At 44.2% G+C, this 143369-nt stretch overlaps 5 protein-coding genes across 8 annotated transcripts; 1 reads left to right on the top strand and 4 right to left on the bottom strand.

Moving 5' to 3' along the window:
• Positions 1–63024: 63024 nt before the first annotated feature.
• AKIP1 (A-kinase interacting protein 1) lies at positions 63025–70236 on the top strand. Of its 4 annotated transcripts, XM_040989161.1 has the most exons (5): positions 63025–63395; positions 63638–63718; positions 65739–65843; positions 67357–67437; positions 70029–70236. In XM_040989161.1, exons 1-5 carry the CDS (start codon positions 63189–63191, stop codon positions 70170–70172), a joined length of 618 nt encoding a protein of 205 aa, XP_040845095.1. In that variant the 5' UTR covers positions 63025–63188; the 3' UTR covers positions 70173–70236. The 4 variants fall into 4 exon arrangements, with proteins under 4 accessions (XP_040845095.1, XP_040845097.1, XP_040845096.1 ...); XM_040989163.1 differs by lacking the exon at positions 63638–63718; XM_040989162.1 differs by lacking the exon at positions 67357–67437.
• Positions 70237–71160: 924 nt separating this feature from the next.
• On the bottom strand, positions 71161–84481 carry CUNH11orf16 (chromosome unknown C11orf16 homolog). The gene is made up of 6 exons (XM_040989013.1): positions 84208–84481; positions 83503–83683; positions 81905–82058; positions 79069–79297; positions 77504–78151; positions 71161–71802 (listed from the first exon to the last, which is right to left on the bottom strand). The coding sequence occupies exons 2-6, from the start codon at positions 83664–83666 to the stop codon at positions 71618–71620; spliced, it is 1380 nt and encodes a 459-aa protein (XP_040844947.1). The 5' UTR covers positions 83667–83683; positions 84208–84481; the 3' UTR covers positions 71161–71617.
• Positions 84482–86222: 1741 nt separating this feature from the next.
• Positions 86223–87420, bottom strand: ASCL3 (achaete-scute family bHLH transcription factor 3). The gene has a single exon (XM_040988962.1). The coding sequence runs from the start codon at positions 87172–87174 to the stop codon at positions 86632–86634; it is 543 nt and encodes a 180-aa protein (XP_040844896.1). The 5' UTR covers positions 87175–87420; the 3' UTR covers positions 86223–86631.
• A 7231-nt stretch (positions 87421–94651) lies between these two features.
• Positions 94652–110132, bottom strand: TMEM9B (TMEM9 domain family member B). Its single transcript, XM_040989160.1, has 5 exons — positions 109924–110132; positions 108471–108562; positions 104927–105035; positions 100679–100813; positions 94652–95601 (listed from the first exon to the last, which is right to left on the bottom strand). The coding sequence occupies exons 1-5, from the start codon at positions 110026–110028 to the stop codon at positions 95446–95448; spliced, it is 597 nt and encodes a 198-aa protein (XP_040845094.1). The 5' UTR covers positions 110029–110132; the 3' UTR covers positions 94652–95445.
• A 12184-nt stretch (positions 110133–122316) lies between these two features.
• NRIP3 (nuclear receptor interacting protein 3) lies at positions 122317–140768 on the bottom strand. Its single transcript, XM_040988961.1, has 7 exons — positions 140595–140768; positions 126469–126648; positions 125917–125999; positions 123832–123971; positions 123187–123239; positions 122986–123080; positions 122317–122717 (listed from the first exon to the last, which is right to left on the bottom strand). The coding sequence occupies exons 1-7, from the start codon at positions 140766–140768 to the stop codon at positions 122702–122704; spliced, it is 741 nt and encodes a 246-aa protein (XP_040844895.1). The 3' UTR covers positions 122317–122701.
• Between the last annotated feature and the right edge of the window lie 2601 nt (positions 140769–143369).

The following is a 143369-nucleotide window of genomic DNA, read 5'->3' as shown; positions in this document are numbered from 1 at the left end:
GTGTTCTCACTTTCATGCTGACTTTCACAGTTCTTCCTTAGAGATGGAAAAATATTCACGGGGACGGAATGTGCCTGCCAACTCACTGGCCAAAGAAAGGCAGTATTGATCTGTTCTCATCAGCTCTAGTTGGAAACTCAGTGTGGACCATGTGATTGAGTTGTGGCTTGTGCACAACTCATCTGTCTAATGTAAAGGAAGCCTAAAAGGCCAGCTGCACTGTCTTGCCATGGTCCCAAAATATCAGCACAAGGATGGGGTCCTTGGATGTCTGACTCTCCAAACAAAATGTGACTCCTCTGAGAGAGGGGCCAGGTCCCTTGTTCATTTTCCATCTGTTCTTTCTGCCCCTCCCCACCTTCACTTCCCATCACTTACTTCAGCACATTACCTTCCCTCCCTGCTCTGTCTTAACATAACCCAGGTTTCTCAGGGGGATGACCATTTGGGTGCTGAAATGTCACTTGCAGTCACATGTAGTTAAGGCAAAATGCCTGGTCTCCTGCTTCTCACCCCCAAAACTATCAGGAAACTGTATCTTACCTGTGAAGTACACGTCACCTCAAAAAGTTCAAAGAAATAAACACAAGGCAAAAGATTTAAACGGAAATGCTGCTAGACCACTAGCCTTGAGATGCTGCAAGTACTCCCCGATTCCCTTGAGCCTTCAGTTTCTTTCATCACAATCTATTTTCTATACTACTAGCTCAATGTCACCTTCATGAAGAGAAAAAAAAAAACTTAAAACTTAAACCATGCCACCCGTCTTCCTCTCATTTCACAGTCTTCAAGATGACATTCAAAATTCTCCAGGGCGTATACCACATCAGGACCCTGGGTTGATGTTGGGTGGCTGTTCCCCATCCCCAGGTACTGGGGTGGTTGGGAGGCTGGGTGTGGCTTTCCCTCTTGCCTCCCCTCTTTCCCAAAAAACAGGAAGAAGAAATAGAGGATTCAGAAATGATGATCATTCCTTCTTTTCACTGACCCTGGGTCCTTCCCACCCTGATCAGCTACGTAAACATAAGCTTTTATATATATAAAGACTCTCCAGGATTTGATTTGCCTACTCCACCTTCCTCAGAGCCTCCATAAATTCTGATTCAATTAGGATGATCTAGGGCTGGCACCTATGTGTACTAGGTTAAGGCTCTCCCTGTGGTGCCGGTATCCTATGTGGGTGTCTGTCTGAGTCCCAGCTGGCTCCACTTCCCATCCAGCTCCCTGCTAATGTGCCTGAGAGAGCAGCAAAGGAAGGCATAAGGCCTTGGAACCCTACACCCTACACTCCCTACGTGGGAGACCTGGAAGAAGCTCCATCCAGGTGTCTGGCTTCAGATCAGCTCAGGTCTAGCTGTTGTGATCATTTGAGAAGTGAAGCAGCAGAGGTAATATCTCTGTCTCTCCTCTATAAATCTGTCTTTCCAATAAAAATAAATAAATATTTGAAACAGCAGCAACAAAAATATCAATTATGGTGACCTAATCTTCATCACTCACAGCTGGCATCTTTTCTGTCTCAGGACCTTTGCTCCTGCTGCTGGTGGTCATGCACCCACTCCACAAAGTGTTTTCTTTGATTCTGAAGGCAACCCTGTATAGAGGAATGAAACTCCTGAACAGAGTCAAGAAACCTGAATTCCAGATGTGGTTTCACATAAATGAGTCATGTGTCTTTGCACACCTTTTTGGCCTCCCTGAACTGTTTCCTCATCTATAGACAAAAGGTTCACACTGCATCACCTTAATACTTTTAGCTTTACAACCTTATGCTGCAGCTGGCACTGTAGCTCAAGAGTTAAGCCACCAACTTTGACACTGACACCACTTTTTCGAGCTGTTCTGCTTCTGATCCAGCTCCATGCTACTGCACCCATGAAGGCAGCAGAGAATGACCCAATTATTTGGGCCCCTACCACTCAAGTAAGATGTCGATGATGTTCTGGGCTCCTGCTGTCAGCCTGGCCCAGCCAAGCTGTTGCATGCATTTGGGAAGTAAATCAGGAGATAAATGGCCAGTCAATATCTCCCGCTCTCCCCCACTTCTTCTCACTTTCTGTCACTCTACATTTGAAATGAAAAAAAAACAATTATTTTTTTCTATGATTCCTATATGCCCAAACAAATCAAATCTAGCCATCACTACCTTCAGGTCTTTCAAGCATTCTCTGTGAGCATGCCAGCCCACACTCCCCTCTGAACTATGTCTAGAATCCAGAACAAATTGCTTAGGGCTTTCACTCAGCCAAGACTTTATGAGCATTTTCTTGGCTACAGATTTTGGCAAAACTTTGTTAAAAATATAAAACTAATTAAGACCCAGGCCTATTATCATTTGTATATCTCTTCCCAAGTGAAGTCATGTTAAACATGTACATCAAATGATAAAAAATTATTAATTAACATGGATTTAAAGAAAACCTTCATGAACTGTCCTAAATATTATACCAGTCACCAGTGAACAAATGAACCAATCTTTAACTTCATTGAGTTTATTTATTTGGGAAAGCAGACAGGAAAAACACAAATATGTAATATGTTTTGGGAAGGAAAATAAAACATGGATTAAAGGGTGACTGAAAGCAATTTTCCAGGAACATTCTATGAAATGGTGCATGTGAGCTCACATGAAAATGAACAGTTCAAACTAGCACATATTCAAGCAAAGCATCTCAGTTGCAAGGGCAAAGACTGTGAGACAGAGGAGACGGAAGGAAGGTCAAGAGTGAGTGCTGGGCTGGGTAGACCATGTGAGAACTTGGCAGGAAGTACAGATTTGATTTCCAAGTAAAATTGGACTCTGCAAAGGTTCAATAATTCTCCTGATGCTATGTGCAAAAGAGATGGTAAAAGAAATAGGAACGGAGTAGCCAGCAGTTCAGAGGCAACTGCCCAGGTTCGCATCATGGCTCTTTGGCTCAGGAGCGGGGGAGGGGAGGGGATTCCCTCAATAAAGTTCACCTGTCCTCTCAATTTTTCACACTTTCGTAAGTGAGGATAATAACAGAATCTAAACCATAAATTTAACCGGAAGATTAAATTTCTGTATGGAGAACCTTTGGAAGAGCATCTGGCCTGCAGAGATCATGCCATGAATGTGGGATTTTAGAGCCTTGCGTAGGATTATGAAGAGAATGGGGCTGAGGAACAAGCTCTGGGACACAGCACCATCTTCAAGAGCCTCCAATTGGCCTATGATTTGCTGTAAGCCTACCTAAGCCTCACCCAGGGTCCCAGATCTCCCTGAGTGGACTTCACGATTTAGACCTTTATAATACACTATTTTACACAGTTCTTGGTATTGGCTCTATGATTTAACCTACTTTTTTCTCATACTTGTATATTTGTTATTATGCTCAGCAGTGAGCCAGATACATACTCAGGGTTGTTTACAAACACTTATTTGGGGATTATGTCATGTAAATGTCAGAGAAATCAAAGCAAGGCACTACATTTTCTTTTATGGAAAAAAACAGCAATCTTCTTCCTCAAGAAATGACATGAGGGCCCAGTGTTGCACTGTGGCAGGCTAAGAAGACTCCTGTGACATCAGTACCCCACGCCAGCAGCAGCTGCCCCACTCCCCATCCAGACCTCTGCTAACGAGCCTGGGAAGGCAGCAGAGGATGGCCCAAATGCTTGGGTCCCTGTCATCCACCTGGGAGATGCAGATGGAGTTCTAGGTTCCTGGCTTCGGTTTGGCCCAGTTTCTGCCAGGTTAGCAATGTGGGGAGTAAACCAGCAGATGGAAACTCCATTTCTCATTTCTCCCTTTCTGTATCTCTTTCAAGTGAGTGAATAAATCTAATACATAAATAAATGATGTGAGTCATAAGCTACATTCAACCTTCAGACACATCTTGGCAGGCAGAATGTCACACTGGTGGAAGCAGTCACACCAAAGTCGTGCCACTTTCCTACTGGATGCATGTAGAAACCTTCTTTCTCTTTTCCTGCTGACTAGTCTAGGAAAAAAAAATGCTTCCCATTCCCATAACATGTCAAATTTGCCTCCCAGTTTAGTCCTCGAAATTTTACAAAGAAGCTAACCACTGAAGTAAAAATATTTTCCAACAGCAGCATTACAACTTGGCAGAAAAACTGGGGAATAAAGGGAGCATAACCTAAAGGTCAGCACTGGGATGCAGCAGGCTCCACAAGTGACATCAGCATCCCACATGAGCACTTGTTCAAGTCCCTGCTGCAGCTCCCCTGCTCATGGAGAAAAGCAGTGGAACACAATGGAAAGTGGCCCAAGTACTCGGGTACTTGATGCCACATGGAAAATTCAAATGTAATTCCTGGATACTGACTTTGGTTAAGGAGTAAACCAGCAAATAGATTCATTCATTCGCTCTCTCTCTCTCTCTCTCTCTCTCTCTCTCTCTCTCACACACACACACACACACACACACACACACACACACACACACACTTCTCCTGCCAATAATGTACAGGAAAAAGTCACAGAGCCTTTGGATGGTTACTGTGAGTGTTTGTAAAATGACTTGGAATGCTAAAAATGTCCAACAAAACCAAGGCTCAGGTCAGCAGGCAAGTAGAGGGGGTACATTTATTTTTCAAAGTGAGTATTTAGCTGAGTAGACAAGATGTAGCACCCCAGGTCAGAGTGCCTGGTTTAACACCCAGCTCCAGCTCCTGACTCCAGTTTCCTGTCTGGGCATACCCTCAGTGGCAGTAGCAATGGTTCAAGTAATCAATAACATCCCTGCTACCCTTCTGGGAGATCTGGATTGCACTCCTATAGCCTGGCTCTGGTCTGGTTCTCAGTATCCATAGAGTAAACCAGGGAATAGGAGCTTTCTCTCCCTCTCTCTCTGCCTGTCAAGAAAAACAAACAAATAAATAATTGAAGATCTCTCGCTTCTTTACTCCATCTTCACACAACTATGTTCCCCCTCTGTAGTTTTTTCCTGCCCCATTCATCTACCCTCGCACACCCCCAAGGCTCTTCATGTGGCTTCAACCAGGTCCCAGCCTCCTATCTGGAGATCTACCACCTCACCCTCAGATCCTCCAGGGACCTACTACAGTACCAAATATGTGAGAATTACGTAGGCGCAGTCAGAATGGGGAGCTGGGCCCAGGATGTATGCTCCCAAATTAGCTTCCTAGTACAAATCTAAAACTGGAAACAACAGCGGCTACTATGTGCTGTTTTACCAATAGCATTCAGTAAAAGCTATTTCTAACTAATTTTAATCACCGAGCCATTTATGGGATTTTGGCGATTTATGGGATCTTTATAAGGGTTAATATGACTTCGGCCAATCTCCCATGACTTCCATGGCACAATCTACACAAACACTATGGTTCCAAATACTGTTCTGATTTGAGGCAATGATCTGCAGGAACACAAATATGGGGGGGAGGGGAATAGAATAGAACCCTCACAACTGATACTTCTGATTAATTGAACACTAGGACTTCAAGTGAACACTGTGATCTTCAGACTCATTTTTTCATGGTAGCTTTACTCCCATAGCACAAAAATATTCATTTGTAATTTTCGCTTTTTTCCACTGCTAAGTCTTTGCTCAGTGTCAAGGATTCATTAACAGGCAAAAAGCTTTTATTCTTCATCCTGTGCATCTATACAGTTTTTGAGAGAAATTTCATTTCCCCCCTTGGACACGATCCCAATGTAAATGCTTTTGGGACTAAGCATTTAGAATATGCCCCTGCCAGTATATACATAGGATATCAGAAAACAGACTCCAAGTCACAATGCTATAAATACAAGTGATTCCCACATTCTGAAAAATAACTTCTCAGAATGCCACAGAAAATAGAGGCACTACTGAAGATAACTTTTGAAATACAAAAATTAGATTTAAATAGCAAATTTTTAAACGATACAACTATATTACTACAGAGATCAGATGGGTAAGCCAAAAAAAATTAGAAATATTTGGCCTATATTACAGTTTTACATTTGTGATTTTTTTTAAAGAGTTAAGGTATGAAGTGTCAAGTGCTTTAGAATTAAATAACAAACAGATCAATAATTTCAAAGACCCAATATATCATAGTGTGCTTTAAAGTTAAAGGTTAAGTGGCTAGAAGGGACCAACACCATAAAGTAATGGGCTAGGCCTCTGCCTGGGGCACTGGCATTACATATGAGCACTGATTTTAGTCCTTGGTGCTTCACTTCTGATCCAGCTCGCTGCTGTGGCATGGAAAAGCAATGGAGGATGGCCCATGTCCAGAGAAAGCTGGAAACGGCCCAGGTCCACCTGTTGTGGCCAACTGGGTTGTGAATCAGCAGATGGAAGACTCCTCTCTCTATCTCTCCTTCTCTCTGTGTGTGAATCTTTCAAATAAAAACAGATCTTTTAAAAAATTGTTTCATGTTTCATGTAGAAGACAGGGCTGGAAACAGAACTGACCCAGCAATTGCAACCACCATCATATGCATAAGCTGATTGAGGAGACAGACTGTGCTGGACCCTGTAGTGGCAAGCACAAACAAGAACCAGATCTGGGATCACCTTAGATGAAGTTTCTTTGGGGATCCCTCCCCCAACTTAACTGCTGAACTCAGAACCCCAACCATGAAGAGAAGTACAAGTTCCATGGTCTGACCATGGAGCCCATGTGTCAAAGCTGGGCTTCCTCAGTGGCTCAGGTGGAGCAGTGGACAGCATATCCTAGTGCACATGGAGGATATGGTAGTACATTGGAGCCTGCAGAGGACACCTGGTACCACAACAAGAGGACAGAGGACAGAACAAATCCATCAACCACCCCAGCCACATATTGGCAGTGAAAATCTGGGCAAAAGGAAACTCTTAAGGTGGACTATGTCTGTCAGCCAGTGAATTCTGGAGAGATTTTATCGTGCTTGGAATGGCAAGATCGGCAGCAATTCAGACCAGTTGAACTATCAAAACCACTTGAGCAGTTCCCTCGCAGCATGCCCCCCATTGGAGACCCTGGGATGGTTTGGAGGCTGGGTGAGGCTTCTCCTTTTATCTCCCTTCTTCCCCCAAATAAAGAAAAAAAATGTGGAAAAATGGTGTTACCCACTTTCCTATAGCCCTTGACCCTTTGTACCCTAATCAACTATATGAAGACCATCAAAATAAAATAACAATAGATTTTTTTTTAAAAAAGTGGTTAAGGATCCAATGCAGTAGCCTAGTGGCTAAAGTCCTCACCTTGCACGTGCCAGGATCCCATATGGACACAGGTTCTAATCCTGGCACCCCACCCCACTTCTCTTCCAGTTCCCTGCTTGTGGCCTGGGAAAACAGTTGACAACCAAAGCTTTAGGACCCTGCACCTGCATGGGAGACCCAGAAGAAGCTCCTGGCTCTTGGCTCCTGGCTTCAGATTGGCTGTGCTTCAGCCATTGCAGCCACCTAGGGCGTGAATCATCAGACCAAAGATGTTCCTCTCTGTCATTCCTTCTCTCTGTATATCTGACTTTCCAATAAAAATAAATCTTTTTTTTTTTAAGTGGTTAGGTACAAAAGAGATTGAAACTTTTTAGGACCAAATTTAACTAACCCTTTAAAAGGACCCATCCCTGTCTCAAGAGGCAAGCTAGTTTTGAGGAAGCATTTCTTGGGCAGTACTCACTACCAACGGCCCAGTGACACTTTCTAAGAAAATGAGGGAAGAGAGGATACTCAACCAGCATTCCCAGCTAAAGCAGATGCAATTAGGATGACTAATAGGAAAAACTAACCGAGTAGACCCTACTCACCAAGAACTGTACCTCCACGTACTGCGCTTCCTCCCCAGGAGTTACCTCAGCCTTTGAAAACATCCTTCCCAACCAAAGTAGTTGCATCAAGAGATTCACATTTATAAAATAATTTCCTATCTAATTCCTTTTATTATTATTATTTTCCTTTATATGAGAGAACGAGAGAAAAAGCAAGAGATCTTCCATCCACTGGCCCACTCCCCAAATGCCCTCAACAGCCAGGGTAAGGCCAGGGTGAAGCCAGGAGAGAGCAATTTAACTCAGATCTCCCCAGTGGATGGCAACTGCCTCAGGGGATGCACACTTAGCAGGAAGCTAGACCCAGAAGTGCAGCTGAGACTCGAACCCAGTTACTCAGAGAGTGGATGAGGGAATTCAAATGGCTGCATAACACTGCGCCAAATTCCCAACTTCTCATCTAATTTCTTAACTTCATCTGCTTGTTGATTCCATAGCTTCCTAATATCAAACGTGAGAGATAATAAAAGAGAATAAACAAATGCTGAGAAGTGATAGTCAGTACTATATCCATGGCAGATATTCAGTAAATGTCAGACACAGACAGGACGTGCACAAATGACAATAACACAAGAAGGTTTAGCGCAGGGCTGGCTCCCTGCCGGGGGCACTTCCCACCCTCCTCAGTTAACCTCCCTAAGAGGAAGCTAAGAAAGAGGGCAGGCAGATAGGGGATTCAAATAGATCTAAATTCAAACTAGTTCTTAGCATGACTGATAGCCAAGATTCCAGCCTCACATTACAGAGATAAAAACACAACTACAACAACCCTTGCCCCACTCACAATAACTCCAGAACACTCACAAACAGCATATTCCAATCACTAGGTCTTTTATCACAAGAAGCCCATAAGGTTTGTCTTTTTGTTACCAGCAAAGAGTTAAGTAGATTATTTCTGTCATATTTGTTAGGGGACTCTAAATTCCAATTTAAACAAATGATTCCCACTCTTCTAAGAAGGCTTTAACTGGGCTAGTCTGTTACTTTAAGCACAATCTGATGAAGGCTGGATTCTTTTTACGCTTTTTAAAGAACTTGGGAAAAATTCTTTTGATGATAATTTTTAATAGATTGCTGCCAGAGTTCACATATGGACCACAATTGCTTATGCTGAATTGGAAAAAAAAAAAAAAGCACATTTCCTTACATTCTAAAAGCTCTAACTGCCAACATACCTGATACTGACCTCCCGCAAGGAACACAGCACAAAGCAACAAGTGTAATGATAGATTTACAAAACAAGACTTACAAAGAATAACAGAGAAAACAAGAGAAGGATGGGTAGAGATGCGGAAATCTACACATTGGTGGCTGCCACTGAGGTCTCAGAGAATCTATTGCCTCTGGAAACATCTGTGCAATACAGAGGGTCGGGAAAACAGTCCGGGCAAGAAACATTAAAAGAAATTAGGTAATCTGCGGTCATCAATCTGGAAACATCAGGAAAAGCTGCCTAGGGAGGCTGTAAAATCTCAGCAGCAGCATCAAATCTTCTGTGCGAAAGATGTATGGATATTTGGAGGTGGAGCAGGTTGAAATCATCAAAATCCCACTATACTTGGAGATTACATCTCATGTCACAAGGATATTCCAGTTCTACTTTTCTAAGCTTTTAGCTACCTTAGGAGAATCTAAATCACTCCTTTAATAAATTATAAAAGTGGCATCTTCTAACACCTTTGTTAACAAAAACATTAACTATGTAAGCAGTGCATCAAAAAGGTAGGTAAACATTTTTGATGTTTTAAAAAAAGATTTATTTATTTATGATTTGGTAAGACAGTTTTTCATCTGCTAGTTCACTCCCCAGATAGCTGTAATGGCCAGAGGTAGGCCAGGCAAAAGCCAGGTACTAGGAACGTCTTCCAGGTTTCCCACATGGGTACAAGAACCAATGTGCTTGAGTCATCTTCTGTCGCTTCTCCCAGGCCACCAGCAGGGAACTGCATCATAAGTGAAGCAACCAGGACACAAACCCATACAGGACAACAGCATTGCATGCAAAGGCTTTTTTACGTTTAATAACAGTATTGCCACGGTTTCTTTGTAATGCAACGTTCAAAACCAAGCTCAAGAGTATCCTTACAAGAACTCACCCAGCAGACACCAGGCGATCAAGAATGAGGTATACTAGAGAAGGAAGCCCTGGATGATTTTCCTTGCCACAAATACAACAAAGGGGCTTTCAGGTCATACAAGACACGGAACAGAAGAAGGAACAAAGGGGCTAACAGGAACACCATCTCCAGTGTGCAGTCCCAAGGAATTGCCATGGCCTAAAAGGACTGGAACAACCAAGACAGCCCTCAAGCACCAAATTCCAGGAACTTCAAAATCAATGGCAAAGCTGGGAGTCTTTGACCTGTTTTTGAATTCCAAATCCTGTACATTAAGCGAGGTCATACTTCTCAAAAGACCCAATCCCCAAACCGGGTCATGTCCTGACACCTTCATAGGTGCTCATGACAAAGTGAATGTACCCTAAGCCCCTTTCAACAGGGCAAGCTCTCCAGGGTCACAGGTTCTTATAGGGGCAAAGCAGGCATGGTCAACCGATAGTACATTTGGATTTTGCCTAACCTCCTGTAACTTGCCACCCCTTAGCCTCAGAACCAAAAGCTCGGAGGTATTACTAAGTTTAACAGAAAAGGCCTAGAGATTGCAAAAGGAACAGCAAGAGATTCATATTGTATTCAAAGTGGCATACAATTTTAGTAAGATGTCTCCACCCACTGCTGCCCTTCCTGAGCCCATTATCTGCAGACAATCACAGGGCTTGACTGTACACTGGAGTATTTGGTAGCCCTGGATGCTCCCTGGCTGTATACATGAAAAACACAATTAGCTGGCTAGAAATGTGGAGGGGAGGGAACAGTCCCGGGCAGCTCTACCTCCTGGCTTTCAGGCACAGATCTCAGAAACTTCCCCGAAAGGCTTCCCAAAGTTCCCTCAGAACAAGAAGCACAGAAAAGGCATGTTTTGCCTCACTTTCTCACGACTAAGAATGGCAACCTCAATTTTTTACTTTACTAGCACCAAGTTCTAAAATTCAGCATTTGTTAAAAGGGGGGCAGGGGAAGAATGTTAAAGGAAAAGGGGTACTCAGATAAAACATTTAGGGAAGGAAAGGCTCCTAAACAAATTGCAACTGGTCTACCTCTCAGGGTAGTCATTACAGGGGAAAAAAAAAATCATTCAGTAAAGCATTGCGAAACATGTGGGGAACAAAAAGGACAAACCAGCACGCTGTTATTCCACACACACACATTCCATTCCAGTGTTTGGTGAGATTCAGCTCTTTCCGTTCCTCACTTCCTTGCAGTCAGTGCTGCAAGCAGTTCTTACCCAGGGAACCAGGCTACCTTCCTGCCAGGGTATAGCCAATGAGGCAGCAACTGAAACATCCAGAGAGCCCAACAACATCTATTTTTTTAACCTCCTCATTAAGAATTATGATTTGTGATGAGCATGTCACATTCCTGTACATAGATGTCACGCGGGGTGCCTAAAAACACTGTTTTGCTCCTTACTCCTGTCTTCCAAAACCTTTAGAAAGCTAAACAACACCTATAGGATAACACTGCTTGTGACAGGAGCTGGCCACAGCCAGCTTCAGCTAGACCTCCTGCTGCTCTCACTGCAGGGAAGGCAGATGCCACGGGCCAGGCTTCCTAGTGAGAGAATCATGCACAGCAGTCCCAGCTCTGCCCCTCACTGGCTCCTGTCATCTGGAGCGGCTGCTCACCCTTCTCTTCTGCCATTAAGACAATATCCTCTTCCCAACAGCAGCAGATGACAGAGAGAACGGCTAGGGGCACAGAGTGGACAGATGCTCAGCACACATCACTTTTCTCCCAGTTCCAGTGGTCCACTCTGCCTTCTTGAACACTTTCCCAAGGGCCACTGCTGGGGCACAGCAAGTTAAGTGGCCGCCTGCAATGCTGACATCCCATATGAGAACTAGCTCAGGTCCTAGCTACAATACAGCTCCACAACAATGTGCCTGCCAGGCTAGTGGAGGATGGCCAAGATACTTGGGTTCTCCATGTCGGAGACCCAGATGGAGTTAGTTCCTAGCTCTTGACTTCTGTCTGGCCTAGCTCCAGCTCTTGTGACCATTCACAGAATGAAGCAGTAGATAGAATTTATCTCTGTAACTGGTTTTCAAATAATTTTAAAAATTGTGAACATGATGTCTTCATATGCCTATATATATGATATATAGATATACCCTATATATATAGGCATATATACATAGAGAGAGAGAGAGAGAGAGCACTTTCTCCAGGTTTCCCATGTTTGTGCCAGAGCTCAAGGACTTTAACCATCCTCCACTGCTTTCCCAGGTACATCAGCAGGGAACTAGATGGAAAGTAAAGCAGCCAGGGCTAGAATCAGTACCAATAGGGGATGCTGGAGCCACAGGCAGAGGCTTAGCTTGCTAGGTCACAGGGCCAGTCCCTCAAATAATGCTTAAAAAAAAAAAAGAAGAAGGAAATACTCTCCCTAGCAAACTCTTCACCAGTTTTAGAACTGACTTTGCTCCAAACTTCAACCTAAAGTTGAAAATCTTCTACCTAAGATACCACCCTGCCTTGAGCTTCTATAAATCTCATGCGCTAAGCAAATCGATAAAAAGTGATTCTTCCTTCCTGGGTCAATCCTCTTTTGCCAATGAGTCCACAGACTTACGAGCAAGGGTTCTGATATTTATCAGGTCAATTACAAGTTAATCATTCAAGCGCGCACGTACACACACACATCCACACACACACACACACACACACACACACACATACACAGAATAAAAAGTTATGTTGGAGTTATTTACCAAAAACAGTGTCCTTTTAGCCTAGCCGGGGAATAACAACCCTTCCCATAAACACAGGCACACAACTCCTTCCCATATCTCGAAAAGCATTATTTGCCAGGTAGATAAAATGTAAGGTTCAGCCTACACATGAGTCATCCAGGAACTCTCCACCAGGCTGCAGAATTCAGGGCTCCCATGCACTCTTCAAATGTCCTTAGTCTGTCCTGAATTTGGCAAGAGTAGTTCAGTCTCTGTGATCAGCTTTCCAGAATCTAAACTACTCATCCATTAATAAATAAATAAATAAATAATCAATGAAGGGATTCACTTCCTGAAAAGGTATTACCTTCAGAAAGCAACAGCAAACCAGCAAACAGTCTCCAAGGCTGTAACCTTGCTGCTCTCTGCTAGGCAGGCCACTGAAGTGTGTGTGTGTGTGTGTGTGTGTGTGTGTGTGTGTGTGTGTGTGTGTGTATGTGTATTAATAAGCTCAAAGTCATCTTGGAGATGGATAAGGGCCTCTTCACCATTCTCCAAACCCTGCTGTCCAAACAGCCGACACACCTGCAAGGGGATAAATCCACTCTCTCACTCAGCACAAACAAAAAGTTGTTTTATGCGCACTCAAGTGAATATAAACTGTGTTCATACCAAAAGCTCCAGAAAATGTAATGATTTCTCTCTACTAACACTGGAAAATGTTCAGTCTCTTGAACTTCAGTTGGTGATAAATTGTTGGACAAGGTGGCATAAACATTTCCTAACCGGTGGTCCTTCAAGCAGTCACTTTTTAAATAATACCCTCAATACTTGGTCCCCATAAAAATAAGGAGGAGAGGGAAATGAAGGGTAACCACCCACAAGCAAGTTTAACTTGGAGAAGTGACAGAGTCTAAGCTAATTTTCCTTTGTTTGAGTGCCCTGCGTGCATGTGTGTGCTCCCACTTAAGGAGCCTGCACACAAGGTTCCCGGCTCCAGGTGAAAGCTCAGTGGCCGCTGCACAGCAGCCTGGGAGGCGTCCAGGGGGGCACTGCACGGCGACTGGTAGTGCCCACCCCCGGCCCGCCCAAGACCGCTCCCGGCCCTTCTCGTGGCCAGCTGTTCCCCTGCCCCACACAGACCCTGGCCTCTCGTTCCCCACCCCCACCACGCGGGCCCCACGCCGGGCAGGGAAGCACAGCTCCCGCCCGCCAGAAGGAGCTGCCCGCCACCGCTGGTTCTCCCGTGCCCCCAGCAGGCCCCACGAAAATACTCACAGAGCAGGAACTCCGAGCCGTGGGGGCAAGGAATGAATAGCGGGAAACGGGCTAAGAAAAGGGGCGGGGCAGGGTGCGGTGGAACCGAACCGGCGCCCCCTTCTGCAATCCACTCTGCGAGAGCAAGGACTCCGGGACAAGCGGGCTACCTCCTGGATACAGGGGGCACTCACCTAGGCACCCACCAGTCCGGCCGGGCGCTCCCACAGGCAGCAGCCCACCAGGAGCTGCACAGGCGGGACGGAGGAGGAGCCGCTCCTGCAGAGAGGGCGGGAGGGCCGGCATCTGCGCCCCGGGGCTGCGGCCGGGCTGCAGGGAGGGAACTAGAGAGGGGCGTGGAGGATGTGTGCCTCCACCCAGGACAGAGGGTGGGCTGCTGGAGCCTGGCGGAGGGAGAGCTCCGAGGCGCTGGAGGAGCTGGGAAGCCGCCCGAGAGCTGTTGGGGAGGGGGCGCACCGGGAGGAGCAGAGCCTGCGGGGCGGGGTCGGGGGGGACTCGGGAGAGGCCCGGATAGGAAGTTTAACTTCACACTGGACGGTCCTCACCTTGGTACCATCCGACCAAGAACTGACTGGGTCCGGAGCAGAGCACACACAGGGGCCTGAAACTTTATGTCATTTTCTCATACACACGTGATCCCCTTTGCAATCCAGATGGTTTCAATCACGGAGGAAAAAAGCGGCTCTGCTGGTATGCAAGAAAAGCTGGAGCGGGAAGAGTCTGGGAAAAGCCGCTGGGGCAGCCGGCCTGCCTTCAAACAAACCGAGGAGCTCTTTCCGTTCTCTTGGCTCTCGGCCTGGGGGACCCCAACTCAGCCCAAACGCCCTTAGAAGAGAGAGAGATTTGGTGCTGTGGCAGCTGAACTTAGAAAGCCATAGGGTTCCAAGGAAGCTGGTCGGAACCGAAAAGTCCCACGAGCAGTCTGAGAATTTGTTTCAAATACTCCACTGGCTTGCAAAACCAGACACTGGAAAAGGGTGTCATTTAGTAATAAAGCCATGGAGTGCTAGCAGGGAGATCCTATGATTTATTGATAGGATTCTGAGGGAATTCGTTAGTCCGCTATGTCAATCCACATTTGGAAAAGAATAATGTAAATCACTTTAAAATCCAAACCCCATATGTACTTGTTGGGATGTTAGGAAGCCATGTAACCCAGCGTCTCCTCCCATAAATCACTAAAAATAGACTCCGATTTTGAAATGAGCAGATCTGCCAAGTAGCAATGAAAATGGACTTTTTCAAGCTTATAATTTCAAATTTACAACTTTACATTGACTAGTTACATTTCAAAGGAGCTCATGTGTATAAGTGAACATATGCCGGCTCTAAAGCCAAGACATGTTTCAGAATGCAAGCCAATTCAATTGTCACACAGCCTGAAGAGGTTATTTACTCAGCTGCAGGGCAAGTGTCAAAAATAATGAGTGTAAGATACATCCCGGAAATAATTTAACTTGTTCATGATCAAACACAAATAGTAGTAAGAACCAAACTGATACAGTCTGTTGTTCCTTGGCCAAAAAAAAAAAAAGGCAAGTGGATGACTAGTACTGACGTTGTCTCCCTAACATAGATGCCAGAGACTATGCTGGACTTCTCTAACAAAAGGCCTTAATAAGCAGTGAGGCACAACTGGGTGTGAAAACTAAGTCCATTTCTAGTAAGTTCCAAGTATCCTGCTTTAGGAAAACCCAGCATGTCAGCTGTAGCTGAGGCACACTGGGAAACAAAACACATCAGGACAAGTTTTACTCCAACTCCCTGCACCAGTGTTTCTCTCTTTGTTCCTTTTCTTTCTTTCCTTCTTTCTTTCTTTCCTTCTTTCATTCTTTCCTTCTTTCCTTCTTTCTTTCTCTTTTTTTGGGCAGATTTACAGAGAGAGAGGAGAGACAGAAAGACCTTCCATCCACTGGTTTGCAATGACTAGAACTAAGCCCATCCAAAGCCAGGAGCCAGAAGCCTCTTCCAGGTCTTACACGTGAGGTGAGGGTCCCATGGCTTTTGTGTCATCCCTCTGCTGCTTTCCCAGGCCACAAGCAGTGAGCTGGATGGGAGGTGGAGCAGTCAGGACAGGAACCAACACTTGGAGGTGGAGGATTAACCATTTGAGCCATTGCACTGGGCCCAGCAGCGAGTTTCTATTCTAGGTCCCTGAAGTACTTGAGCTGTTCATGAGAACTGGGTCAGGTTTGATGGATTTAGTTCTTTCCCACCCTTCAATTCAAATGAGGGTGTGTCTGTCCCCAGCACCAACAAGAAATCTCATGGATGAGAAATCAAGCCAGGGGATTTAATAGCACTCCAAGCAAATTCTACCTGCAGCTCCCTGAACTCCCTAAGGAGGTTCTTTAGTTCCCACTCTCAAAGCTAGCAGAATTTCTTTCAAGTCCTGCTTTTCTGGGGAGCAACATCTGTAAAGAAAACCAGGCCAAAAGGAGGCATCAAGCTTTTCCTCTAGGACACTAATTATTTTCATCTCTGGCAGCTTCTGCTGCTGCCTCAGACTGTATGCTGAAGCAATGGAGGAGGGTAATAATGAGATGCAAAATGGTTCTGTCAATTTCATTGTAAATTATGTGTGGAATTTTTTACTTCCCAAGAAAAACTTTCATTAGATCCGTTCTTCTGGAAAGAAAATTAACATTCCCCAAGTTTTCCTAATATAGTCTCGGGTTTAACTTCCAGTTTATGTATTAGTAAATGCTAACATTGACCAAATATTCACTAAGAGACACTGATATCCACAAAGTTTTTACATTTTTACATTTGACATTTTTTTTTACATTTTTAAAATTTTTACTTGTTTCTAACTTATTTTTAGTTTTTGGAAAGGCAGAGATCATCCATTCAGGGGGTTCACTCGCCTCAATGCCCCCAGCCCAAAGCAGCCATATCTCTCCCATGGCAGCAGGAAGCCAAGCATGTGAGTCACACGCCTGCTGCCTCCCAGGTGCATGACAGTGGGAAGCTGGAGTCAGGAGCAGAGCCAGGATGCAAAGCAGGCACTCTGACAAGGACGGCAGGTGTCCGAGCAGCACCTTCACTTCTGCATCACTTGCACCTATTGCCATTTTAGATGATGCTAGCTTGTTACTTTGCATTAATCTAATGTTCATATTATTTGCCGAAGCTAAGTATGTATAAGGTACTAAGGGAGATGGTAAACTCTTTGAGAACAGGGACCAGTCCTGCCTTGCTAATGATTGCATCCTAAGTGCCTAGCATAGTGCTCAGCTAGAAACAGGTGCACAATAAACATATGTTCTCTAAAACAAAAGAGAAGCATTCTCTGTACATAATTCTCTAGAGAAATGTGACTTGTAATAGCTCTTTATAGGGAAGGTACCAGCAATAAAAAGGAGGAAGACATAATTAGCCAGCTTTGTTTTAAATCACAGTATATGTATTCAGAAATACATGAAGTTAGTCCAAATGCAAAGCCCTTGTAGTAGGAACATAGTACATTCGTTGCCTGAACTTGAGGATCGGAGATTTGCTTTCCCATGTCCCAGTTATTCAGTACTCTTAACACAGAGCCAAGACAAGACTGGAGCATAAACATCCTGACTCTAATTTAGATAGTATGAATACTGTCCCTTTCATCCTCTCTCATCCATCTCCTCCACCCCTGGGGCCATTTCCTCTGTACTGTCTTCTGTCAGACTAGGGAAAGTTTCCTACGCTTCAGAAGTAGTAGCTTTGGTTCTCTTTGTGTGGAGAAGCACAATACATCCTGAATACAGGGTTAGAGTCCCTACACATGCCTGGCAACACATCTTCAAAGTAAGGTTCTGCTTAACATTATACCTACGAGGGACTTTTTATTATATACCAAAATAGAACCTGACACCACAGAGATGGGTTTTGCTTCATTTTGCTATTTTAAATACTGCACTTAAATATGGTGAAGTGTCTAAGTTTTCTGGTCCACAGATTTTGCTTTGGCATGTGATACGTTTTTCTTTGAGGGACAGAGGAGTTCAGATTTTCTAGAAGTCTGTAGGCCTGGTAGTAACCACGGAACAATTATATCCACTTAGGTACTTTGCCTGTAAAGTTGTATGTAACCATTAAAGGGACAGTGGGGGCTTACTTATGCCTCATGATCCAAACAACCAGTCTCCTCTAAGAAAAGCAACTGCGAAGGTTGATGGTCTGGATGACATTCAAGTTTCCTAGGCCATACTTTTCCATAAAACCTTTCCAACAACAACAACAACAATGACAGCACAGTGGCTCAACAGGCTGGTCCTCTTTCTGTACCTTAGGCATCCCATATGGGTGCTGGTTGAAGTCTCAGCTGCTCCACTTCCAATCCAGCTCCTTGCTTATGGCCTAGAAAAGCAGTGAAGGATGGTCCAAGTACTTCTACCCCTGCACGCACATGGGAGAACTGGAAGAATTTCCTGGCTCCTGGTTTTAAATGAGCTCAACTCTGGCCATTGTCGCCATTTGGGGAATGAACCAGTGGGCGGAAAATCAATCTCTCTCTCTCTCTCCTTCTCTCTGTAAATCTTCCTTTTAAATAAAAATAAATAAATCTTGAAATAATAATAAAAATTAAAATAGTATGTTTTGGGAGGAAGGGAACATTTAGAAAAGCTTAAGTTACAATGCCACTTGGGAAGCTTGCATCCCTTATCGGACTACCCAGGTTTGACTTTTAGCTCTGTTCCCAATTTAGCTTCCTGATAATTATGCAACTCTAGGAAGCAGCAAGCAATGGTTTGAGTTTTTGAGTCGCTGCCATTCATGTGGAAGACCCAGTCTGACCTCTAGACTATTGGCTTTGGCCTGGACCAGCCCTCCTGACTCTTGTGGACCTTTGGGGAATGAGCCAGGGGAAAGATCTCTTTACTTCTCTGTGTGTCTCTGTCTCTTCCTACCATTCCAAATAGAAATAAAATTTGGAAGTTAAAAACAGTGATTATTAATCACTAGTTCAGGGATAGGTATTGTGAATGAGTGGATTAAGCTGCCATTTGGATTGTCCACACCCCATATCAAAGTGCCTAGAATGGAGTTTTTCCTCTGCTATCTGATTCAGTTTCCTATTAAAGTCCTTGGTACGCAGTAGGTAATGGGTCAAGTAGTTGAATTCCTGACATCCATGTGGGAGCTCTACATGGAATTTCTGTCTTCTGGCTTTATTCTGGCCCAGTCCAACTGTTGCGGGAATTTGAGAAGCAAACCAGTGGATAAGATACCACCCCACTCCCTCTCTGTATCTGTGTGTGTCACTTAGTACTTCAAACAAATGAACATTAAAGAATTCACTAATTCACAGTCTTAACAAGTACTATTTTATCTACTGCTATTTTCCATTCTTGCTAGATTTAAATCAAATGTCACCTGTATTACACCCCCATATTCACCTGGAACTCCTGCCAAAGGCTCAAAGATGTCCTTACACTTTAAGACTTCAGGCAAGTTTGAGCACCAGACACCCAGAACCCAGTATATCTCAGAAACAAGATGAGAAGTGCTAAAGATGGCCTTGTCACCCCTTTGGCTTTTGTAACTTCTTTCCCAAGTTAACTGCAAAGCAAATAAGGCTTTTACAGTCAAACAGATACATCTGAGTTAACAGAATGGTACTCAACACATACAGGTCATTGTTTCTTTAAAAAGGAAGTAATTCAGAATGTTCTAAGAAGTTTTAGCAGACAATATTCTCAGGTTCCAGTGACACACCTACTGATTAGAATCTCCCAGGTCACAAAACACTGAACTTAAGTTATTTCTAAAATCTTTATCCACATACCACAATTTTCTCTTAAAGAAAAGCTCTACTATCAGTACATACTTACAAAGGCTTTCCAAGAGGAATTAAGGAATCAATCATGTTACATGAACTGAAATATAACAAATTTCTCCCACAAGTAACTTACTTTGCTACAACTACCATCTATGATCTGCTTCTCAGAGAAAGAAAATAATCCTTAAGTTGAGTTTTCTTAACCAAATTATTTTTTTTAAGATTTATTTATTTATTGGAAAGTCAGATATACAAAGAAGAGGAGAGATAGAGAGGAAGATCTTCCGTCCGATGATTCACTCCTCAAGTGACTGCAATGGCCGATGCTATGCCGATCCAAAGCCAGGATCCAGGAACTTCTTCTGGGTATCCCACACAGGTGCAGGTTCCCAAAGCTTTGGGTTGTCCTTGGCTGCTTTCCCAGGCCACAAGCAGGGAGCTGGATGGGAAGTGGAGCTGCCGGGATTAGAACCGTTGCCCATATGGGATCCCGGGGCCTTCAAGGCAAGGACTTCAGCCACTAGGCCATGCCGCCAAGCCCAATCAAATTATTCTTACAAAATACAGTTTAAACAAATTTTAACAAGATTTTATACTAGATCACTGAAGAACCAGTAATGTGCTTTTTATACAAATATAATAATACCAACAGGCCAGGACTGGCCCTAGTGTGGAAGGCTAAGCTTCCACCTGTGGCACCAGTATCCCATGCAGGTACTCTGCTCTAGTCCCAGCTGCTCCACTTCCAACCCAACTTCCTGCAAATGGCCTAGGAAAGCAGTATAGAATGGCTCAAGTCCTTGGGGCCCTGTACCAATATAAGAGACCTAAAACAAGTGGAGCAGCCAGGTCATGAGCTGGCACCCATATGAGATCCTGGGTACATGCAAAGCAAGGATTTAGCCAAAAGCATTAGTATTACCCAATACAATTCCAGACAACCAAATAACTTCAGCAAGCAGTATGGGTTAACATGCAGATATAGTAATAAAATACCACATCTGTTTGCAAATAACTTCTTGATTTTTATTTCTGTCTCTATACTTCCAATTAGTTTTCTGTTACAGTGCAGATTGATAAACAACGAAAATCTGTAGGAAATTTCTGGCAGGTGGATATATACAAACATCATTTTTCTCTCATAACCTGAAGTATTCCTCTTGGGAAAAAAATGAAAATATTTTACTCATACCTACACATAGTTGAAGGGGAAATTAACTTAGGGTCATATTAGTATTAATATAGTTAACATGTCACAAGAACATTATTAAATACACTAAAAGGGACAATAGCCTAATGGCTAAATCTTTGTCTTACATGCACTAGGATTCCATACAGATGCCTACTTATGTCCCGGCTGCTCCACTTCCCATTCAGCTCTCTGTTTGTGGCTTAAGAAAGCAGTATAGGACAGTTCAAAACCTTGGGACCCTGGACCTGAGTGGGAGATCTGGAGGAAGCTCCTGATTCATGGCTTCATACCGGTTCTTCTCCAGCTGTTGCGGCCACTTGGAGAGTGAAGCAGCAAATGGAAGATCTTTTTCTTTCTCTCTGTCTCACCTTCTCTCCATACATCTGATATTCCAATAAAAATGAGTAAATCTTTATATGTATATACATATATGTACATACACATATACATGTGTATATTATATATATTAATATTAATTAGTATAATTTAGCAATTAGCAAAGTGGTTAAGATGCTGGCTAAGATACTCTGTATCCTATACTTAAGTACAGGGGTTCAGTTCTCAGCTCCAACTCCCAATTCCAGTTTCCTGTTAATGCAAAGTCTGGGACACAGCACTTATAGCTCAAGCAAATGTATTCCATCACCCACACGGGGGACATGGGTTAAGTTCCTGGATGCCACTTTGGCTCCAGCCCAATCCTAGCCACTGCTGGCATTTGGCAAGTGATCCAGCGGATGATGGCTCTGTCTGTTCCCCACTGCTTCTCAAATTAAGAAAAAAATCTTAAAAAATAAATTATTAGTTTGTTAAAATATTTAAGACAGGAATGGGGAACATCCAGTCCATAGGCTAAGGCCCATGAAATCATTTGAGCTGGTCCTGCCAAGGAAATGACATGTAGGACTCAAATTTCATTAAATCCAAGGCAGGCTAAATTTTTTTGATGATTTCTACATAGTTGATTAGGGTGATAAGAGTCAAGGGCTACAGGAAGGTGAGTGAGATCACTATTTCCACATTCTCTTTTCTTCCCTTCCTGTATCTGGGTCAAGGGAGAAGACATGGGCAGAAACCATATCCAGCCACCCAAACACCTTTGCACCTTGGGATAAAGGGCAGCCACCTGACACCACCCCAGGGAGTCCCCAATGTGGCGAATGCTCTGAGGATCATGCTCAAGAAGTTTTGATAGCTCAACTGTTCTGAATTACTGCCGATCTCAGCGCTCCAAGCACGATGAAATCTCTCCAAAATCCACTGCTGACATAGTCTACCTTAGAGGCTCCGTTTGCCCAGATATTCGTTGCTAACATTTGACTGGGGCAGTTGATCCATTTATTCTTTCCTCCATCCTTTGTTATGGTACCAGGAGTTCTCTGCAGACTCCAAAGTACTGCCATATCCTCTATATGCACCTGGATATGCTGTCCACTGCTCCGTCTGAGCCACTGAGGAGGCCCAGTTCTGACACAAGCACTTCACGGTCAGTCCAGGGAACCTGCAATTCTCTCCGTGACTGAGGTTCTGAGTCCAGCAATCCAGTTAGGGAGCTCCCCAAAGAAACTTCATCTAAGGTGATCTCAGACCTGGTTCTTGTGTGTGCTTGCCAATACAGGGTCCAACACAGTCTGTCGCCCCAATCAGCTTATGCATTTGCTGGTGGTAATTGCTGGGTCAGTTCTGTCTCTAGCCCTGTCTTTTATGCAAGCCAATGGGTGTTGCAACCTAGCCTGATTCTGCCCACTGCACACTCAGCCCTCATGCAAACCTCATGCAGCCTAGTCAGAGCAACCTGCAATAACCCCTACAAGGCCTGCCCCCTGGCTTGGTTTCCATGCTTGCTGGCATGTACAGCAGACTAGTCTGGTCCTGTCTGTCCCACATCCCTTTCAGCTCTAGGACATGTCAATGGGCATTGAAGCCTAGTTCAGTTCAACTGGCCCCACTATCCAGTCCACACTGGTGCCAGTGGGTGTCACCATCTAACCAATTCCTGTCCCTATTCCTGGTTCTCATGCTCACCAGTAGGAGTCACAACTCAAGAGGGAGGTGCCCACTGTTTCCCTAATGGTCCTACTCCCACTCCCGGATTTTACACTCTTCGGGTGATTCTGTTGCTTAGCCCAACAGAATTTGCACCCCATTCCAGCATCTGCCAAACTGGTGCTGCAACAAAGTTCATCCAACCCACACTCATTTTGACTTATGCATGCACCTCTGGAACAGTCAACCCAGCCTGGCTTTCCCCTGCTTCAGCTCACATTTAGGCAACCAAGTATTGTAGCCCTGCCTGGCCTGGTGTGCCCCTGATCCAAGCCTTACACTCACCAGTGGGAATAGTGGCAGAGCAGAAGGGGCCCTGCAGCTCCCCTACTGGGTTTGCTCCCACCACTCCCCCAGGTCTCACATATGTTGGTTGAACACTGTAGCCCAGTCTAGCATGGCCTGCCTCACCTCAGCATTCGCCAATGGGTGCTGCAGCCTGGCTGGGCCAGGTCCGTCCCAATTCCAGCTTATGCTGGTGGGGGCTACAACCTAACTCAGCCCAACCAGTCCCCAGTTCCAGTCCTCATATGAACTGGCTTGTGTTACAGTCAAACCTGGCCTGACCCACACTCATTCTGGTGCTTGGATTTGCCAGTGGCTGATATGAACTGGCTCAACCTGGGGAGACCTAACCTAGCCCGTCCTACGCCTACCCTGGTTTTCACAAGCATCAGTGGGTGCTGGAGTCTAGCCCAGTCTGGTGCACCCTAGCCCCAGCCCACACTTGTGCCAAGTGTGCCAAGGAACATTGCAGCCATTCCCAGACTAGACAGCAGCCCATACTCTGGCCTTTGCACTCACCAGCAAACCTCAACCCAGCCAGGGTGTCCCCTTTGCTCCCCAACCATGCCTGATCCCAGCCACGCACGGTTCATGCACATATCCGTGGTCACTCTGACCCAGCTTGGCATAGTTCCTTACCTGTCTTGGCCTTTGCCTTTGGATGCTATAGCCTGGCCTAACCCAGCCTGCTCCCAGTACCAATTCTCACTGGCAGGTGCTGGAACCTGGCCCTGCTCAGTCTGCTCCTATCCCTAGCTTATCAAACTGGTAGGTGTGACAGCCTAGCCCAGCATGACCTGCACTCCAGCCTGGTTTCTGCACTTGCCAGTAAGCTAAGGTTTACTTGGCCCTTCCTGGTCCCCCTCTTCCAAAACCAAGCCAAACACAAGGCAACAGTTGTAGCTACCTTGCCCAGGATGCCTAACCCCCAGGCCTAGACCACTTGCTCACCAGCGGGAGCTATGACCCACTTAGGGGTTTCCCAAGTTTCCCCATTCGGCCCACTCCTAGACCCAGAGGATGACAGGTCCTTGCCCAGCATAGATAGCCTGCCCCTCCATTACAGACTTGTATGAGCTAGTGAATGTTGCGACCCGGCCCACCCCACACCCTGTTTTAGGATGCACGTGTGGGTGCTGCAGTCTGGATCTGCTCAGACTGTTCACAGTCCCTGTACTTGTGAGTGTTGGTAGGTTCCGTGGTCACACCTAGCTCAGCCCATCATCACACAACTCAGAAAGAATCTCAGAATTGGAAGATATCTCCTGCCACCAGGAGGAAACAAATAAAAAGCTGGAAGCAGAGCTGGATCAAGCTAAAAAAATTATTCAGCAATTCAAAGACAATATTAAAAGGCCAAATACAAGAATTAGGGGAGTCCCAGAAGGTGCAGAAAGATAAGCTGGGTTTACAAATGTATTTAATGAAATAATAAGGGAAAATTTTCCTAATCTAGAGAAAGAATTGAGAAACAAGCTCTAGGAGGGGCACAGAACTTCCAACAAGATTGATCAAACGCAATCTTCAACAAGACACATATAATCAAGCTCTCTTCAATCCAACATCTTAAATATGCACGTGAAAAAAAATCAACTGACATATGAAGGAATGCCAATTAAACTCATAGGAGACCTCTCACAGGAAACTCTACAGGCAAAGAGAATGGAGCGACATATTCCAGATTCTAAAAGCAAAAAATTTTTAGCCCAGGATAACGCATCTTTGTCTTTGAAAATGAAATAAAATTCTTCCACAGTAAAGAAAAGTTAAAAGAATATGCCTCTACAAATGATACTTCAAGATGTTCTCTTAACAGAGAAAAGGAATAACGCACACCAAAATCAAAGGCAATTGCGAAGAACATCCCTGTAAAATGACAACAGAAGACTAAATCAACGAACAATCTGTTGTTAAAATGACAGAACCAAATTACTACCCATACATATTAACCCTGAATGTGAATGGCTTAAACTCATCAATCAAACGTCACAGATTAGCAGACTGAATTAAAAAACAAAACCCATCTATTTGTTGCCTGCAGAAGACATATCTCACCAACAAAGATCAGTGGAAACTGTATCTCATGGATTTTGATGGTTTTTTGTTAGTTTCATCTCTTCAAAACACTTTCTTCTGATTAAATTATTCAATGACTCATAGATCATACAGTAGTATCACTTTCTTCAAGAAGGTTCTTAATTTTCTTTTTCATTCCTTCAGTGGCACATTAGTCATTCAGCAGCATGTTATTTAACATCATAGTGTTGTTAATTTCTTTTTTTTTTCTTTCTGTTGTTGATTATGTTTTGTGGCTTTTCATTGGGATGTACAGTAACTATAATGGAGACTATCATATCTAGCAGCATGTTATTTAACTTCATGGCATTGTAAATTTCTGTTTCTTCCTGTTGTTGATTTTATATTGTGGCTTTTCATTTAAGGGGATGTACAGTAACTGTATGATGGAGACAATCATATCCAGACACGAGGATACAATACAGTATGCATCTCTACTTCCAGACAAAGATGGACTCTCAATGAAACTGTTTACCATATCTTGACAATAGGATGCTGGCCACTCTGTCATTGTCCATGCCTGCAATGATGGACATACGCCTGTGTATGAAGAACTATACTATAGAAATGATACAGGGGAATTCAGTGAGGGGGAGAGAATTGGGGAGGTGATAAGGGAAATCCCATGATCTATGGAACTGTATCATAAAATAATAATAAAAAGAAGTAAATTTTAAAAATAAAACAAAAATCTAATAAGGAAGGTATATATAAGTAACCTAATAAGGAAGGCATATGAATAACTATTCATGTATATAAGAATAAATGTCATAAAAGAGGAAGAAATATAGGAATTTGCAGAGGAATATAAAGGGTAGAAAACAGGATTTGCAGGATTTTTTTTTACTAGAATTGAGGGAAAGAGGTTAGAACTAAACAATAAGTGATCAAATTCTATTTTACTAAGTAGAAAAGAAGGGCAGAGAATTCAAATCCAGAAGAAATTATTGGGCTCTAAAAATGAGAAATTAGCTGCAAGATCAGTAATTAGTCCTTACCTGATGTTAAGTCCATGGGCCAAATGAGGCCTGTGAAATCATATGGTCTGGCCCTATCAACCACAGCACCTATCAGCATCTGTGTGATCCAGTTCTGGGGATGCAATAGACTGGGCCAGTTCACAGCACACACTAGCATGAGTGAGAGCCAGGATAGAAGGCAGGCCCGGCTGGATTGAAGCACAGTACCAGCTAGTTCACATGAGGACTGGGGGTGGGCCAAGCTGGCCAAGCTGCTGCACCCGTCTGGGGGACGTGGGCTGCGGGTGGTGCTGGGCTGACCAAAGCAGAGACTGGAGGGAGGCAGGTCATTTCAGACTGGGCTGCAGTACCCACTGGCATGCATAAGACTCAGGGCTAGGAAGGAATTGGTGGGTGGACTTAAGGGACTCCCTTGCTGAGTTGCTGCTTCCACTGGTGAGCCACAGAGTGGGACTGGAAACAAGTCAGGTTGGGCTAGGCTACCTACTGGTGCATGAGAACCAGAATGGGTATAGACTTGTTGGGCTAGGCTGCAGCACCCACTAGCAAGTACTAGGCCTGGGTCTAAGTCATGTCAGGCAATATCACAATAATTTAAAACTGTGTGTACTCCTCTGCTGGGCTGAAGCTCCAACTGCTGATCATGAGGGCCAGGGCTGGGCGTAGGACCATCTGATCAAGGCATATGTGTGGGCAAGGTCTGGGAGTAGGTTAGGCTGAACTAAGCTGCAGCACCCATGGGTGTGCACAAGAGCAGGAGGGGATATGGAACAGAACAAAATTGGCCACAATACTTGCTGGAACATGCAAAAATTGGGGCTGGAGGATACTGGGGGTCACCATGACTAGGCCATAGTACCTGCTGGTATGTGTGAACACTGGGCCTGTGATAGGCTGTCCTAGGATGGGATAGGTCACAGCACCCATCAGTTTGTGTGAGAGATAGGGATGGGGAGAACTGACCAGGCAGCTGCCTCCACCAGGATGTGCACTAGTTAGTACAGGTCACAGGTTGAATCTGACCTGCCCTGGCTGACACACCCAAAAGTCAGTCTGAGGCACCCCCAAGCATCAAGAGAAAATCATAAGATACGTGGTTGGCCCTTGGAGTACAGGTGTCAGGATTGGGCCTCAGTTGCTGATGCCTGTCCAGTGGGTAGTGTGCTCAAATGCACACAGGGGACATGACAGTCAACTCATCTAGGCCAACATAAGACATTGAGTGCCTCATCAGAGGATGGAAAGCAGAACAGGCTGGGCAACTCTCCTGGACAAGCTCTATAACACATCCCTGAGGCTGTGGATCTGTGAATGCACTAAGATAGACTTGATCAACCAATAGATCTTGGAAAGATTTTCTCAACTCTGGTGCAATGAAGCCAATGGCAACATGTCAGAACTATGAAAACCGCTCACTCACATAACATCCTTAGAACATTCTTTCCCACGTAGGGGTCTCTAAGTCACCAAATAACTGTCCCCTCTCCCTGAGTGCTGATGCAATCTGACAGCAAGGAGTCAACCCTTTCCCTTCTTCCCCTGAAGACAGGAGAAAAACAAAATTGAAATATTTCTCCCACCCACCTTCCTCCATACTTCAACCTTCCCTATCCTAATCAGACACTTGCATGCATGTGCATGCCTTTCAACTATAAATAATATTAAAAATTACATTAATTCAGACCAGAGAAGGTCTCCCCAAAAGCCATTGAACTTATCTGGACAATAAGATGCTGGACTCTATGCTTGGTATATGCTTGCAATGAAGGAATCTCAACTGAACTTGAACTGTGGTCACACAATGAAGTGGAGGAATCCACCATGGGAGGAGTGTTAGGGGAAGGGTGGGGGGAATCCCAGTACCTATAAACTGTGTCACATAATACAATGTTATTAATAAAAAAATCATATTAATTTTTTAAAAAGTAGTGGAGAGCCACTGCCATTGAGGCACACTGGGTTGAACCACCACCTATGATGCTGGCATCCTATATAAACACTGGTTTTTGAGTCCTGGCTGCTCCTTCTAATCTAACTCCCTGCTTATGTGCCTGGGAAAGCAACAAAGAGAGCCCAAGTGTCTGTGCTCCTATCACCTGAATGGAAGATACAAAGCTCAGGTTTACTTTGGTTGTACAGCCAATAGGGGAGTGAACCTCAGGATGAGAAATATCTCCACCAACTCTCTCTCCTTCTCCGTGTATCTCTGCCTCTCAAACAAACATTTTAAAAAAGAAAGAGTAGATAGAAAACATTTTGATGTATCCTCAAAAATAGAATTACCAATCTACCAAGTAATTCCAGTCCTGAGTATAAATTCAGAACTGAAAACAGGAGTTCAAGTACTTATACCTAAGATAGAAACAACTTAAGCATGCATAACTGGAGGGACAAACAAAATGTGGTTTATCTATAAAAGAGAATTGTAGTCACAAGAGGAATAATGTATTGTTACAATGTGGATAAACTTGAAAACATTCTGTTAAGTGAAACAAACAAGACATTCAAAGCCACATACTGCATGGCCACATTTGTATAAATCACGCAGAATAGGTAAATCCATAGGCAGAAATCAGGTAAGCGGTTGCCAACGGGCTGCACAAATGCAGGGAGGGAGAAATGGGAACTAACTAATTGTTAGGATCTCCTCTAGGGATGATGAAAATGTTTTGGAACTGATAGTTGCACAATACTGTGAATGTAATTAATAGTTTGTTATTTGAATTTAGCCCCTGTCACCTACATGGGAGAACTAGGAGAAACTCATGGCTCCTGTCTTTGGCCTGACCCCGCCCCAGGGAGTAAACCAGTGGATGGAAGACCTCTCTCCCTCTCTTTTTATTTCTGTAACTCTGATTTTGAAATAAGTAATCTTTTTTTCTTACAAAAAATTTTCATTTTCCTTTGAAAAGCAGATTTACAGAGAGAAAGAAAGACAGAGAGAGAGAGAGATCTTTCATCCATTGGTTCACTCCCTAAATGGCTGCAATGGCTATAGCCGAGCTGATCTGAAGCCAGCATGCGCGCTCACCCATGGAGAACTATAGCTATCTTCCAATTCTTACACATTCTATACTGAATAAAATATTTGTCCTTTGGGGAACTCTTTGTCCTAAGGAACTCTTGAAGATGCAAGGGTATCTTCAGGTATCTGATACTCTAGACCAGGGCATCTCCAGAAATCCTGAGTCAGATTCTCTAGAAGTGGGGGCTATGAATTATATAAATAAAAACAAAAACTTCTATGAGAAATTCCGGACTAGAGGTTAGAGGCATGGAATGAATGCACACTGAGTTCAGAGGTGTCCAAAGTCACGCACACATGGACTCAGATAAACAGTATCATGAAATACCTTCTTACACCGAATGGAAGGGTAAATGCTTAGGGGCAGTTTCTGTTAAATTTTAAAATATGAAAAGTTGGTTACATTAACATTTATATAGTCACAGCTATGACATTCAAAATTTAAGCACCCATAAGATGGGACGGCCGTTTTCAGGCATTTATACTATTGGTAACAGGCATTTCTGTTATGCTAGGAAATGGGGCTGACATGCTAGAGACAGAGCACAGGGCCAGCCTATCTACTGGAAAGCCAAGTGTGCACATCTAATTTCTTCCTTTCCTTTTTTTTCTTCCTGTTAGGATAATTGGCATTTCATTCTGCGCTTGCATCTTGCTCCTGGATATTCATGAATCAATTTTCAATTTATTAAGGCTTAAAAAGCCAAGACATTTAAGGGCTCAAAACACCTGGGTTACAGATGCATTAGAAGCTATAACAGTTTGAATCCCATGTGTGTGTGGGATTTGACTTATTATACAGGTATGTAATTGCTAAGAGTCTCAGATTTCTAATATTACATACATACAGATTCCAATATTGTGAAGAAATAAATCCTTTGCATATAATAATTGTTTGTGTTGCAAAATGACATCTTCAGAAAGTCTCAAGAGAAAGTGATCTACAATAATCAGCACTGAGGCTGACAGAAAAGGGATCTCCAATTGCTTCTGAAACCCTACTGCAGGGTACAAGAGTAACCGACAGGCTTCACTACCAATCTCCCAGGATCAAACACTGTTCAACAATATTCCCATTCCTTTTCTTGTTACTTCAGTCTGTATTCTCAAAATTTCTATTCCCTGACAGTAAGTAGCCCTTCTTTCACCACTGAGAAAACCAGTGTAAACTCCCTCAACTTTTAACTATTAGGTCAAAACATATCTTAATTTGCCACACATGAAAACTTAGTGTTTTGAGAACTAGCTCTATCAGCATTCTTTGTGCAAGGCAGCAGTTGCCAAAACTCAAAACCATCAGAAGCAGGTGTTGCTCTTAAGTTATGCCAGAAGTCTTGAGGAAAAGTCAGCAGCAACCAGAGAAGGATGGAGGCAGATCAGTGCCAGGTGTCTGTGAATGGAAGCTGTAAGGGTTTGATCCTATGTTGATAAGGACCATGGTTGGCAAGGCCAGGGCCATAGGCAGTACACATTCCTAGGGCGCTTTGCCATGTCTTCTGCTCTCCTCCTCCCTCTGGGTATGTGATGATCCACCTGAGGACTTCCTGGCTGAGACAGTGATTAGTTAACAAAAGAGCCACAGATGAGTTAAGTTGATATGAAATATGATTCCCCAAATGAATAAAAGCCACTAGGACAGGCATTGAGTTGTTCCTCTCTAAGAGGAACAAAAACCTCTTCTTGTACTGTTTCTTCTCTCATTACATGTTGCCATCTTGTTCAAACCCTGCTTCATGATGCATAGGAGGCAGCATCCACTCTCCTGCCTGCTCAGAAGCATGCCTCCTCATTGGAAAAACAATCTCAGTATCCCGCATCTCCTGGCTTAGTCCTTCTTGTTCCATACTGGATTAATAGTTTGGCCAGGTAAAGAACGACAGATAAATAATATTTTTATTTAAATTTTAGAAAAGTTGCTCCACTGGTCACATACTCATAATACTTAAAAGATTTTACCTGGGGAATATTTGGGCGCTTGTAGGCCATCTCTAAAATCTCATGATGAGGTACATTTTTTTTTAAAGAGTTATTTATTTATTGGAAAGTCAGATACACAGAGAGGAGGAGAGACAGAGAGGAAGATCTTCCGTCCGATGATTCACTCCCCAAGTGAGCGCAATGCCAATCTGAAGCCAGGAGCCAGGAACTTCTTCTGGGTATCCCACGCAGGTGCAGAGTCCCAAGGCTTTGGGCCATCCTCGACTGCTTTCCTAGGCCACGAGCAGGGAGCTGGATGGGAAGTGGAGCTGCCAGGATTAGAACTGTTGCCCACATGGGATCCTGGCGCGTTCAAGGCGAGGACCTCAGCCTCTAGGCCATGCCACCAGGCCCTGGTGAGGTACATTTTATAATTATTGTTTGAAAGCACCTGCTGGGACCCTTGTAGTCTGCAGGCTCATATTCTTTGTTTCCATATTATTTCTTTAATAAGATTTAATTTCCTCTTATTCTACAACTGCTATCATGTTTTCACTTCCTTGACTGATCCCCTAATTGTCCACCACATTTGTTTCTTTGTGCTGTTAATAACTTATGGGAGATTTTGTAAAATTTCCCTTCCAATTCTCTATCACCCATTGTGTTTTTACTTTGCAGTGCTTTTTTAGGTTTTTGCTGAATATCTTGAGCTTCTTCCTTGGCTTTTTCTGGGTTCCTAACACCACCACCATCAACCCCTTCTATCTTTGTGAGCACTCTATTAGCACGTTTTATTACTACGTCCTCTTTTGCACGCCATTGAAGTGGAAGCTTTTCGTCTTGGATCTCTTCAGCATACAGCCTCTCCCTAGACTTCTTATCAGCTTACATAGCTTTGATGAAGTAGCCTAGTGTTTTCAAATTATTATATTTAGCTCCAACCTGAGTACCACACCTGATCTTCAAACTATCCAGCAGATATTTTTTCCTAGACAAGACTCCCTCAAACTTTATAGCTAACTCATGGGCAACTTCATAAGGTCTATGTTCCGATCTCACAAATTTTGTCATTCCTAGAAATGCTGGGTCCAATTTAGATATCATCTCTTTGGTAGAACCTTCCCAGACTTGTTCCTACTCCTCAGCAGAAGATATTATTCTCTTCGTTGGCACTTAAAGCAAAGTTCACAGCCATAACAGTTGTTCCTGAGTATTGCTCACCACAAACCAGTCTGTTTACTCTGTGAGGCTGTGAGCCTCTTGTAGGCATGAGCCATTCATCTATCAGCATGAGCCCCATCTTCAACATTTAGCAGATAGCTATTATTCAATGCATAATTTAAAATGAATATACAGTATAAATATTTGACAATAAAATCACTAGAATACAACCAGAAAACTAACACTAAACTAAGCCTAAGTTTCAAAATGTGCCTATGGTTATTCATAATCTTAAAATATGAAAAATTTTTGTTAATTAAAAAATATATTTACTTATTTGAAAGCATTATAGACAGAGAAGGAAAGAAAGAGCAAGAACTATTCAATCTATTGGTTTATTCCCCAAATGGCCCCAATAGCCCAGGCAATACTAGGCCAAAGGCAAGAGCTTGGAACTCCAGCCAAATCTCTGTCTCAGGGACAGAGACACAAGTACTAGAGCCATCATTTGCTGCTTCCCATGTATGTTAGAAGGGGACAACCAGTTTGGTAGTGGAGCACCAGTACATGAATTGGCACCCATATGGAATACTGGCATTGCTGGCACAACCCTGCCCCCTCCTTTTTAAACAAGTTTAATTTACTTGAAGGCAGAGAGAGTGAGACAGTAATACAGACAGAGTTCTACCTGCTGGGCTGCTCGCCAAATGGCCACAACAACCAGGGCTGTGGCAAGCTGATGCCAGTTGGCTAGAATTCAATCTGAATCTCCACTGAATGTGGCAAGGACCAAAGTACTTGAGACATCAGTTTCTGCCTCCCAAAATGCACATTAACAGGAAGCTAGATCGGGAGCAGAGGCAGAACCTGAATCCAGTAGCACAATATGAAATGAAAGCATCATAAGTGCATTTTAACCACCATGCGAAAGGCTCACCTCCCAAGGTTTATTTCTTAAGATTTTCCTAGCCTTATTCAAAAGCACATTCTTTCTTCATAATTACTTGCTTATATTTAATTTTAAAATTTGAAAGCTAATTCAACTCTTTAAAAAAAAGATTATTTGGGGGTTGGCATTGTGGCATGACACTGGTTTGAGTCCCAGTTACTTTAAGCTCAATTAGCTCCCCGCTAATGTGCCTGGAAAAGCACTGGAAGATGGCCCAAGTTTTTGGGCCCATGGATCCACATAGGAGTCCTGGAAGAAGCTCCTGGTGCCTGGTTTCAGGATGCCCCAACTCCAGATGTTACAATCATGTGGGAAGTGAACTAGCAGGTGGAAGAGGTCTTTCTCTGTTTCTCACTATCTGTGTCTGTATAACTCTTTCAAATATATAAGTAAATATTATTTAATTTGAAAGGCAGAGCCAGAGAGAGAATCTCCCATCTACTGGCTTATTCCTCATTTGGCAGCAACAGAAACTCTATATTGACTTCTTGCATAAGTAGCAGGGCCCTAGTACTTGGGCCATTTTCTTCAGCCTTCTCAGGCATATTAGAAGCAGAACAGCCAGGACTCCAATTTTAACTCACCTGCTTGGTGGTTAAGCTATCTATATCTCACATCAGACTGCCAATATTCAATCCCTGGTTCTAGTTCCTGACTCTAACTCACTGCTATTGTAGACCCTGGAAAGCAACAATCAGCTCAAGTAGTTGAATTCCTGCTACCCTCACAGCAGACCTGGGCTGTCACCCCAGCTTGTGTGTAAACCAGCAGGTGGGAATTCTGCCTGTCTGTGTGTCTCTCTGCCTCTCAAATCAAATGGCTGAGAAAAAAAGACGTGCACAGTACGTTTTGTTTTCTGGGATAACAAAAAATCCTAGGGGTCTTCAAACAGTTAATGATAAACACATACTGTGAAAAACTAAAATACATGGATTTCAAAATTTTTGCATCAAAATACACTTATCTTTCAATTCTATTTTCTCACAAACTTTCGGAAGTACCCTGATAGAGGAAAAACTCTCATTAGAATGTATCACCCATATAAAAATTTTAGTCATCAGTAACCCACAAGCATGCCAACCTTCTCATAATTTGTTTCCAGAAATGTTAAATGATTAAAGAGTAAGGAAATAAGAAGACTCTCCTGAACCTCAACCACAGCACTGCTACTGAGGACATTAGTGAAGTGAATGAAGAATATTCATCTCTATGCAGGAATTAGGCATTGTTGCAGGCTTGTTGTTTAGTTTTGGTCTCATTTTCTTTCCCAAACAAAGCCTAATGCCAAATCTTATATTTTCCCCTACTTTTCTCTGTTGAACTGATGCTACGTTAAGATATAAGCACAAACGTCCCCTAAGTGTTTTAAATCCATCCAATTGTTTCAGAAGGCATACGTGCTGGGCCAATGAAGCCAAAACATTAGAGCTAGGAATTTTGATGAAGATGATAATAATTGCTTACAGACCAGCTTGTTTAAACTTGCTGAACAAAGAGCACAATTTTGCACCATGTTTTTTTTCACAGACTTCTTTCTCTGCATAATCACTCTCATAATAAGTACTTTACAAAGGGAGATTATCCACAGGTTCAGAAGTAAGGAAGTTTATCAGTTAGATTCCATCATCTTCAAAATTTTGCCTACTCAAAATTTATTAAAAAATATTTTTGGGCTGACTTAAACATTGTTTTCAACCTTCATCAACCATTTATTTAGTGTGCACAGCCTAAATTTAGGGATAAAGAAACCTACTTTATTTTAATGCTGTCCTGAGTGGTTCTATAGGCTTGATCAGCTCAACAATTTCCTTGCATCTTATTCTTATTCTTCTTATTCTTCTTATTATTATCTATTTGAGGGGAAGAAGGCAACAGAGAGAGAAGAAGAAAGGAAAAACTGGAACGGGGGCTGGGGGAGGAGTGTGGGAAGGGTTGGGGAGGAGGAGGAAGGGACAGGAATCTAACTGCTGGTTCACTCCCTGAATGCCAGCAACAATGGGGGCTGGACTGAGCCAGCTAAGAGCTTCATCCAGGTCTCCCATGTGGATGGCAGGAATGTAGTTACATGGGTCCACTGCTACCTCCAAGGTCTACATCAGCAAGAAGCAGAGTTAGGAGTTGGAACCGCATATCAAACTCAGGTGTTCTGATGCAGTACATTACGTGTGTTCCTTGTACCTTAGCTAAATTCCAGGATAATCTCCGGTCTCTACACAGGTCCATCCTTCATCTGAAAGCAACATCTAAGCTCTGCACTCTCATACTCTTCCCATTCAGTTTCTTTTACCAGCCACATTCTCTTCTATTCAATACTGAACCATTATTATGGACCTTCTCCACAACAGACAATGCAGTGAGGAAATGGAGGATGAGCTCAGTGCCTAAAGGGATACTAACAGAAAGATATTTACTAACAGAAAGAATTTTCTCAGTTTGCTTGTTTTATCTTGACTCTCTGGGTTTCCTATTCTTTATTTTCTCTAGAACATTCAGCTGGAAGTCCTAAAAATGAGGATGGGTTAAAGTCACAAATTCGGGTCAAGGTAGTCAGTCACTCAGTGATCAGATGGTTTCATGCAAGGCGATTCAGAAGTTAACATGGTTTTAGAAAAGAGATAAGTAAAAGAATGGACTAAAGCCATCAATTCATAAGACCAAGATTATTAATTTTCTTTATGTCACACCAGCAGTGATTCCATGTTTGCAAAAACTTTTACCCTTACAACCCAGTCTCTGAGGCAGAACTCTAGATCTCACTCAACAAACTGTGTTGACTTCTGATTCCCTAAAGCAGAGAGCCGTTCATGTGAGCATATCAACCTTCTCAATCAGAATCACCAAGTCTGAAACTGTATGAAGATAGGAAAGATGGGTGAGAAGTGAGAAATGGAAGATGTTCAGAAGTATTAAGGGACCAGGTTCAAATTCAGAGCTTAAATTTGAAACTTCAAACCCCAGACATTTGCTCCTTTTCCTTTTACCAGTTGTTTTGTGTGCCAAACTGACTGATATTTGTGACAACTTTCGCAACTCTGCCTCACCTGGGTTGCTGGCACTCACCTTGCCATGCAGAGATTGTTCGGCTCTAGCAGACTGCCTTATTCTGATGCTGGGTCACGGAAATGCTCCTGATCTGAAATACTTACCTGACTCCAGATCCCTGCCAGGCCTGGTCACAAGCTAAAGTTATTACCTTGCTACCTGTTCCCATGTCATTCATTTCACTCTCAAAGATTCTAGACCTGCTTTCCCATTTTTGCTACTTACAGTTCTAGTTTGGGTATGAGTTACAGAATCTTTTTAAGTTCTTACTGGAAGGACACAGGAATCATTGTGTTATTTAATTACGCAATGCAGAAATAATATCTATTTGCTCACAATTAACTCTGGTATGTGCATCAAGTTATTATCTTTCTGTATCTCAGGTTTCCTGTCTGTAAACTAAATTGCTTGCCACTATGTTTTCTTAGAAATATATTTATACTTGGGTCCAGCATGATGGCAAAATAGCTGAATCCTTACCTTGCAAGCACTGGGGTCCTGTGTGGACACCTATTCATGTCCCAGCTGCTCCACTTTCAATCCAGTTTCCTGGTAATGGCCTGGGAAAGCAGTAAAGGATGGCCCAAAGACTTGGGACCTTGCACCCACATGAAAGACTAGAAGAAGCTCCTGGCTCCTGGCTTTGGATGGGCTTGTCTTCAACTGCTACAGCCATTTGAGGAGTGAACCAGTGGACAGAAGATCTTTCTTTCTATCTCTCCTTCATAAATTTGATCTGTCAATAAAATTTTTTAAAAAGAAATAATTCATGCTTAGCCAAAATCACATGCGTTATAATAAAACTATATATGCTTTATTCCTAATCATACAATGAGTATCTGAAAATCTAGAAGCAAATTGGTTCCATGAAAATAACATATTTTGAGTAACTGATTTTTCAAATAGAGTAGCTATTCTACTTCACAGAAATGTCATAAAAACAAAACATAGATGAATTAAGTAGAACACACTCTTCTGAAGAAACTCATCAGAGAGTTCTTTTCCAGGGTGAGGAAGGATTATGGAAATGTGGACAGCTATCTCATGATCAACAGGCTTTACACATTCAGGTATAATTGCATTGAGTCTTCTGGGAGTTTATCTGAACAGTCTTCCGGGAGAGGAATGAGAACACTGACTTGCAGCACTGACTTTTCTATGAGCAAATTACAAAAACAAATGCATTTTTCTTTCAGTGGAAAGACAAAAGCGTTTTTATGACTGACTCTAGTCTAAAGAGTAATTCTAAAATATCATGTAAAGTATGCTTCTAAAAGTTGTAAAGTTAAAGGGTATTTTTCATCTCAATCCCGAGGAGAGGAGATGCTGTGCCTGGAAGGGGTAAACAGAAACAAGTAGTTTCCTGAAATTGGGCCAAGGCTGCATGTCAGCTGCCCGGCAGGAAATGCCTTCAGAGGACCTAGATAAACAGGCTATCATCTCCTTCTTGGACAAACATTCTTTACAGCCTCTTCTAAAACAAATGTACCCAGTTTAGTATCATAAATACAATAAGCTGAAAAGGGCATGATGATTTTTAAATGCTAGTATCTGTACGATCTATAAGTGACTTTTAACACATATGAGCCTCACTGCTCCACAGACATGGATCAATAAATTTAATACATGCTAGTTGAAGTTTAATGTGGTAAATTAAATCAGATCTTCAACTAGTTTTCAATCTCTTGGTGAAGTTTTATGTTAGGAAAATGTTCATTCAGCAGAAGCTCTTTATGCTTTAGCATTACAGAACAATATGTTCCTGTATTTACATAAAAATGAAATTTTTAAAGATTTATTTTTATTGGAAAGTCAGATTTACAGAACAAAGGAGAGACACAGGAAAAGATCCTCAATCTACTGGTTCACTACTCCTCAAGTGGCTGCAATGACAGGAAATAAAGCCAGGAGCCAGGAGCTTCTTCTAAGTCTCCCATACAGGTGCAAGGTCCCAAGGCTTTGGACCATCCCTACTGCTTTTCTAAGCCACAACCAGGGAGCTAGAAGGGAAGTGGAGCAGCCAGGATACAAACTGGCACCCATATGGGATCTTGGTGCCTGCACAGCAAATACTTTAGCCACTAGGTTACCATGCTAGGCCCATAAAATGAACTTTAAAAAAATTTAAATCTATTTGAGAGGCAGAACTACAGAGAGACAGAAAGAAAGACTGATTTTTCATAAGCTGTTTCATATCCCCAAAAGGCTGCAACAGCAAGGCTGGGCCAGATGAAGCCAGGGACCAGAACTCCATCAAAGTTTCCCACATGGGTGGCAGGGCTCCAGTACTTGGGCCATCATCTACTGTCTCCTAGGCACATTAATAAATAATAAAGCTGGATCAGAAGCAGAGAAGGTGGGACTTGAACCAGTGCTCCAACTTGCGATGCCAAACATCACACACCTCTACTTTACCACATCAGTCCCCACACAAAAATGGTTTTGTTGTTGTTCTTTTAATGCACCTTGCAGTTTGTTGGGGCCTGCAGAAGGTATCTAGTACCACAGCAGAGGGTGGAGGGCAGAACAAATTGGACAATTCTCCCAGCCAAGCACTGACAGCAAGTATCTGGGTGAATGGAGACTCTAGGGTGGACTATGTCATCCAATGGACCTAGGAAGGATTTCCTCAACCTTGGAGCAGCAAAATCAACAGCATTTCAGAACTATCGAAACCACGTGAGCAGTACTCTTGGAACATGCTCCACATCAGGGACCCTGGGATGACAGCAGGTGGCCATCTCCCATCCTTAGGTACTGATGCGGTTAAGATGCTGAGTGTGATCTCTCCCCTTCTCTCCCCACTTCTTCCAAAATAAGAAGAAACAAAAAATTAGAAACAAATCATCCCATTCACTTTCCTCTACTCCTCAATTTTTCTCACCCTATTCAGCGGTCCACATGGGTATGCATCCTTCTCAGCTACGTATAAACAAAATCAAAAATAAAGTTTAAAGAAAAATGTATACTGTGGGCCCAGCACAGTGGCTCAACTGGCTAATCCTCCCCCCTGCAAGCACTGGGATGCCATATGGGTGCTGGTTCCTGTCCCAGTTACTTCACTTCCAATCCAACTCTGCTTGTGGTATAGAAAAGCAGTACAATGTGGCCCAAAGCCTTGGAGCCTCACACCTGTGTGTAAGACCTAAAAGAAGCTCCTGGTTACTGGCTTTGGATCAGCTCAGCTCCAGGTGTTTTGGCCATTTGAGTGAATCAGCAGATGGAGGATCCTTCTATCTATCCTTCTGTCTGTGTAAATCTGTCTTTCCAATAAAAATGAATAAATCTTTTTTTAAAAGTGTATACTTGTAATTTTAATTTTTTCCCAAGATCTCATTTTATTAGCACTAGGACTGATGACTGGATAAGTTAAATTATTTGGTTGTAGTCAAAAATTAAGTTAGAGAACTAGGTCTAGAAACAATTAGTCAAAAACATTTTCTGGTTTGTGAAAATATAATTCAAGCTTATTAGAATCTATTAGATGACTATTGCAATTTTTTTAAAGCAGAAAACAACAAATACTGATGACAATGTGGCAAAACTGGAGCCCTTATATACTCTTTGACTGACAGCAAAGTGTAATAGCCACTGAGGAAAACAGGGAGTTAAAAACAGAATCACCATATCATCCAGTAATTTTGCTTCTGAATGTATACCCAAAAGAACTGAAAACACTCAAATAGATAGGTGAACATCTGTGTTCATAGCAGCATTATTTGCAATAGCTAAAAGGTGGATAACCCAAATTTTCTATTAAGGAATAAATGAATAAGCAAAATGTAGTATATCTATACTAAGCCTTAAAAAAGAAAGAAACTGGAGTAGGTGGTTGTTTACAGTATTCGAGTTGCTGCTTGGGACACCTACACCCCACTAATGGAGTTCCTGGGTTGGCTAGAGTCCCAACACCAGCTCCTGATTGCAGCTGCCTGCTAAGCATACCACAGGAGGGAGAAGGTAAGGGGTTGGATCCCTGTCACCCAGGCAAGAAACCCAGATTGAACTCCTAGACCAACCTGGTCCCAGGGGTTGCAAGCATTTGGGGAGTGAACCAGAAGATGGGAGACCTTGATATTTTTTTGGATTTATTTTATTTTTATCACAAAGTCAGATATTCAGAGAGGAGGAGAGAGAGAGAGGAAGATCTTCTGTCCAGTGATTCGCTCCCCAAGTGACCACAATGGACAGTGCTGTGCTGATCTGAAGCCAGGATCCAGGAGCTTCTTCCAGGTTTCCCACATGGTTGCAGGGCCCCAAGACTTTGGACCGTCCTCAACTGCTTTCCCAGGGCAAAAGAGGAAGGATGGGAAGTGGGAAGTGGGGGCTGCTGGGATTAAAACGGCACCCATATGGGATTCTGGTACATGCCAGGCAAGGACTTAATCTGCTATGAATCCTACCCTAGAGATCTGACTTTCAATTCTAGCTGTTAGATATTTACCTGGGAAGGGAGATACCATTCCAGCTGTTAGAGGTTCCTGGAGTGAAAATACATCCCAAGGGGGTTAGCATCACATTACAGCAAATTAAGCCACTACTAAGGATATTCCCCACGGGTGTTGGTTCTAGTCCTGGCTGCTCTATTTCTGATCCAAATTCCCACTAATGTGTCTGGGAAAACTGTTCAAAAATCTGGGTACTTGCTACCCATATGGGAGACCCTGATGAATTCCCAGGTTCCTGGCTTTTGTGTGGCCCAGCCTCCATTCAGGCCATTTGGGAGTAAACCAGTGGGGAGGGAAGATGTGTGTGTCTGTTGTGTGTGTATTCCAAATATAAATATAAATATATACATATATATACACATACACACTTAAGATTTATTTACTTATTTATTTTCAGGCCCAATATGGTAGTCTAGCAGCTAAAATCCTCATCTTGCACACACTGGGATCCTATATGGGCATCAGTTCTAACCTAGTGGCCCTGTTTCACATCCAGCTCCCTGCTTGTGGCCTGGGAAAGCAGTAGAGGACAGCGCAAAGCCTTGGGACCCTGCACTTGCATAGGAAACCTGAAGACAGCTTCTGGCTTCAAATCGGCACAGTTCAGGACATTGTGACTGTTTGTGGAGTAAATCAACAGATGGAAGATCGTCTTCTCTGTCTATCTTCCTCTCGGTATATCTGACTTTCCAATAAAAATAAACTAATTTAAAATTTTTTTAAAAATATTTATTTTCATTGAAAGACAGATGCACAGAGAGGAGGAAAGACAGATCCTCCATCTGCTGACTCACTCCCAACGTGGCCACAATGGCTGGAGCTGAACCAATCTGAAGTTAGGAGCTTCCTCTGGGCCTCCCATGCAGGTACAGGGTCCTAATCCCCGGGCCATCCTGGACTGCCTTTCCCAGGCCACAAGCAGGGAGCTGGACCAGAAGTGAAGCAGCTAGGATTAGAACTGGCACCCATGTGGGATCCCAGCGCATGCAAGACAAGGAGAGAGATTTAATTTATTAAACCTCTCTCAACACACAGAGAGAGGTTTAATAAATTACCAATGAACAAAAACACACTGATAGAAAAAAATACAACTTTTACCCAAAAAAGGAAACTTGAAGTGACTCAAGGATTGTGTTAAAACAAAAATGTCGAGGATATAAAATTGAAAGGGAATAGAATGGGGCTGATGTTTTGGTACAGCAGGTTAAGCTGTTGTCTGTAATGCCAAGATCCCAACTGGGTGCCAGTTTGAGTCTGAGCTACTCCACTTCCCATTCAGCTCCCTGCTAATACACCTGGGAAAACAGCAGAGGATGCACCAGGTCCTTGTGCCCCTGCTCCTTGTGGGAGGCCTGGATGAAGCTTCTGGCTCCTAGCTTCATCTGCCCAGTCAGCAGCTGTGTGGGGAATAAATCTATGAATAGAAGATATCCCTATCTTTCCTTCTCTATATATAACTGCCTTTGAAATGAATAAATATATGTATACTAAAGATTTATTTATTTTTATTGGAAAAGAAGATTTACAGAGAAAAGGATAGGTATATCCTCCATATGCTGGTTAACTTCCCAAATAGCCACAATGGCCAGAGCTGAGTCAAACTGAAGCCCTGAGCCAGGAGCTTCTTCCAGGTCTCCCACATGGGTGCAGAGACCCAAGGCTTTGGGCCATCCCCAACTGCTTTCCCAGGCCACAAGCAGGGAGCTAAATGGGAAGTGGAGCAGCCAGGACAGGAACAGGTGCCCATTTGGGATTCAGGTGCTTGCAAGGGGAGGATTAATCAATTGAGCCATTGCACTGGACCCATACATAAATCTGATATCAAAACAAAATGGGGTGTAGAGTGAGTAATACATTAACTTAAAAAAAACACACACACAGGGGAGTAGCCTGGGAGGGAAATAGTGGGCTCCTCCCTCTCGGGTTACCACTCCCACGGAAGGGCACGAAAACTAGGATGGGGCTGGGTTGTTTAGATGGAGAGGCACCCAACAACATCTGTGTGGGCTTGATAGTTAAGCTAGTTAGATGGAACAAGGCTTTAATACCCATTGACATGTATGAGAGCAGAAGGGGATGTGGGACAGACTGGACTAATCTGCTGCACATACTGGCAAACCAGGGTAGGGGGCAGGCCTGGTAGGGTTATTGTGGGTCACTCTGACTAGGCTGCAGCTCACACTGGTTTATGTCAGGGCCGAGTGTGTGCTGGGCAGAATCAGGCTGGACTTCAACACCCATTGGTTCCAGTGGAAGTCAGGGCTGGAAAGAGAACCAAACCAGCAATTACAACAACCATCTGATCGTGGCGATGAACTGTGCCGGGCCCTGTACTTGCTAGTACATACTAGAATTTGGTCTGGGAACACCACAGACAAAGTTTCTTTTGGGATCTCCCCAATAGAACTACTGGACTCAGAACCCTAACCATGAAAAGACAGAGGACAAAACAAGTATTGACCACCTCAGCTTTATGTTGGCAGTGAAAAACTGGGCAAACGGAGACTCTAAGATAGACTATGTCAGTCAGCGGATTCTTCAATGACCTCATCGTGATTGGAGTGGTGAATTGGCAGCAACTTACAACTGTTGAAATATCAAAACCACTTGAGCAAGACCCTCGGAGCATGCCCCACATCTGGGACCTGGGGTGGGTGGGAGACTGGGCGGAGCTTCTTCCTTAATACCCACCTTTAAACATGAAGGAAACAATGTGGAAATAATAGTCTACCCACTTTCCTATAGCTCTTGAACCTTTTTACCCTAATTAACTATGTAAAGATTGTAAAAAATATAATCAAAAATGGAAAAAGAAAAAAACCCACACAGGATCTGTCAGGAAATATTGTCATTTTAAAGATTTATTTCCACATTTGTGTATGTGAAAGGCAGAGTGCCAGAGAGAAAAGGAGAGAGATCTTCTATCTACTGGTCTACTTTCCAAAATGACTACAACAGCCAGAGAAGGATGAGGCCAAAGCAAGAAGCCAGGAATTACATCCTGATCTCCCACATGGCCAGCAGGAACCAAAGGAACAGAGCTGTCTTCCACTGCCTTCCCAGGCACATTACGTGGGAACTGGAGGAAAAGCAGGGCAACCCTAACACAGCTCAGCATTCTGTTATGGGCTGCTGAGATGACAAGCAGCAGCCTAACTTATTGCACCACAACAGGACATTAAAACTTTACATAAGGGACAGTTTCCACAACTGCAGATTAAGGAGTTTGGCAAGTCATCTAACAGTCCCAACAAAATTGTACAAACTGTCAAAACAACCATTTCAAGATTTAAGAAACTGACCAGAGCCACAAAACAAATTTCAAAATATTTATTAGAAAGAAAAATAGTACAAAGTGTTATAGCATAAGGAGTTAAACCATTGCTTGGGATAACCGCATCCTACAGAGAAGTGCTGGCTGCAGTCTCAACTCTTTCATTCTTCTGATACAGCTTCCTGATGAATGTATAAGCAGATGGTGTGCAAGGGCCTGGATTTTTGCCACTCAGGTAGAAAGCCAGGATGTAGTTTCTTGCTGCAGCCTCCTAGGCTTAGCTTTGTAGAATCTGAACAAGGAACTATTAAATGGATGATCTTTCTTTTTTTCTCAATCTCCTCTCTCTGTCACTCTTTCAAATTAATTAAATAAATAAATTGTTACTTTAAAAAATACTAGTGGGATCCCATATGGGTGCCAGTTTGTGTCCTGGCTGCTCTACTTCCCATCCAACTCTCTGCTTGTGGCCTGGGAAAGCAGTCGAGGATGGCCCAAAGTCTTGGGACCCTGCACCTACGTGGGAGACCTGGAGGAAGCTCCTGGCTCGGGGCTTCAGACTGGCTCAGCTCCAGCCATTGTGGCTAGAAGATCTTTCTCTTTGCCTTTCCTTCTCTCTGCATATCTGCCTTTCCAATAAAAATAAATAAATCTATTTTAAAAATACTACTCAACCTTAGCAGAAAAAAGTAAAAATCTGGCATCTGAGGATGCTCATCTCCACCCCAACTCTGACATGATGAGGCTGGAACAAGCCCATGTAAATGAGCAGCTCTATATCTAGTGGGAAATGACATGATTTGATGCCTAGGACACTGTCAAAAATAAGTGAGCCTGCTGGCAAATAATCAGAGAAACTCAACCAGTTAGGACAAAAAAAAAAAAAATTCAAAACACAGAATGGCCGGAAATGTAACAGATTTGAGGAATAGGACAATCACAGAAAACACTGAATTTCCCACTGGTCTGGCAGGCTGTGCATATGTGCAAGGTTCTGCACATGCTCAGGAGGTACCAGAGTGGGCCACAGATGTCACAGGCTGAACATGAGGCCTGGCATACACAGTAAACAACACTGCAGGCAGACTCAGCTGGATTTCAAATGTGTCCCACAAACCATAACAGATCCATCAGAAAAGAGTAGAAGCCTTACTAGGCTTAACATGTTTCAGTACTAGCTCTTTCCAATCATTAGCTAACTACTAAGCTATGCCGACCCAGGCACAATCCCTGGGAAGCCAGCCTTAAGAACTAAAAATAAGAATTAAAAGAAGAAAATGAAACAGAAGCATCAGTTGCTACATACTACACAATTAGTTCAGGTGAGTCACTAAACAAATAAGCCAACTGTATGAGTCAGCTTTCCATTATTGCAATGAAATACAGGAGGAAACTAACCAGACAAAAAAAACACATTTAGCTCATAGTTTCAGAGGTTCAAGTCCACGATTAGGTTGCTCCCCTGGGTTGGCCTCTATGAGGGTATTGGATGGCAGGGCACGTGCAGAAGGCGAATCACAAAGTAGAGAATGTCCTTCCAAGGGCACACTGACATAAAGACATCTCAGGGGATCTCCCCTCCTAAACATCATAACTGGATTAAGTATCTACTCTCTTAGTGCCACTGACTTATGACTGGGATTTAAAGTCCTGCAAGAGAGCCAGACATGACAGCCTAATGGCTAAAGTCCTTGCCTTGCATGCACTGGGATCCCATATGGGCGCTGCTTCTAATCCCAGCAGCCCCACTTCCCATCCAGCTCCCTGCTTGTGGCCTGGGAAAGCAGTTGAGGATGGTCCAAAGCCTTGGGGCCATGCACCTGCGTGGGAGACCTGGATGAAGCTCCAGGTCCTGGCTTCGTATCAGTGCAAATCCAGCAGATGGAGGATCTTTCTCTCTGTCTCTCCTCTTCTCTACATATCTCACTTTACAATAAAAATAAATAAATTTTTAAAAATAAAACTTTGTTGGTTCTCATCTTAATTGTCCAGTTTGCAACAACAACAACAACAAAATAGCACGAGACTTATAAGATAATAAGAAAATGGAGTTTATGAATAGAAAAATGTATACACAGCGGCTGGTACAATGGCTCAATCGGCTAATCCTCCACCTCTAAGCACAGCATCCATTATGGATTCTGGTTCCTGTCCTGGCTGCTCTACTTCCCTTCCAGTTCCCTGCTTGTGGCCTGGGAAAGTAGTAGAGGTTGGCTCAAAGCTTTGGGACCCTGCACCCATGTATGGAAGACCTGGAAGAAATCCCTGGTTCCTGACTTCAGTTGGGCTCAGCTCTGGCCACTGCGACCATCTGGGAAGTGAATCAGCAGATAGATCTTTCTTTCTCTCTTTCTTTCTATAAATCTGCCTTTCCAATTAAAATAAATAAAGCTTTTAAAAAAAATTAAGTATGGCAGGCCCGGCGGTGTGGCCTAGCAGTTAAGGTCCTCGCCTTGAACGCCCCGGGATCCCATATGGGCAACGGTTCTAATCCCGGCTGCTCCACTTCCCATCCAGCTCCCTGCTTGTAGCCTGGGAAAGCAGTTGAGGACGGCCCAAGGCTTTGGGACCCTGCACCCGCGTGGGAGACCTGGAAGAGGTTCCTGGCTCCTGGCTTTGGATCGGCATAGCATCGGCCATTGCGCTCACTTGGGGAGTGAATCATCGGATGGAAGATCTTCCTCTCTGTTTCTCCTCCTCTCTGTATATTTGGCTTTCCAATAAATAAATAAATCTTTAAAAAAAATTAAGCATGGCAACAACAAAAGTGACTATCAACAAAAATGTAGAAGTTGCAAAATAAAACAACTAGATATTCCAGAGTTGAAAAATATAATTACTGAAATAAAAATAAATTGCTGAGATTTGAAATTACAGAAAAAGAATCAATAAACTAGAATATAAATCAATAGAGATATCCAACTTGAAGAAAAGAAAAAATAAATGAAGAAAAATGAACAAGACTCTGAAATCTGTGGGATACAATCAAGCATACTAACAAATGTTTAAGAGCAGTCCTAAATAGAGAAGAAAATGAAGCAAAAAAAAAAAGTATCTGAAAACTTTCCAAATTTTAGAGAAAAAATTATACATCTAAGAGTCCCAAATGAACTCCAAACACAGAGATCCATATGCCAACATTGCTTAGACTGCTGAAAGCCAAACAGAAAATCTTGTAAGCAACATAGAAAAAATGAACATTGTTAACAAAGAAACTACAATCATATTAACAAGCAACTTTTCATTAAAAACAATGGGAACTAGAAAGCAGGAAATACAATACTGAAAATGTTTACAGAAAGAAAGCTGGAGGCAGCAGCAGGTTGAGCTCCACTACCTGCCACACCAGCATCCCAATCTAGGGCACCAGTTTACTTCTCTGCTTCTATTCGAGGTCTTTGCTAAAGTGTCCGGGAAAGCACAGGATAATGGCCTAAGCACTTGACCCCTGTCACCCCCGTGGGAGATGGAGATGGAGTTCTTGGCTCCAGGCTTGGGCACAGACCAGTTCTGGCTATGGCTGTTTCGGGAAGTGAAGATCTCTCTCTTCAGTAGATGGAAGTTAATCTCTCTGTTTCTCCCTTCCTGCTATGCTGCCTTCCAAATAAATACATTTTTTTTTTAATTGACATGGTGGTTTATCATGCTGATCCTCTGCCTTGGACACTGGTACCTCAAACAGATGACAGTTCTAGACCCAGCGGCTTCACTTCCAATCCAGTTCCCTGCTGATGGCTGGGGAAGCAGTGGAGGATGGCCCAGGGCCCTTGGTGTCTGCGCCCATGCAGCAATCCTGGAGGAAGCTACTGGTACCCAGCTTTGGACTAGCTCAGCTCTGACCACACTGGAATTTGGGCAGTAGAAGAAGGCTCTCTTTTTCTGTCTCCACCTTTCTCTGTATGACTCTTCTAAATAAAAATAAAATCCTTTTTTTCAAAAAATCTAGCAAATATTCTTTAAAGTAAAAATATCACTTAAGTATGAAAGTAAAATAAATGTATTCCTCAAAAAAATGAAAATTGAAAGAACTTATTAGTAGGGCTGTCCATAAGAAATACTAAAGGTCTAGCTGATAGATTTCAGATAGCCAGTCAACTCTAAACGAGAAAAGCAGTACATTACAAAGAATACATAAGAGAATTAAGATTCTATATTTCCCTTATTTTTTATCTTCTCTTAAAAGCCATTAGAGTGTATATAGCAATAATTCTAACACCAAATTATTGAGTTCTTATATACATACATATAAAACACAAGCTAGGGGGAGGATATGGAGTTAATTGGAAGGAAGTTCTACATTTTATCCAAGTTTGTAATCCAAACTTGGAAATCCAAAGTAGTTTGTAATAAATTAAAACACATGTTATACTGTCTACAGCAACTACTAATTTAATGGAACACAAATGAAAAATCAACAGTATAATTAAAGCATATACTAGAAAATGTTCACTTGTTGAACACAAAAGAAAGATGCCAAGGAATATCAGAAATACAGGAGCAAATGTAGATTCCATTTTAATAGTAATGTGACTTTGGTCTTTTCTCTTTTCATAAATTTATTTTTTTTAAATTTTTTTGGAAAGTCAGATTTGCAGAGAGGAGAGAGACTAAGATCTTACATCAATTGGTTTACTCCCCAAGTGGCCTCAACAGCCAAAGCTGAGCCGATTCAAAGCCAGGAGGCAGGAGCTTCTTCCGGGTCTCCCATATGAGTGCAGGGTCCCAAGGTTTTGGGTCATCCCTACTGCTTTCCCAGGCCATAAACAAGGAGTTGAAAAGGAAGTAGAGCAGCTGAGATATGGACCAGTGCCCATATGAAATCCTGGCATGTGCAAGGCAAGCACTTTAGTCACTAGGCTACTGTACCTGGCCTGGCCCTCCTCTTTTTTTTTTTTTTTTCAATTTATGTGAGTGGCAGATGGAGAAAGAGAGAAGAAACTGACCTCAGGAGTCCTATCCGTGGCCTTGAGAACTTTCAATACTTTCAACATCCCATTCCACAGATCAAGACTAGCAGACTGGAACAGGAAGCAAGATTCAACTATGTTATCTAAGAGAAACACAACTTCAAATAAAAGACATGAATATATTCAAAGTAAAAGGTTATAACGGTTTACATGGTGTAAACTGCAATCGTAAGATTCATGGAGTATGACCTCAGGAGCAAAATACATGGTCCAACATAGGAGTACCAGTATCAGGACTGGGTCTCCTCAGCTGCTGATGCCCACGCAACAGAAAACACACCCAGACGCACATAAAAGACAGGATAGCCAGCTCATCTAAAATAACAGAGGACCTTGAGTACCTCTTTAAAAGATAAAAAGCAGGACAAGGCCAGGCTTTGCAGCAAATGTCTGAGTCTGTGGATATACCAAAGAAGCCCTCCCCCAATTCCTCAGCCTGCTGACACAGGTGGAAGGAAAAGAAAATCTGAAACATTTATCTCCTCCACTTTCCACCTCAACCCTCCCCACCCTAACCAGAAGCCCATATGAAATAAAAAAAATAAGAAAAAAGATTGCTGGAGTAAAGAAACACATTGACTTTAGCTCCAAGAGATCCATTTTAAGATATTGAACCTCCAAAACTACGCTTCTTCTCACCAAAAAACAAAACAAAACAATTGCTGGTGTAACTATAATAGCATCAAACAAAACAGACTCAAGGACAAGACATATTACTAAGGACAAGTTAGAACATACCATTATGATTAAAATGGCTGTTACACTGGAAGATACAGAAATTATATGCATATAAGACCGTAACAATTCAGCCTCAAAATACACAAAAGAGTACCCAGAATACTTATACTAGCTTACAGCAGGGTAAAATCAACTATCACAAAGCCTATCTTACAACAATGTGTTGACTATGTCATCTACACGCAGCTATTTGTAGACATGCTGGAATGTAAAAGCACAAAACAGAATATCTGGAAAACACTGGTAACACAGCATACTGGGGAGCACTGGTTGTTTGCTCTTGCAATTGCTAGGTTGACTGGGAGCTATGACTCATCATGTCCAGAACATCACATGGGATACTGTGCCACATCTCATAAACTGGGAAAGGATCAAAATTCAAGATTTGCAAATTTCTACTGAATGTGTACTACCTTCAATCAGTGTAAAGCAAAATAAAAATAATAATCATAATAATCATCTGTATAGCTCTAGATGTTTATATTAGAAAAGAAAAAGAATGTCAAATCAATAACCCAAGATCCTGTCTTAAAGACAGGAAAAGGGGACCTGACATAGTAACCTAGTGGTTAAAGTCTTCACCTTGTACATGCTGAGATCCCATATAGGCACTGGTTCATATCCCAGCTGCTCCACTTCCCATCCAGCTCCCTGTTTATGGCCTAGGAAAGCAGTGGAGAATGGCCCAAAGTCTTGGGACCCTGCACCCATGTGGGAAACCTGGAAGAGGTTCCTGGCTCCTGGCTTTGGATCAGCATTGATCAGGCCATTGGGACCATTTGGAGAGTGACTCAACGGATGGAAGATCTTCCTCTTTGTCTCTCCTCCTTTCTGTATATCTGACTTTCCAATACAAATAAATGAATCTTAAAAAAAAAAAAAAGAAGCAAGCCGAACCAAAGGCAAACAAGGGACTGTGATGTTTAAATGGAAATCAATGAAATGAAAAGTAGAAAAACAAAATTAATTAAACCAAAAGTCAGTTGTTTCAAAAGATCTTAAGGACTGCCAAACTTTAACTAGACTGGCAAAGACAAAGAGAAGCTACAGAGTACCACAAACAAACCTTAATGAAAAGGTTCAGGAAACACTGTTGACTGCTAACAAATTAGATAATTTTTTAAGATGGCTAAACTCAGTATTAAAATTGAGTCAAGAAGGAACAGATCTAAAAAATACAAATAAGATGACTTCATAATTTAAAACCCTCACATAAATAAAAGTCCATCTCAGCTTCAATCAAATATTTAAGAAAAACAATAATTTTAGCCAAGTGCAATGGCTCAATGGCTAAAACCTCACCTTGCAAGCACCAGGATCCCTATTTGGGTGCCAGCTCATATCCTGGCTGCCCCATTTTTCTTCCAGATCTCTGCATGTGGTTTTTGAAAGCAGTTGAGGAAGGCCCAAAGCCTTGGGACCCTGCACCTGTGTGGGAGACCCAGAAGAGGTCCTGGCTTTGGATTGGCTAGTTTTGGCTGTTGAAGCCACAATGGACAAAATATCTTTCTCTCAGGTCTGGCACAGTAGCCTGGCAGCTGAGGTCCTTGCCTGGCATGTACCGGAATCCCATATGGACACCGGTTCTAATCCAGGTGGCCCCACTTCCCATCCAGCTCCCTGCTGGTGGCCTGGGAAAGCACTAGAGGATGGCCCAAAGCCTTGGGACCCTGCACCCACATGGGAGACCCAGAAGAGGCTCCTGGTTCCTGGCTTTAGATTAGTTCAGCTCTGGCTGTCATGACCGCTTGTGGGGTAAATCAGTGGATGGAAGATCTTTTCCCTGTCTCTCCTCCTCTCTGTATATCTGGCTTTCCAATAGAAATAAATCTTTTTTTAAAAATACATTTAAAAAAAGATTTTTCTCTCTGTCTCTCCTTCCCTCTGTAAATCTGGCTTCACTTTGGTAACAAAGACCAAGAAACTAGAGATCAATACTCTTCAATATACACACAAAAAAATCCTCATAAAATGCTGACAAAGCAGAGCAAATATTTAGCCTAGTGGCTAAGATGTCTGTGTTGAGTGACTAGCATTTTGTCATAGTTAGTGAACCCCAGGGGCCGGAGGTCCAGCGGGGCCTGCATTGCTTGACCCAGGTCCTTGAACATGCCTGCGAGTACCCGTCCTTCGCAATTGAAAAAAAAAAAAAAAAAAAAAAAAAACAGGGCAGTGGATGGCAGTCCCAGATGCACATGGAGGACAAGGCAGCCCACTGGGGCCTGAAGACATGGGGCCTATGGACATCTGGTACCATAGCACAGGAAGGATAACAGAACAAACTGGACAACTACGTCAGCCAAATGATAACAGCAAAAACATGGGTGAATGGAGACTCTAAGGTTGACTACGACAACCAATGGACACTGGAAGGGTTTTTTCATTCTTAGCTCAGTGAGATCGAGACACATTTCAGAACTATCAAAATCACCTGGGCAGAGCCCTCGGAGCCTGCACCACATTGGGAACCTTGGCTGCAATCAGGTACCTGTTCCCCATTCCAGGTTACTGGGGCAGTTGGTATGGCTTCTCCCCTTTCTTCCTCCTTCCCCCAGAACAGACAGAAATAGCAAATTTGGAAAGAATGATTACATCCACTTTTCCTAACCCTCAATCTTTCCTAGCTTGATCAACTATGTAAACACCATCTAAAATTTTAAAAAATAGTTTTAAGATTTATTTGTTTTTATTGGAAAGGCAGATTTACAGAGAGGACAGATAGCAAGAAAGGCTTTCTATCCACTGGTTCACTCACCAAGTGTTCTCAATGACTGGAACTGAACCAATACAAAGCCAAGAGTCAGGAGCTTCTTTTGGTCTCCCATGTGAGTGAGGGGTCCCAAGGTTTTGGGCCATCCTTAACTGTTTACCCCAGGCCACAATTAGGAAGCTGGATGGGAAGTGGAGCAGCAGGGACACAAACCAGCATGCCCATGAGATCCCAGCAACTGCAAGGCAAAGATTTAGCAATTGAGCCATCATGCCAGGTCCTTAAGCTGCCATTTGTAATGGCAACATCCCATATTAGAGTACTAGTTTGAGTCCTAGCTACTTCACTTCCAACCTGCCTTCTTACTAATGCACTGGGGAATCAGTGGAAGATGACCCAAGATGACCTCGCCTCCTGCTGAGGAAGACCAGAATGGAATTCCTGGCTCCCACCTTTATCCTGGCCCAAGCTTTTGCAACTATCTGGAAAGTAAACCAGCAGAAGGAAGATTTCTACATCTTTCCTCTCCACATTCTGCATGTCAAGTAAATAAATAAGTACTGAATTTTAAAAGATACCTCTGTTCTACATCCGAATGCTTAGGTTCAGCTCCTGGCTCTAGTTCCTGATTCTGGCTCCCCAACAATGCAGACCTCAGAAGCAGTGACGATGGTTTTATTTCTGTCACTCACCTGGAAGACACTGATTATGAACTCAGCTCCTGGCATCAGCCCCAGCCTGGCATTGGCCACGATGGGCATTCGGGGAGTGAACCCGTAGACAACTCCTCTCTCTCTGCCTCCCTCTCAGGTAAACAGAAAACTAAATATATAAATCAAATATATATATATTTACATATTTATAAAGGATTATAAGCCATGTTGTAGGATTTAGTCCAGGAATGAAAGATTGGATTGATACTCAAATATTAATTCATGTGATACATTATTAAATAGAATAAAAATTTTTTAAAAAAACACATGATCACACTATCGGTGAATAAAAATTATGTGAGAAAAATCCAAACCATCATTCATAATAAAAAGCCTTAAACTAGTAGAAGTAAATTTGTAGGACTAGCATGGTGGTGTATCAGATTAGTCCTCTGCCTTTAGCAACAGCATCTCATATGGGTGCCAATTCTTCTCCCTGCCACTCCACTTTCAGTCCAGCATCGAGTTTATGGCCTGGGAAAACAGCAAAAGATGGCCCAAAGCCTTGGGACCCTGAAGCCACGTGGGAGACTCAGAAGTTCCTAGATGCCAGCTTTGGACCAGCTAAGTTCTGATCAAAATGGCCATTTGGGGAGAGCCTCAGTGAAGGGACGCTCTCTGTGTGTCTCTCTCTTGCACTATGACTCTTTCAAGTAAAAAAAAAAAAGCAAATAAATCTTAAACACACACACACACACACACACACACACACACACACACACACACACACACACTTCCATCCGTTGATTCACACCCTAAGCGGCCTCGACAGCTAAAGCTGAGCTGATCCAAGGCCAGGAGCCAGGAGCTTCTTCTGGGTCTCCCAGGCAGGTGCAAGGTCCCAAGGCTTTGGGCCATCCTTCATTGCTTTCCCAGGCCATCAGCAGGGAGCTGGGTGGGAAGTGGGGCTGCCAGGATTAGAACCAGTGCCCATATGGTATCCCAGCACATGCAAGGCAAGGACTTTAGCCTCTAGGCTAACACACAAGGCCCTAATACTTTTTTTTAATGGGTTGGGGGAGATGAGGTGGCTGGCAATGTAATACAGCAAACTAATCCTCCACCTGCAACACAGGCCTCTTATATGGGTGCTGGTTCAAGTCCCAGCTGCCCCACTTCTGATTCAGCTCCCTGCTAGTAGCCAGAGGAAGCAGCCAGGGGAAGAACTTGAGCCTTTGCACCTATATGGAAGAGCCAGAAGTTCTTGGCTTCCAGCTTTCAACCAGTTCAGCTCTGGTCATGGAAACCATTCCTCTCTTCTTGTAACTCTATCAAGCAAAATAAATCAATCTTTTAAAATTTACAAAAAAAAAAAACTATTAGGACTAGTAAATTAATTCAGCAAGGTCATACGCCACAATGTCTATATTTCTTTTTCTTTTCTTTTCTTTTTTTTTTTAAGATTTATTTGTTATTGGAAAGTCAGATTTAGAGAGTAGCAAATCCAGACAGTAGCAAATTCCATCTGCTGGTTTATGCCCCAAGTGGCTCCAACAGCCAGAGCTGAGCCGATCTGAAGTCAGGAGCCAAGAGCTTCTTCTGGGTCTCCCATGTAGATGCAGGCCCATGTGAGCCATCCTCATCTGTTTTCCCAGGTCACAAACAGGGAGCTGGATGGGAAATGGAGTAACCAGTACACAAACAAGTGCCCATATGGATTCTGGCGCTTGGCAGTTTAAGATTAACCAATTGTGTCATTGTGCAGGGCCCAAAAAGTATCTATATTTCTACACAGCAGCAACAAGTAATCTGAATATGCAACTGGGAAACAATAAAACAGTATTAAAATAATCAGTTTTTGAAAGTGTGAGAAACACCCAATATATGGGAGGATTTCCATGTTGACAAACTCAAAAACCTGTTATCATTAAGACTATAATTATTTGCAAATTTACCCATAAATACATTATAATTCCTATTAAAACCCCAATAGTCATGTAGAATCTGACAAACTGAATAGAAATTTTATGCTAATGCCAAAATGATTTTTAAAAATGAACAACATGGTAGTGTATTTATGCTTGCCGATTTCCAAATGTCAACAAAAATACAATGATCGAGACATATGGGATGACATAAGGGCAAACACATGCCCCGACAAATCAGAACTAAAAGTCCAAAAATTAACTTCTATGTTTATGGTTAATTGACATTTACAAAGGTGCCCATGCAATTTACTGAAAAAGAACAGCCTTTCAGAGAAACTACAAAGACAATCAGACATTTGGAAGGAAAAGAAATGAATTCTGATTGCACAATACACAAAAAATAATGCAAAATGGCATAGACTTAAGTATAGAAACTAAAATATAAAACTTTTAGGAGGAAATATAGACCAAGGGGAATCTTCAAAACCTCTCAGTGGGCAAAGATTTCTCAGAAGCACGGTCTAGGGCCTGGTGCGAAGGCTGAGTGGCTAAATTCTTTCCTTGCAGGTGTGAGGCTCCCACACGGGCACTGGTCCATGTCCCAGCTGTTCCACTTCCCCTCCAGCTCCCTGCTAGTAGCCTAAGAGCAGAAGAGGACGGCCTTGGGACCCTGCACCTGTGTGGGAGACCGGAAGAAGCTCTTGGCTCTTGGCTTTGGATCAGCTCAGCTCCGACCACTGTGGCCACTTGGTGAGTAAACCAGCAAATCAAAGATGCTTCTGCTTCTCCCTGTCTGTAAATGTGCCTTTCCAATAAAGCATAAGTCTTTAAAAAAAAAAAAAAAGCACAATCTATACATGCACACACAAAAACAGGCACCAGTGTTATGGTATAGTGGAATGAGCCATTACCTCAGACACTGGATCTCAAATGGGAGATCAAGTCCCAGCTGCTCCACTTCCCATGCAGTTCCTTGCAAATGGCCTGGGAGATGACCCAAGCTTTTGGGCCCCTGCACCCATGGAGGAGATATGGAAGAATTTCCTGGCTCCTGTCTTCAACCTGGCTCAGCCCTGTCCATTATGGCCATCTGGGGAGTGAACCAACAGATGAAAAACCTCTAATTCTGATTTTCAAATAAATAAATAAATCTACCCTGATCAACTAAAAATTAAAAAGAAAGAAATTCTGTCAATCTCCACAGTGTAAACAAAAAAAAAAAAAAAGAAAGAAAAATCTGTTATCATCAATGGCTACTCAAAATGGAATGTCTAAGTAACAAATTGTAACAGCTGAGTGTATAAATAAATAATCTTTTAAAAATTGACTTCATCAAAATTTCAAGCATGATACATATATGTTATTAAGAACTCTTGTCCATAACATTGTTTTATTAATGATGAAAACAATTTTTGAATGGATATATGTTTTGCATAGAAAGTTTATTACAGAAGAAACAGGAATGGGTGGTAATTACATGACAAAGTACCAAGCATCATTAGTCACTAAATGCAAGCAAAAATCACAATGAGACACCACTCACTAGAATGACTGTAAAAAGGCTGGGTGTTTGGCACAGCAGTTAGATACCAGCTGGGACACCTGCATCCCAAATCAAAGTGCCTGGGTGCTCAAGTCCCAGCTCTGGTTACCTGGAATTTGATGAGCACTAGGGATTTTTATCAGCTGTTGGAAATGTTTCCAGGGCTAGCATTATGGTGTAGTGGTAAAGCCACAGCATCTCATATGGGCACCAGTTTGTGTGCTGGCTGTTGTATGACCTAATCAGCTCCCTGCTAATGGCCTGGGAATGAAGTTCCTAGCTCCTCGCTTTAGACTGGCTCAGTACTCCCTGTTGCAGCCATTTAGAGAATGAACTAGCAGATGCAGGATCTTTCCCTCTCTGTAATTTCTTCAAATAAATAAATCTGTAATGAAAAAAAATGAAACAAAAGGAGAACGGAATGAAGGGAAGAAAGAAAAGGAAAAGAAAAGAAAGGAAAGGAGAGGAGAGGAGAGGAAACAGGAGAAGAGAGGAAAGAAAAGAAAAGAAAGGAAAAGAAAGGAAAGGAAAGGAAAGGAAAGGAAAGGAAAGGAAAGGAAAGGAAAGGAAAGGAAAGGAAAGGAAAGGAAAGGAAAGGAAAGGAAAGGAAAAGGAAGGAAAGGAGAGGAGAGAAGAGGAAAGAAAAGAAAAAAAAAATTTCCAGGGACCAGCACTGCAGCACATCAGGCTAACCCTCCACCTGTCGGCACCAGCATCTAATGTGGGTGCCAGTTCAGATCCAGGTGGCTCCACTTTTGATCCAGCTCTCTGTTTATGGCCTGGGAAAGCAGTGCGAGATGGTTCAAATCCTTAGGCCCTTTTGCCCACATGGGAGACCTAGATAGAGCTCCTGGCTTTGGATCAGCTCAGCTCTGGCCGTTGCAGTCATTTGGGGAGTAAACAAGCAAATGGAAGACTTCTCTTTCTGTCTCTCCTTCTCGCTCTGTGAAATCTGCCTTCCAAACAAAAATACATAAGTTAAAAACAAAAATGTTCCCAGGGCCCAGCACAGTAGCCTGCCTAGTGGTTAAAGTCCTCAACTTGCATGCACTAAGATCCCATATGGGCGCTGGTTCGTATCCCAGCTGCTTCACTTCCCATTCAGCTCCCTGCTTGTGACCTGGGAAAACAGTCAAAGTCTTGGGACGGCTCAAAGTCTTGAGACCCTGCACCCACGAGGCAAGGAAGAAGCCCCTGGCTCCTGGCTTCAGATCAGCTCGGCTCCCAGCCGTAGCAGCCACTTGGGGAGTGAATCAGCAGACAGAAGATATTCCTCTCTGTCTCCTCTTGTCTCAATATCTGACTTTCCAATAAAAATAAATAAATAAACCCTGCCTCATATGCTTAACCCTTTACATTCAAAGAAATATATTTTTAAAGTGTTTCCAAGCCAGATTGTGGTAATGTTGGTGTACCTGAAAATTTACTAAAAATTATTACATTCCTAAACATTTTTCTTTTATTGATTTGAAAGGCAGAGTTATAGAAAGAGGAAGAAGGAGATAGGTAGAGAAGAAATCATCGACCTGCTGGTTACTCCCCAGATGGTTGCAACAGGCAGGGCTGGACCAGGACAAAGCCAAGAGCCCAGAGCTTCTTCTAGATCCCCTATATGGGTACCAGAACCCGAGCACTTGGGCTGACTTTGGCTGCTCTCCCAGGGAACTGGGCTGTAAGCAGAACGGGGTTCTGGATAGGTGCTTGCATGGGATACCAGCAAGTAGCCTAAGTTATGAGTGCATAACCCCAGACCCCTAAAACTTACTGAGTGATGTACATTAAATTTCAATAAAGTATCTTAAAAAAAATCCACATGGATTCCAACTGTTTCTATCTTCTAAATACTACACTTTAATCTTTGATATTTTTAAATGACAAAATTGTTCTCTAATCATTCCTGCTTCGTAACCAACTATTTAAAATCCAAGAAATTTTTAACAGATTGTGAAAGCTAAGTTTCAGAAGTCTGATTAATTTTCCTTAATCTGTATAATCAAAATGACAATTCTGATCATGAATTTCATTCCCCGATTGCCCAATCAGTCCATGTTATCAGGCAAAATGAATTATCTAAGGATTCAGACAATTTTGAAATTGTGCGATTCTAAAGCCCCTGAGTCGGCTGGGAAAAAAATAATGCCTGTCAAACAAGATGATTTGTACACTCTCTGGTATGCACAGTATAAATCATTGTCTAAATCTGGCACAATACCCACTTTTGTGACCTGGGTTTTTAACCCCTTTTTGCTCCCACTTCACATGGTGGAAAGGAATTTAAATTACTCCTGTTTTTTTTCTATTCAAAAAGGCCCTGATACAGTTCAAGCCATTGTGCACAGTTCTGATATTCCACATGGGCACCAGTTTGAGTCCCAGCTGCTATACTTCCTACCCAGCTGCCAGCAACCAGCAAGCAGCAGCAGACGGCCAAGCGTGAGGGGCCCCTGCCACACACATGGGAGATCTGAATGCAGTTCTGGCTTCCTTGCTTCATCCTGGCCCAGTTACGGCTGTTGTGGCCTTTTGAGGAGTAAACTAGCAAATGAAAGATTTTTTCTTTTCTCTCTCTCTCTCTCCTTTCTCTGTGGCTCTGCTTTTAAATAACCAAACCTTTGAGAAAAAAAGTTCCCCCAAACAACTCAATCTCTCTCCTCGGATCCCAATAAAGGCTTCTTCTAAGTCATCTACTCTCCAAAATATATTAAACTACTCATCAATTTCGTGTAGTAAACTAATCCCTTGTGAAACAGTCATGAAAGACCAAGCTTATTTCTCCCTCCTTTAACTATTCTAGTGGTGTTCAAAAGTACCTGGCTTCAGGTGTTTTTGGTTCACAGGGACGTGAAGGTCACTGAAGTGCCAACATTACTCCCAGCCAATCTTTAAAAGAGAAAAAGCATCCTTACAATCTGTGGCTTACAAAATGAAACTTGAAAGTACAAATATATACATATATATTTACAGAATTTTTAAAAAGTGCAAAGATTTAATTTAGTGTTGATCTTTAGGTTTTAGTTACATAACTTTTAAAAAAAGATTTTTATTGATTTGAAAGGCAGAGTCATAAACAAGAGAGACCAAGAATCTTTCATCTGTTGGTTTATTCCCCCAGGTGGTCCTAAAGGCCCTGAAATATTCAGGGACAGATCAGGAACAGTTTCTACCTTCAAAGAGTTTGCAGGATGTTGGGAGAGAATGAAGCCTAGCTACAGTTTAAAGCAGATTGGGATAAGGGCCACACATTAAAGAGAGAGAGAGAAAAAATAATAACCATAACAACTGAGGTGGCAGCTAGAAATGTAACTGGTAAAGATTCCAAATATGAATAAGAAAGTAATATTTCAAGTAATATATCATAGTAACATTGGATATGACAAGAAGAAAATAACGTTTCCACTGGAATAATTAGAATAAGCAAGGAAATAATGACAGATTCCTAGAGACCTAAAGTGTGGCTGTAACACTGAGTGAAGACATGTCGACAGATGAGACTTTAGTCTGATTTACATACCAACATAAATATTGCTCACTCGCTATGTTAAATACTCCTAAACACTTTACAAAGGCAAGCTTAGAGGTTAAGACGCCAGTTAGGGCAGCATCTCCACCCCATGTCAGAATGCCTGAGTTGGAAGCCCAGCTCCACTTCCAATTCCAGTTTCCTAACGCTCATTTTGGGAGGCAGCAAACCATTGCTCACATAGTCGTGTCCTGCCACCTATGAGGGACATCCAGACTGAATTCCAGGCCCTTGGCCTCAGCCCTGCCCAGCCTCCACTGTCCCAGGCATGGGGAGGGGAAACAAGCAGACCAGATGGAAGATCTCTCCACCTTTCAAGCAGAAGCAGTTACCAGGTGTCTGCTCTCACATCCTTGGCCATCCTATTCATGCCTGGCTTAAATGCTACCTTCTCCACAGTTGATCCTTTCAGAAGAACATAATCTCTTTAAGCTTCATGATATTTTATCTGTGCCACTGGATAACATTTAATAGTATTTTGCTTCGAGATTACAGATTTTGTATGCATCCTTTCCTTTTTTGCCCCTTTATGTTGATCCACATTCTGTTTTTCACAAGGCTCAGCACATGCTGATGCTGGCTAAATCCAGGAAACAGGGGCCGTGGCTGGCACAGGACAGGTTAAGCTGTCATCACAATGTCACCACCTCACACCCCAAGCTTGGAGAGTTCCCACTACTCTACTTCCAATTCAGCTTTCTGTTCGTGTACCTCGCAAGTACTCAGGCCCCTGCCGTGCTAACTGGGAGATGGAGGGAGTTCCAGGCCCTGGCTGATGTAGCCGTGTGAGGAATGAAAGCAGACAGATCGATTTCTCTCTCCGCCATTCTGCCTTTCAAATAAATACTTAAAAAAAAAATCTGTACGCAATACTTGTTTGCAATTCACTGTGCAAAGTATTTTTTAGGAATTATTTCACAAAACTGACAACACAATTCACACATTCAATGGCTATTATCAGCTCTTGCTGTGACAGACAAAATACTAGAGCAAGATTATTATGGTCCCTGCCCCCAAAAAGCTCAGCCAAGGCAAGCTAGTACTGTGGGGATACCTGAAAAAAAACAAAAGAGGGATTCTCAAGGAAATACCTTGCTTCCCTGAATCTCACAGAAAATCATGGCAACGCCAGATTCAACTCAACTCCACAGACTGCACAATCAGACCCCGCAGCATGGACCTGCTGGGCAGGACGGTGAGCAGCACAGCCTGGGTGGGTGAGAGCGGCCAATCAGAAACTAGAAACAGGCTTTGGGAGCAGCCCAGCAGTGACACACGCTAAGTCTGGGCCATGCTCCCATAACCCACAGGTCTATCACGTGCTGATGAAGCCCTGGCCCAGCAATACCCTACAACAAAAGGTCTCAGCTGAAAAGCCATGGGCGTTAACACCCCACTTGAATGCACACTGGTCTCAGTTCTTTGCTGAGTTGCCCACCTGTCCAACCGGGTACAGTTCCTCGTCAAGCTTCACAAGCTGCCTTACGGCCCTATCTCATCTCTTGCTGGAAATTCTTTTTTATGGAATCTTTCTCATATATTGAAATTCTTTTTTTGAAAGATTTACTTCATTTTTATTGGAGAGTCAGATATATAGAGAAGAGAGACAGAGAGGAAGATCTTCTGTCTGATGATTCACTCCCCAAGCAGTAGCGACGGCCAATGCTGCCAGGAACCAGGAGCCTCTTTTGGGTCTCCCACGTGGGTGCAGGGTCCCAAGGCTTTTGGCCGTCCTTGACTGCTTTCCCAGGCCACAAGCAGAGAGCTGGATGGGAAGCGGGGCTGCCGGGATTAGAACCGGTGCCCATGTGGGATTCCGGTGCATGCAAGGCAAGGACTTTAGCTGCTAGGCTACTGCGCTGGGCCCTCGCTTAAATTCTTATGGCAAAACCGGGATGTCCTCCAGTAACACAATCACTGTGGTAGAGGTGGTATCCATCCGACAAACCAAAAAGTTCTAGAATAATCCTAAAATGAAAAACCAGTTCAAGAATAAAGATGGATTTCACTCACTGGTCTTCTAAACAGGGGAGGAAGACTAGGAACCAAACAAAAGTTAAAGTGCTGGTGGAGGACCTAACTCAACCTCGCTCTTACCTGGTAACACCTAACTGCTCATGAAGCCCCCTGAGGGCTCGCTCAAGGTTTCCAGAGCGTCCCATAAGGCGGACACTGCTGGCCATCAGGACTGCGTTGCGCGACAGCTGCCTGGTGCCGCTGTGTCACTAGCTCGGTGACCTTGGGCCATACTTGTCCTACCATTTGAGGGGCAGAGTGGAGTGGGGACTAAGAGCGAACAGTGCACACAGTCCCTCTCCTAGCCCTGCTGCAATGCTCCCCCGGGCGTCCCCAGACGTGGAGCTCCGTCCTTCCCCCGGAGAGGCCGAGCGTCCCAGCGAGGGGATGACAAGACCCCTCGGCAGGCCTCCTGTGGGCCCGAACCTCCGCCTCCCGGCTGAGGCACTGCGGAGCCCGGAGCCAAAGCCCTCGCTCCGTGTCGCCCAGGTCCCGAGATGGACCACCGCTCGACGGGACAACGACCCCGCGTCCGGCCGGTCATTTGGTCTAGCCTAGTTGCCTCCCGCAACAAAAGCAGAATGAGGCGTTTACCTCAGTTTCCACACCCTCCTAGCCGAACACGAGACTACATCCCTTTACAGTAGGTTTGCCAAACGAAGAGGCAGAGACACAATTCTAAAAACTAGCGCTGCTGTCCAAGGCTGTGCGGACAACGTAGGCCGCGACCCCACCGAGACCCGAACTCGGCTCTGCAGTCGGCCCGGCAACCGGCGCCTGGACACCGCGGCCCCGACGCAGGCCGCGCGCCCCGCCCCCTCCGCCGTCCGCCAATGGCCACCCGCGAGGGGGCTGCAGGCCCCGCCCCCTCGCCGAGCGCTCGGTCCGCGCATGCGCCTCGAGAAGCGGGCCGGGCGAGGAGCCGTCTGCGTCCGGGAGGAGGAGACGGAAATGGGCGGGGCCGGCGCTCACGGCGTCCTGCCTTGCCCGGCGCCCGCGACGATTGTCGCTGTGGGAGGAGGCTTAGGGTTGGTGGCTGGGCGTTCGGGGCCGGAGCCCCCAGCCCTCCCGAGCAGGGTCGTGGAAGCTGCGCTGAGCCGGCGGTGTTTGTGTGTGTCCGCCCAGAGATTCATGGAGAACTGCCTGGCGGCGGCCGCGCTCAACGGGGTGGACCGACGAGCCCTGCAGCGCTCGGCCAGGCTGGGCCGGGAAGTGCTGGAGCGCGCCAAGAGGAGGGCGGTGGACTGGCCTTCGCAGGAGCGTCCCCGAGGCGGCTCGGGGGCCCTTCCCCAAGCCGCGACCCCGGCCGCCTGCCCCCTGCACCTTGTCCAGGAAGAGGTGAGGGCCCAGTGCGGAGGACCGGCCTGCTGCGACCGCTCTGCTTCCCTCAATAGAGAAGTCTCTTGAAAACTCAATAAACAGTTTACACATCCGTGTTGGGTAGTGGTAAAACACAGATAGTGGTCCGCCATGGTTGGCAAATTGAAAAATAAAAAACTTCCTTCTTAGGGGCAGATTTGAGGTTTCTCCAGAACCCAGGAGGCTGTATCTCACCTGTGACTTGCCCTTTATTCAAATAGAGAGAAGAGAGGTTCCCGACCCTTAGTGCTTCCTTCAGAACAATGGCTGAATTCATGGACTATACATCAAGCCAGTGTGGGGTAAGTTGGTGTGAAGCAAAGCCATGCCTCCTGATCACTGCTGATGGGGCACGTGGTGGGAAATCTTGTAATTTAGGGAGAGTGGAGACTGCCTCTTCCACTTCATAGGCAGGTTAGAATCAATAGACCAGATGGTAAATCCAAATTGTCATTCCTCCGACAAGTGTGTCCTGAATATCTAATTCGAATTGTTGGGTGAACATCAGTGAACAAGCCAGGTGAAGACCCTCACTGGGTTTTCAGCTTAGTGGTGAAAAATGATTTATTTCCTGAATTTTAAAGTAAGTCACACATTTGTTTTTGGACTTGGAAAACTTTGGACTAGAGTTAATATTTGGAATCTTTTTTCTTTTTCTGAGAAGCAAAGATTGAGGAGTGAGAGCAAATGCAACAAGCTGACCAGCCCGAGGCCAGGAACTGCCCCCAAGTCTCCCATCCGTCAAGTCGTCCTCATTGCCACCCAAGGCCTGCGTTAGCAGGAAGCCAGAGCTGCTCATGGTGCCCAGCCCCTGCAGGATGGCGAGGTCCCAGCCACAACCCTGCCCTCAACTATATGGAGCCTCTCTGCTTTCCAAATGTATTAAAGCTGAAACAAACGTCTAGATTAGATCTTACCTCTATGTTTGTTTCCAGTTCCAGTAACCCTACAAAGATATGGGGAGCATAGACCTTGTGTGGCTGCTGGACGGGTTTGCTCCTGACAGTCTCTGGGCCTTATGAAGAATGTGCCACAAGACTAGGACGTGAGGCTACTGATGTATTTTAGCTTCCTTGTCATAACATTAAGACTTCCGAGGTCCTTTCCAACCATCAACAGTTTAGATTATAAACTGGAACATGAGAAATTTAAGTGAGGTTTCTGGTACTTTCTGTGGCTTCAGTGTGTCCCCCAAGTTTCATGTGTTGAAATCAGATCCCCATCGTGAGCCACTGAGAGGGTAGAAACTTCATAGGTGATGCTCAGATAGCCTTTGGGGGATGGTTAGGATTTGGGAAGGTCGGCAGGGCTGAGCCCCTTGCCGGAGCACGGATAGCTTGATGAACAAAGACCCGTGCGTACTGCCTGTCTCGCCATATGAAGTCTTCTGTGGCCTCAAGACGGCCAGCAAGATTACTGGAAGCAGACCCTTGAACACCCGGAACTGTAAACTAGCTACATAAAAAGTTATACATACATTACACATATAGTTGCCCATTATTTCTTATAATCAAATGGAGGAATATAGTACCATTCATTGAGATGGGTGAAATATGGTTTTCAAGTCCCTCTTCTGATGTACATATGTACATCATCTGTAAGTACATAGTGGAACTGTTGACCACATCATAGCCAACATACAGGAAATCACTTGGAATTAAGGTGATTGCTACTAGAAATGTATATAACATGCTGTCTTCTCGAGAATTATTATTTTAAAAAAGTGAGTGAAAGATGAAAATGCATGTGTTTTGACACTGGGGCAAAGATGTGGAACTTAACCTGACTGAGTTCAGTCCTGCCCACCTTTAGTTGGCCAAGCTCTTGCCCTTGAGAGGCAGCAGATGGCAGCATAATTAGGCCAAATGCTGTTTCCCTGTGGCACTTTCCCAGGGCTCAGCTTGCTTGAAACTTCAGTAGCCTGTCAAGGGCAGGTAGGTTTGGGCATTGTGGCCCTGTGGGTTAAGCCTCTGTTTGAGATGCCTGCATCTGTATTGGAGTACCTGAATTTGAATCCAACCTTTGCTTCCAGTCCAGCATTCTTGCTAATGTATACCCTGGAGGAAGCCAGTGATGGCTCAGGTGTTTGGGTCCTGGTTCCTGGCTAAGGCCTAGTTCAGTCTCCATATGTTACAGCCATTTGGAGTGAACCAATGGATAGAAGATCTCTCTCTTCATCCTTTTCTTTCCTCCCTCCTCTTTGCCCTGCATCTTACAAACAAATTTAAAAAGGAGGCAAATAAATTGCCTTTGTTCTCTTGCCTCCCTGCTTAACTTATCAACCAGACTATTTGGTCACCAACTTCACTCTCTCTCCTGTAGAAATATTACTCATCTGTGCCTGAGGATGGAGGGACAGCCCACGTCTGTCGTTACCACAGACGGAAGCCAAAGCTGCACGTGTGTTCGGAAGCGGGGGACAGTGAGGTACGTGTCTTCCCGTGGGCTGTGCTGCACTCATCCTCCACAGCTCCCTTAGGGCCTGGACTTTTTAAAAATTGCTTATTTGTCATTTACTTAAAAGGTAGGTAGCGTTACAAAAAGAGGAGATAGAGGGGTCTTCTATCTGTTGGTTCGCTCCCCTAATGGCCACAATGGCTCCGGCTTGGCCAGGGCAAAGCCAGGAGCCCAGAGCTTCTTCCAGGTCTCCCATGGGTGTGCAGGGGCCCAAGTACTTGAGCCTTGTTCCACTGCTTTCCTAAGTGTATTAGCAGGGAGCTGGACTGGAAGTGAAGCAGCAGGGACATGAACTGTCACTCCTGTGGGATGCTGGCACTGCAGGTGGCTTTTACCCACTGTGCCACAGTGCTGGCCCACCAGTTGGATTCCTGACTTGTCCGGCCGTGTGCCATCTTGAGATGTTGAAGGGGTAGAGGAAAAGTGGTGAGTGGGCCTAAGGATCAAGGGCTCAACGCAGGCATGAAGCACTTGCGTTCCTTTCCTGGCCTGAGATGTGCAGAGCCACACCAGAGCCCAGGTCCTGGGTGTACCTCAGCTCTCATGTAAGTGTGCCTACATAGGCTAGGAAAATTACTATCTCACCATATAAAATGTTAGTTGGGCCAGTGCCATGGTATAGTAGGCTAAGCTTCCACCTGTGGCACTGGCATCCAGTAGAATATCAGTTCGAGTCCCAGCTGCTCCACTTCTGATCCCCTCCCTGCATATGGCCTAGGAAAGCAGCAGAGGATGACTCAATTCTAAAAGATTTATTTAATTTTATTGTAGTCAGATATATAGAGAGGAAGAGAGACAGAGAGGAAGAGATTCACTCCCCAAGTGGCTGACGCAGCCAGAGCTGAGCTAATCCAAAGCCAGCAGCTCAGAGCCTCTTCTGGGTCTCCCATGCTGACGCAGGGTCCCAAGGCTTTGGGCCGTCCTCAGCTGCTTTCCCAGGCCACAAGCAGGGAGCTGGATGGGAAGTGGGGCTGCCGGGATTAGAACCGGTACCCATATGGGATCCTGACACATGCAAGGCAAGGACTTTAGCTGCTAGGCTATCGTGCTGGATCCTCAAATAAAATCTTTGAAAAAATACATACACATGGGAAAGTGGCTTTATCAGCCTGCTCCCTTTCCATACCTCTACTCCTAGCAAAAATGCAGAATAGAATTTTATTTCCTGAGGACCTGTGAAGCATCAATCACTTTGGCATATTAAATCTCCCTTAAGGTCTTGTAGGTCTGCGTTACCCTCTAGGAGCAAAACTCCAAGAAGTTCCTATGTCTCTTTTAGTCAATAGCAGAGATGGATTTTAAATTCAGATCTGACTCCAGACCCTATGAGAGAATGAAAAATAATTGTAAAATCTGACAAGAAATACCTTTGATGGTTCACTGAGAGATGTAGTAAGTTAGGTGACAGCTTAGAAGAAGTTGACCAAACTGAAAATCAGAAGACAAAGGTTAGGCGCTAATCATGCTTCTGCTGCCTCTTTAGGGGAAAGACAGAGACGAGATGGCCCTTGGTCCTGGAGGCATCCGCCCATCACCAGAGCATACCCTGCAGCCCTCCCAGTCGGTGGGTACAGAACCACTCCCTTCCTAGACCCCGTGGCCTTGGCTTTGTCATCAGCCAGCTGACCTGCTTGTGAGAGGCCTTTCTGCCGCATGGGACCTGTGGTGGTTATTCAGTTGGGATGTCCTTACATTTAACAGAGGGCACACAAACGTTTGCTTGAGTGTAAAATGGCTTGCATGGTTTCCTTCCTTCACTGGAAGCTTCAAGGAGACTCTTTGGGCCTGTACTCATAATTGTGGTTAAAAAGAATGCAAAGCATTCACATCTCAGCGCCCACGGCTCAGCTGGGCTGGCGCTGGATTCTGCTGGAATTCCACCATCTGTTCAAGCAGCAGGAGGGACCCGACCCCCTTGCTGACAGAGTGAAATGGATACTGAAAATCTGAAGCATATACATTCAGTGAGATCAGGTTCCAAAACATTTGCAGGCATTTTTTCCCTTTCTCTGCAAATGTTTCTCTAAAATACATACAGTGATGCGTTTTTCGTTTTTAAGATACTCATTAGGTCATGAACCCAAGGAATTCTGTTGAGGGGGGCAGGGTAGAGCTTTGGGAGAACTGGCATTCTGAGGAAGCCTGTTGCAATAAATTCCTTGCTTTTTATTTGTATACAGTTTGCTGCTGCCAGGATTGGGAGTTAGCACACAGAGAGAAGTTGTTAGGCTTAGATGCCTGTAACCCTGGCTGGCTCATTTTTAGGTAATACTGATTTTCCTGATGTTCCTCAGTATTGGACCCACAGGTATCATTTTAAAAAAATCTATTTGTACTGAAAGCGTTATGAGGGGATGGAGAGAGACAGAGGTATCCCCAAATGGCTGCAGTGGCCAGCACTGGGCCAGGAGCTGTTTCTACATCTCCCACATGGGTAGAAACGGGGCCCATATGCTTGGGAATTTGCTGCTGCTTTTCCCAGACCATTAGCAGGAAGCTGGATGGGAAGCAGAACAGCTGGGACATGAGCCCCTCGCCTAGATGACATGCTGGCATCTCAAGGCTGTGGCACCTGCTGTGCTGATCACCCACCCCAGCTATATTTTCTGAAACCTTTTGTGTATTCACATGGTTGGTAACCAGCAGGTAGCCAGGGCATTGTCAATTAATGTCCTATCAGTTTTACAATAGGCCTACAGTTTTGCAGTAACTGGGCAGGAAGGAGTATAAAGCAGCTTTGGAAAAAATTGGTTTTAAATCTGTCTGCAAGGTAGGGAAGGTGAAGGCATTTCACAAACATATCATCTGTTCCTCCTTGGTAGTTTCCCATTTGTGAGCCATGGTTCCTCTAGAGTATTTGCAGTAGCACCCTAGCTGTCATTTTGGCTCTTTGCTGGTTTGCTACTGTTTTTTGATTTTTTTAAGATTTATTTTTATTGGAAAGATTTAGAGAGAGAAGGAGAGACAGATATCCCATCCACTGGTTCACTCCCCATGTGGCTGCAACAGCCAGAGCTGAGCCCATCTGAAGTCAGGAGCCTCTTCCAGGTCTCCCAAGGCTTTGAGCTCTACTGCTTTCCTCTGCTGCTTTCCCAGACCACAAGCAGGGAGCTAAATGGGAAGTAGAGCAGCCAGAATAAGAATTGGTGTGCATATGGGATCCTGGAGGATGCAAGGCAAGGACTGTAGCCACTAGGCTACTGTGCTGGGCCCTGTTGTTTTGTTTGTTCTGTTTTGTTTTGTTCTAAGGCAGCTTTACAGAGAGAAAAGAAGAGACAGATATTTTATCCACTGGTTCACTCCCCAAATGGCCGCAGCTAGAATGATCCAAAGTCTGGAGCCTAAAGCTTCCTCTTGGTCTTTCACGTAGGTGCAGGGGCTCTAACGCCTTGCCATCCTCCACTGCTTTTCCCAGGCCATAAGCAGGGAGCTGGATCAAAAGTGGTGTAGCTGAGACTTGAACCAGCTCCATATGAGATGCCAGTTCTGCAGGCAGAGGTTTAACCTACTACGCCAAGCACCAGTCCCCTATTCCATCCCTCTTAGCCTTTTGCACTGAAGCCCATCCCCTGCCTGCCCACCTGCCTTTACCCAGCTCTGTGTGGATTCTGTCCTCGGAGAACAGTTTGTACTCAGTTCAGTTCTAAACACAAATCTGTCCATTAACTGTAGCTTTCCATGTTTTCACCACAGAATTCAGTTCTCCAAGTAGGGCTTTGGCCCACTTGCTGGTTTCCTGCCCCAGTGACAAAATGGAATCCACTCATACTTTCTTAGCTTTAAAAGTAATGTTTCATTTTCCCAGTTGTGAGCTTGGTAAAGCACAGTTGAAATATTTTGTTACCCTTACTGCCAGTTTGGGTTGCCAAGTGCCCGTTCCCTTTTCTGTGACCTGATTCATGGCCACCCAGAGTGCAGTTTTTGTGTACTTGTTCACATTCCCATGACACTTGAATGTTTGTAGTGTTCTTGCAGTTTGAGAAATAAGGAAGTAAGCATGAAGAAAGGCTGAGCCTTGCCAAGGGCACTGCGGCCCCGGGGGCTGCCTCAGCCTTCCACTCCGCATGGCACTGCGCCCATCATTCTCTGGCCCACAGGGGAGCCTGGTGGAGAACCTCAAAGGAGCTGAAATGTCATGCCCTCCCTTCTTTGCAGGCCACGGACACCTCTAAGGACCTCTACATAGAAGTGTTCCCAGGGACCTATTCTGTCACCGTGAGCTCAAATGCCTTCACTGGGAAGACTCACGTGGTCGCGGTTGATTTGGGACAAAGTGTGGATTTGGTCTTCCCCGTGTGATGTTGACTATCACTGCCCTTTTATTTTTAAGGAACAAGAAGAATAAAGCCATGGTATGACTCTCTGAGTAGTTGCACATTACTGCTGCTCTCAGTACTGGCCAGGGAGGGCCAGCCCTCCTGTGAACGAGCTTCCACCTCTGCCAGGGGCAGCGCGAGCCAGCAAGAGCCCCACATCCTCTTTGGTGATTAAAATAATGTGATGATGTCACCTGATGGTGTCTATAAAGGCTAATTATGAGAATAAAGAGAGAGATTTGGAAATGAAGAGATGTCTTTTATTTGCATGAAGAGGTATACTAACACTCTCTTACCTACAGCTAACTGTGGGCTGCGCAAAGATGATGGGGAGGCTGTGGACACGCTGGCCCCACGCAGGCTGCCGAGCACCCCTGTGGCTGCTGAGGATGCAGTGTGCTGACGCAGAGTCATGGGTCCCTGGGACGGGATGCGGGGAACCACGCACCTGCCACCATACCCCTCACGACAGGTGTCTTCCTGCTGCCTGTCTGTAGCCAGTCCTCATGGGTAAAGGTTCCTGCTTCCACTGAAGGTGGCCCTGGGAGCCACTTGCTAATACCACCACTGTTCTTTGATTCCTGTAAGAGAAAAAGAATATTAAAAGTAATTGACTTGAGGCTGGCACTGTGGTACAGTAGGCTAAGCCACCGTTTGTGACACTGTGTCAGAGCCCTGTTTCTAGTCCTGGCTGTTCCACTTCCAGTCTAACTTGCTGCTACTATGCCTCGGAAGGCAGCCAGGAGCCTCTTCCAGGTCTCCCACATGGGTACAGAGGCCCAAGGAGTTGGGCCATCCTCTGCTGCTTCCCTAGGCCTTAAACAGGAAGCTGGTTGGGGAGTGGAACAGCCAGGACATGAGCCTGCACCCATATGGGACACTGGTGCTTGAAGGTGGATTAGCCTACTGAGCCACAGTGCTGACCTCTCTTTTTTTTTTTTTTAAGTCACTGGTTTAAAGTCACTGATTTGTCCCAAGTGTCCTTACGTCACAACACCGACAGTATGATTGCTCCTGGCAGTGTAGTTGCTTGATGACTCACCTAGTGTCTTTCCTCAGTAAATAGGCCAATGTTTTGCATGTTGAAAATGCAATTGTGCATACATCTATGTTCAAGCCGACTCAGGGACACAGGGCCTAGTAAAGCACCATGGAGCAGGGCGCCACTAAAATGGAGAGCCTTATACCGTCTCCTTCCTCCTCCCCCCAAAGGCCTGTACTGAACCCTGTGTAGTCTGTAAGCTTCTGAAGCTAAGTGCAAAATGCTGAGTATGTCCCTTTTTTCTAGGAAAGGAGCTATAGAGCTATGACTTTTACCATCCTCACGGGGTGTGGCCCTAGGAGTTCTAACAGCCATGTAAGGAGTCCCCAAGAAGCCCCCTCTCCACCATCCTGCTTTACCTAGGTCCTCAGAGCTTGCTGCTGGGGCTAGTTCTTGTCCCTGTGATGTGTTCCTTCACTTGGCCTTCTGGGTGCAGCTTCCTCCGGCAGGATCTGTGATGGCTTCACATGAAGGGCTCTCCGGGTCAGCTCCTTGGCAGTCCCCATCACTACAGTTTGCACTCTATGCTGTTTATTGTCCTCTTTCTGCTGGATGTTGCAAGATCTTGCTCCTAAACCCAAAATCCATTTGTTATGTTAGAGGTCATTTAACAGGATTATTCTTTGGGAAGCAGAGAGCAAGTTTCCATCTTTTGGTTCTCTCCCTGAAATGCCCACCATGGTCCTAGGCCCCAGGCTGAAGCTAGGAGCTGGGACCCCAGTGCAGGTCTCCCATGTGGGTGGCAGAGAGCCAATTATCTGAGCCATTTCCTCTGCCTCCTGGGGTCTCATCAGCAGTAAGGTGGGGTAGCCAGGCACTTCAGTGTGGAACATGGGCAACTCAACACCCATCTTGAAATGACTCTTGATGTCAGATCATGGTTTAGTAAGGGGCACCGATCTGTCTGTAAGCTCCTAGTATTGTTCTCTTTTTCCAAAGAGAAATACTGTTTTGTTAACCGTTTCTGGCCATTGTGTTTTTGAGCAAAGTGAATTATCAGACACCCAGATTTGGAGTTGGAGAAGACTTGTTTTCTCAGAGAACTGGTGGGGGTAACCGGTAAAGCTACCCCCGTGAATGGGCATCCAGAATGGGCACTGGTTTATGTCCAGCTGTTCCACCTCTGATCCAACTCCCTGCTAATGGTCTGGAAAAAGTAGGAGATGATGTGTCAGGTGCTCAGGCCCTGCCAACCATGTGAGAGACCTGGACGAAGCTCCTCCTGGCCTCTGACTGGCCTCTGACTGGCCTCATGGCCTTCTAGGGAGTGAATCAGTGAATGGACATCTGTCTCCTTTCTCTGCCTGCAATTACAGAAGCTTCTCCTTGATCAGAGAGAGCTGGAGGCTGCAATTGGGCCGCAGGTTAAGTCACTGCTTCTGACACTGCTATCTTATGGTGGAGTGCCACTTTGCTACCCAGATACTGCGTTTCTAATCCAGTTCCCAACTCAGGAGTCTGGGAAGGAAGCAGGAGATGGACCAGGCGCTTGGCCCCTGCCACCCTTGCGGGAGACTAGAATGGAATTTCAGGTACCTGGCTTCAGCTTGGCCCAGACCTGGCAGTTGTGGTCTGTTGAAGAGTAAACCACTGGATGTTTACTGCCTCTCCTCTCCTCTGCCTTTCAAATAAAATAAATAAATATATATATTTAAATATATATATAAATATATAATAAATATATATATAAATATATATAAATAAATATAAGGATTTATATATAAATAAATTTATATATAAATATATATATTTATATATATTATATATTATATATTATATAATTATTATTATATATTATATATATTATATATATTATATATTATATATATTATATACTATATTATATATTATATATTATTTTATATTATTTTATTTTATATATATTATATTATTATATATTATATTATAATATTATATATATTATATTATTATAATATTATATATATATTATATATATTATATATATAAATATATATTATATATATTATATATATAAATATATATTATATATATTATATATATAAATATATATTATATATATTATATATATAAATATATATTATATATATTTATATATTTATATATATATTTATGTATATATTTATATATTTATATATATATTTATTTATATATATATTTATATTTATTTATATATATTTATATATATTTATATATTTATATATTTATATATTTATATATTTATATATTTATATATTTATATATTTATATATAATTTATATATAATTTATATATATATAATTTATATATAATTTTTATATATTTATATTTATATTTATATATATTTATATATAAATTTATATATAAATTTATATATAAATAAATATATAATAAATATATATATATATATGGGATATATTAAGCTAGTGGGAAAGTAAGCTTTAAGAAACTGAATTAGGGGACTTCCAGCCGCCGCATGGCAGCTGGGAGACCCTGGGACGGTGGCGTCTCATGCCTGGATCTCACATGGCGGCTACCACATGCATGTGGGGAACTGCCACCGGGCCTGCCGGAGCCCCGTGGACTACCTACCCTTCTTTGGGGTGGGTCTCAGAGCTTTGTGTAGCAGGTCTGGGCCGTCCCACTGCTCGCCCAGGGGGCTGGAGCTGGGGATGGGACCAGGAAGGGGTGGGACTTGAGCCTGGGGGGTTGGACTTCTAGCCGCCAGCCTGGCAGAAGGGGGGGCCCAGGACAGTGGCGTCTCATGCCTGGATCTCACATGGTGGCTACCACGTGTACGTGGGGAGCTGCCACTGGGCGGCCAGTGCGCCATTTGGCGCTAGGCTCCGCCTGATGACCGCCCAGCCAGGGAGCTCTGGGATTTTGCTTCTTTGATTGCTGCTTAGATAGCTCCATGCTGAACCCTCAGGGCTTTGGGGACGTGAATCAATCCTAAAGATTCCCAATAACAGTAAATCTTCCTCAGATGAACCTGTAATTAATACGGTCTCAACTCATGTGTTTTGAAAAATTGTAAAACCTAATATACTTTCAAAACCTTGTGCTACTTAGAAATGGGGCAGAGAGCAAAGAAATCTTCCATCTCCTTTGAATGTGTGAGGAAGCTGTGTAGTGTAACCTATAAGGAACTTAACAGGTAACTTATAGACAATAGATTCAAAACAGCATTAGACAATAGTAAAACTACAAAGACATACAGGGGGAATCAAGAGCGATCCTGACAACCTATTAACAGGAGGTCATATGCACAGAGTGGGGGGGCCCCCAGAGTGGAGCAGGGGGACAGGAGGAGGCTTGTATCCCAACCCTGGAGACTCCCAGATCCCCACCAAGGACTATCAGTACGGGCACCAAGGACTACATCCCAACTGCCAGAGACCACGGGGAACTGGAATGCCTTCGGAGGCCGAGAACTCAGAGGACACCCCCCCACCCCCCGCCTTTGGACCTACCACACGGGATGGAAGAAGCCCAAATCCTTCCTCATAGGATCCAAGGTCATCAGAACAACAGCCAGGAACCCTGAGCGGTCCTCAGAATCAGAACAACAGTAAACTTCCTTCGGGACTAAGGAGAGGAGCTTTCTCTGGTCCTTACTTAGTTTCAACTTTGGGTCCCCACCCTCTATGCAATGACCATCAGGGTTGCTCCAGAGCACCCTCCCAAACACACACACACACACACACTCTCTCTCTCTCTCACAAATTAGAATAGATAGGCAGAGAACAACAAGGAAAGCTTGGTCAGCGTGGACTCACACATACCTTACTAGGTAGAACACAAAGATTAAGTACTCCTCACCAAGGTATTGAAGAATTCTCTGCACACCCCTCCTAAAACTGTTTTGCACCTCAATTGTTGAAATGTCATTGAAGTAGTCACAGGATGTTGTTAAGAACTTGCAGTTAATTTTAACATATTGGTTAGTCAATACCATGTCAATTAATTCCATAACGTGTAAATTGTTGTAGATGTTAAGTTAGGGCTTTTAATTGATCTGGATTTTACTCTGTTGGCTCTACCTTCAGACCAGAGAAGGTCTCCCCAAGAAGCTGTCGAACTTATCTGGACAATAAGATGCTGGACTCTATGCCTGGCATATGCTTGCAATGAGAGAGTCTCAATTGAACTTGAACTTGAACTGTGGTTACACAACAAGGGGGAGGAATTCACCATGGGGAGTGGTTAGGGGAGGGGTGGGGGGAATCCCAGTACCTATAAAACTGTCACATAATATAATGTAATTAATAAAAAAAAAGAAAGAAACTGAATTAGGGGTCCAGTATTATTATTCAGTTGGCTAATCCCATATGTTAGGATCCCATAAGGGTACCAGATCATGTCTAGCTGTTCCACTTCCCACACAGCTCCCTGCTTAAGGCCTGGGAAAGCAGCAGAGAATGGCCCAAATCCTTGGGACCTGCATCCACATGGGAGACCAGGATCCTGGTTTTAGAACAGCTCAGTTCCGGCTGCTGGGGCCACTTGGGGAGTAAACCAGTACAAAAAGACAACTCTGAAATCCCACAAATTGAACCCTGTTCCAGTCAAGCCAGGGAGGAGAGCATCCTGTTGGCAGCCAGCAATCTGGCCACCCTGAGATCGGGAGCAGTGGCATCTCACTGTAACAGAAAGGAATGGATGTGTGCTGACTTCATGATGGGCCCAGCTGGACTGACGGTCAAAGCTTTAGTACCCAGGCCCAGCGCAGTGGCTAAATCTTCACCTTACATGCACTGGGATCCCATATGGGTGGGCACTGGTTCATATCCCAGCTGCTCCACTTCCCATCCACCTCCTGGTAAAGGAGTGGTGGATGGCCCAAAGCCTTGAGATCCTGCACCTGCATAGGAGGTCCAGAAGAAGCTCCTGGCTCCTGGCTTTGGACCAGCTCAGCTCCAGCCATTGCAGCCACTTGGGGAGTGATCTGTATAGTTTCCAGCAGATGGAAGATCTTTCTGTCTCTTCTGTAAATCTGACTTTCTGATAAAATTAAAAAAGTTTTAGTTCCCAGCAGAGCTGATAGCAAACACGTGTGGTCCAGCTAACTGACATTCAGGAGAGGCTAGCAGCACATTTACCCGGGTGCTTGCCCCATATTACAGCCCTGGCCCACACGTGGTTCTGAACAATTCATTTATGCTAGTTAACTGTGGTGGGCCGCACTGCACATAGCCCTGGGGAGAGCAGTCCTTTAGGCAGTAGCTTCAAATGAGGCCCTCCAGTGGGCCTCAGTGTGGGTGGGGCCTAGGGACCATTACTGCAGTGTTAACCCTCCTAGCTTGCCGGCCCCAGGCATACAGTTGTCAGGTGGTAAATCAGGCAACTCTGGGCCTCCCCCTCTACCCACCCCGCCAAGAACCTAAGCTAGGAACCTGTGTCTAGGGCACCCTTCACACGGCTCTGCCAGCTGCCTTTGGCTCTGTTCTTCCTGGGCCTTGCTGTAAACTTAGGACAGGTGTGAGGCAGCCTCTGAAGATGCTGCTCCCAGCCCACTGAGACTCACACTTCTCAGCTCCTGGCACAGAAGCGTGGGGAAGCCTGCAGACTGCTGAGGGCAACTAAATGCTGTATCCCCTCCTAGTTATAAAGCGTGTGAGGGGCAAAGGGGAGGGGGCATCGTGTTGCAGTGGAACATGCTAAGCTTTCACCTAAGACAGCCAATATGCATTCAGGTTCAAGTTCTGGCTGCTGCACTTCTGGCTCAGCTCCATAGTAGCAACCTAGGAAAAACAGTGGAAGTAGTGCTTGGGCCCCTGCACTAATGTGGGAAACCAGGACCAAGTTCCTGACTCCTGGCTTCAGTCTAGTCCAGGCCCAGCCATTGTGGCCATCTAGAAAGTGAACCAGTAGGTAGAAGATTTTGTCTCTCCCTAACTCTTTCAAACTATACAGATCTTAAAAATTACACACACACAGACACACACACACACACAAACTGAGCGGCATTCAGTGATGCCAACTTGGACCTGCTGGACAGCAGGGCCTGGAGGGCCTTGTTCAACAACCAGTTTCTGTGTTGCTCAGAGGACATTTTGACTGTCATCTAGAGCCAACTCAGGGCTTCCAAGAACAAAAAGAAGAGTCCTATCAGCAGAGATTAGCTGAGAAAGATACATTAAACAGGAGGACAGATCCCAACCCAGAAATCAGCCCCTTGTGCCTGTCTTCTTGGACTTACGGGTAACCATGAAAATCTGCCACCTAGCTTTCTCACAGACTCCCATTGACCAGAACGGTACTCCCAAGTATCCCAGTGCCCCCAGTGGGGACCCCCGACACCCTGCGCACACCTGGCTTCCCAGGCCGTGGCTCAGGGCCACGTCTCCTCCAGTACCTCCACTCGGGCTGGCAGAGGGCGGCCTGCTTCCTAGGCTTCTCGAGGAAGACAGGCTCCGTGTTGACTGCACTGTTAACCATCACGGTCTGGGGAAGGGACATCTCCAAATCCACATGTAAATCTTCTTCTTCAGTAGAGGAGGAGGAAGAGGAGGACAAGGAAGACGAGGAGGAAGAAGCTGCGACTGGAACCCGCACTGCTGCCGTCTTCTCTTTAGGACTGCCCAGGGGCAACAGCTGGGTGGCAGACATGAGCTCAGACTCCGCAAGTTCTCTGGTTGTGGCCTCTGAGCGTCTGGTTAGAGGCCACCAGGTGGGGCTGCCCAGAGGTGAGCAGCAGAGGCCACCCTGGCACAGCAACTGGCAGCAGGTGTGAGGGGGGCTGGCAGGACAGTGGGCCTGTGTGCCCAGAGGAAATCCACTGGTGCTATATCCGGTGGCTGGCCCCAGCAGAGAACAGCAGGGGGTCCAGAGCAGGGGCCGGGGGTGCAGCCGCTCCACAGCCTTCTTCCAGACAGCTGGGGACACTGGTCTGAGCCCATCTCGAGGCACTTTAGCTGTCATGCCATTCCAGAAGAGAACAGCAATTTCTTCCTTTGCTGCTAAGGCAAAGAAAGAGTGACAGTTTGTTCCAAGTCCCCCTTTTTTATGGTGAGGTGAGGGTTGTCTTGTCCCCAAAGGCAGAGCCTCAGCCACCTGTCTATGTGTTTCCTGTCCCCTATCCCCCAAAAGCCTACCATCCAAGAACTTCGCCAGGTTAGACTTGCATTTCTTGCAGCCCCTTACCAGGGGCCTGTGCAAGTCTGCCTGCTTTCTGGACCATGAGGGACCCAGAGAGGCCAATCACCCCATCAAACCAAACTGCTCAGTGAGGGCCAATACTGTGGCTTAGCAGGTAAAGCCAATGCCTGTGGCACTGGTATCCCATATGGGCACTGTTTTATGTTCCAGCTGCTCCACTTCCCATCCAGCTCCCTGCTAATTGCCTGGGAAAGCAATGGAGGATGGTCGAAAGCCTTGGGACCTTGCATTCGCATGGGAGACCTAGAGGAAGCTCCTGGCTCTGAATCACCACAGCTCCAGCTGTTCAAGCCATTTGGGGAGTGAAACAGCAGAAGGAGAAATCTCTCTGCCATTCAAATTATTTTTGTTGTTGTTGCTAATGTGCTCAATGAAAACCTCTTTGTCCCCTGGGACACACATAGACCTGGCTGGCCCCGAGATGAGGACCCTGGCTTCTAGAGGGCTTGGTCCTGTGTTCCTGTGTGACCCCAGGATCACCCACTCTGCAATAAACAGAGACCTGCTAGTTAAGATCACTTGCCCTGATTTTTTTTTTTAAGAATAGTCTGAAAAATACAACTTGCCTGCCTTTGTCAGCCCTAGGATTAAGCGACAAGTTGTCGGGCTATGGATCCTTAATGCTCCCAGAGTGCCTAAGCTGTAGAGAAACCCCCAGCCCCCTCCCTCCTCTGGCCCGGCTCTTCCTGGGGCAGAGCAAGCAGAGCAGTTCCCTTACCACTCTGGGCATCTGTCCTCTCCAAGCCCAGCAGAATGGTGCCAGGGCCATATCGCTGCTGCTTGGGCCCCCACGGTGCCAGCACCTTATCTCCAGTCCGCAGAGTGCATTCCACAGACGGGAGCAGAATCACGTCTTCTTCTGAGACCACACTCAGCCACGGGGCTGGCAGCTTTGGGTCTGTGACAAGGGGAACTTCAAATTCCACAAGCAGAGTGCCCTGCTGCAGCTGGTGAAGAGAAAACACCCAGGCTTAGAGGTGGCACTGGGCTGGGGCACTGTGGGGGCGGGCAAGGGGCATGGAGGGTGAGCCACTTGGAACACCCACATCCCATGCTGGGATACCAGGTTGAGGGCTGATCCAGCTACCCACTGATTCACCTGCGTGGCAGTTAATGATGCCCATACTTGGATTCTTGCTCCTCCCCACCCCTGCCCCCACATGCAGAGCCTGATGAGCTGCTGGCTTCTGCTTTCAGTCTGATTCAATCCTGGATGTTGCAGGCACTCGGGGAGCAGGTAAAGTGCCGTCCATCATGCCAGCTTCCCATATGGATGCATGTTCTAGTCCCATCTGTTCCACTTCTGATCCAGCTCCCTGCTATTGGTCTGGGAAAACAGTGGAGGATGACTCAAGTCCTTGGTTCCCTGTGGGAGACTTGGGTGAAACTCCTGGCTCCTAGCTTTGCACTGGTCCAGGGCTGGTCATTGTACCATCTGGGAAGTGAATCAGTGGGTGCAAGACTTCCTCTGTACTTTGCTTTTCAAATAAATAAACAAACAAATCTGAAAGGAGGGGAGAACGGGAGGGAGGAGGGAATGGTGGAAGGAGGGTGAGAGAGAGAATAGGGACAAGAAGTGTGGCATAGCAAGCTAAGCCTCTGCTTGCGATGCTGGCATCCCATATAGGCACTGGTTCTAGTCTCAGCTGCTCCACTTCTGACTGTGCCCATGTGGAAGACCCGAAAGAAGCTCCTGGCTCCTGGCTTCAGACTGGTCCAGCTTCTGCCATTATAACCATTTGGGGAGAAAACCAGTAGCTAGAACATTCTCTATGTCTCCTTTTCTCTCTGTAAATTTGCCTTTCAACTAAGTTTTTAAAACAATCTTAAAAAAATTGGGGAGGGGGGGACAACATGGGCCAAGGTGCTCAGCACAGCAGTTATGATGCTGCTTAGAGTGCCAGCACTCCTTATTGGAGTGCCTGGGTTCAAGTTCCAGGTCCACTTTTTTTTTTCAGGTCCACTTTTTAGTTTCCTGCTCATGTGCACCTGGGAGACAGCAGGTGATGGTTTGAGTACCTGGGTTCCTGCCACCCACGTGGCAATCTGGAGTCCCCAGCTCTTTTGGCTCAGCCTGACCCAGCTATGGTTGTTACAAACACTAGGGTGTGAGCCTGCGAAAGGAACATCTGTCAAGGCAGAAATGGTCAGGTCACTGAGTTCCCCACAAGCAGAGGATGGCCCTAAGTCTCCCTTACAAACCATGAGAACCCTAAGAGGAGAGCGGCAGGCAGACCCAGCTGGCTACAGCACCCTGGTTCTCTCCCTCTCTTCCCACCCTAGGGGGCTCTGGTGACCACTTCCCCCTTTCCCTTTCTCTTCTCTTCCTTTTCCTACTTCGCTTTCCTCCCACCGAAATTTTGGCCTGCAGTTCCCCAGCGGAACCTGGATCCTCAGAGTCTTTTTCCAGTGCACTCTCTCTTCCTCCTGACACTCCCAGGAAGTTCTGTTCCCATGGCTGGCTGGTGACGAGCCCACAGAGCCCACGGGGCCAGGACTGATGGAGAAAGCCAGAGCCAAGTAAGGGAAGAGCATAGAAGAGTAGTACATGTATTTAAGCTGGTTTGAGTGCAGTAACTGTATTTGAACAAAACTCAACATTTTAACAATGTATATATTTTTTATTGGACCTGACGCAGTGGGCCTCCACCTTGCAGCACTGGCATTCCATAAGGGTGCTGTTGTGAGTCATAGCTGCTTCCCTTCTGATTCAGCTCCCTGCTAACGTGCCTAAGGAAGCAGCGTAGGATGGCTCAGGTCCTTGAGCTCCTGCACTCACATGGTAGACCCAGAAAGGAGCTCCTGGCTTCGGTTTGGCTTAGCTCTGGCCATTATAGCCATTTGGGGAGTGAACTAGCTGATGGGAGACCTCTCTTTGTAAATCTGTCTTTCCAAAAAAATAAATAAATAAATAAAATATTTTAAAGATAAACAAAATCTTTAAAAATATTTTTATTTATTTTAAAAGCAGAAAGAGGCAGAGGAAAAAAAGAAAGGGAGGTTAAGGAAGGAGAGAGAGAGATAGTCTGTCTGCCAGATAATTTCCCAAAGTGCCTCTAACAGCCAGGCCTGAGCAAAGCTGAAGCCAGGAGCCTGCAACTTCATCTAGGTCGCCTAGCAGGTGGGCAGGGCCCCAAGTACTTGAGCCATCACCTGCTGTCCAGCAGGAACAAATTGTGAGGAAGCTGGACTGGAAGTGGAGCTTGGTTTCTTCTGCAGGGTGGGGAACTGTTTCCAGCTAACTCAAAGTCCAGGATGGGGAAAACTAATGTGACTTCTCAAAAAAGTATGATAGCATTTCCAAACAAACATCAAAATCCTATTATATCTTTTGGAAATTCACATTTAGCATTTTCTCCATGGAGCTACATGGTCTACACAGTCCTAACAAATTATACACTGATATTAAACATTCACTCCTATAGCTTGGCCATGGACAGTCAGGGCCTATCCAAGAAATTAAACTGCCAGACACACCAGCTAAGGCACTTTGGGTAAGATGGGGCTGCCTAGAGGAGGGGATACCAGAGAGAGGCTGGGAGCCAGGGACTCGCCTCTGGAGCAGCCTTTATCTGAGCCCAGTAATAGAAGCCATCTGGTTCCCTCCTGGCCAGGACCCGATCACCCGTATCTCCAGCTTTTGCCAGGCGGTCCGGCTGCTGCCATTCTGGGTCAGCAATGTGGATACATGGGTGACAGGAGGCACACCTGAAAGAAAGCAAAGAGAATTAGGGGTGGAGAACAGCAAGTCCTAAAAAGTACACAGATCAGAGCCAGTACTGTGATCTAGTGTGCTAAGCTGCTGCCTGCAATACCAGCATCTTCTAGGGGTGCCAGCTAGAGTCCTGGCTGTTCCACTTCCAATCCAGCTCCCTGCTAATGCACCTACGAAGATGGCCCATGTTCTAGAGCCCCTGCCACACATGTGGGAGACCTGGATAAGGTTTAGTCTCCTGGTTTCAGCACTGGCCGTTGTGGCCTTTTGCGGGAGTGTAACAGCAGATGGTCAATCTGTGTATGTTTGTGTGTAACCATGCCTTTTGAATAAACAAATCTTTATAAAACATGAAGAGCCACATCTCAGTCAGGTCTGAGAAGTGTCACAACGTGTGTGACACATACCAGAGTATGTGGGACAAAAATCCAGAGAAGGTAGAAATCTACGACTCTGGTTTGATGAGGTCAACTTCTGGGGAGGGGTGGGAAAGGGGATGACATAGGGACCCCTCCTCTGCAGGGTGGGGAACTGTTTCCAGCTAACTGAAAGTCATTAAGCCTGGATACAGACAAGCTCCTGCATGCTTGGCCTAGAACAACAGTCCAGCAAAGGGCGCTGGTGAGGCAGACCCTAAGGTGTGTCTGACTGCAGGGCAGCATGTGGACGCCAGGATGGCAGCTGACACAGCAAACTCAGGCCCGCAGGGATGAGGCCCTGTCACGGAAGGAGCTGCCCAATGGGCCACAGGACACAGAAGTCAGCTTTATTCTGGGAAGCTGTGTGGGCAGGGCCAGCTGCCTGGGGTACTTGTTGAGTCAGGGTTTGGGTTGACTTTGTGGGCAAGGCTGAAAACAAAGATGCCTAACTCTGAGCTTGAACAAGTTTGTCCACACAGGTGAACTGAGACAAGGGAGTGACTCAGGACCACTGAAGCTGGCAAGCCTGTGCCCTGGGCAGATGAAACAGCCCACTGGGCCCACACTGCACACCCGCTGCAGACACCCAATGGGGCCAGCCCCTGGGGAACTTCCTGGGACGGGTGAGGCTGCCTCTGGTCTCTGAGGGGGGTGGCAGGGCAGCAGAGAGGAGGGGAAGGGCCTGGACAGCCTACCTTAATTGTTGGTTGCAGGGGCTCTAATACCACTCATGGGGCCACAGCAGTCTCCTAGTTGGTGTTAAAGCTGCTAGAAATGCCAAAAGTGCTCCCCTCTGTCTGTTCTCTGGCCAATTAGCCAGCTGTGACAATTCCCTGCTGAGCGACCCAGTGGGAACAAGCCAGATCAACCCTGCAGTCACCCTGAGTAGCTTCAGCTCCTCACTTGCATCCACCGGCAGGCCCAATAGCAACAAGCACCCCTCTCTCCAGGGAAAAAAGGGGCTGCATCAAAGCACAAAGCCAGGGGCTGGGCCGCCTGCCTGGGGCGGAGTCAGTACCTCCTGAGAAGGCTGTGCCTGCTGAGCCAGGGTGCCGGGAGGGCACAGGGGCAGGTGAAGGTGAAGTCCCAGGGGTGCGCAGCACAGTCCCAGCCAGGAGCCTGCAGAATGGTGGCCACACTGCAGTATTTGGGCACAGGTGCTCCTGGCCCCGGGGAGTCCATGGAGTGCGAAGAATCACCTGGGAGTGAGCAAGGCCACGGTTACCTCAGCAGCCGCCCACAGGCCTTCAGAGGGCGCCCCGGAAGGCAGAGCCCCGGACCCACCGCCAAAGCTTCCTCTCGATCACCTCGGCTCAGGAAAGGGACCGGCCGGGGGAGTGGGAGGATGAGGGGGTGATGGAATATGCTCAAGGAGCTACAGCTGTCCTCAAAGAGGACCCAGCTGCAGATACTTCTGGGGCTACGGCCACCCACCCACGCAAACTCAGGAGGGAATGCATGCGAAGCATGTGGCACAATTTTCTTCCTCCCGCCTCCACCCCAGCCACAGCGACTCCTGCCATTAAAACGGTTCTTTCCCCGGGCCCCCGCCCCCACCTGCCACCTACAGGACTAACGGTGGCCCAGGGCCTGGCCTCCTCACCTGAGCAGGCCAGGAGCAGCAGACAGGAGTTAAAGGTCAAACGATGCTGCTCCAGCCCACTGACGCCCTCCCAGAGTCTGTTACAGCCCAACTCTACAATCTGACCCCCAAGGGACTCACCCACAGCCTCACACTCCTGACCACCACCTCCGCCTCAGGGCCCCTTCTGACCGTTGGGGCCCAGGGCTTCAGGCCAACTGATTTCCGGCTACTAAGCAGGTTGCCATGGATGCGAGCCAGCAGGGAACGCTGTGGGGCCAGCGAGCGCACTGAGCATGTGCAGAAGAAACAAATAAGGGGGAGTGGCACGCCCTCCATCTTTCCGTGTGAGGAAGATGAGGGCAGAGAAAGAAGAAGGCCAAACGCGGCCTCAAACTCCATGAGCATAGGCGGCCTCACTGTGGGTAGAGTCAGGATCTGGCTCACACTGGGAAGCCAAGGACCCCAGGGGTGCCCTGAGCCCTGAAGAGACCCCTGTAGGCTGTTGCTCTGCCTTAACGCTGACCAGGCAGGGAGCTGGCTGGGGAACTAAAAGTTGCTTGGCTGCAACTGAGAACAAACTGTCACCAAGTGGGGGTGTGCTTAGAGTAGGACTCCACTGAGGAGCAGAGTCGACCTTTGAGGTCCTGTGCGGGGGTGTCGTGTGTGAACCCTAGGTTCTGCGGTGTTTCCAACCTGTGTGGGAGGAGGCCGGTAGCCTGGGGCAGCTGAGAGTTCCTGAGCTGGTGTGGTGCCTGGCAGGAGGCTCTGTGGAGAAGCTCACACAATGTGAGTCTCAAGGTGACAACTAGGAACCAGTGTTCCTCTCATGTGTAACAAAGTTGAAGGAGCTTCTGAAAGCCATCCGCTGAAGCTGTCTCCAGAGACAGACCTGAAGAAAGCAGGTTCTGATTGTGTGGAGCTTGCTTGTTGTGAGTACCCATAAGCTTTTACTGATTTGCCAAATCAGATGGGGTCTGCATGACCCAAACTCTGAATGACTGCTTTGGCAGAGCCTACATCTGTAGCCCAAAGAACAGCTATGCCTAGACCATATGCCTGAAGACTGAACAATTTAGCATGCCAAGTTAGATTGTAAGACCAAGAAGTCTCAGGCAATGAAAGGATTATTCAATGAAGTGGAGAAAAGGAGAATGTTCCAGATTATTCAGGAAATAGGAGAGAAGGCAGCATTTGCAAGGCCATGATAATTCTTTTAGGAGTCCTGGGAAAATCAGGATGTGGATTTTTGAGTTGGCTACAGAGTGCAGGGAACTCTGAAAATCAAGCAACAAAGTAGGCAAAAGGGCATCTTCAGGTGGCTTGAGGGATGAGGTGGCACAGAGTGCTTTAAGAAGGATCAGAGTGAGCGGAGCTAGTTGAGGGCAGAGCCAGAAGGCAGGAGAGAGAGCAGATAGGAGCGGACGGGACAGCACAGGAGTCATCTTGGTGCTATGTGCTATGATCCAGAAGGCTTGAGGCTGTGCTGGATGCTAGGAATACAAGGTGAATGACAGTCCTTGGCCCTATACTTAAGACAGGGATGGCCAGCTCTGGTATGTAAAGATAGGAGGATCACAACTGCCAAGAAAGTAAGTATGCAAAATCAAGGAGCAGCCAGGACAGGATGCTAGGGTCAACTGCACAGAGATGTGACCTGTGTCACAGACCAGGGGAAGTTTTGAAATTGGTGACAGATGGCACCTCGGGGGGGTTGGGAGAAGGAGGAGGTGAAGCTACCTGGGGAATCAAACAGATGCTGTGAGGGCAGACCCAGGTCGGGGGTAGGGACTGTCTCCCAGGGGGGGAGGAAAGACCTAGCAGATGCACGCTCTGGTCTGAAAGAACTGGACAGTGGTGATGCTGTGGATGAAACACAATGATGTTGAGTAACAGTACTCAGAAGTAATGGTTAGAAACACCTGTGTGTCAGGCACTGTTACTCCTAATAGCACATGGGGAGCTGCTGCTCTTATTTTGTGAGTGAAGAACCAAGACTGCAGCAGACATGGCTGACCAATACTTCTATCGTAGGCAATGTTTGCTTCCTTCACCCCTAGGCCTGCACCACCCTGGGAGATCTGTCTGCAGGGACAAGGTGAGTCTGAAGTCACTTTAAATGACAACAAGGCTTTGTAAACAACTTTGAAGATGTTCTCTGATCATGACTTGTCAGCCCCAAATAAGTAAAAGCCACCAAACAGAAGCATCAAGGGAGGTTCATTGTGATTGTTTCACATCAAGTGTCTGCAAGGAGCCCAACCAGCCTGGGGGTGGTCACGTGTCAGACTGCAGTGCTGTGGTGGGAGCTTTGTCCAGGGCCTGGGCTAAGGCCAGAGAGTCCCGGGGCACCAGCTCCCCACAGGCTCTCAGAAGAAAGAGAAGCATCTGCCCAGGCTACATGAGCTAAAGCTTGGTACACCTGGAGCCCAGGCAAGAAATAACCTGGTGCAGGTGAGCGGCAGGACTATTATCTGCCGTGCAGAAAATATATGGGAAAAAACCATCGAACGAGGTTGTGAGAGACCCCATTCTGTGAAATTGCTCTTGTTTGGAAATCCTGAATCAGACAATTTTAAAAATAGGGTCCAGTTGGCAGCTGGAGGTTGCCACAATGGAAGTGCCAGTGCCCGGGCTATTCGTGGCGTTGGCTTTGTCAGGGTGCAGAAGAGACTGCAGGTGGTTGATGTACTTGATCGCTGCTCTCAGGGTTTCCACTTTGCTGAGTCGCTTCTCCAAATATTCCTCTGGCAGGTGAAGCCGGAGCTGGGCGTAGCCTTCGTTGACACACTTGACCCGCTGTCTTTCCCGCTCATTCCTTTTCCGGATGAAGGCCGGCCCGTAGGAGTAGTCACACCTTCTGTAACTTGGGTAAGGCATTGGGAAAGGCAAGGGGTAGGGTTCACCGTAGTTATCCATGAGTAGGGAGTCACCAGGAAAAGGCAGCCATGGCAGCTCCTCAGAGTAAGGGGATGGCCCCGGGGTCTCAGGGCACAGGTGGAAAGGGACCATAGGGTCCAGATAGAAGGACCTGCTCAGTGGTGAGTGGGCAGAAGTGGAGAAGGTGGGAAGTTTGTCTGGCGCATCAGGGTAGCTTCTATTTTCCATTATTTCCTCTTTAACCTGGAAACACAACTGAGTTCGTTAATTTGGCCACATCTAAAGAAAGCAGATATGAAGTACTAGCTTGATTGCTAGTTTCTGACCTCATTTTCAAAATTAGATGGGGTTACAGTATTTGGTGCCAAGCGTAGTGACATAATTTTAATGGTGCATTAAAAAAGATTAAATCACCTCGTGAGAAAGCTTTTTCCCATTTCTGTTAGTTTTCAATCCTTGTGACTGCAAAGAAGCCATTCTCTGGTGAGAATGTGTCTTCCTCACCACTAGAATGGTTTCTGAAGCCCCTTAAGTAAAGCCCTTCACCAAACCACAGACTTTAACATCTTTCATATGACTTCTGTTAATCATGAACTGTACTGACTCCACACTTAGAATACTGATATAAAGTTTCCCTGAAAAATGGGAGTTGATGAAAAAGTAACAGTGCAGGTGGGACACACAGCTGCCACTGACAGCCAAGGTGTATGCCAGGAGCTGGTCCAGGAGACACCCAGCTCACAGTTTTCCCATTGCTGCCAAAGCAAACATGAACTAGGGAACAGTCGTGCCGTCTCACAGACACAGCCCCCATAGGTGGTACCTGATCCGTCAGGGACAGAGCCCAAAATAAATACAGGAATTATCTGTTCCTAAATACAGAAGATTCCTTTTAGTGAACAACTCTCCAGAGATATTAAAAACATAATAGTGAATTTAGAAATTCTTACTTCTATGGAACTTATAAATAAAATGAAGAACACCTAATTTTAGGTTTTGTGAGTTTTGTTTGCATGGAACACAAGGAAAAAGCATCATGTCCCATCAAGTCCCACACTAATGAACAGTTCTTCCTCCTGGGTAGCTCCACAGCCATCTCGTTTTTAAAGCCCCCACTGCGTTTTGCCTTTGACCACCAGGATTCCAGGGCACTGTGGAGCACTTGGTCACCGGGAGGCAGGGAGTGCTGCAGAAGGGCTTGTCCCTCTCCGAGGGTCCAGCCTCACCCCGCTGCGCTCTGACTCCGGCTGCAGCTTCCCGCCTCTATGAACCTCAGCTTTTTCCTAAGTATTTTGCTGAGTGGTCGTGAGGATTAAATGACAAAACCAAACCAAAGCAAAACAGAACACACGAGGCACACCTTTAGTTCTCTCTCTTCACAGATGGAGGGTATGGTGAGGCCTTTCTCAACCACATCTGGTGTTTTCCCAGACGCTGGAGCATCAAGACAAGTTGAAGCTTGTCGAAATACGAAGAACCTTGCTTGGGAAAGGAGAAGTAACTTGAACTCTGTGGACCTTTGTGAAAGAAAGCAATGTGGCTGTTACTTTCTGAAGGTTATGGGTTTTCAATATCTTTAGGAGTAAGCTGTGTTATACACTTGGCATACTGAAAGAAGCAGCAAAACAAACAAAATTACTGCCCCTTCTCCCTCCCAACAGTCTAAAATTCACAGGTTAAGATTAGAGAGCAATGTCATTTGTTTGTCGACCAGAAGAGGGCGTAACTCCCGCAGGCCACACCAAGACAGAGGCCAGAGCCTCCCACCACATTTCAAGCGTGTTCCAATTCTTGTGAAACAGCCTATAGAGTTTGGCTTCTGAAAAGACAGGGGACCATAGACCCAGAAAAGGGCAGCAGAGTATGGGGGCAGAGGTGAGGAGTGGAAAGGACAAGAAAAATTCCTGGTGGAACTGGCTGGAAGGGAAGTTGATGCCAGGAAAATCTCTTCCTTGGACAGGGCAGATAAGTGGGAGAGATCCAATTAAACATGAAAACAGAGGAACAGGAAATGAGATTCCAAATGGCTAACCAAATGACCTAAAATAACCAACATAAAACAAAAATCTCTGCAAGGTTAAAAACAGCCAAGATTCTGTCAAAAAGAAAAAGTTGCTGAGAGAAACAAGTTAGGAAATTCCCAAGCCAGGAATTCTAGAGGGTAAAGCTATAAAGTGACGGCAGCTGTGGATGGAGCCTGCATCACTTCATTTCTCGGAACAGTGCAGCCTTCTCTTGGCCTGTAGCTAACAAGCCAGAACTGACACACTACAACAGATTACCAAAGAGCAAAGCAGATGTCATCAAAGCCAATTATATAATTCTTTGGGGTACGGTTTTATCCTGAAAGCTAACTTAAATAATGTCTTGAAATCTTGGCCCAGCTGGGATCTGAATAATTTGTCTATGCCACAGCTAATTAAAAGTTTCTAGATTTTACCCAGCCTTTGCATAATTCTTGGGAAAAGAGCACTGTGTCTTTGGAGACACACTGACGAGATTTCTCATTGAGCACTCCCAGTAAGCTCACTAATCAATGTAGCAGTATTTAAATATGACTACGCCATGAGGAGAATCCAGATAGGAAGATAGGGGGAAGTCTGGACATTTTTGTAGAAATTTAGTAACTTTTTAAAACAATTCAGGTTGTTAGTGCTGGAGCACGTGTTTCGAGAAATAGGCACAACTAACAAGCATATTTACCCTGAGAAAATCTCAGGTTTCTATTGTAGAGGCTTCATGGAAAGTCCTGAGAGCTTCTGGATGCTCTATAGAGCATAAAAGCTTCAACTTTCCGAGATAAAAAGAACTAGTCTGTAAAACACACAATTGCCTCTGCACCCATACATGAATTGTGGCACGTTAGAGTGGAGAGAAGTTTAGAAACCCTCTTCTCAAAACCCCCACAGGTTACTAATGGCACAGAGCTTGTAAAAGAACGAGCCAGAACCCAGGTGTCCCAAATCTCTTCATGCCCAGAGATGACTTCATCAGCTGCAGAATCTGCATTTTCACCCCAAGGGCAGGGCTTGATAGTTCAATAATCAGACAGCTGACAAAAATTTCACCACAGATCACCTGTGCCTAGAGATTTTCTAACAAATCGTGTTCTTTCCATTCTCCTTCTCCCCTCTCCCACCTCCCCCCTCCTTGCAGAAGTGTCTCTTACCTGAATCTTGTCGTCAGGATGCTGTATTGTGGCTGAGTCAGACTTTACCTGATTTATAGGGAAATCATTTAATAATATGCAAAGTAGCTTACAGTTAAACAAAACTGCTCAGTTCTGGTTTAGCCATGTTTTTTCACTTAGTATGTAGATACGACAATACATAACAATGCTAACAAGCAAGGTTTGCTTACAAAACTGCACACTTGTAACAGATCCTTTCGTTTAAAGAATGTCTACCTAGCCTTCTTGCATTCCTCTGCTTTACATGATTTTATAGCAAAAGTATTTACGGACAGTCTCTTTAAAAAACAGTCACGTAATGTGCAAATGTTGGTAAATATTCTTTTAGGCAGACAGATTAGTGTCCCAGGAAGACTGATATGAATTGAGATACTTTTTTGTTTGTTTGTTTTAGTACTCATTTCTTTTGTCCCTGAGCAAAATGTACATAGTTCCCATAAACCAATCGTTCCTTGCACATGCAATGACTCCTCTACCTTCCGGGGCCACAGTGGTAACTTGGTCACAACTGATGAATCTGCATTGTCACATCATTATCACCCAAAGCCCATAGATTATATTATGAGCCATTCTTGATGTTACATGTTCATATTCATTAGATTTGACAAGTGTATGATACATATCTACCTTTACAGTATCATACAGAAGTTTCCCAATCTGAAACACCTCTGGGCTCTGCCCCCCTTGCTCCTAGCAGTCGTTGATCTGAATAATTTTGCCTTTTCCAGAATGCTGCATGGTTGAAACCATATAGTTTGTAGCCGTTTCAGATTGGCTTCTTTCACTTAGCTTTAAAAGTTTATTTTTAATGAACAGTACTTCATTGTATGAATGTACCACAATTTCTACATTCACCTACTGAAGTGTTATCTTGGTTGCTTCAAAATGTTTGCAATTATGACAATTTAAATACAAATATTAAAAAATTTAAAAATATATTAAAATTATATTTAAATATTAAAAACAGGTTTTTGCATGGGCACATGACTTCAGCTTCTCTGAATAATTATCTTGGTGGTTGATGGCCGAATCACATAGTAAAACTATGTTTAGTCTTGTCTGAAACTGTTAAACATTCAAAGAATGCTATACCATTTTGTGTTTCCAACTTCCTGTCACTCCACACCCTCATGAGCATTTAGTATTGTCAGTGTCCTGGCATAATTTTCTGGGATTTTGGTTAGGATTGTTGATCGATAAATCAAGCTGGCATTTTAATAGGCATGGAATAGAATTCCTTTGTTGCTTTCATCCGCAATTCCCTGATGACACATGCTGTGGATTGCTGTTTCATATTGTATATATGCCGTTAGTGTTTCTTTGGTAAGGTGCTCACTTAGGACTTTGGTCCATTTTAAGGTGTTTTCTGTGTATTTTAGATAACAATCTTTTATGATATGTCTTTTATATTTTCCCTGGGTAATTTCTTCATCCTCTGGACAGTGTCTTTTACAGAAGTTTTACATTTTCAGCTTAACAATGATTCCCCTCAAAGATTATTTTTCCATGTGGCATAAAAAATTCATCACCATTAGTGTTTCTTATATTCTCTTTCAGAGATTGTACAGGGTTGCTTCTTACATTTATGCCTATGATCCATTTTGGGTTAATTTTTCTGAGCAGTATAAGATCTGTGTCTATATTATTATTTTGCATATGATTGTTGAATTGCTCCAGTACCATTTTTTGAAAAACTTTTCTCCATTTTAAAAAAAGATTTATTTTTATTGGAAAGGCAGATCTGCAGAGAGGAGACAAAGATCTGTCACTGGATCATTCCCCAACTGGCCGCAATGGCCAGAGCTGAGCTGATCTGAAGCCAGGAGCCAGGAGTTTCTTTTCTGTCTCCCATGCAGATGCAGGATCCCAAGGCTTTGGGCTGTCTTCCTCTGCTTTCCCAGGCCACAGGCAGGGAGCTAGATGGGAAGTGGAGCAGCCAGGACACAAACCAGTGCCCATATGAGATCCTGGCACATTCAAGGGATTTAGACACAGAGCCATTGTACCAGGTCCCTCCATTTTATTCTTTTTGCTCCTTTGTTGAAGATCAATTGACAATAATTAGGTCCACTTCTGAGCTCTGTTCTGGTGCCACTGCAGTATTTGTCTTTTATTTGAGTTACAGAGAGAGTGAGAGAGTGAGAGAGTGAGAGAGAGAGAGAACCTCTATCCGCTAGTTCACTCCCCAGATAGTTGTAACCCCAGGACTAGGTCAGGCCACAGCTATGAATTTCATCCAGGTCTCTTGTGGATGGCGGGAGCCCACGTAGGCCATCTCCTGTTGATTTTCCCAGGCCGTTAGCAGAGCACTGGGTTGGAAGTAGAGCAGCTGGGACAAGAACTAGCTGTTGGTGTTGCAGACAGCAGATTTATCTGATCCCTACTTATCCATTCTTTTGATGTTACACTGTCTTGATTACTGCTGCTTAATACTAATTCTTGAAGTTGTACAGTGTCAGTCCTCTGACTTTACTGCTGTCTCTCCTTCTCTAAATCTTTCAAATAAAAATAAGTAATTCTTAAAATAATATTTATTTGTAAAGACAAAGTTAGAGAAATAGAGAGAGGTCTTCCATATGCTGATTCACTCCTCAAATGGCAGTAATGACCAAGGTTAGACCAGGCTAAAGCCAGGATCCAGAAGCTTCTTCCAGGTCTCCCATGTATGTGCAAGGGTCCTATGTGACAGCACTGGCCTCTTGTTTAATGTTGATTATTCTGGGTCTTTGGCATTTCCATATATTCTTTTGAATAAGTTTATCCACAAAAATAATTTTCTGGGATTTTGGTTAGGATTGTTGATCGATAAATTAAGCTGGTAAGAACTGATATTTTAACAATATTGAGCCTTACTATCCATGATCATAGAAATCTCTAGTTTTTATGTCTTTAATCAGAGTTTTCTAGTTTTCTTTTTGTACCTCTTACACATATTTCATTTTGAGAGAGCTACTAATACAAATGGTATCTTGATTTTCAAATTCTACTGTTCACTGGTGAAATATAGAAAAATAATTGAGTTTGGCATATTAATCTTGCTTCCTGAAACTTAATTAGGATCACTTCTTAGGGTGAGAAATTTGGTTTTGTCCATTTTTAAAAAATTATGTCATCTGTAAACAATCTTCTTTCCCAATCTTTGCACCTTTAATTTCCTTTTGTTTTACTGCGTATACTAGAGCTTCCTATACATTTCATGTGAGTGATGAGATAGGATCTGTTCTTTGCTTTGATTTTCTAAAAAAGATTTATTTATTATAATAAAAACCATTTATTTATTATAAGAATTATTTATTATAATAAATAATTACAATAAAATTATGTTTATTATAATAAAGTTTTATTTATTTACTAGAAAGTCAGATATACAGAGAGGAGGAGAGACAGAGAGGAAGATCTTCCGTCCGATGATTCACTCCCCAAGTGAGCGCAACGGCCGATGCTATGCCGATCCGAAGCCAGGATCCAGGAACTTCTTCCGTGTATCCCACACGGGTGCAGGGTCCCAAAGTTTTGGGTCATCCTCGACTGCTTTCCCAGGCTACAAGCAGGGAGCTGGATGGGAAGTGGAGCTGTTGGGACTAGATCTGGCACCCATATGGGATCCTGGCGCATTCAAGGCAAGGACTTTAGCTGCTAGGGCACCGTGCTAGGCCCCTTTACTTTGATCTTACAGGAAGTTTTTAGTTTCTTATCATTAAAGGTAACATTAGTTATATATATATATGGTCTTTATCCACTACTTAAGGAAATTCTCTTCTCTTCCTAGTTTGCTGAAAGTTTTTGTCATGAAGATATTGGATGTTTTCCTGCCTCTGTTAGTTAATCTGATCATGTGGTTTTTCTTCTTTAGATTTGAAAGATTGCCATTTTAAAGTATTGACCTAATTGCAAATCCCCATGATTAATCTTACTTGGTCAGGGTTGAGCCTAATTCTTTTCAATTAATAAAAACTATTTTATGAACTTAATTGACATCAAACCCTTTTTTTTTTTTTTTTTTTTTTTTGCTGCTAACAGCTCCTAAAATCTCATCCCTATTCACTTAAAATATTTAAACACAATCTTCCAAGGTTTTTGTAGGGTAAGAATTCCTTAAGAATTTTGTCTCTTAATTTATCAGAATGATAGTTTCATACTTTTCAGAGACCTAAGAATTTATACATTCTCTCTGCATATGCACATAAATTTAGCATTGATGTTTCTGATTAGACTTATGTGAAGCACCACTGTGGAGGTTTGGATTATCAAATTTACCATCAGCAAAGGAGAAGAAGAAAAATCTAGATTTCGTAGATACATTAATATGTGTTTCAAGATTGTTTTTATTATTACATTCCAAAGAGGACATAGGAAGAAAACGTCAATTATCCAACAACTGCTATATCCTTTCAAAAAAGGCACCCAGAATTCCAATCCTGGTTCAAAGCTGCACACACTGGAGGTCGAGCAGCTGCCTCTATGACCAGAAATGCGAACAAATATGTGTATGTTAGCAATCCAAGGAGGCTTGGGTTTAAAAGAAAACTTCTTTATTGCAAGTATCCAGGTCCTTAAGATTTGTCCTTAAAAATACTTGAACAAGATGAGGACGACCACACACATCAAGACTATGAGTCATTAGAGTAAACTAGCAAATAGCCAGTTCTGAGATGCACTGCATCATACATCACAGTACATGAGGAGAATCTGCATTTTGTGAAGAGCCACCAGGCATTTCAGAGCCAGTTTACCATGAAGTTCAGTCACGGGCCAACCAGATACCTAGATAATATAGTCAGTGCAAAAGTCAGTTGAGTAAGTCAGCATTTTGATGAGGCTGGCTACACTGCAAAATACAAACGAAACTTGAAAACAGGAGGTAAGGACTATTTACAAAAGCTTGTTTAGGAAAGTGACTTGAGAAAAGCTGTGTGAAGCACTTCCCACACATCCCTTCTTTCTGCAAAAAGCAAACAAAAACCCAGAAAATCATCTGAAAAACCAAGTTAAAACAGTGTAGTGAAAAAGACAGTGCTTGTTCCAGGTAAAGAATTTTAAGATAACTATCAGAAAGGTTTGTTTTTATTAGTAAAAGTCACAGTAGTAAAAGGTTTATTAGCTGACTTTGAAGTGTGTGCTTTTAAAAAGTCCCTTTAATACGTTGACAGGGGGAAAAAATACCAAGCATATTTTGCTTCCAATTTTGAGTCTTCGGTGAGAGTTGGTGAGATCAAAAAGGGCATTAAAACAAAACCCAGGAAAACTCAGTCAGTTCTTTCCAATTGTCTGTTTTGTTACTTTCTAGTCACTTTGAATTCACGTCCCAATTAGCTGAGGACAACATGTCGGTCAAAGACAGATTTTCGTTGCTCTTGGACTTGAAGTTTCCAGCGCTGCTGGGCATACTCTACCTTGTTCAGAACATTGGCTCGGCTGCGGGAACGGGCCAGCACATCGTGGGCATTTGCAAAAGGCTGGTGATCCTAAAAGTCGGAGAAGAGAGAACATCAGAAATGATGCAGTCAGTGTAAAACATACTTACACACAGAACCATCTGTCTCAGTAACTTTCAGCAAATAAACACATCTTTAAAAAAAAAAGAGGCATCCCTGATTAGCAGGTGAAGAACATCTATAGTATCTCCGTGTTATAGATATACAAAGTATGGTTTTGGCTGACTTTATTCAATACTATATAACTAATCTGTGGCAGAGGAAATATTGTTTAATTTCCCAGCTCCCACTATACTGGAATTGTTTAGAAAAGAAAAGAAAGGAGAAGGAAAGAGACAGCTCAAGTACTACAATCACCCTCTCTCATCAAGGACAGTAAAGAATTCTTTACTTCAGTACATCTCTATACAACAAACACTTGACTCTCTCACTGTTGAGCACGCAGTGGCTCCGGTATTAACTGCTGCCTTAGCCAGGAGGCCACTGCACGGGTGCACAGGTGTCTGTGTGGAAAGCCAACCTATCCAGCTCAAAACAAACCAATGCAACTGCACGTTTGTCGTCATTACAGAGGAAATCACCGTTCCTATCTATAAATGAGACACAAATACAGCTGTCTAAATGACAGACAGCATTCAATGGTAATTTATTACTTTTGTTTGCTTTCTCCTTGATCCCTTTGTTCCTGAACATTGTGTTAGTAAAACGATTAAGTAGTCCAACACAAGATCCAAGTCACAAGTCATATCACTTAAACTAAGATTTGCCTTTAGAGGGGAAAAAAAAAACATTGTTTTAGTGTGCTTGTCATAGAAAAACTTTATTGTATGTGCAGGGTGGGAGTCAGCACGTTTGTGGGAAGCTATGCCTAGCTTCATGACCATATATGTGATTATAATTACATGGTATTATAACACCTGGTTTTAACAATGAACTATGAATTGTCTCAATTTTCAAAGAGCTGTTCTTGTTCTTTTTACTTTTTTAGAAAATTAATTCATTTTTATTGGAAAGTCAGATTTATAGAGAGAAAGATCTTCTATCCATTGGTTCACTCACCAAGTGGCAGCAATAGCCAGAGCTGAGCTGAGCTGAAGCCAGGAGGCTGGAGCTTCTTCCAGGTCTCCCATATGGGTGTAGGGTCCCAAGGTTTTGGGCCATCCTTCACTGCTTTCCCAAGCCACAAGCAGGGAGCTGGCACATGGGATCCCAGTGCATGCAAGACAATAACTTTAGCCACTATGCTGCTATGCTGGACCCAATATTGATTCTTTGAAAGAAAGAATGACAAAGATGGAGAGGCACAGCAGGAGACCTTTCTTCTGCTGGCTCACTCCCCCAAAGCCTGTGAAAGGCAGGGCAATGAGAGGAGTGAGCAACTCCGTTCGTTGTCCCACACAGAAGGCAAGAACCTAAGTCTTTGGACCATCATCTTCTGCCTCTCAGGTGCATTAGCAGGAATACTGGCTCAGAAGCAGCATAGTGCGGACTCTGACATGCAATGCGGTATCCCATGAGACACCTTAACTCAATGTGCCACACTGCCTGAAGCTCACACAGTTGGCTATGAAGAATCACTTCTTGCCTTCTTTGCCAAAATTTCCTTTTCACTCAATTTAAGTAATGGCTGAATATTTTTTTTAACCTTACAAATGAAAATAATAAAGATAATTCCACAAATTTCAAATATTTCAAAGATAGAAGAAAGAAGGTAAGGAGCAAGGATGGCTCAAGTTTAGGATTACTTGATTTTCTATAAGGAAATACACCAACCCAAGGTCATTTAGCACAAACAAAACTATGCCTAACCTTGATCTGATATTCTAGCTTCCGAAGGCACAGTTTGTGTTCAGGTAGATTAAAATGCCACTATAGAAATATGGTGCCTCAATGGATTTGTATATAAAACATTATTACCACTGGTTTGTTTTGGTATCAACAAGGCTGAGAGGAGGGATGGACTCTATCAGCTGGGCACCTATCAGGTTCGTAGTTCTGTTATCTATTTTTTAAGCTAGTGAGAGAAAAATCTTCTTAAGGAACAAGCTCAAAAGCCTAAACAAACCAGTTAATCCTTTTGGTCTGTTCTACACATATTAGAACAAGACTGAACTGGTTTGCTCATGGTCAAGGATGCTGAAAGAATGCAGAGATTTGCCCTTTTATATGTTTATTCTTTTTACACCTGATAAAATTACAATAAATACAAAACATGTTTTAATGTAATGCTTTGATAATAATGATGATGTGTCCTGGATATGTGATACAGTAAATATTTTGACTACTTGCAGGGAGCTCCTTAACTATTTGTACTAACTTACTTGATTTTAAATGAATGAAAAAAAAATTAGGATTTAATATTTCTAAACTAAATTTAATTTCCATTTAGATGGAGCTTTTAGTGTAAACTCACATCTCTGGTCAGAAAATCTCTGATCAGCATCAGTTTAACAGATAGCCAAGAGTCAGGCTTTTCACCCCATCTCAGCCAAAAGGCCAAGAAGTGATGCCAGGGCACTCTAGCTCAATGCACATGCAGGAACAATCACTGGTTTGCAGAACAGTTCCTGAGCACCTGCCCTCACAATCAGGGGCCTGACCCACAGGGACTTGCCTACGCAGTTCAGATCCATCATTTTAGTTTGCACACATGTCAATGCCGTTTCAAAAATCAAAACCAGATACGCAGGTTGTAAAGATGTGGGTAAAGTCAGACTTTTCAACCTAAGTGCCTATAATGAAAATGGTTTAAGTGGCCTTGGAATCACACTTTTCATTTATCAACAGTTGGGGCAGTTGTGCTTCCTAGGGACATCTGGCAATGTGAACGGACAGTTCTTCCTGCCATGGCTAGGCTGTAAGTGAGATGGGGGTGGGGAGCAGGAGGATGCTGCTGGTACATGGTGGACAATCAGATGTTGCTAAGTGGGAAGGAACTTCAATAAGTTCATGGGAGAATGGAAGTTAAGACTGGTTTGTTTGTGGACAGGAAATTTTGAAATTCATGCATAGTTTTTTTTTTAAAAGATGCATTTTCCACCAACTTTTTGAAGTACGTTTATCTCACAATGAACAGGAAACCTCCCCACAAACCTCCAACAAAGAAATACTTAATCTAAAATGTCTGTAATGTCAAGGTTAAAAAATCCTGAAAATGCAAATGAAAATTAACAGGGAAACAGCATTTAAGACTCTAATGCTTTCGGGGCACAAACTCCAGTCCTTCTAGCTCTCTCTTCCATGGTAGCCCTCTAAGCAGTCTTCTAAAATAAATGTTTCTTAAACGATTCCAAATAAAAAGGGAACTGCACTACTGTCAATCCTTTCTTTTACAGGCTTGTTTTTGTTTTTCTTTTATTTATCTCTTTATATTCTCAGTACCCAAAATAGTACCAGGTATAGAAAAGTTAAGCCATTATGTGCTGGATGAATTAATATAAGGAGCAAGGGAAAAGAAGCAAACACAGGTGTTTCTACGACAACTCTTAACCAAAAAATTTAAGATCTCGCTCAAAAGTTGAGTATTCTTAACTGATGTTCATGAAACACCATGTATTCATCAAAGAGTAGGCTCTGATAATTGTCATGACCCAAACATCCAGTCAGAATCACCTCCCTATCCTTTTAAAAAAATTTTTAAATGTTATTTTTATTTGAAAGGCAGACTTAGAGAGAGAGAAGGACAGAAATCTTCTGTCTGCTGACTCACTTCCCAAATGGCCACAACCGCTGGAACTGAGCTGATCTGAAGCCAAGAGCCAGGAGGCAGCAGGGTTTGAGACACCTGTGCCATCTTCTGCTGCTTTCCCTGACATATTATCAGGGAGCTGCATTACAAATGGAGCAGCTGGGACTCACCCACATAGGATGCCAGTGCCACTGGAGGAGGCTTAGTGCCACAATGCTGCCTCTCCCAGCTCTTACCATTAGACACCCAAGCCATTCTAGAGAAAAATGGTTTTTGACATGATTGAAAAGAGTTCATGCTGGATTTGGCTTTTGGAGTTGATTCTTGAGACTATACTTAATTCTATCCTCTTTAAGGAATATAGCCCAATAAAATAATCCAAAAGAAAATGTAATTTCTATGGGGCTGACATAGCAAAATAGCGGGCTAAGCCACTGTCTGCAGTGTTGGCATCCAATATGGGTGCTAATTTGAGTCCCAGGTGTTCTACTTCCTATTCAGTTCCCTGCTAACGCACCTTGAAAAGCAGCTGAGGATGGCCTAACGAGTTGGGCACTTCCATCCACCTGGAAGACTTGGAAGTAGCTCCTGGCTCCTGGCTTCAGCCTGGCTCATCCCCAGCCATCGTGGCCATTTGAGGAGCAAACCAGCAGATAGAAGACCTCTCTTTATTTTCTTCTTGCTCTGTAACTCTGCCTTTCAAATAGCAAATAAATCTTTCTTTCTTTTAAATAAAAACCAATTTCTTAAGAAATATAATAATAAAGTAATGGAAATTCAGAAACAATCCCAAACAGGACAAGGATAAAACAGACAATGTGCTGTTCTAAGTGATCAGGAAAAACAAGTTTGTGGACTATGTGATTTCTCAACATAGTCTAGAATGAAGAAATAGGAAAACAAAATGGAGACCATGAAACTATTAACACATCCATTATACCAACTATAAGTACAAATAAAAATGTATTTTAAAGTTAAGAAGAGTAAAATGATTTTTTTTTTTGAGTGAAAGAAAAAACAAGTTTCATTAGGCAGGAGGAACAAAGGGAATACAAACATTTATCAGATTATCACGTTGTAGTTTATAAAGAAAAGAATATCATGGTCTTCATGCTCTTCCTTCCACTAAAGCCTCCTTGCCAACATGTGGTGATATTGACAGAAGGCACTGCAGACAAAGGCTGCCCTCGATGCGTTTCTCCCTGTAAACAGCCCCCTTTCCCAAGGATCCCCAGTTTAAACTGCGACACTTAGAGCTCTGCAGAAGGAAAGGGATGTGTATTATAAGAACTGGTTTTGGTTTTGCTCGGGGTTCTGCCCCAGTGCTTAACATCTACAAGTGACTACTTGTCACTTGTATTTTATGCCATGTGTTGACAGAGACTGGCCCAGAGCAGCCAGGGCAGGCTGAGAACTTACCCCAATGTCCTCCTCGCTCTGTATCAACTGTGAGTGTCCGAAGAGGCGCCTCTTCAGTATGGGCTCCACCAGAGTAAGATATACCATGTACAGAAGCAGAAGGCCCAAAATGGACAGATAAATTATAATGGTAACCTAAAGGAAATTGACATCAAGTCATATCACTGTTCAAGCCAGGAATCAGAATTTCGTGCAAAGCTAATAAAATCACAGTGAAGACTGATGTGTTTGCAAGGCAGCCTAGATTTCTATGCAAACCAGATTCCAATGTAAGGAACAAGCCCAACCCCTCAGCAAAGTATCATTTTTAAAAAAGAAGAAAGCATTTGCTTTGGAGAGCTTTCTGAAGGTCTTCAAAAACCTTATCCTTACCATTGCTAATCACATGTCACCACTACTGGCCAGCAAACAGAGTTTTTAAAAAACTGAACAGAGCATCCTACATTCAGCATTGTTGTTGAAACAAATTAAAGGAACCCTAATAGAAAATGCGATTCACATCAACATCAACAAGGTACTCTTTTAGATCGACTAAGAAATACAAAATACTTGTGAAAACATTGGTTTTCTGGGGGTGTTCATTTGTGTGCTAAAATGTACAGTGTGACACATCACTGGATTAGATAGATACACAAGTGTTGACAAGGATGTGGGGAAACAGGATCCTCCTCACTGCTGGTAGGAATGGAAAATGGTAGAACTGCTTTGGAGAACAATCTAGCAGTATCTTAAAAAGGAAAACATAAAATTACCACATTAAGGAATTTACGAAGAAAAAAGAGGACACATATCCACATAAATACAAGTAAAAGATATTTGGGCCCAGCGGTGTGGCCTAGCGGCTGGGGTCCTCGCCTTGAACGCACCGGGATTCCATACAGGCACCAGTTCTAATCCCAGCTGCACCACTTCACATCCAGCTTCCTGCTTGTGGCCTGGGAAAGCAGTCGAGGACGGCCCAAAGCTTTGGGACCCTACACCTGTGTGGGAGACCCAGAAGAGGTTCCTAGATCCTGGCTTCAGACAGGCTCAGCTCCAGCTGTTGTGGTGAGTTGGGGAGTGAATCATCAGATGGAAGATCTTTCTCTCTGTCTCTCCTCCTCTCTGTATATCTGACTTTGTAATAAAAATAAATAAATCTTTAAAAAAAAAAACCCACAAAAAAACAAGTGAAAGATATTCGTGACAGTGGTGCTCATTATAGCAAAAAAAAAAAAACTAGAAGTAATCCAAGTGTCTATCAGCTGATGAATGGATATTCATATATTAGAATATTATTCAATAAAACTGGATAAAGTATTAATATATACTAAAACTTGGGCAAACATTAAAAACAATATACTTAGTGAAAGACCAGTCATGGGAGATCATGTGTTACACGATTGTATTCATAGGAATGCTCAGCCGTGTAGGCACAGATATTACAATAGTGATTATCTAGAGCTGGGTGTAGGAATCGGATTTAATCATAAATGGGCATGAAAGTTTTAAAACAAGTAGTTTTAGGGGCCGGCACGATGGCGCAGTAGTTAAGGTCCTCACCTTGCACGCCAGGGATCCCATATGGGCGCTGGTTCTAATCTCAGCTAGCCCCGCTTCCCATCTGGCTCCCTGCTTGTGGCCTGCGGGGGCGGTCGGGGACGGCCCAGAGCTTTGGGACCCTGCACCCGTCTGTGATACCCGAAGAGGCTCCTGGCTTTGGACTGGCTCAGCTCCAGCAGTTGTGGCCACCTGGGGAGTGAATCATCGGATGGAGGATCTTCCTCTCTGTCTCTCCTCTCTGTATATCCGCCTTTCCAATAAAAATAAAATAAATCTTAACAAAACAAAACAAATAAACAAACAAACAAACAAAAATAAAACAAGTAGTTTTAGAAAAGCTATTTTAAGGGGGTAGGGAGCTGGAAGAGAAAGAGAAGAAATCAGGTGTATGTGCCTGTTATCTGCTTTGATGCTGCACGACATGCCGCGGTTCATTTTCCTGCATTACTATGAATACAAAAATACTATGTTACAAAACAGCAGGTTATATACGTAGCTTTCATCTTATTTTACAACTGCAAAATATGTAAATTTGTAGAGTTAAACATTTTAACTACTCTGTGCCTATCAATTATTACATCAGGTCAAAGCCTCTCTTTAAGACTTGATTTCAATCTGGGTTATATGCAAGTAGTTAAGACACTTTCATAGTTTGCACAAAGTGTAATGATCCAGCTAACTGGATGTTAGTTTCTGAAACCTGAAGTGTTTTTGAACAAACTTGTCTGTTCGTTCCTGTTAGGATTCCTTCCTCTCATAAATACTAGTTTCATTTAGATGGCTAGAACTAAACAAAATCTTTTCTCTGCCTTAAAAAATAAGCTGTTTTATTATTTTTATTTTTTTAAAAAAATAAAAATTAATTTATTTTTATTGGAGAGGCAGATTTATAAAAGGTCTACTGTCTGTTGGTTCACTCCCCAAGTGCAAAAACCTGAGCTGAGCCGATTCAAACCCAGGAGCCAGCAGCTTTTTCCAGGTTTCCCTGCGAGAGCAAGATCCCAAGGCCTTTGGCCATGCTCTATTGCTTTCCCAGGCCACAAGCAGGGATCTGGATGGGAAGTGGAGAGGCCAGGACATGAACTGGTGCCCATACAGGATCCTGGTGCATGCAAAGCGAGAATTAAGCCACTGAGCCATCATGCCGGGTACAGCTGTTTTAAATGTACTGAAACTTATGCAACTGCACAATTACAAGTGATTCATAGTGGGGATGGCACAATGGCTCAACTAGCTAATCCTCTATCCCCAAGTGCTGGCATCCACATGAGTGCTGGTTCGTGTCCTGGGTGCCTAGGAGGTAGAAGGCTTCAATCCTGTGAGCTAAGCAGGAGACCCGGATGTAGTTTCTGGCTCCTGGCTTTGACCTGGCCTAGCCCTGGATGTTGTAGGCATTTGGAAAGTGAACCAGCATCTGGAAAAGTTTTCTTGTTTTTTCTCATCCTCTCTGTTGCTTTGCTTTTCAAGTAAATACTTTTTTTCAAAAATATAAAAACTATCAAGAGAATTTCTCTATAATACAAAAGCTCTCCCACAGAAATCTTTGTGATTGATATAACTAACCACCCCAGATTTCCCAGAAGGTATTTTTACATAAAAGGAATGGAAAGTGCCGTGCAGAAAGGTCTGGGACAAAAATAAGCCACCATAATAAAGTAACTGAAACCATCAGTGATCCAAATGGTGGTAAGAGTTATCTACTTTCCATTTCCTCCAGGAAATAAAGAAGGAGAATTTTAAAATCCAGAGGTGATATTTCTAGAATAGTTACTATATATTGAATTATTTTCTTTCTTTTCTACTCTCTTTTTTTAAAGATTTATTTATTTCTATTGGGAAGATAGTAGGAAGACAGACAAGTAGAAAAATCTTCCATTTGCTGTTTCACTCTGTACAGGGCCACAATGGTCGCAAGGCTTTGGGCTATGCTATGTTGCTTTGCCAGGCAATAAGCATGGAGTGGATGGGAAGTAGAGCACCCAGGACATGAACTTGCACCTATATGGGACGCTGGAGCTTGCAGATGGAGGATTAGCCAGATGAGCCATCATGATGCCTGACCCTAATTCTTTTTCCTATCTTTCTTTACTTTTCTTTCTTTCTTTTTAAGCTTTATTTATTGTCACTCAAAAGACAGATTTACAGACGGAAGGAGAGACAGAGAGAAAGATCTTTGACCCACTGGTTCACTCCCTAAATGGCTGCAATGGCTGGAGCTGAGCCAGTCAAAGCCAGGAACCAGAATTCCCCACGCGGGTACAGGGTCCCAAGCCTTTGAGTTGTCCCCAATTGCTTTCCCAGGCCACAGGCAGGGAGCTGGATGGGAAGTGGAGCAGCTGGGACATGAATCAATGCCGATATGGGATGCTGGCACTTGGGGGTGGAGCATGAGCCAATAGAGACACTACACCAGTCCCTAATTCTTTTCAAAGTGCTGAGAGGACAGGGAGAAAGGGTCTTACTCAGGCTGTTCTCACAAGACTTTTGTTTACACACAAAAGAAGCCAGAGTATTCTTCTGTAATATACTAATTACCCAGAGGGCGTTTCTGTGCCTTCTCATGTCTTTGTTTAACAAATTCTAATCAGTCCACAGAGCATCTCAGTGAAGCTGGCCCACACTTCTTCTGGGACAGGGGTCCAGAATTTCCCATCATCTTGTCTAGGGATTACTCAGAAAAAGATATATACACATATATTTTTTTACCTTGATTGTAACAGAACTTCTTTCCTCATATTTACATTCACAGCGTAGACAGTACGCTTCTACATCGGGGCCCCGCACAGGCATGGGCTCCACAACATGAAGGCAGTCACTGGAAAAGCCAAGAGAAACGATTACTTAAGCTTGGTTATACTTTCTATTTGAATTGATCAACTCCTTTCTGAAGTTTAGAATATTCACTGAGTATACCTAATGGAGGAATGTAAGGAAGAAATGATAAATAATGCAAAGTGAAGTAATTTCCTCTCAGCGTTAGCACTTTGTTATAATTTAACAGTCTAAGAAGCCCTAAAGGCAAGGACCTGCTCTCTATCTCCAGATAGCTACTATTAAAGATCTATAAATGCATTTGGAAATCCTAAATGCGATCAAAGCTACTTAACAAATCAAGTTAGATGTAGGCTCAAGTTATGAATATTTCTCACCAAACAAAATTATGATACCTGCTTTAAAGTGGCGGGGAACACTATTCAAATATGAGATTATTTCCTCTGTGAATTAGCCATCATTCCTAACTGTCACAGTATGTCTCATGATCTGCTTATCACACTTAACAGCATGGTGCATTCTGAAATCCTAAACACCGAACACACTAAGAAAAAAAACCCAAATTTTCCTTAATGGGTAAAATTTTATTGGAAAAGCAAGAACAAACAGTATTGGGACAATAAAACAATTTTAAAAATGAAAACTGATTACCCTGAAAAAAATATTTTTAACAAGATAAAAAAGAATGATTTTGTTGTTGTAAGATAGTGTTTATTGTTTATGCTACCTGCTTTCTAGTCTACTTATGTTTTATATTTTAAAAAAGTAGCATCATCAAAAAAAAAAATCGTTTCCCAGAAATCTGCCAATTCCAATAGATACTTTAATCCTAAGTCTCCTCAGGTCCTGGTGGTCTGCCACTCCAACTGCCAACAACACAGAGTGGGGTTTCCTGTCCTGAAGATGGCTTAGCAGCTCCCTGCCCTCTGGCCTCTCTTCCGCAGGTGGCAGGTGTTTCTTGTGGCCTAAGGTCTACCCCAGGGCCTGCCCAAGCAGCCCATTCCCCTAAGATGCTCCCGGGCTCCAGGCTTCTTCCTGCCTCCTGAAAAGGCACTTTTTTGGGGGGGCTTTGCTTCCTCTGAATTGTGGCATTAGAAGGAAAATCCAAAATGGCACCAATGATGAAATCTCAGTTATCCTTAAACCTAAGTTTAATTGTAACAAAGATAGTGAGGAAAATTTAATCTCCATTGGTAGCATTTCAAATAAGGGTAAGGTCCCACAACTAACACCACAAAATGCGTGTTATTTATGCTAAGCATATGGAAGGCCAGGCATGGATTCCAGCTAAAAAAAACCCATAACACGAGCCGAGGAAGCTAAACCCTGCAACAGGCACTTGCCCATCTCACAATCAGGGAGGCCATGCAGCGCCCTCCACTCAACAGAAGTCACTTGCATAAGGTCCCAGGGCCAATCAGAAACTGACAAAGGACCAGAGTCTAGGTCTCTAATTCCCAGGTCAGCCTTTCTCCCTCTGAACCCCAGGAAAATCATATTAACCTCAGTTACAGAAGCCTCCACAACAAAACCTGAAAATTAGTTTAAGTGCTGAGCAAGTATAGAGTACTTCTTTAGAAGGACAATACATTTTGTAACAACAAGGTAGTCATTACTGTGCATAAATTGTGAAGGGCTGAAAAGGAAGTAGAAAGCCTGGCTCTGGGTGACTGGTCATAAACAGAGCTAGATTGAATTCAAATACTCTGGGAAGTAGGCAACAGCTCCCTCTAGTGACAAAGAGAGGCATTATCAGCTTTAAACTACACTCCAGAGCACCCCAATTTTCCTTAAAGTTTAAGTTAGCCAGTGTTAAGTCCATAAAGAAATAAAGCTAACTATTGGACAAAAACAAAGACTTAGAAAATCAGAAGATAAAAATACACTTGATGATTTATAGGTATTTGAGGCCTAGAAAAAGTCCCAACATCCTGGTTGATCATAACTTGCCTGCCCTTCTAAAGCCAGTTAACAAATTTCAGAGTTGGGACCATGGCTCAACAGGCTAATCCTCCACTTTCAGCACTAGCATCCCATATGGGCAGCAGTTCATGTCCCGGGAGCTCCACTTCCCATCCAACTCCTTGACTGTGGCCTGGGAAAGCAGTCGAGGATGACTCAAAGCTTTGGGCTCCTGCATCATATGGGAGAATTGGAAGAGGCTCCTGCTTTGGCTCTGACTGTTGCAGCCATTTAGGGAGTGAACCAGTGCATGGAAGACATTTTTCTCTGTCTCTCCTTTCTCTAAATCTGCCTATCCAATAAAAAAAATCCTAAAAAAATTTTTTTTTCAGCCTGCTGAGAACCTAGTGTAAGGCTAAGCTGCAGGAAAGCAACCTTGCAGAGTAGGAGGGAGGAGGGCAGGACCCAATGAGCCGTTTTCCAGTCCTTAACCAGTTAGTGAAAAGATGAATGCTAAACACCCAAAGAATGAGTCCATCCACTATTCAAATAAGAGGCATCCTGTTCTCTTACTGATAATAGAACAAACTGATTATATGTGGTCAACATGTTTGGAAAAATTATAGAAATTAAAGACTTAGCCAAACTTTGATACATCTTACAAAGTAACTTGCTACTATAAAACCCATAAGAATGTGGCCCAATCACTTTGTAATATAAGACCATTCAACATGGCGCATGCGAGAGGGTGCTTGGGGCAGCAGTCAAGTCACTGCCTGCACGATGAGGGGCAACACATGACGGCTGCAGTAGCGGGGGTCCTGGCCACCCACCCAGGAGATTCAGATCCAGTTTCTAGTCCCCAACCTATTCCAGCCCTGGCTATTATGGGATCTGGGGAGGAAATCAGATAGAAGACACACTTTCTTTCTGTTTCTGCTTCTCAAATAAGTAAGATTCATTAATAGAAAAAATCTATCATTTGTAAGGCCCACAGAGATAAACAGAGAAGGCTGGCTGTTGGTCAGGCTCCATCCCGGGCCTGCCTGACTTCCTGAGGGCAGAGCAGGTCAACACTGTCCACACCTATAACCTATTTACATGCGCCAAATGGGAAACCCTGATACGCCCACACGTAGTTCATTTCATTCCTTCCTGATCCTTCCATCATTTTTAAACACAGCCTCCCATTGACAATGATGATCAAAACCTATAAATTATATAAACTATAACCCAGATAAAGGAGGCTCACTTACCTTTTGCTGAAGAGAAAGTGGCAGAGAAATCTGTAGCCTAACCTAAGATAACTATGGTAGTTTAGGGGCCACAAACTTGGTCTCATCCCATATGAAACCCTCCCTTGCTGGGTGTTAATAGTTTAACTACAATAATCCTTTAAACTGGAATCATGCCTTCAGGGTCCTACTCTCACTTTAGGAATGTTAATAGAATTAGACATCTTTGCTTCAAAAGGACTACTTCAGAAGGAAACTATACATTAGAGGAACATTCTGTACTTGCAACAATAACCACAGAAGGAAACAACATGAAAAAAATCAGCAACTAGAACACTTACCAGTCTTTCTGGGATATGTTCTTATTATAAATATGTCCAGAATTCTCTTTATAGGGAGGACAGATACATTTACATCGAACATCCTCAAAATTCTGTAACCAAAATGGAAACAGCACAGCTTGTTTACAATTTAACATGAACCACAACAGCAACAACAAAAACAAAAACATGACATATACATATTGCTGGCCAGATACTCTAAAACCATTCATTTAACACCTTCACTTGGAGAGATCCAAGTTTGCAAAGCTCACAAGTCGTTTGTGATATGCCTAATGAATCATATAGTACATAAAATTATTCTGAAATAATACCTAATACATGAGCCATGACTTATTAAACAGTTATGATCACATGACAATCCAATTGTGTTAATATTCTCACTACATACCCATGATTAGAAAGACATATAATAGACAAGTGTGCCTGTATATAAGAATGTTTATATATAATTGCTTATATGTGCTACATATAAGCAAACTAACAATTATTCAAAAACAAACAAAAAAAGAGTCCAGGTTCTGCCCACTGGCTTTCTCAGATGGAAGGGCTCCAACATGGAGAAAAAGAGTGAGCCAGTGTGCTAGAGCAGGGGTTAAGCTTGAGAGCCACCCAGCTGCAACGTCAGAAGGGAAGTGGTTTCATTGTGGGTGAGATCTGTATGGTGTGTGCCTCCCAGGGAACTAGCTGACAGGACAGGTTCCAAGAAAAAAGTCTGAAGAAGCCGAGGAAGAGTGACTATCCAGGCAGAGCGAGAGAGGAGCCTCTTCCTTAGCAAAGGGAACCCTGCCCGCCGAGATCTTCCAGCTCCTACAGTGATCCACCTGTTCACAAACTCACTCGGCAACCGCTTCTAGTGGGCACTAGCTCATAAGCACGAGGCAGCCTAGCACAGACCACAAACACACAGACGCCACCTGCGGGGGGCTGCTCTTCTAGTGGGGGGCCAGAACAGCTTTCCAAAAGCAGCCCTGCTCCCAGTAGCCCGCCACCTCCCCTACTTAAAAGTGTTGTTGTTTTTAAACTGCAGTGTCATTGATAACGGGCTAGAGCTCAGGAACGAGGCAGCCCCAACATGCTGAGGAGGTCAGAGCAGGAGAATTAGAGGCATCCAGCAGCCTGGGGGCGGGGGACACCTGGGAGGTCACCTCACCCCTGCCCCAGGTGGGGTCTTCCTTTAAACTCAGGAACGCAGAGGGCAGTCCAGGGGCAGGGAGGTCCCGAGCGAGCCCCTCCCTGGTCCTCCACGGGAAGGGGCTGAGTGGACCGAGTCCCTGAGGAGGACTTGCCTGGGGCTCGGGTTAGCGGACAGGGCGGAGAGGCTGTCCGGCCGGGGGCTGTCAGGGTCGCCCAGGCTGTCAGGGTGAGGGGGTGTCAGGGTGGCCCGGCAGGGTGGCCAGCAGGTGGGCAGGGGAGGAGCTCCTGTCAGAGGCGAGGGCTGGGCGGGACTCACCTTGGCGGCGGCTGACAGCGGCACCAGCAGCAGCACCCACAGCGCCAGGCAGGGCAGGCGGAGCACGGAGCCCAGGCCGAGGAGGCCTCCCCACAGGTTCGCCATCGCTGCCTCACCCGGCCCGTCCCCACAGCCCGGAGCCGCGCCCCCCCACCCCCGAGACCGGCTTCCCGGCTCGGACTCCGGCTCGGGATCCGGCTCCGGCGCCTACGCTTCCGCCCGGCCCTTCCGCGTCACCCGCCGCGCCGGGTCAGCAGCAAAAACCATCCACCCCGGAAACGGTTCCGCGTGCGAAGGGTCCGGAGGCTGCGCGGTCCCCGGCCGCTTGGCTTTGGCCCCGGGGGGCGGAATGGGGGGCTGCTGTATGGGAGGCAGCCTGGCCTCCGCTCGGGGTGTCCTTCCCCAGGGCGCCGAAGCACCCGAGGCCTTCTGCAGCCGCCATGGCCAGCTCCGGCGGTCAGAGGCCGGCCTCTGGAGGCCCGTAGCAGGCCGGACCCTTTGGTTGCCAGACCCCGGCTGCCCCTGGAATGGCTGCGTGTCCCAGTCCGTGAAAACGGGGCCGGCACTGGCCGAGCCATCACTTTCCGCGGAATCCCACTCCTCCTCGGTCAGGGCGCCGGGGGGGGGGGGGGGTTCATCCCCAGCACTTGAGGTACTGACCTGCCGGCCGCCGCGCCTTCGGGCACAGCTGCCTTCGAGGGGCGGCTGTCTGCAGGCCTCCGGCCCGGGCAGGCTCCTCAGGATGTGGAGCTGGCCAAAGTACCGCCCGGAGCGGCCTCCTCCCAGGATTGATTCCAGGAGGTGGGGACTCCGCGGGCGCGGCGCCCGGGGCTGAGGCCGGCCCATGCGGCCCCTCAGAGCTGGGAGAGCACTGGCCCTGCTGTCTCAAGAACCTAGATGTTTTCTGCTTTTGTGATTCTGCTTTAATTGCTTGGCTGGGGGCTGCGTGAACTCCAGGCCTGACACCTGGCAGGTCACGTAGGCAGACCATTCCTCAGGAAGGAGGACCCTGGTGTTTGATAAGATCCACTGCCCATCCATTTGTACCTTTTGAAAGTTGCTTGCCTCAAACCTACCAATAGAAGCCTGCCAACTTGCGCTTTTTGAAAGTTAACAGTTAAAACTGACCAATCATGACTGTATAATTGTATGGAATTGTCCTGAAATGTGTAAGAACCCTGTGCTTTTCAACCGGGCTCTTTTGCCGTCCCTGGTTATCCTGCAGCAGTCTCGGCTGCAGCTGCCCCTCTCCCGCCCAGGCCTGCTGGTTAGCGGAGACCGTGAAGCCAGCGGAGAGAATGCAGGCCTCATCCCAAAAGATTGGGGTTTTGCTGAACCACCTCAGACAAATCCCTTGCCTTTTTCTGTGCCTCTGGCCTGAGAGGGTTGATTTCTCAGGATGTCAGATTCTCCTCGGGCAGAATTCTCGTGTTTCTACAAAGCAGATTTTGAACATCACCTTTTCCTAGCTTGTGGAAATGTTTTGATTAGCAGAATTATCTGAATATTTTTTCTCCTGATTCTTACTAATGCCCAGCCAGCCCCAAACACAGGAGTGTGTCTGATATTGCACCCGATATTGTCAGTTCCAAACAACGAGGGCCGTCAGAGTTCGTTCTGGAGGCCTGCTGGCCCACTGCCTTGAGAAATTGCTGTCCCCTTGGTGAATTATGGAGCCCATGGGTGTCTGCTCACCAGAGGTCGGGGTCAGCTGTATCAGGGAGGCCTCAGGCATCTCAAGGCCAAAAGCTGCCTCAGCAGCAAGTTCAGGATCACGTTAGGGCTTTTTTTTAGATTTGACACAGAAAGAGTGCATTCCTCCCTGCTCGTGCTCATCTTTCCTACCTACATTATGTTTTCTTCTCTGCCTTTATACTCCCAACCCCTTCAAAGTCTTGTGAGCCCTCTGAGGGTGGAGATTTTGTCTGCCATTCTTTGTACTTGGAATCAGAGATCAGACAATAAATACCTACAGGGATCCAACACAGGACAAAAGTGGGGTGAAAGAGGCCAACAAAAAGTAGCAGGAACCTATACTTGAATCCTTACTCATTTTCTCTCTGGCCACAGATCAAGTTGAGATGCCCCACTGGAATCTGGGACCACCATGGCAGGCAAAGGAGGAGGGATCTCTGATCTAGGGTCTCAGGTGGTTAGGCTACACTGGAGTTCTGTTGATGTGTAGGACTGGCCTTGGCACCCACCCTTTTCCTTGCTTTCCTGTGGCTAGGTTTATCCCATTCCTCTTAAGGAGTGACTCAGGTGGTCCAGGTGTAGCCTCCCACCTGGCCTGGGTTCTCCCATTTCTTGTTGAGGGGAGAAAAATATTACACCCACACCCCTTGGAAGGGGTTAAGGAAAAGAGGAACCTTCTCTAAATTTAAGTGTGAAAGTCACAGGGAAGCTGAAGTGACAATTTATGTATCTGGGACAAACCTATCTGGGACTGGCTTTGCTAGCTCTGTTGTACCTCCTCCCCTCTAATCCTCACTCCCCTCCAGTGAATGAATAGCTCTCTGGATGTGTCCTTTTTTATTTTATTTTATTTATTTTTTTTCTCCTCTACCCCATCATTTCTTGCCTAAGCCACACCAGTGCAGGATAACAAATGCAGTCATGCACAGCCCAGATGATTTCCTTGGATTGTGCCTCTCGTGGTTATGATAGGACACACAGTTATTCCCAAGCACACCCCGGAAGTGTCTTAGGTAAGCCCTTTCCTCTGCACATTTGCTAGGATGCTCCCTGCCATGAGGCCGTTTGGGTGAGATGTTTCTACCCTTTGCTGTCAGTAAAGGTATTTGTGTCATACCATCACATCCTAGTGCCCACCATAGAACCTCATCTCTTTTCCTAGAGCTGTTGATGCTACCACTGCCAGCAAGTGGTTGGGGTCCCTAAATTAATCAAGTAATACAGTACAACTCCATGCCAAAATAAAGAACATTCCCCTCCCCAAAAAAAGGGGCCTAAATATTGTTGGTTTTCCAGTGTCTTACAATACTTAGTAGAAACAATTCCTCTTCTCTGTCCTCTAAGATATTTCAAACCAATGAGTTGCTATATTGAACACTAATTCTTTATCAATTACATTAAAAATAAAGTAGTAGCATCCATAGGCTTTTCATGAAAAACAGCAAATCCTGCCCAAGACCTTCACATTTCCTATTTCTATTTCTCAGAGCCTTTTTTTTTTTTTTTGTCTTTAGCTCTCTCTCTGGGATTTATCTTCCTATTTCCAACATAGCATGCTTAGAGGTGAGCGTTTATTGCAGTGGTTAAGACATGGTTGGGATGCCTATACCCCATAGGAGGTAACATGTGAAGGCTCATGTAGTGTTTCCCTGTCACCCATGTAGGAGACCTGGATTCAGTTTCTGGAACCCAGGAATTTTGGGACTGAACCAGAGAAAGGGATATTATTCATTCTCGTGGCTTCAGGTAAACTGAAAAAACAACAAAAAAATAGGGGCCACATATTTTTTTTTTTTCCACAGTGGTTAACACAGTTCGGGCCCGGCGCGGTGGCGCAAGTGGTTAAGGTTCTCGTCTTGCATGCCCGGAATCCCATATGGGTGCCAGTTCTATCCCTGCAGCCCCGCTTCCCTTCCAGCTCCCTGCCTGTGGCCCGGGAAAGCAGTTGAGGATGGCCCAAAGCTTTGGGACCCTGCACCCACGTGGGAGACCTGGAAGAGGCTCCTGGCTTCGGATCGGCACAGCATCGGCCGTTGCGCTCACTTGGGGAGTGAATCATCGGATGGAAGATCTTCCTCTCTGTCTCTCCTCTCTGTATATCTGCCTTTCCAATAAAAAAATAATAAAAATAAATATTTAAAAAAATAATAAAAAAAAATAAGATGGCTGCATCCTAAACTGGAGTGCCTGACTTCAGCACCAGCTCCTCCAATTTCTTTCTTTCTTTCTTTTAGATTTATTATTTTTTTTTATTGGAAATGCAGATATACAGAGAGAAGGAGAAACAGAGAAACAGAGAAAGATCTTCTGTCCACTCATCCACTCTCCAAGTGCCTGCAATGGGAAGTACAGAGTTGATCCAAAGCCTGGAGCCTCTTCTGGTTCTCCCATGTGGGTGTAGGGTTCCAAGGCTTTGGGCTGTCCTCTACTGTTTTCCCAGGCCACAAGCAGGGAGCTGGTGGGAAGTGGAGCAGCTGGGACATGAACCAGCACCCATGTGGGATCCCAGTGGATGCAAAATGAGGATTTAGCCTTTGAGCTATTGTGCTGGGCCCTAGCTCCTCCAACTTCAATTCAGCTTCTTATTAACGTGCTTCCTGGGAGGCCAGGATGATGGTTCAAGCGGCTGAGTCCCTACTACCTAGGGAAGAGACTAGGAAGAAGAGCTGAGCTCCTGACTTCAGCCTGGTCGAGCCTCGGTTGTAACATGCATCTGGGGAATGAATGAATGAGAGAGTTAGAACAAGATATCTCTGTCACTCTGCCTGTCCTCTAAGCCCACGGCACAGCTTGCACCATGGATTTCATTTTTCCTTGCCCATTATTTTCTACCTCTTCTTTTTTCCTGAAATATTTTTACGTTCCAACTTTTCTTTTGAACTTTAAAATTTCTGTTGGCATGTTACAAATTTGCTGGAGTTAATTTTTAAAAATGTTTTTATCCAAAAATATTGACATTTGAGCCAGCATTGTAACGCCTTAGGCTAAGCAGCTGCCTGAAATATTGAATCCTATAGCAGAGTGCTGATTCTAGTCTTAGCTGTTCCACTTCCAACTCAGCTCCCTGCTAATGCACCTGGGAAGGCAGTAGAAGATGGTCCAAATACTCAGGCCCATGCCACCCACATGGGAGACCCAGCTGGAGTTTTGGGCTGCTGGCTTTAGTCTGGCCCATCCTTGACTGTCACAAGCCATTTGCAGAATGAATCAGGAATTTTCTGTCTCTCCTTTGCTCATTTTGTATCACTGGCTTTCAGATAATTAAAATCTGTTTCAAAATTTTAATATTATTGTAAATTGAAAAATGCTAATTAGATACATTTATAGGCTATAAAGTGATGATATATTTATACAATGTGCCAGCTCATTAGCATAGCTAACACCTTAGATACATAATTTTTGCAATAAGAACATTTAGAATGTACTCTTAGCAATTACTTTTTGAAAAGTAAAGTGAAAGAGAGAAGGGGGAGCAGATAAAGAAATCTTCCAGCCATTGATTTACTTTCCAAATGTTCACAACAGCCACAGCTGGTCCAGGCCAGAGCCAAGAGCCCGGAACCCTAACCACAGTCTCCCACATGGGTAGCAAGGAGCCAAGTTCTTGAGCTATTACCTGCTGCCCCTCAGGCACATCAGCAGGGAGATGGATCCGAAGTGGATGCGGACTTAATCCCAAACACTCTGTTATGGGATGCGATAGCACAATACCTACTCTACTCTCAGCAATTTTGAAGTAGACACTATCATTAAGTACATTATATCTCAAAAAGTTTTTATTTAATTGAAATTTGTGGTCTTTGATCAACAGCTCCCCATTTCTTCTATCCCAGCCTCGAAAAAACAAAATTTTACACACTGACTTCATGAATTTGATGGTTTCATATTTCACATTTTTTCAAGATTTATGTATTTTCAACTGGAAAGTCAGATATACAGAGAGGAAGAGAGAAAGAGAAGAAGATCTTCCGTCTGATGATTCACTCCCCAAGTGACCACAACAGCCTGAGCTGAGCCAATCTGAAGCCAGCAGCCAGGAACTTCCTCCAGGTCTCCCACATGGGTGCAGGGTCTCAAGGCTTTGGGCTGTCTTCGACTGCTTTCCCAGGCTACAGGCAGGGAGCTGGAAGGGAAGCAGGGCTGCCAGTATTAAAAGCGGCATCCATAAGGGATCCTAAATGTGCAAAGCGAGGACTTTAGCCGCTAGGCTACTGCATTGGGCCTTCATATTTCACATTTAAATGACATCATGCAGCACTTATCTGTGTCAAGCTTATTTATTTAGTGTAATGTCCTTTAGAGCAGCACTTTTTGTCTACTCTCACACACCTCCCCTTTTAAAAGATTTACTTACTTGAAATGTAGAGTTACGGGGGGGATGGAGATGATAGATAGATAGACAGACAACTTAGATCTTCCATGCTCTGGTTCACTCCCCAAATGGTTACAGTGACTGGAGCTGGCCCAGGCTGAAGCCAGGAGCGTGAAACTCCACTGGGATTTCCCACATGGATGACATGGATTCTCTGCTTTCCCAGCTGCATTAACAGGGAACTGGATCAGAAGTGAAGCATCTGGGAGCTGAACTAGCACTCAAATGGAATACTTGGTGTTGAAAGCAGTAGCTTAACCCTTTCGTTTTTAAGATAGTATTCTGTTCCAGTTGGTGAAGGACAGGTTCTTATTTCTTTGAGAATATTTATCACACTTGTGTTACTTGAATTGTCTTTTCATCTGTTGTGTGTGTGGTGTGCTGTGTGTGTGTCTTGGAAGCTTCTCAAATACCTGACTGAGATCCTCAGCTATCCATTCATACCTCAGTGAAGCACTAACAAGCATACTGAAAGCTTGTAATTGCATAGAGCTTATAATTAGTAGGACTTGCTGCAGTATTTTTTCCCCAAACTTCTGGTTCTGCTGACACATTAGTGGTTTGAGCAATCCACTTGGTGAGTAGAAACCAACATTTCTGCCCCCCTCAAAGTCATAGACTATAGCAGAGAAGGCTAATTAGAATGCATCACTCAGTAAAAAAGGAATTTTGTGAAACTTTGTTTTCTTATTATTCACCACATTATGTACTGGACTGATTTCATAAAATGAGAATTTTGTATGTAACTATTTTTTTTCAAAGAAGTTTGAAAAAATACCAAGTGTGTGATCAAGTTGATCTCCAGCTATCAAGACAGCTATGTTTTTTGGAAATGGGTGGTAAGTTTCTCTAGAGAAACTACCCTTGTTCCTGCTGGTGTATGAGTCAGTATCAGCCATTCAACCATTTGATGAACGTGTGCTACAAGTTAATACTGTTCTGGGTACTGAATATATATCAGTGAACAAAACAGACACACAACTCTCCCATTCTTGGGACCAATAATGTACTGTGGATATATAGAATCAACTATACAATGTTTAAGTGCTGTGCTTTGGCATCATGGTAACAGAGGGAAAGCGGAAAATAATGAATACACACAGATTCTGGTAAGAGGGTAGATTGGTAGGAGTTGTGGATGTTCTGGTTCTTTCCCAAAGTATAAAGCAAAGTATCATTTGAGAGTGAGAATGGGGAAGTGCTATAAGCTTGAAGAGAAAAAAGAAGACATGAAGTAAGTTACAACAGAGCTTAGCCAAATATAGCTTGTGGCCAAATCCTGTTTCTCTATAGGATTAGCATAGTTTTTATATATTTGAACAATTGGGGGTATAAAATCTAAAGGTGCTACCATATAACAACATGTAAAAGTTACATGAAATAAAAATATCATTAATTCATTTACATATTGTGTATGATGATGAGGAACTTTAAAACAGAGACAATGTACTCCAAAGCCAATGCAGCTAAATGGGTGATATAGTTTGGTATGAGACTAAAAGAATTTTTAAAGGCAAACGGAGAAATGTTTGGAAGCAGGAAGGTGAAAGTCAGCATCCACCTCATCTCCCAAACCAGACCGTGTGAGAAACAGCCACCTGGAGAGGGTGACACTGGCAGGACTGTTCCAAGATACCCGTCAAGTTTCAGAGTTCTAAAATCCAAGCCAGGGAAAGACTTTTTTTTTTAAACCTCAGGATGCTGAGCTTTCTGTCTCCATTTTCAACAGAATATTCCCCTTTTAGCTCAGAACGCCACCCAGGTCTCCTACATGGGTGACAGACTCAAGCCATCATCTGTCACTTTCCAGGGTGGGCGTTAGCAGGAAGCTGAATTAGCAGAGGCAGTACTCAGATCCAGGCACTCCACTATGGGATACTTTTTCTTCTGCAAAATTATGAAGAGTATTGCCTACTTGGTGGGTGTTGGCATAGTCCCTGGTTTTTGCTAGGCGCTTCCCACCAACTGAGTCACCTCCACCTACTAGAAATGTTTGCCTTGTGATACAGAAACAACACTCTGCACATGATAACTGTGAAGACAATCGTCATGTGACTGTTGTCCTTTTCTGGGTACTCCAACAATTACGCAGGTCTCTGTCTTGCAAATGAAATTATCTACACACAGAACCTTTATGTGTAACCATGTGTAATCAACTAAGTTATCAATATAATCATCACATAAATTTCTGTAATCCAAATTCACCCTTATTAGGCAAATACAGTAATGTTTTTAGAAATGAAAGTTACAGCTTTTACCTGTTGAAACTCTATTTTTTTTAGTTTTAATTTTTGAGATGATTTTTGAGTATTAAATCAATCACCTGCTGCTTAAGAGCCAGTTTGGGGGGGCACATTTTTGATAACTGGCCACTTTCCATTGTTAGATTACACAGACAAAAAGAAGGCAAAATTTTTTAAATGGAATGAGGATATCTTTTGAGTAGTAGTAGAAGCATAAATCCAGACCATGATATTCAAAACATGCTGAATGTGAACTACTTAAATTTTTAAACTAGTTATGCTTAAAAGGTACATCTCTGCTATCTATAAAATACATTTATTTGGAATGCCATTGAGGCAATGATTATAATTACACATTAAAACTCATTCAATTATTTCCTTTCCCAACCATGTCCCAACTGTTTATGATTACACATTTATTACTTTTCTAGAAGTATCCTCCTACACACTGAAAATTCCATCATAAAAGAATGTTATTATGTATAATGCTTCTAATGGTAGACATTCAAATGGCTTACCTCATTTGATACTTTGAATCAACTACTACAGATTATAAAACCCAACTACATATGGTTCACTAATTTTTTCAAGAACATTCATAGAATGGGAGAACTAGTCACAATGGAGGACCTGAGGAGCAGGCCCCGTGATCAGAAGAACCGCAGAGCAAAAAAATGATGGCTGCACGTGGGCGTCCCATTTCTAGACTTGGGCCCTGACACAGAGACCGTCAGACAAGCACATAGAGGGGCAGATTTTACTTTATTGCTACATCAGTCTCACAAATACACCTAACACAGCAGAAACACTGAGCGAGTAAAGTGCCAATGCAGAAAGGTATGAGAACAGGAGGAGGAATCCAGTTCATCTCCTCTGTGTCCCCAACCTGAAAGGATATGTCTACTACACAAGAGTGAGGGCAGTTGACCTACCAGGCAATCCATTCTATAGACACTTGGAGCTAAAGAATAGAAAATCATACCACATAGGGTCTGTGCAGAGTATGGAAATACAAAAGTCAGAAAACATTCATTCCTCAAACGTGTCAGATAGGGAAATACCAAACAATAAAAACAAGATTTTTCCAAACTTTCTATATTTGCAATGGACATCTGATATGGAGTGAGAGAGGTCTGATATCTTTTGCTATTGTCTGTGTTCAGAACTGTGGTCTAGGTAGACATTCTTTCTTTCAAGCCCTCCTTCAGAGGCACCAGAATTTTCTAGGACTCTGAGAAGAACTGAGCTTGCCAGCTCCCTAAAAGTAGGCCCACTGCTCTTCATGAACATCCAGGAGATATGAGCTATTAGAGTAATCAATTAGTCAGCATTTAAAGAAGGCTCATGAAAGCTCATGAGTTTTCAAAAATTATTATTAAATTCTTTTAACAGTCAAAAAGCTTTTATTTCACCGAAGATAGAAAAGATGTGGAATTATGAAATCTATAGAAAAAATAAATGTTTTGGTATCTTTAGACATTTTTTAGGTGCCTCTATCAAGCCTATACCTTAAAACACAATTATCTTGTTTAAGAATTTAGTTGACTGTGCTAAATGAAATTATGATGTCCTAAACTCATTTCACCCAAATTGTTTCTATCCCTATGCTAGAAAATCTCTGATTTTCAGAGGCTAGATGGAACACTAAAGGACATTTGAGTATATCTCTGATGCCGTACCATCTTGAACTCAAATGGCCAATCAGCTGCATCATTCCAGAACCCGAGAGTTTGGGTCTCCTTTGGTTCAGAGGGAATCCAAATAAGGACAAGCCAACAAGAACCTGCAACATGCCTCATCTGTGGACAAGAATCAAGGCTCAGAGCTTTCCACTAGGGAATTAAGAGATGAAGTATTTCAGCACAGTACTAAGATGAGAAGCAGACCAAAGTATTAACCTGGTAGGTAAGGGAGGAGTGTGGAGCAGCCTCAGCAGAAAGGTCCAAGTCCCTACTTTGTGAGAGGGGGTTATGGCTGGAGGGGGCGCTGAAGGCTAGAAAGGCTGGTGTCACCCCTGCTGGGCTTTAGATGTGACCTCCCAAAGGGGGCCGTGCTTGCTTGTCTATACAGCAAGCAGGCCCAGGGAATGACCTAGTCACAACTGGATGCAATGTGGTTGCTTAGTTGTTTAAATGAGGTTCATCCAATCCATGCCCTGAGGCAGCTCCTGTGAAGTCAAAAACATTCAGAGTTTTAGAACTGTTTGGTAAGCACAGGAGCTGTATGCCAGACAGGATAGTTGGCAGTACTTGGCAAGGTTCAGAGTGGGACCCAGTAAACACTGAGAATTGCTATGAATCAAAGATCAGCTCAGGAATATCTTAATGGCATGTTAACAGGTGGCTAGTTTTTTCTGATGTAGCCAAGCACTTATTAACTGAAGGGTAGATTCTTTTTTAAAATTTTATTTATTTTTATAGGAAAGATAGAGTTTGCAGGGAGAAGGAAATACAGAAAGAAAGATATTCCATCTGCTGGTTCATTCCCCAAATAGGGGCAATGGCAGGAGCTGAGCTAATCCAAAGCCAGGAGCCAGAAGCTTCTTCTGGGTCTCCCACATGGGTGCGGGGTCCCAAGGCAGACCTGATTTATGGACAGGAAGAAAAACAGAGAGAAGGATCCTCCATCAGTTGATTCGTTCCAAAAATGGCTCCAATGGCAGGAGCCAAGCCAATCCAAAGCCAGGAGCTTTTTCCAGGTCTCCCATGCGGGTGCAGGGTTCCAAGGCCTTGGGCTATCCTCTGCTGCTTTCCCATGCCACAGGCAGGGAGCTGGATGGGAAGTGGAACAGCTGGGACACGAACAGGTGCCCATATGGAATCTTGGCGTTTATAAGGTGAGGATTTACCAATTGAGTCATTGCACTGGGCCCCTAGAGGGAAGATTTCTGATATAGGTACTTGTGTCCTTAAGCTGACCCCCTAGGAAAAAAAGCTTCAAAAAATTCTTGTGATTTCTTCAACCCTTTGAGAAGGGGCAGGAAATTAGAAAATTCACTGCTTATTTCCATCCCAGAAAAGCTTTTCCAGGTGAGCATCTCCACTCATTCATTCTATTTGGTACCTTCATCTGGTCTGGACCTAATCTGAGCTTTTCATCTCTTTTCCCACTTCTAGTCCCAGATAGATGAGGTCTTGACAGACAAGTAAACATCAAGGGCCTGACATGATGGCTTAATGGCTATATCCTTACCTTGCAAGCACCAGGATCCCATATGGGCATTGGTTCGTATTCCAGGTGCTCCACTTCCCATCCAGCTCCCCGCTTGTGGCCTGGGAAAGCAGCAGAGGATGGCCCAAATCCTTGGGACCCTGCACCCACATGGGAGACCTGGAAGAAGCTTCTGGCTTTGGACTGGCTCTGGCCATTACAGCCATTTGGGGAATGAACCAGCAGATGGAGGATCCTTCTCTCCGTTTTTCTTCTCTCCATAAATCATGTCTGCCTTTCCAAAAAATATAAAGAAATCTTTAAAAAAATAAATAAATAAAAGCAAGGCAGAGACACAGCCTGGACCTTGGGGGCAATCACAACAGTACATAGATTATTACTGAGTTTTCCAATTCCTTTTCAGAGAGGGATTGAAACTCCTCCCTCTGTGGTTCCTTCTGGCCCCTCTCCTCTAGGAGATCTTATTTGTTTTCATACCCTCATATTTTAGGTATGAAGCAAAGGGGTTTGATTTTGGGTTAGTGAATTCTTCATGGGCTTGGCACACAGGAGGGAGGGCCAGCTGGAGGGATGCTATCTTCGTAGCATCTCTCTGGAAAGCACATTGTCACCTGCTCTGCAGTTTCATCACACTTTCAGCTTGGAGATATGATGCAACATAGGAACCTTGATTTGGAAGTCAGATCTGAGTTTTAGGTCCCTTCTGCCACAGATGCAACATATAAGCTTGGACAATCAGGTTGCTTTTATGGGCCTTTAAATGGAAGAGCTGGGCTGGTTGATCACTCTGGGCTCTTTGATTCAATCATACTGGAGCAATCAGCAGAATAATGCAAAAACATTTAAATGCCATGACAAAGATATCAAGTACCTCTTTCAAATAGCTGAAAGGAGGTAAAGGTCAGGTTCCTGTTTATTATACAATTTAACTACAGGAAAAGAACCAGGTGTATCTACAGTGAAATAGAAACAGGTAACTCCTATATTTGACTAATAAAAGCGAACTCCTGAAAGAAGCAAGAAATAGGCCACAAGTAAGACCTGGCAGTGTCAAAAAAAAGGTCTATAGTTCTAATAAATTAAGTGATCCAAGGAGTAGAAAACAATGGCTTTAACCAGACAAGTTCTCTAAGCACAGACTATAGTCTAGAGAGGTCTGGGTGGAAAGGAACCCCTGGGGCTTCTATTTGAGGGAGGAACTTGGTCCACAGCAAGTTGCTACTGTATTTGGTTCGAACCCAGTTTTCTCAGTTAACCTGGTACATATGCACAAACGTAGACACACTACAGGCTGCGGTTATGCCTCTGAAGTGCTGAAATGAGAAAGAAATATCAGAAAAAATGTTAACAAATTCAAAAAAGAGTGAGGGCAAGAAAAAAAAAGCTTTGGTTTAAAAGTTACTCATTTCCTCCAACATTGGGTGGTATAGTTGCTATTCACTCTGCAATGTGGGCTACAGAATTATGCATGATAGTGAATTATGGGGGTGGGAAGAGGTAGTCTTGATCCCATGCCATATCTGGGAACCTTCTAGCTTGAGACAATGTATTGGACATGACCTGACTCATTTGGGTACTTACTTGTCTTCATTCAAAGTAATTGTCTCCACAAAAGGGATTTCTTCTTTGTCTATCTTCCCCATGATCAGCCGATGATTATCCAAGTTTATGATGCACTGAGAACAAAGAATCACTGATCCTCTATCAATGACCTCACTATAGCTCCCCATAAAAGATAATCCCCATTACAGAGTACCAAAGGGAAGATGCAATCAATCCTACCTTCAGGGATCGCAGAGTTTGGAGCCCAAGGGACAGGTTTTTTTCATTGTCCTCTAATAAAAACAAAAAACAAAACTAAGATTTAACCATTTCCAAACTGGTTCAGAAGGGAGCCATATCATTGTTGGGATTTCATCCATCCATTCAGCCAATCAGCCAACCCAATAAAAATCTGTTGAGTAATTTTCCAAGTTCAAATGTGATAAAGTCAAGATTCAAACTCAGATTTTTTTATACTAAAATCAAGAACTTAGAATAGAAAGTATAAAGGAGGTGCAGGAGGTGGGGGGAAATTATCATGATATTCATGGCAAAGAAGGAATATCTTGCCCTCTGTTATCAACTAGCATAGAAAGCTCTCAGGGCACATTTTCACCTGTCCACAAAAATATTTTCTTGTTCCTTGACTTTATTAAAATCTGAGTTCCATCATTCTTTTTCTGAGTGACTGTCAGCATGTCGTGACCATATGTCAAGGTCCATCTAATACGCTGGAGGGCAAAATGGAACAAGTTCTATAATGCAGGAACATGTGGGCCATGGATTTTGAAGAAGTCTATAGGTGTGAGATTACAGGAGGGTTTTGAGGGACTAGAGAGAAGGTTTATATAAAGGTTCATAGAAACATTCTCCAATTCTACTCACCAACCACAGCTGCTGGGCAGTCGAGGCGGAGGGAGCCTAGTGTGATTACCAGGTGCTCAATGTGGCCCACTACTCTGAGATGCCGGGGAAGAGAAAGCTTTTCTCCTTCATGCTTGTGAGATCGGACATGTTCCTTGAGTCTGCACCAGAGAGGAATACACCACCATTACATTGCCAGGGGTTTCTGGTAGAAACTGGCACTGCCTACCTTTTGAACTACAGTTATAATTCTCCTGGGATTTTTTTTGGTGATGATTTACCAGAAAAGGGCAATGCAGCCTACATATTTCTGTACTTTATCCTAAACACAGCATTAAGGACATAAAAAGACTAGTTTCCTTTCCTATTCACAAAAGATGTACACCACTATCTCTGTATTAGTGAAGGAGGGAACATGACACATTTAGAAAATCCTATTCTGCATCTTAATATCCCTACCTATGCGTGAGGCAGTCTAGCTAATATGTCCTTTTACCCACCTGTGGGTAACAGAAATCAGAGAGGGCAGGTTAATCCTAAGCTTAGAAGACTCTTTGCTGAATATCTAATGTTCTCTTTGTCCTTTCAGTTTTAATCTATCATCATCAGTTTCTCTTAGGCTTAAGGTTAAAGAGCGACAAATACTTTTTGCTCAGAGTATTGTAACTGGTAACAGCAAGGAATATCACAGAGAAAGTCCTCATTACTTTATGCAGAGGAGGAAGCAAAACGCACAACACCAGGGCTTTCCACAGTTATGTAAAGCTGATTGGAATAGCTAGCACTGAGCTATTACGGGTTGGTGGATAAATACTTAATTATGGACTTTCTGTGCCAACACTTCTATTTCTCTTCTTTTTCTTTCTTTCTTTCTTCTTCTTCTTTTTTTTTTTTTGCATTATCGCCTATCCAAAAGGAAAAGATAATTGTAGTTTTACAGACAGTTATTAATTCCTCTGGAATCATGACAGCCAGCTGCCTAATTAGGTACCAGGACATTATTAGTCTTTCTGGAACCATCATGCTGCACTACATCTCATCTCTTCGACACACCAAGCAGCTCAGGATTTTTCCCACAAGAACTCTTGAGATCTAGGCTCCCTGTGAAAGAGCAATATAAAGCATGCATAGGGCCAAAGAGTCACAGTGATGATGAGGAATGAGGACAGGGCAGACATAACAAAGAACAGATCACATGGCAAGGGTCACCAGCAAAAGAAATAAAGCACTGTGTAAGTTCTTCCTAACAGTCCAGGTACCTTGAACAAAGTCACTAAATCTATGTTAGTAATGGCTTCATTATAGTGTTTTGGGTTGGGAAACAGATTGTTGTACTTAGGGCTAGACATAAGGAAAATAATATTGTGGTGATTCCATTGACTGTAGGATAGACCTCAGGGCTCATCTGGTATTTTGGAGGAAATAATAGGCATAAAGAAAGAAAGAAAAGTAGACGCTGAGTTAAAAGGAGGTAAGACGGAAAATGGCTTTCTCTGACAAAATGAGAACCCAATTCCAATTGCTAGACAACTGAACCCTATAACAGATATCTGCTTCACACTCTGTCCCTAGCAGGAGCAACAGTAGGATCTGATTGTATATGTTTTTCATAGAGAAGAAAGGTACTAAGAAACGAATGATTAATTACCTCCAGAATGGGCCGGGCCCAGGAGCAACAGCAGTCCTTTTTGAGGATGGGAAGTATGACCCAGAAAGAGCCTGAGTAAGCTAAGGCCAACTACATTTCTGTTTTTATTCATATGGGGTCCACTAACAAGACAGCTCCTTCTAGTTTGCTACTTGGTAGAACAGGACAGGACACATAATGAACTACACACTCATTCCAGTACCCACAAGACTTTCCTCAGAACCTAACAGGTGGAGTTAAAGGTGTGTCCAAGGTTTCCTGGATCATTGGTTTCTCCCAGCTGACAATCCACCACTCTTCTGCTCTTCAAAAGACTCAGTTTCTGTTTGCAGTCTGAGCCCTCCAAGCTCTCTTAGAGCCTCTGTGGAGACCCTTTGAGAATTTTTCTAACCTCAAAATAGATTCAAGCAAAAAGTGCATTCACATCTGACTTGCATGTAGCACAAGTGGTTACTTACCCCAGTCTGTCCACGCAGGCTGAGGAGATGAGATTATATTGACAGCCTGTGTCCACCAAGGCTTTCACATCCTTTCCAGCACACTGTGAGGAGGAAATGTACTGTTCAGCAGGAGCCAGAAAAGCAAAAGGGAAAAGAGATGCAGAGGGTAGGCAGCAGATGTCAAATGAAAGGCAGGCCTGGAACACATGCTCCCCAATTATGGGTGAGTATTATCCTTTCTTTACAAACTGCTCAATCTGCCTTTCATTGGATCTTTCTGATGGGTCCAGGACTGATAGAAGATGAAGATCCCAAGGGACTTTGAGTATTTCATTCTATATATAAAGTAGCTCATAATCTTTGGATATTTTTAATCAAAATCCTTTGAAAACCAGTTGAAAGCTTTGGTCTTCCATGAAGATGCACATCATACACAACACTGCATACACCTTAAAGCTCATTTAGGAATTCATGATCAGATCCATACTCCATAAACCTTGGAGGATAGGACTCCATGACTGGAATGATCAAAGGCTATAAATCCTACTTTTCAGAAAATATTAACCTTACCTGGCAAGAGACCAAAATCATGTCATCCTCCTCAGATTTCTTTAGCCCCTGAGACTTCTTGAGCTCCTCAGCCTTAGCTTGACTGAACTTGTTGGTCTTGGAGGCCCAAGGGATACGACTGCTTCGGAGCTTAGATAGATTGGTCTCCATGAGGCGCCTCTGCAGAATGTTGTGAGGTTGCTTGGGGAACACAAAGCAGAAGTTTCTCAGTGACAGGTCACTTCCCCTTTGTCCCACTGTTCCCCAGGTGCCACAGAAACAATGAGGGAGACTCAAGTAACTGAGCTTTATCTTTACTTATTTATTATTATTGCTGTAAAGGGAGACTTTATTGGTATCGTCAGAGCGAAGTACTATAAACCAGTTTGCAGTAGGCCACTCTGAATGAATGAAAGAGCAAGGCAGGACACTGAGAAATGTGGACAGGGCCAGTGAGTATCCTCCAGCTCCAGAGGACTGTGGGATCTCTGTGATTTGGACTAACCTCAGCCTAGTGCCTTTTCTCTCCTTACAGGGGGACTTCAGGGGGAAGTAGCTTTAGTTTGGAAGAAGTGATCACTATATCTTCACATGTGGCTGTAAGTCAGTGTCTTATAAAAAGGACAGCTTATTTCTCCCTGATTGGAGAAATCTACTTGCCCTGGAAGTCAGAATCCCTATCTACTTCTGTTTTAAGTCTCACTATCTTACAATTCAGTTTTTTAACCTAGCCTGCTCATGGTTTCATGCCCTGGCCCTCCCATGGACTGAGTCATATGAGGGGTAGTTGAGATGAGAAGACAGAATTCACACCTTCTAAGTAACATCATCAGCAGACACAATACAGAATCTGGCAGAACCCACAGAAATCATACTCACTGACATCCTTTGGTAACAAACTCTTGCCCCATCTTGTCATTCCTTCAATGGACAAAAAAGTGGGTGTGCAGAAGAGGCTGACACCAACTAAGAATTAGAAGACTTAATTAACCTTTAGTATGTGTGAAAAGTGGGCTGGCATGGCAGCCTAGTGGCCGAAGTCCTTGCTTTGCATGCACCTGCAACCCATATGGGTGTTAGTTCATGTCCTGGTAGCCCCACTTCCCATCCAGTTCCATGCTTGTAGCCTGGAAAAGCAATAAGAATGGCCCAAAGCTTGGGACCGTATACCTGTGTGGGAGAACCAAAAGAAGCTCCAGGCTCCTGGCTTCAGATCAGCTCAGCATTGGCCATTGCGGCCACTTGGGAAGTGAACCAGTGGAGGAAATATCTTTTTGTCTCTCCTTCTTTCTGTGAATCTGCCTTTCATTTTAAAAAATAATCTTTACCAATAAGGTGGAGGAATCCACTATGGGGAGAGGGTTTGGGGAGGGCTGGGGGGAATCCCAATACCTATAAAACTGTGTCACATAATGCAATGTAATCAATAATAAAAAATCTTTACAAAAAATATATATGTGAAAAGTGTAAGCTCAAATCTGTCCTTTGATAGGGGGTCCCTGGGAAAGACAGTCATATTCTACTGTTTTTATTCAAAACAGCCTCCTGAAAGCAAAAGATGTCATAAAAGAAACCATTTCACTTGACAAGTTTTTATGCCCTGTTTATGGTAACATCCAAAATTTCCCAAAGGATAGAGCTTAGCCCAAAGTGTCTACCAGATGGTATTCTGGCTTTGGTGAGGAGGGCGTCACTCTTAGAAGCCTTGAGCTTAGAATCCTCCTGGGGCAGGGGGTGGCACTGAAGATGCTCATTATCCTCCATCTCACAGATTTCTAAGGAGCAATGAACTCACAGCATGACTCACTGTGACCTTGGTGAGGTGAAGAAATGGATTCCAAAAATATACTGGTTCTTGGCAGAGCAGGCTCTAAATTATTGTCTTTGGAAAAAGGGAAGTGCACTTAAAAGAAAATGAGAGCTTCTAGCTTGATAAGGGACTAGCGGAAGTGCTGACTTTACCAGATTTTGTGATGCAACTCTGGAAGAATGCTTTGCTTCTCTCAAGAAACAGAAATTCTTCATTCTAATCTCTTTCACTAATAAGCCTGGATTCCCAGCTCAAGCCACATTAAAGCAGGGCCTTAGTTTCTGTGAGGTCTATTCTTAGTAGGACCAGCCCAAATAAATTGGACTTGTAGAGCTGAAGACTTGAAAAAACTTCAAAGTCCATCCAGTCCAAGCCCTCTTACCTAAAGCCCTCATTCTTCATTGAGCTTCCTGGTTTCCTCTGAGTTTTGCAGAGGAGTCTAATCTTCACTGAACAGATGAGAAAGACAAGAAAAGCTCTGAAATCATTCTGCTTGAAGTCATCCCTCTTCTGTCTTTTCTTCCCTTTCTCCTAGATCATTCCTCCATAGGCTATGGAATATATTCAAAGTTCCTAGCTATTAGGAAAAAAATCCTCCATCCCTTTGGTTCCCAAACCTCAGATCTTGCTTCAATTCTACTTCCTCCTTTAACGATATCATTGCCTGGAATGCTCTCTTAAAAATTTAAACCATTATGTCCATTTTCTTGTATCCTATATTTCCTTCACGAGATCATTTTTCATTTCACAACACTGTGATCATTCCTAATTTTCGAATCCTGTAGACACTTTACAGTTTTAAAATTTTTCTTGATACTTCACAGTATTAATTTCACCTTTCTAGTGCATTTGGCCCTTTTAACCATTCCTTTTTGTTTTAATTTTCTATTTATTTATTTTTAAAGATTCATTTTATTTTTTATTGGAAAGTCAGAAATACAGAGAGAAGAAGAGACAGAGAGGAAGATCTTCCGTCTGATGATTCACTCCCCAAGTGAGCACAATGGCCGATGCTATGCCAATCCGAAGCCAGGATCCATGAACTTCTTTCCGGTCTCCCACATGGGTGCAGAGTCCCAAGGCTTTTGGCCATCCTTGACTGCTTTCCCAGGCCACAAGCAGAGAGCTGGATGGGAAGTGGAGCTGCCAGGATTAGAACTGGTGCCCATATGGGATCCTGGCGCATTCAAGGCAAGGACTTTAGCTGCTAGGCCACCATGCTGGACCCCATTTTTTTATTTTTAAAGATTCATTACTTATTTGAAAGTTAGTTCTAGAGAAAGAAGGGCACACATACACACACCAAAAATGAGAAAAAGAGAGAGGGAGGAGACAGACTTTTCATTTGCTTGTTTACTCCCTAGCTGGCTACAACGGTCAGGGCTGGGCCAAACCAAAGCCAGGGGTCTCATTTTGGTCTTTCCCATGAGTGGCAGAGATCCAAACATTTGGGCCATCTTCCATTGTTTTTCCCATGTAAGTGCAGCAGTCAGTTTACAAACTGGCATCCATGTAGGATGCTAGCTGCCTAATCATGGTCTTCTAAAATTAACAATACCTTTAAAACACATATAAAATAGAATCAAACTATAATATTGCTCTGAAACTTTGCTTTTATTTAATGAGTGAAACATGTTTTTCAATGTCAGTACACATGATTCTCTTTTTCATAACTAAGAAATATTCATAGTATATCTGAGGAACAGAAAATTTACAGTCAGCAAACTCACATGACCCTCACTTGTGTTTTCCTTGGTCATTTTTTAAAATATATGCACAAATTTTAAACGACAACATAGCTGTACATTTCTTCTGTTCCCAATTTAAATTCTCATTAAAATGATAGTAAAAGAGTAAAAATGTCTAAACTCTGGAGAACAAAGAAAACAGTAAAGGATATAAGGAAAATGGCAGATGCTGACAAAACTCTGGAACCTGAACGATAGGCAGAAAAGTCATAACCATAACTAAAGAAAGTTAAATGTTTTCCACCGTTTTGCTTTCCATAAATCTGGAAACTATACAGAGGCATATAAAAAAGGGCTGGAAGTGAATTATTATTTAGCCAATATGTGTATTTACATGATTTATTTAGCTTTTGCATGAGCTGGAAGCCACTGTTAATTGGCTAAATCATGCAGAAAAGACAGCAGGTATAATGCCAGGCTTACCCTATAACCAGCTCTGCACTAACTTCCTTATGTCTGTCTTCCTTTCTGCATTTTAAAATAGCACATCCTCTGCAGACATTTAAGTTTATGATACTAACAGACCTTGATTTAGCTATTTAACTGCCAATGTGCCTATAGGTTGTCTCCACACATTCGCCAGTAGGAACAAGGCTGTAATGAACTCAACACTGCATTTTTACTTAAACTCTCCTCCACTGGCCTCTAAAACTATTGTTCTCTTTATTCTGTGTTGTTTCCAAGGTTTCCTTTACCCTTGGCCATTTCTTAAATGTTAGTGGTTCTCATTTTTCTTTCATGCTTTTCTCACTCCTCATAGCCTCTTATGTCAATTTTATTTGCTCTTAGTACACAAATTACTACCCTTATAATGACTCTTGGGCTTAGACGTCACTCTTGAGTTTTAGACCCATATATCTGCTGTCTCTTTGAACTGCTTTACCTCGACACATCACAGGAACCTCAGACTTGAACTGTCCTGCTGATCTTTCTCAACTTGTATTTTATTCCTATTTCAGGGAGTGAAATTTTGCCTTCTTCACCTATCATTATTTCCTCCTTTGTTTCTACTGTTACCACTAAATTAAATCCTCCTAAAACATTACTTTCATATTCTCCTTTCCCTACAGTGGTTCTCTAACCAGCTGTATATAACAGCTGATTTAGCACTCAAAAGCTTCCACTACCACTCATTGTATTTTCCAAGTTCATCTTTCTAATTTCTCCATGAAGATTTCCTACTTTAACAAATTGCCAATTGCCACAAATTACCTTGGGCAAATTATTAATCTCTCTAAGCATTACTTTTCTCTAAGCCTCACTTATAATAAATGCACTTTGAGTTCCAAATATTTGTTCACTTTTAGCACTCTAGGTTACATCCTTTCCACCAACCTTGATAAATGGCACCATCAACACACATTGATTTTCTTTTCCTAACCTGTTATCTAAGGCACTATGTGTTGTTGCTTCTTCCAAAGTATCTAATTAATCTAGTTCCTGCCTTCACTAACTCCAATCCAATCCAAGCCACCATAATTTATGGGTACTAAGCTTCCTATCTTTTTTGGCCTTTTTTAAAAAAAATTATTTATTTTTATTGGAAAGTCAGATATACAGAGAGGAGGAAAGACAGAGAGGAAGATCTTCTGTCTACTGATTCATTCCCCAAGCGGCCGCAATGGCCGGAGCTGTGCCGATCTGAAACTAGGAGCCTGGAGCCTTCCCTGGGTCTCCCACGCGGGTGCAAGGTCGCCATCCTCATTTCTTCTGTTCCCAGGCCACAAGCAGGGAGCTGGTTGGGAAGTAGGACCACCAGGATTAGAACTGGCGTCCACAGGGGATCCTGGTACATGCAAGGTAAGGACTGTAGCTGCAAGGTTATTGTGCTGCCCCCTCCCCTTTAAAAATTTTTTTCCTTCTTTTGCTTTTTTTAGCCACTCTCCAATTTATTCACTGCACAGCCAACTACAATTTATAAAACCTAAATCAGATAATATACCTCCTTACTGGAAACTTCTCGATGACTTTGCATTATTCCTCAAACAAAATTCACTTACTGAAATCTACATGACTGCATCATTTGGCCATGGCTTCTCTCCAGCTCCCACCTACACACTGCTCCATTCACACTTATCTCTTTGCTCCAGAGCCCTCTCCCACTCCAATGCCCTTGTATCTATCTGCTGTTCCCTCTACCTCAAATGTTCTTACCCTAACACTTCAAACAGCCCATTCTTATCCTCCTGGTCTCAACTCAAGGGTCATTTCCTCAGAGACTCCCACACCGGCCAGAGAGTGACCATCTCTCTCTCTTAATATGCTACTATATAATTTACTTACAACTTTTTGGGTTTTCTTATTTTTAAAAATTATCATTATTTTATTTTGATGATCTTTATATAGTTGGTTAGGGCGCAAAGGGTCAAGGGCTACAGGAAAGTGGGTAACATCACCGTTTCCACATTCTCTTTTTTCCTTCCTGTGCCTGGGGGAAGGAGGGAGATAAAGGGAGAAGCCCCACCCAGTCTCCCAACCATCCCAGGGTCTCCAATGTGGGGCATGCTCTGAGGGCACTGCTCAAGTAGTTTTGATAGTTCAATTGTTCTGAATTGCTGCCAATCTTGCCATTCCAAGCACAATGAAATCTCTCCAGAATCCAATGGTTGACAAACATAGCCCACCTTAGAGTCACCATTTGCCTATATTTTCACCGCCAACACATGACTTGGGTAGTTGATGGATTTGTTCTGTCCTCCATTCTCTGTTGTGATACCAGGTGTGACCATCTCTTTAAGTACTAACAGAATCAACTATTTCATTCATCACAGTCACACACCCAAAATTATTCTGCTTGCTTACTTGTTTACTATTTCCTCTCTCTCTCTCTCTCTCTCACACACACACACACACACTCCAGAAAGGCGGGACTCTCAACTGTCTAGATTATGCTCTATCCCCAGCTTTTGGTGCATGAATAAATCTCCATCCTTTATTTCTTCAGATTCTTCAGAGAGACTTTACTGATCAATATGATCTAGCTCTTTCTTGAAGAATTGCTTCAATAGCCACACTTAAAAATTTTGTCTATTCTTTGATTTTTGCTTTATAAATGTGCTTCCGTGGTTTTTACTTATGTAGACTGAAGCACTGGCTTTCTGGGGGTTTTCCTGATGCTCTTCATGATATCCAAGCACTGATGATCAGGATAGGGACTGCAGATACTCTGGTGGCCTTTTGGACACATTTCTCAGGTAATCTTCCTAACACGGATTCTGCTTTATGTTAAACCTCAACAATTCAAGTAGTCTCTGGTTCACTATTGTTTCTGAAATGTGACTGATGGAGGCATCAAAATACTGACCAACAGACTTCCTCCATCACCATCAACGGCATCTGAGGGACAGGGGTGCTGTGGACAGTGTGGTGCTTTGGGTGGAATTAGCTAGTGCTTCTCAATCTGGCACCCATTTTGCTTAAACACCTCTTCTTTTTTCTTTAAAGGTTTATTTATTATTCTTCAAAGATTTATTTATTTTTATTAGAAAGGCAGATTTTACAGAGAGAGAAGAAATGACAGAGAGAGAGAGAGAGGTCTTTCATCCACTGATTCACTAACCAAATGGCCACAAGAGCTGGAGCTGAGCTGATCCATAGCCAGGAGCCAGGATCTTCTTCCAGGTACCCCACATGGGTTGCAGAGGCCCAAGGACTTGAGCCATCCTCTACTGTCTTCCTAGCTCATAAGCAGGGAGCTGGACAGAAAGTGAACACAAACTGGTGCCAGCACTGTAGCCAGAGGATTAACTGGCCTACTATGCTATCACCCTGGTCCCCTATTTATTTTTTAAAGTCAGAATTACAGAGGAAGAGAGAGAAGGAGGGAGGGAGGAAGCACTGTTAGAGAGAGGGAAGAGGGAGAGAAGAGAGATTGATCTTCTATTTGCTGGTTCACTCCCAGACAGCCTCAACAGCCAGCCAGTACGGGGCTAGGCTGAAACCTGTTGCTTCATCCTGGTAGCCCAAGCACTTAGACTATCTTCCACTGCTTTTTCCAGGCAATTAGCTGGGAACTGGATTAGAAGTGGAAGAGCTAGATCATGAATTGTTGCCCACAATGGTATGCTAGACAGCAGACAGTGACTTTAACTGCTGTGCCACAATGCTGGTCCCTAAATATCAGGTGTTTTTTTTTTTCAAGATTTATTTAATTTTATTTGAAAGGCAGATTTATAGAGAGAAGGAGAAACAAATATCTTCCATCCACGCCCACTCCCCAAATGGCCATAATCACTAGAGCTGAGCCAATGAGAAGCCAGGGTCCAGGATCTTCTTCCAGGTCTCGCAGGTGGGTGCAGGATCTCAGGGTTTTTGGGTCATCTTCCACTGCTTTGGGACATGAACTGGGATGCATAAGGATCCTGTTGCTTGAAGAGGGAAGATTAGCCAATTAAGCCATTGCACCAGGCTTCCTAAACATCACTTTTAAACACGTTGTAGAATGGAAGGAAAATGGAAGTGTGAGAAAACAGTCTATGCTGAAGGAAGTTACAGAACACCAAGTGAAGAAGAGCTCCTAAAGTCCCTTTGCCAGTCATTATAACTCATGCCACAGGGAACCCAAAGAGAAACTGACCAGTTTTCCTTCTATGGATTCACAACTGGACTAGACTGGTAAACAGAGCAAATAATAAAAGTATCTTTGTATCCAAGGTCTCTGGCTAGCTACATACAACCACTTAGAGCTGCATAGTGCAGGAGTCAGCAAATATACCCTGACTGCCAAATCCAGCCTGTTACTTGTTTTTATAAAATTCTATTGGACTATGCTCAACCCTGCTCACTGACTATGTGTGTGTTTTACAAGAGCAGAGTTAAGCAGTTCAGGCAGGGACTATTCAGTCTGCAAAGCCTGGTTCTTTCTAGGAAGAATCTGACAAGCCATACTCAGAGTAGCAGTTAGAAACGTATGCTTCAAAGTCAAAGCTGACTTAGTAAGTACTTACAGTGCTTTTGTGAGAATTAAACAAATGCCCCATTCAAAGCATTTAACAGCATGCCAGATATGCAGTAAATATCCAACTGTGAATAAGTGTATATGTGCATACATGTATTTTAAATTCTCAGGCACAGCCCAAAATTGAAGCTTGATACCATTTTTTTTTCCCCAAAAGGACCTGAAATCATCTTGCTCCTCATATACTGTCTGTAGATAAACATGATTTCCTGATTCAAGATTCAAGCCTGCTATACATGGCTCCCTCTCTAACCCTGGGTATCTAAAAGGGCACTGAGATCTGTACCTTGTCTCAGTGTATTAACTGGATAGACACATGACCCTTCTACACCATGGGGACACATGATGTCCTTGGCTTTGCAACTGTTCAGAAACATATGGGAATCTAGCTAAGGCAGGCTGCCAAACTGCCCCAGGCCTTCTATGTTGTTTCTTAGCCTTTATCATATAACCCAACAGACATGTTATTTTTAAGAAAATATCTTTGGGCTAAAGTCCTTGCCTTGAGCGCACTGGGATTTCATATGAGCACTGGTTCTAGTCCCGGCAACTCCACTTCCCATCCAGCTCCCTGTTTGTGGCCTGGGAAAGTAGTCAAGGACAGCCCAAGGCTTTGGGACTCTGCACCTGTGGGATACCAGGAAGAAGTTCCTGGATCCTGGCTTCGGATCGGCATAGCATCGGCCATTGTGCTCACTTGGGGAGTAAATCATCGGACAGAAGATCTTCCTCTCTGTCTCTCCTCCTCTCTGTATATCTGACTTTCCAATAAATAAATAAATCTTTAAAAAAGAAAGAAAATAGTTTTATTCCTGATTGTTGCCTACTATGTGGATTGGTCTGAGTTGGTAGTTTCCTACAGTGGAGATGGAAGTTTTGTTAGAAAGGATTCAGACATGGATGAAGAACTGGGCTAGAAGACAAAATTCTTACTCTGAAGAGCGCACTCTGAGGCAGCCTACTCCACATGCTGTCTTAAGCTAGGCTGGCTCACAGGGAGTGATAATGCCATACTCAGACATTGGTCTACATTTCCATCACCACATCAGAGGAGGCCAATCACTTCTTCCACAGAATTCCTCTAGCACTTCCTGAGAGTAATGTCTTGGCAACCAGGATAGGCTGCTGGGTGGTGTTACCTACCTACTCCTGAAAATGCCTCTTCAAAATGCCATCTTTGAGTAACAATAAAGAGCCCAATCCTACATTGTTCAAAAATCAAACTCCTTATCCTTTTTTTCTTTTCTTTTTGCTATTTTTGTTTTTAAAGAGTCATTTATTTTCATTTGAAAGGCAGATTTACAGAGAGATTGAGAGAGATCTTCCATTGCTGGTTTACTCCCCAAATGACTGCAATGACTGGAGTTAAACTGATATGAAGCCAAGAGCCAGGGGCTTCCTCCAGTTCTCCCATGTGGTACAGGGGCCCAAGCATTTGAGCCTTTCTCCACCACCTTCCCAGGCCAACAGCAGGGAGCTGGATCAGAAGTGAACCAGCACCCTTAGGGGATGTCAGTACCACAGGAGGAGGATTAGACAACCATTGCTTGGCACTGACCCCTCCTGATTCTTATTTTCTTTCATTTTCTCCCTTCAACCTGCTGCTTGTATAGCCTTAACCATTCTAGTAACTGACAACTCTCTTATTTCAATAGCAAGCTCAAAACTCACGAGGTCCTCCTTGACCACTTTGTCTTTAAGACTTTTCATTCAATCCATCAACTTTGTCAGCTTTGACTTTAAAAGGTATCCATGACTTGATCTCTTCCCGGCCGTTTATAACCATCACACTGCTCTCTGGCACCATCCTCTCACCTGGATTACTGAACTGTGGCCTCCTAAACTCTGTTTCTATTCCTGCCCTTTACAAGTCTAATCCACACCAGCAGCTTGAACAATATTTTTCTAAAATGAGTCATGTCACAGCATCCCTCTGCTCAAAATCTTCCACTAGTTTCCCATGGATCTCTTAACTGAAAGCCAAATGCCTGAGTAAGGACTAAGAATCTCTAAGTAGCCTGGCTCCCAAGTGTGTCTCTGTGACGTTATCTCCAATGACCCTGTCTCTTTGCTGCAGTCACACTGGCCTTCTTGCTACTCTTCAATCATGTCAAGTGCATTGACACCTCAGGGTTTTCCATTTGCTTCTCCTTCTGCCCAGAGCACTCTAACTGCAGGATATTTTGGATCCCTCATTTCCTCCTGTTTCTCCTCAAAGGTAATCTCTTGAGAAGCATTCCTAGACCATTTTATAAAAGAGCCAAGTTCCATCTCAGCTTGGCCACTGCTTTCCCTTATACTTGTTTATTTTCTTTACAGCACTGATTATTACTTGATATGTAACTACTTGTTTTATTTTCTGCCTTCTCACAAGAACACAAATTGCATGAGAGCAGATATGGTTTGCTATTAGCCCTCTGGTGCTTAGATTAGTGCCTGATACATAGTAGAGCTCAATAAATATCTGTGTAATAAATTAATTAATCTGTCCTGCCCTTCCTGTTAGCCTGTTCATTCCCTAGATAAATTTCGTAATTTCACCTTTGTGGTCCTAGAACCTAGTCTTTGGCTGTCTGTCTCGAATACAGTAAGTATTCAGACAATGTTTGCTATAACTGGGACACAATTGGGGCTTTGGAATTCCTCACCTGGTATATGGTGGTACTTCCTAATCCTCTTCTAGGGTTTTGAAGTTCTCTAGCACAAAACCTTGGACATTATGAACATCTACAGGGGACCTCTACTGGATGCTCTAATTGAGTTAGTATCTGACCAAGTCTTTCAGGGTCAGTTCGCTTCACTGTGTTCTTCCATCCTTCCTCCAGCCAGGCTTTCATTTTTAATTCTAGTCAGTTTTTCTAAAGCAGACTCAATCATAGTACAGAAAAAGACTTTATTGCCCAAACAAGGGTATGTTCTAAGGCATACAGGTCAGTAATAACCTCACATAGCAAAGACAACATGACAACATGTCATGACAACATGACAAGATTTTTTAGAAACTAAAAGTTAGTACAATGAGATTTTTTATGACCTTGGTAGCTAAAACAAGAGAAATTATAATAGGCAAAACTCCAAGAATGGAGATATTTTTCTCCAGCTTCATCATGCCTTAAAAAATAATAAATAAGTCCTTACTCTTACAGAAAAACCACTGTAAGATAAAAGGATAAACAAACTGAGAGACATAAGAAATCAGATTGGTTTCTGCAGCAGTCTTTGTGGCAGTCAGCTCTACACACACAGGCACGGGGCAAAAGCACTTTACATAACCACCTTTGACTGCCCACCAGTGCTCCCTGCCAATCTAACAGGGGCTGACAGTCTGGCATTTCACCAAAAAAAATTACAGAAACGGGATAGTATGAGGTAGACAAATCGGAAAACTTAGCAGTGCAATGCACATACGGGTTACTAGCATGAGGGAAAACAAGCCAGGGCGGCTCACAGCGGCTCAGCCCCCAGGGTTGGTTTAATCTAATTTGTCCTCTCTCCATCCCTTCTTTCTTCCAACCCTCGATTGAGACTAACCCTCCTTCTATTATTTAAGGTAAGAGCTATTTAATCAACTCTGCATCCTCTAAATTTTACTTCTAGCGAGAGAAAACGGAGTCAACATTATTACATCATACCAGACAGATTTATAAAGTAAGGTAGTATGCATGCACTCCCAAGGTCATTTCCAAGATTGTACTGAGGCTCCAACAGCTTCAAAAGAGCTTAAAGCATACTACTTCATTTGTGCCTCTGTCAGCATTTGCATTTCTCCCAGCCCTACCTTGGCCTGTCTGGGTTTCTGTGTAACCGCTTGCACATTAAGGATGTGAGATCAGGGAGGGAGGGAAACCAACCCCATGACAACAAGGTTCAGAAAGTGTGAAGCGTGGGTCAGGGTTTCACAACCAGCTGCTGTGGGTCTCACTCATAGCAGTACCCTCCATCCTGGAGATGCTTCCTTGTTCAAGCCTGTTCCAGGTTATCAGGTCCTGGTGGCTCCATGGAGACAGATGGGAGCAGAACAGCAGATGGAATTCTTCCCTAGCAGAAAGCAGCCTGAGGAATCCTCCATGGGAGGAATCAGAGATAATTCTTTGGGCTAGGGAACTCCTGGACAACCCAGCACAAGTGAATGCGTGTATCTTAACTCCAGCATGAAAAAGTCCACATTTTAATTTGCCTCTTAATACTTCTCTCTTCATTGGTTCCTGAGGCCCCAGGCTTGAGGATTATTTTGGACTGAAGGAAAGAAGGAAGACTTAATTTGACTTTCCCAGTGAATCTAGACTGCTTTCACATGAAAGAAAAGAAAGTCATCTCTTGTAGGAATACGTTTCAATTACTCATCAGTGTGGGTTGGCATGATTCAGAACTACTACACTATATAGAAATAAGTAACTTTTAAAAATCAGAACCAAGATAACTGGAGTAGTTATCTGCTGCACATATTTAGGTAGTGTCAGAGAGGGGAACCTGACACCACTTTCTGTGTCACTGGAGCCATCAGAAAGGAAGATGCTTTGCTCGCAATTGCCTTCTGGGGGACAGAATGGCAGTGTCCGAGAACCAGGGGCAAAAACCACATCCAAAAATCCAACATTCCAAAAACTCCAAACAAAACAAAACAAAACAAAAACACTAGAAAAAGTGCATTTATTTCAACTGTAGAAGACATTTAACTAATGTTTTCCACATGATGAATAAAGCGACTGTGAAATTCAAGGAAAACAATTCGACCACAAGGAAACTCCAGATACAACGACAATGCTAAAGTTGAATTTGGCCCCACAGCACTACAGTGACTGAGAGATGAGAGATGAGAGACAGGTCTTTAACCTGGTAGCCCTAGGTCACCCCTCTCCATTCCACAGCAGAGGCCAGTAGGATCATCCCAGTCGAGGGCCCCCAGTCCTCTGCTTCCCCAATCTAAAGCCCAGAACTGTTCTGCTACAAAAAAGATTCCACCTGCCCCAGCTCCAAGCACGGACACATATTAGCTGGTCAATGAGCCAGAACATCTGGCTTCCTCCCTCTACCTACTCCTTGAGGGTGGGGCTGGAGCTCCTCCTCCTCCTCCTCAGAGGATGATGAAGAGGGGATGATGAAGAAGATCTTCTCTTCTCAGAAGAGGATGAAGAAGAGATGTCTGGGAGTCAGGAAACGGTCATATTCGTCCTTTGCCCCTTGCTTAACACAGAAGGTCAAAAGTAGACAGACCAAAACTGAAGAGGGAGATTTTGTATGGGGGTGGGTGGGCACGAGAGACTTCAACCAACCAACCATCTGGATATGGTGAGTGCCAAGAAAACCTCCTTGTCCACCTGCCTAGGGTTCTTACACGTCCCCAAGGAGTCACCTCTGGCTGGGTCAAGAGAGCTGCCTCCTCCGCACCAAGAATACACGCCAGGATGGGGAGCCCAGCGCAAGAAGGCAGGGTGAGGTCTAAGTTGGGTTCGGGAAGGGCAGAGGCAGTGAGGGAGCGAGTGAGGGTCAGTTCGGAAGACCACGAGGAATCCCGACCGAGCGCCTGAGGGACAGCAGACAGCGGTGGGCCAGGCTGACTCCAGGCTCGGACCCGGGAGGCGGCACGGTGTGCGGGGACGCCGAGGCGGGCGTGGCCGCGGGGGTGGCTCACCGTGTCCTTAGACGACCCCAGCTTTTTGAGGCCGTCCAGCGGCAGCAGGTCAGCCGAGTCCTTGTGGATGAACTGCACCGCCTGCTTCATCCGGCGCTGCTGCCGCAGCGGCGCCGCGTCCCGCATGTCGGTCTCCTTGCGGGCGCCCTCAGTCAGGAGCCCTGAGTAAAACATCGCTGAGGCGCGGCGGCCCGGCAGCCCGGGCGCCCGCGCTCCTCACAGCCCTCGGCCTCGCGCTCCTCCAGCGCTGCCCGCAGCCGCGCGCCTTTTATAGCCGAGCGTGACGTCACGGGGAGCAGCCAGTGCGCGCGCTGGGGGCGGAGCCAGCACGGCGTCCCCCCCCCACACACACACACCCCGGCCCGGCGTCGGGGTCCCGCGTGGGCTTCGGGCCGGCGGGAAGCGAGCGAGGAGGGCATGGATGGATGGCTAAGCGTCCTCGGTGGCCGCTTGACCCAGGCGCGCTTTCCCGTGCGGGTGCCCCGCGGCACCTGAAGCGGGTTGGACTCTGGGACCCCTGGGTGCGAGCAGCGTCTCTCACATTAACCGCCGCCCCGGGGTCGCCCCGCTCACCTGTCCACGCCGTGGCTGACCCGGGGACCACCGACAGCTGGGCCATGCCCGAGCGCGTGCTGCAGTTGGGTCCCCGCAGAGTCCTCTCGGCCTCCACCGACCCTTCCCGGCCACCCTCCTCCCCGACGCCCTCAGGCCGGGCCCAGGAAGACCAGCGGCCAGCGGCCAGCGGTCAGCTCCGAAGTTGGCAGAGCTCCGGGTGTCTCCCACTTGAGCTCGGTCCCCACCCACCGGGCCACGTGACTGGAGAGAGGGCAGCGTGTGTTGGACGGGCCTGAGCCAGACCTTCCCGGGACCCTCCTCCTCCTGGCACCCACTGCTTGCAGCAGGAGCCGGTGCGCCTCGCTCCTGCTCACTGCCTGGGGCATCTCAAACTGAGCAGTGCGGTGGTCTCTCTTCCCTGCTTCCAGTGCTGCAAAAGGTTTCCGCGGCTGCTCTGAGCAAGACCCCCCAGTCGCGGGTGGGCTGCCCTCACCCACCTCGCTGCTCACTCCTCCTGGGTCTTCTTGGCTTGGCTCCCTGGAGAGACGTCGTTGTCTCTCTCTTGCCAAATGGCCTGCCCTTGAACATGCTGTTCCCTCTGCGCGGAGTGTCTCCCCGCCTCCCCCAGCTTGACTTCCCAGACCTGGAGCATTGTCCCAGTTTCCAAGGGCACGGACTGCTGGTGGGAAAACAAATCCAAGGTGGGCTGTCGCCTGGCCTCAAGGATTTCCCACACTGCCCCTAATCCGGTACCTTCCCACATAGGTGAAGGGCAGGGCCCTCAAGCTGCGGTAGGACGGTAGGACGGCTGCTCACCTTCCAGGCCCCTGGCACTTCTGAGGGTGAATGCCAGCGGCTTCTCTAGCCTCTTCTGTCCTGTTGCCTGGATCCCCGTCTGGTCACTCCTCCAGACGCAGACCGCCAAGGGCCGGGAGACAGCTTTGCCTTGTCTCTCAAGGATGAGCGCCTCTGAACTTGGCGGAGCCTCAGAACAGTGCCTACCCCTGGGGTTGGGGCTGGGACAGCTAGGCAGGTGAAAGCTGGGGGTAGGGGAGGGGAGTGGTTGAAATGCACGCTTCCCAGGCGGCTCTGTTCCCTCCTGCAGCCCTTCTCGCTGAGGACACCGGGGAAGAAAGGGGCTGTTCTCACAGCGACATCCCTCTGGGAACACGCAGAAGCCTGGATCTGTCTGGTTGAACTGGAATTTGGCCGTATCAAGTGTTGCTGAAAAATCAAATGGAGCCCGGCTGGCGCTGGGAATCTTTTTGTGAATTCAGAGCCCTTTACTGGAGGGGGATTTGTGTTCTGCAATCGGATCTGTGGCCACAATACCAGCCGGTTCCCTCACTGGTCAGACACCTTCTTCTGTCAGGCTGATACCGTCAATGCCCCTTAGCATAAGCCAGTGTGGGGAGGCCACTCCCCGCTCCCACCCCCCGCCAAACACTGAGTTGTTGCAGCCTGCAGACCAACTGCTCTGTTCCAGAAGAATCACCCAGTGTGGTATATCCAGTTCACCCAAGTGACCTTGAGTAAGTCACTGTCTGCTTTGAGCCTCACTTTGCAGGTCTGAAGAATGGGTGCAGCGAGCTTGCATATACAGTTGGTCTTTAAAAAACTCTTGAGGGCTACCCCCACAAAGAAGATTATTACCCATTCTCTGGATGATCTCCTTGTTCCAGTGATCCATCTTGGAGGAAACATCATGGATGTATTAAATCCACAGGCTTTGGAATCCAGTACACTGGGTTCAGATCCCTGCGGAGTCACTTACTAACTGAATACTAGCAAGTTACTTCTGCACTGTGAGCTTTTAGTTGCAGGAAACAGGACCCGTAGCATTGGCAAGTTTTGGGACAGCTCTGAGGCTCACATGAGACCAAAGTGCATTATGTATGTGCATGGGGCATGGGCTTTGCAATTGGTGCCCACCATCGTTATCTGGGACAACCTCAGGGTGCCCCTCTAGTCTCCTTACAGAGAGTCAGGCCCTGGGCCTCCTGCTGCTCCCTGTAGCTCAGGTCTCCCAAGGCAGGGGCTGGTCAGCCTGCTTCCTCTCACTAATGGCTGGATTCTGGATTTACCTTGTCTAGTGACTCCCTCCCAAAATTCTCCACATCCTTTGCTGTAGCAGAGAATCTGTGCGTGGACACCATACTAGAGCAGGCAGGGTTCTTCTTTTTATTTATGTTTTTCATATGAGGGACAAACCCAATTGGA

This window comes from Ochotona curzoniae, unplaced genomic scaffold (genome assembly GCF_017591425.1).
Source record: "Ochotona curzoniae isolate NIBS_2020 unplaced genomic scaffold, NIBS_Ocur_1.0 contig_517, whole genome shotgun sequence".
Taxonomy (NCBI): domain Eukaryota; kingdom Metazoa; phylum Chordata; class Mammalia; order Lagomorpha; family Ochotonidae; genus Ochotona; species Ochotona curzoniae.
The sequence above is the reverse complement of the archived record's forward strand: the minus strand, read 5'-3'. Positions and strand labels throughout refer to the sequence as shown.

What these genes read in the sequence shown, in the direction of transcription:
- AKIP1 (XM_040989161.1), top strand. Translation starts at nt 63,189, where the DNA reads ATGGAGAACTGCCTGGCGGCGGCCGCGCTCAACGGGGTGGACCGACGA. An exon ending in ATACATCAAGCCAGTGTGGG is followed by an intron (nt 63,719 to 65,738) that starts GTAAGTTGGTGT and finishes TCTCTCCTGTAG; the next exon opens with AAATATTACTCATCTGTGCC. An exon ending in CCCTGCAGCCCTCCCAGTCG is followed by an intron (nt 67,438 to 70,028) that starts GTGGGTACAGAA and finishes CCTTCTTTGCAG; the next exon opens with GCCACGGACACCTCTAAGGA.
- CUNH11orf16 (XM_040989013.1), bottom strand. Translation starts at nt 83,666, where the DNA reads ATGGACTCCCCGGGGCCAGGAGCACCTGTGCCCAAATACTGCAGTGTG. An exon ending in AGATAAAGGCTGCTCCAGAG is followed by an intron (nt 79,298 to 81,904) that starts GCGAGTCCCTGG and finishes TCTCTTCACCAG; the next exon opens with CTGCAGCAGGGCACTCTGCT. An exon ending in GCCACGGCCTGGGAAGCCAG is followed by an intron (nt 71,803 to 77,503) that starts GTGTGCGCAGGG and finishes TTTTGGGTTTAG; the next exon opens with GAGCAAGATCTTGCAACATC.
- ASCL3 (XM_040988962.1), bottom strand. Translation starts at nt 87,174, where the DNA reads ATGGAAAATAGAAGCTACCCTGATGCGCCAGACAAACTTCCCACCTTC.
- TMEM9B (XM_040989160.1), bottom strand. Translation starts at nt 110,028, where the DNA reads ATGGCGAACCTGTGGGGAGGCCTCCTCGGCCTGGGCTCCGTGCTCCGC. An exon ending in CGCTGTCAGCCGCCGCCAAG is followed by an intron (nt 108,563 to 109,923) that starts GTGAGTCCCGCC and finishes TTTTGGTTACAG; the next exon opens with AATTTTGAGGATGTTCGATG. An exon ending in AGAGCGAGGAGGACATTGGG is followed by an intron (nt 95,602 to 100,678) that starts GTAAGTTCTCAG and finishes TCCGACTTTTAG; the next exon opens with GATCACCAGCCTTTTGCAAA.
- NRIP3 (XM_040988961.1), bottom strand. Translation starts at nt 140,768, where the DNA reads ATGTTTTACTCAGGGCTCCTGACTGAGGGCGCCCGCAAGGAGACCGAC. An exon ending in GCCTGCGTGGACAGACTGGG is followed by an intron (nt 123,972 to 125,916) that starts GTAAGTAACCAC and finishes TCTCTGGTGCAG; the next exon opens with ACTCAAGGAACATGTCCGAT. An exon ending in AAACTCTGCGATCCCTGAAG is followed by an intron (nt 123,081 to 123,186) that starts GTAGGATTGATT and finishes CTTTGTTCTCAG; the next exon opens with TGCATCATAAACTTGGATAA.